General features: G+C 39.7%; 6 protein-coding genes across 11 annotated transcripts; 4 read left to right on the forward strand and 2 right to left on the reverse strand.

Moving 5' to 3' along the window:
* The first annotated feature begins 56,524 nt into the window (after positions 1-56,524).
* Positions 56,525-81,069, forward strand: LOC115041032 (chromodomain Y-like protein 2). Its single transcript, XM_029498285.1, has 7 exons — positions 56,525-56,718; positions 68,159-68,765; positions 71,349-71,566; positions 77,082-77,254; positions 77,350-77,560; positions 77,711-77,854; positions 77,944-81,069. Exons 1-7 carry the CDS (start codon positions 56,695-56,697, stop codon positions 78,100-78,102), a joined length of 1,536 nt encoding a protein of 511 aa, XP_029354145.1. The 5' UTR covers positions 56,525-56,694; the 3' UTR covers positions 78,103-81,069.
* A 292-nt stretch (positions 81,070-81,361) lies between these two features.
* On the reverse strand, positions 81,362-83,516 carry cmc2 (C-x(9)-C motif containing 2). Of its 4 annotated transcripts, none has more exons than XM_029498288.1 (4): positions 83,289-83,516; positions 82,338-82,452; positions 82,176-82,247; positions 81,362-82,020 (listed from the first exon to the last, which is right to left on the reverse strand). In XM_029498288.1, the coding sequence occupies exons 2-4, from the start codon at positions 82,416-82,418 to the stop codon at positions 81,937-81,939; spliced, it is 237 nt and encodes a 78-aa protein (XP_029354148.1). In that variant the 5' UTR covers positions 82,419-82,452; positions 83,289-83,516; the 3' UTR covers positions 81,362-81,936. The 4 variants fall into 4 exon arrangements, with proteins under 4 accessions (XP_029354148.1, XP_029354146.1, XP_029354149.1 ...); XM_029498286.1 differs by having other exon boundaries at positions 83,244-83,516; XM_029498289.1 differs by lacking the exon at positions 83,289-83,516 and adding an exon at positions 82,881-82,997.
* Positions 83,517-84,793: 1,277 nt separating this feature from the next.
* cenpn (centromere protein N) lies at positions 84,794-89,727 on the forward strand. Its single transcript, XM_029498779.1, has 10 exons — positions 84,794-85,053; positions 85,302-85,347; positions 85,430-85,489; positions 85,931-86,004; positions 86,098-86,271; positions 87,470-87,571; positions 87,926-87,980; positions 88,102-88,211; positions 88,381-88,504; positions 89,105-89,727. Exons 1-10 carry the CDS (start codon positions 84,883-84,885, stop codon positions 89,224-89,226), a joined length of 1,038 nt encoding a protein of 345 aa, XP_029354639.1. The 5' UTR covers positions 84,794-84,882; the 3' UTR covers positions 89,227-89,727.
* Positions 89,728-90,402: 675 nt separating this feature from the next.
* atmin (ATM interactor) lies at positions 90,403-97,681 on the forward strand. The gene is made up of 4 exons (XM_029499138.1): positions 90,403-90,750; positions 92,667-92,792; positions 93,626-93,825; positions 93,926-97,681. The coding sequence occupies exons 1-4, from the start codon at positions 90,466-90,468 to the stop codon at positions 95,694-95,696; spliced, it is 2,382 nt and encodes a 793-aa protein (XP_029354998.1). The 5' UTR covers positions 90,403-90,465; the 3' UTR covers positions 95,697-97,681.
* A 421-nt stretch (positions 97,682-98,102) lies between these two features.
* On the reverse strand, positions 98,103-102,418 carry c3h16orf46 (chromosome 3 C16orf46 homolog). Of its 3 annotated transcripts, none has more exons than XR_003840620.1 (3): positions 100,515-100,653; positions 100,142-100,380; positions 98,103-99,854 (listed from the first exon to the last, which is right to left on the reverse strand). XR_003840620.1 is itself a non-coding variant. In XM_029499068.1 (3 exons), exons 2-3 carry the CDS (start codon positions 100,344-100,346, stop codon positions 98,970-98,972), a joined length of 1,086 nt encoding a protein of 361 aa, XP_029354928.1. In that variant the 5' UTR covers positions 100,347-100,380; positions 102,084-102,418; the 3' UTR covers positions 98,103-98,969. The 3 variants fall into 3 exon arrangements, 2 of the variants coding, with proteins under 2 accessions (XP_029354928.1, XP_029354927.1); XM_029499068.1 differs by lacking the exon at positions 100,515-100,653 and adding an exon at positions 102,084-102,418 and having other exon boundaries at positions 100,146-100,380; XM_029499067.1 differs by having other exon boundaries at positions 100,146-100,380.
* On the forward strand, positions 100,912-105,530 carry LOC115041541 (protein phosphatase 1 regulatory subunit 3E). The gene has a single exon (XM_029499070.1). It carries the CDS (start codon positions 101,316-101,318, stop codon positions 102,240-102,242), a length of 927 nt encoding a protein of 308 aa, XP_029354930.1. The 5' UTR covers positions 100,912-101,315; the 3' UTR covers positions 102,243-105,530.
* Positions 105,531-123,677: the final 18,147 nt, after the last annotated feature.

Genomic DNA, 123,677 nt, shown 5'->3' on the forward strand with positions numbered 1-123,677 from the left:
GAGTGGGTGGAAATACAGAATAAAGACAGATAAGAGTAATTAGCAATGAATATTAGAGAGATTTGAGGCTCAAGAGTGACAGTGAACTAGAGAAGTAAAATGAAAGAGGAAATGGAGACACTGTCTATGTGTCAACTGCTCTTTGTGTATAAGGAATAACTGGAGCCACCTGCACCAGATGCTGGTTAGGATCATTAGGCGTGCGGCTAAAGGAGAGATGCTTATCCAATGAAGAGAGAGCTATACCAAGCCCACCTGCCCAGGGCTAAGAATCTCAATGGGGCTCTTAAGCTGAAAGCATTGGGCCTCTTTTAAAGAGATGAAGCTAAATAAAACCAAGGCTATGTATCAGTGTAGCAGCCACTCAGCTTGTCAATCTTCACCCTTCCTCCTCTACATTTATACGTTCATGCACAGCAGTGTTAACACACACACGCACAAAGTAAATCAGATGAATGGATCAGGATGAGTGGTATGGCTGAAATAGGCCAAATATGACTTCTCCAGCTGACCAGGAAGACTTGGATTCTCTTGAACCAGACAAACTTTAAAGCTATGCAAAGGCATTCCTATTATGGAGAATACTTACTACTACAAATACTATGGAGAAGGGATGACCGAATATTCGAGAATGACCTGGTGACCACACCATTATCTGATTCCGACTTCCGACGAAAGTCCCTGGGTCTTATTCAAATTCAGTTGGACCGTAAAAAAAAAAAAAAAAAAAACACACACAAATAAAATCTAAAAACAAATCTTGGTCAGCTGGAACCACAAGCTGTTCTCCTGTGTATTTCTCTGCCCCCCTCCCCCTTTTTGCAAAATGAGGTGGTGTCTATGCTCATTTGTCATCTGAGGAGCAAGTGACTAAAACCTTGTCAGAGCTTTAAGACTGATTCCTGTTGCTACTGTGTATCACCAGCTCTGTTCCCTTGTGGCAGATTTCCCAACACACATGCACAAAGTGGGAGACAGATTATTTTCACCAGACTTTCCCACTCCTGGGGCAATTTGTTTGTGTTATCGTGGTGTTTGCCACAGGGACAGTGGTACTCTGCATCACTACAGACAGCAGAGTTTCTCTCCTTTTCCAAAGTGGTTTTAAAACACAAGTAATTATGCATGATCTGTTAAAGTAAATGAATGATTGTGTCGTGAACTCGTAATTGCCCCCCTTCTTTACCATTACCACTTTATCGCACTGAAAAGAGGATTTGGGGAAAAGTTAGAAACTGGCATAATGGGACATTCTGAGACAGACAAAACTGTCTCATTATGATACATTAGACAGACTACTCAGATCTGCTGCCTCAAAGGATTGGTAATTTTGGACCCACACGTGTATTGTTTAATCAGCATTGTTATCATTACCACTCTTCCTCCACTGCACTACACTAAAGTGCTGATGCAGGTGAATAACAGAACGGAACTTCACGACACTCAAGTGTATCTGTCCATTATGCTACTAGACTGAATCCAAACCAATAACCCCTTACTAACCTTTAATGATCAGCCCAACTACAATAATGTCCTTAAAAATAGATGTACCTTGTAATACTAGGTCGACTGCAAGTGTTTGTTTTTTGAAGCATCATAAAATCACCTTTAATCCTGGAAATTGATACGTCTCCTTGTTTTTGTACAGCCATAATCTGTGGTAGTCAAACCATTCAGTGTGATAGCTATGTCTAATGGGGCTATAATGCAGAGTTGAATGGCTCTGTCTGCTAGGGAAAGGGAGCCCTCAGTAGCCCCTCAGGCCATCGCCTCAGGTCCATTTAAGAGGAAACTCTCAAGTGTTTCATAATTTCCATTTATTAATGGCTTGTTTTGATCACTGAGCTATAGCATTATATCATCGGCTTTGTTCATCCTTAAAATGATTCCTGCATTTGATAGGAATATTGACAGTCATCTTGTAATTTATAGAATCTTTTTTACTATTACAGTACCAAATAACCTGTGAGACAGAAAGAGAGAGCGGGTAGGAGACAAATTAAGTCGCTGCTATAAAACAATGTTGCATCCACAGTGCACTTAAAAACCAAAAAAAGTCCAGATAAACATGGAAAATGGTTCCTTTATTTCATTTTATTTTATTCCCTTATTCATGCATGCTGTTCTCTGAGGAGCACTGGCATCAATTGCTGATTTAATAAAAGCGTCTGCTCCTCTGCCCCATTCCTAACTCTTCTTCCAGGTTACTCTGCTCAAAATTCCTCTGTTAATCAGATTTCTGTTAAAAGCCGTAAATAGAATCAGAGCTCTGGTGCCAAGACACACTACCCTCTACTCCAGCCTTCTTTCTGTCTCTCCTTTTTCATGATTATCCCAATTTGGTAGTCCTGCACCCTGAGGCGCAAGTTAACAGGTAAGCTCTCATATTCACACACTCCCACAATTTTTTTAAAGCAAGGATTGAAACAAAAGACCCTCCTCTAATACCAGACAGAAATATTTTGAGAAGAAAACTGCTGTTCTTTTAACCGACGGTTTTCAACACTTGATAGAGACCGTGGAAAAAGGGCATGCTCACCAATTGTAGAAAGCGACACTTACCAGGGAATCCAACTCAATTTACCACTTGATTCCTATCTGTTTTAGTCAGGGAATCATTGTTGCTGTGTCTGTATATTTAAGTTTCTTAAATGTCTGGTAGTTACCAGGCCAGCTCAAGGTCCTTATAGGTAATTAAGTACATGGTAGACAGCCCAGCATAAAAACAGTCCTGTTGAGCAGAACCCAAATATTCTAAAGTATCCATAAAGGATTCTTCAGTACTGAAACACCATCAGACCATCAAAATCAAATACTAAAACTACTTTGATGTGTTACCTAATTTCAGTGATCATGTGTGAAATTATCTAGCATATAATTTGATCACTTGTTCCAATCTGTGTGTGCAGAACATAACCTCTACGGCTAAAACAAAATGCTGCTGTCTGCCAGGTATTCCACTTCAAAGGTTTGACTAGACCAATTTCTTCATCTTAGATGTAGCTGACATTCATTTGAAAACTTAGGTTCAAACCTAAAGAGTAACATTCACACATAGATGTCAGGACAACACATAAGCATATGCATATGTATACACAAAATGAAGCACAAGTGAGATGTGCGTATTGTCGCCATATGTTATCTTTTTAATTATGTGTATTTTATGTGTTTCTGATCCAAGTTCATTATGCAGTTTGTCCAAAAAAAGTAACACTCTCTGTGCCTACAAATCCTGATTAGTTATTGTATATGCTAAAGGATCCATTTAGACAAGCTTTACTTTTCTCTCCAGTAGATAAGTAGCACTTAGACTGCCACAAGGGCTAATCATCACATTGTTCCTGATGAATAGCCAGCCAAAATGATTATGCGCTCTCCAAAACTCTTAATTAGCAAAGTCTCTTCTTCAATCAAGTATCTAAATTTCATTTGTACAGTTCAGTGATTACTGACCAAAAGAAGTATTCTTTAGCTGTGAAGAATATGCCGGCCCATAAATGGTCCAATCAAATGGATGACCACTCAGTGAATGAATCATGTCCTAATAATTAAATTGTATAGTATACCAAGAGTGTTAACTTTAGTCAATGCACATTGAGTGGTTCTGACTTTTCAATGGGCTTTCAGTGAAATTAAGTGATGGACTTGGACAATGATCTCTCTTTTCTGGGTCATTGATAGTTCTCTTTTTTTTGGCTCCTCCAAACACATTTTGCTCCTCTATTCAAGATTTGCAAGCAGGAAATATTGCCTGATCCCTAAAAGCTGAGCTGTAACAGTTGCTGCTCTTGTAATGTCATATTATTTACTTTGGAGTTTCATCTACTGATTTCTTGTTTTGTTCCTGAAGCAAATTATTCACTCAGCCAATGTTTTGTTAAAAAAAAAAAAAGAACACACAACTGTAGTGAATGAACATCCTTATCTCTGATGGTATTTTGCTGTTATCCACACTTGCATTCAGAAAAGTTCTTTTTTGACCCATTGCAACTGTCAAAGCAGGATAATTTATCAAATAACATTTTCATTTATTTTTTTTAACTAGGAATTTGCTAGAATCAAGCAATTGCTGAGCAGTAGGTAGGATTGCTGTGGTTGGCAGCCATAAGAGCACCTCATCCCCCTTCACATGCAGCTGCATTTAATTTATTTTGATTTTACAAGAGGAATCTGTCAGCATGGCATAATATTAGGTGAATAATTATAATAAACTAACATTTATCTCCCAATCCCTTTGTACTAAATCATTCTCCCTTCACCCTGTCATTCCTTTGAAAATTTAGAACCATTACAATTGGCTTTCATTGACATTTAGCTGCTTTTAAATGGGTTTCAATGTTATCAGGGTACTTTGTGATCAATAAATATCACTATAACCTCATGCAATTTGTCAGTTCCAAAACAGCCAACTTAACTCTCTCGATGACAGCTAGATCTCCCAAGCAGGCCACAATCTAAAAATTACTCATAAAGACTGATTAGAGCCAAATCACAAACTTCCTTTTATGAATCCTTTACATCATCAAAAAAAGGCATCCCGGAGTCAAGCAGTCATATGATAGATGAGCATTTCCAAGTATGAGGCCGGGCTATTGTGCACGCCATGAAGCTCATTTTATAGGATCCATGATAGATGTTGTTTAGAGCAATTTAAGTAGCCCTTATGCTGGTGTCAGCATCTGACCCCTACACAGTGATAAAGCTATCAGAAAGAGAGAGTAGAACCAGATGTGAAATATAGAGGGAGCAACAAATGAGCCCAATACACTCTTGCATACTGGGCACCCACCCAGCTCTGCGAGACGAAATCCTTCAGTCTTACCTGCTTAAGACTGAAGGATTTGGGGGCAAGGGGGTGGCTGGGCGACTTGTGAAAAGATTGGTTTCAAGGAGCCTGTATGTGAAGTCCATTGATAGCTACTTCTAAAACTTGAATCAAAAATACTGTATATCTCAGGAAGACGAATGCAAAGTAACACATAGCCCAATTTAAGGATCTCTACCCAGCCCTCATAGCCTGTAGACTAAAAAAGTGTAACTTTGAGCCATATAAGACATGACTGAAAAAACTTGGCAAACAAAAGCATTTGCTTTTCTAAATACCGAATAGATAATATTGTCATGTATTTTGTTTTGTTTTTTGATTTGAGGAGATGAAACAAGCAACCCATAATTACACCATAGGTCCTACAGTATTTTATAGCCCATATTTGTTTTAAATTTTGGCAAATTGTCACTATGAAAGTGTATCATTGTTCAAGGGGGTCATTGTAAGCCAATTACAGTGTATCCATGGATGTACAAGTATCAATTAATTTATTTGATGCTGCTGAAATATGATCATCCACTTCTGACATTATAAGAGCCTCTTTTTACTGTGATCTCTTGAAGACAGTAAACTAAGAAAGCATAAATCACACTTCTATGATACATGAGAATCATGCCTGAGACTGTAGTTTTGACTGAGCGATGGCTCAGTCAAAATAGTGTTATGAAATTGCTTCAATAGATAGATAGGTTTACATTATTGATCCTAAGCTTGGAAATTAATGTTTCAGCAGTGAGCAGCATCAACATAGAGACACGCTATGAATAAAAAAAAAAAAAAAAAAGAATATGTACAGAATGAACAAATACTGTACAATATCTTTACAATATAGCATAAAGCAAAAACAAACTGTCAAAAGATATTAAATTTCATTAAATAAACATTCAAAAACATAACAAACTCTGAAAGTGCAAGATGATGTAAAATAAAACCTGTATAATAGACAGCTTTTTTAAGTTGTGGCTTGACCACATACTTGAAACATTGTCATATATTGGTATGTTTAGCTGTGGTATTTACTTAGTAGCTAACAGTGTATAAAGCTGATACACAGGCAACGTAGTGTAGTTCATTAATTTTAAAGAAGATTCATTCTTAGTCCATGAAACCCTGCTACAAAAATTCATCCAGTTTCTTAAACTTGCAGATCTTATGTGTTGCTGAAAACTCCAAAGTATTCTACTAAAAAACTACATGCCATTCTGTCACATTGTATTAATGAGTAAAAATGAGTGAAAATGTTAATTTTAGTGGATGAGGTCAACTTGATTTCTTCTGTACTCTTATCAGTCCGACAATTAAGAATAATTAAGTATTAAGTATAATTAAGTAACTCGGAACAAAAAAGCATCTAATTGAAAAACTAGAATTACCCAGTCACAGCCATGTGCCTTTTTTACTTATACAGATTATTGCAGATTGCATTCCTGTTTATCCTATCTGTGCAAAGTCTTGAGTAATCGCCAAAAGTATTGCAGTTATGCTAATTTTGAACTTTCAATTCTGACCAACATGATCTACTCAGTTGGACATATAATGGGACAGACGTACAGACAGGCAGTCCAATTACTATCAGCCTGATACATTAAAATAATTAAAGCAACTAAAGGACTTGGTCATAAGCTATGGCCTGTCCACTGGTGTGTCGTCTGTTGTTGACTTGGCTGTGTCTGATCACTGTTGTGTTTTTTAACATCACCAGTTTTAGCCATCAGGAGGCCTCAGTGAGAACGGCGAGGAAACGTCTCACTTCTGAATCAACTGCAAATTTTATTGAGATCTTAAAGAGCGTTCCTGCTGAAATTTTACCTGCATCTTGTGATTTTATCGTTGATGATTTTAATAACAAACTCGAGACATCAATCGATGCAGTAACTCCACTTTTAACAAAAACTGTAAGAACAAAGAAAACAGCACCATGAAGAAATGACAACATCAAGAAATTGAAAGGAAAATGCAGGAGTGCAGAGAGAAGGTGGAGAAAAACCAAACTGACAGTTGATTATGAAATATATCGGGATCAACTCAAAACTTACAATAACACATTTAAAACTGAAAAGAAGGGCTCATTTCTCAAAACTTATAGCAGACAATAAAAAACAACCCTAGATTTCTTTTCTCCACCTTTGATCTTTTAACCAACACTGACTTTAATAAATCCTCCCTGGCAGCAAGCGAGGCCCTATGTGAGGACTTTGCAGACCACTTCAGAGGTAAGATTGATAACATCAGATCAAGTATTTTATCCCATCAGAATGTTGTTTTTAATACACCGGAACAGGCGCACTGGAGAGTTTTACCCTGGTTGATGCAAGGACACGTGGTCAAGTCTTCTCCCAGGTGAACCCAACAACCTGCCTTTTAGATCCAATTCCCACATCACTTCGAAAAACATTTTACGAATTCTTTGAGGAACAAATTTTAAACATAGCAAATTGCTGTCTTCAGACAGGTGTCCCCCCCACTGCCTATAAAACAGCAATGGTGATGCCCCTTCTGAAGAAGAGCAATTTAGATCGCAGTATTTTTAATAACTACAGACCTCTATCCAACTTTTTGAGTAAAATTTTCAAAAAGCTGGTTTTTAACCAAGTAAATTATTTTTTTCTAAAATAGCATTTTAGAGAAATTTCAATCTGGTTTTAGGATGAGCCACAGTACCAAGACAGCACTTTTAAAGATTTTAAATGACACCAGGTGCAATTTAGATAACCATAAACCCAAAGGGTTGGTTTTACTGGATCTTAGCGCAGTCTTCGATACAGTAGACCATCACATTTTATTAAATAGACTGAAACACCTTGTCGGCCTCTCTGGTACTGTTTTTAACTGGTTCCACTTTTACCTCACAGATCGATCTTTCTTTGTAAGGGTGGATATGTGTTCCTCCAGAACGCATGAAATTGAATGTGGGATCCCCCAAGGATCAATTTTAGGTCCACTTCTTTTTAATCTTTACATCCTTCCCCTTTGAGATGTCATCAGGAGGCACGGCATCAGCTTCCACAGTTACGCTGATGATACGCAGCTGTATCTCGCTGTGTCTCCTGATGACACAGGGCCACTTGATGCCCTCTTTAACTGCATTTTAGACATTAAATCATGGATGGCAGAGAATTACCTACAGTTCAACCAGGACAAAACAGAGGTTTTAGTCATTGGTCCTGAAGGCTAGAGAGATAAACTTTTACCAAAACTACAAGATTTTAAACCTTCACAATCTGTAAAGAACATGGGCGTTATTTTTGACTCCACGCATAAAGAATATTATGAAGATAGGTTTTTACCATCTGAAGAACATAGCCAGGATCCGATTTCTCTCTCAGGCCAGCACGGAGGTGCTGATGCATGCTTTTATCTCTAGCCGTTTAGACTATTATAATGCCCTGCTCTCTGGTCTTCCTAAAAAGAGTATGAATAATCTACAATTACTACAGAACTCAGCTGCTCACGTGCTGACGAGGGTGGAAGCACATTACACCGGTTTTAGAATCACTGCATTGGCTCCCCATCCGTTTCAGGATCCATTTTAAGGTTCTTTTACTAGTTTTTAAGTGTCTTAACGGTCTTGGGCCATCATATTTATCTGACTTGTTTTTATCATATCAGCCCTCATTGCTCCTGAGGTCATCTGGCATCGGCCTTTTAACCATTCCACAAGTTGGAACCAAAAAACACGGTGAGGCTGCATTCAGCCATTATGGTCCACAACTCTGGAACAGCCTGCCAGAGAGCCTCAGGGCCCAGAGACTGTTGATATTTTTAAAAGGAGGCTCAAGTCACACCTTTTTAGTTTAGCATTTAACCGATTTTATCTTTTTTTTTTTTACTCTAAGTCTTGCGCATTTTTATTACCTATAAACTTTCTTAAATCTTCTTATTTTTAGACATTTTTTGACTCATGTATATTTTCATCTTTTTTTGCTGTATTGTCATCTTTTAGTTTTTAGTTCCAGTGTTTCATCGTGGGGGTTTCCTCCCATGGTTCCTCAGTGCCCTGCCATATCATGTGTGCGATTTTATGTGTGTTTCGAGGGAGGGGATGGGTTTTTCACTTTGTGTTTTATATTCATAAATTTTTAATGTATAACAAGTGCTACATAAATAAAGTTTGATTTGATTTGAAAGGTCCAGATTCAAACTGTTTTTCAACCAGTTTGAAATGAGCTACAAACTAGTATGTAAGGAACCCATTCAGTTCAGTTAAACTGAAGATACAGAAAAGTGGTGTCACAAAAAAATTCTTCATCCTGGAGGTTGCCATTTTAAGAAGGTATTACAAACCCAATAGGACATTCACCCCACCTCCCCTCTTTCAAGCTCTGTAATACAGACTTGGTCCCAAAAGAGCAGTTGGTGTTGTCATGTTAAATTGAGACCTATTGGTTGTAATCAGGAAATGCGACAGGCTTGTCCCCCTCGAAGAGCAGGTCACCTCTACCTATCTGCCCTCCCCCTGCTCTGAGCTGTTCAGCCTTCATGAGTCCCATGTTTTATTTCTCATTTCTGTCCACTCACACTGGCCCTGTCATTTTTCACCCAGCTGACGAATTACTGGTCACGCTGTTGAGCCATTCTCCTCTCACACTTCCTTGTCTTTTAACTTTACAACATTATTACATGTCTTTATCAGTGCCATCAATACTCCAAGCCCCATTGTGAGGCCATTCAGAACAGACAAACACCATATCCTTTGCCCACAAATCTTTAAAACACACCACACTACAGCAGTGTTGGCTGGACAGAGATTTGAAGCAATAAAAGTCTAACCTAGTTAGGCACTGTAAATTCAGCATGATCAGCACTTCATTTATAAAGCCACAATAACCTCTGTGGATCTATCTGTTCAGCCCTGGATCAAATTTTTTTCTGTGGCTGCACAACTTTAATTGTGATGTGACAGAGATTCAATAGTTTGGCTAACCAAGCCAAGCATGTGCAAAACGTGTGATGAAAAATGTAATCATATAATCAAAAAAAAAAAAAAAAAATCATCATAAATTTATTTTATTCTCAGCATAACATCAAGGATGGTTGATTTTAGTGAAGTCACTCAGCAATAATCCACACAAAATATAAAGTGACAGACAAGGTAACAGCTCTAATGTTCTGTTCAGAAACTCAGATACCATTATCTACTTCATCCCAACACTGTATTTCTCAAAGCTCTCCAACATCAAGATGATTATTATTTTGAAATCTTCATGCTTAACAATTCTCTCTAAATTAATACAATTAAACTTCACTTTCACAGGGAGGTGACTGATTTTAGAGTACACATATCAGGTGAACTACATTTTGGTGATAAAAAAGGAGAGAAGCTGAAATGGGAAAAAGCTATCTTAAGCAAAACTATAGTCACATCCTAAATGAATAAATCAAACAAGTCTAACACCTTGCCATAAAGAGTGAAAGATAGAAAACATATATTTCTTAACAAAGACACTTTTAAGTTCAATCTACACTCTCAGTCGTCCAAACTTTAATTTACTGTATTTTTCGCACCATAAGGCGCACTTAAAATCCTTAAATGTTCTCAAAAATCGGCAGTGCACCTTATGTATGTATTCTTGTTGTGCTAACTGACCTCCAAACAATTTTATGTGGTACACTGCGCTCAAAAATCTGTCAAATTGTTTTTGAACAGTACGGTACGCAGTATGTCTACCTCCACCACTTTTTGTAATACCGGTACGTACTGTGCTTCGATTTGTTTTATCATGCGCCTTGACCCGGTGCGCCTTATGTATGAAAATAGACCCGTTCATTGATATTGCGTGTGCCTTATGGTCCACAAAATACGGTAGTATTCTCGATAACTGTTGTTATCAAGTTATGTTCAAGTTTTCCTTAAGGCAAAAGATGTTTGTTACAAAAAGTGGATGTTTGTAACATACTTTATTTTGTTTGGTACACACACTGGCAAAATTAACATGGCAGCCCTGTGGGATTTTTCTTGTAGATTTACCATGTATGCTATTATGGCAATGCTTCACCAACAAACACTGATATAAGACCTTCTCCTCAAATATACTATGCGCTCTATTAAATTAAGTACAGATACACTTTGTCTTGTGAAACAAATCTTCTATGACCTAAATTAAAATTTAAATGTTAATTTTTAATAAGGCATATAGGTTTACAAGAAAGTCCATAATTTAAAATTTTGATTATTCAAATTACCTCCCCGGAGAGAGCCATCACCTTATCGTGGTGGGGAGGTTTGTGTGCCCCTGATAGGGTCTCCCAGGGCAAATTGGTCCCAGGTTAGGGGCCAGTCAAAGAATGGTTCACAAGACCCCATGGAACAACGAGGGAAGAAAACAGTGACCCTGCCTGGAAGAAGCCCGGGGCCCCCTTCTGGAGCCAGGCCTGGAAGGAGGGCCCGTCAGCGAGTGACTGCCTGGCCGGGCACAGCCCGAAAAAGCAATGTGGCACTTTCTTCACCCCGTGGACCCACCACTTGCGGGGATAATCGAAGGGGTCGGGTGCGCTAACAGTTGGGTATCAGTGAAGACGGGCGGCCTCGACGACCCAGACCTGGGCGGCAGACATGGAGTGTCACCTCGGCTCTGGGGACATGGAGTGTCACTTTGCTGGGGGGGAAGGAGCCGGAGCTTGTGCGGGAGGTAGAGCGCTACCAGTTGGATCTGGTGGGGCTTGCTTCTACGCACTGCCTTGGTTCTGGATCCCTACTCCTGGAGAGGGGTTGGACTCTATCTATTCTTCTCTGGAGTTGCTCATGGGGGGAGGCACCAGGCAGGTGTGGGGATAGTCACAATCCCCCGGCTGCATGCCATTACTTTGGAGTTTTCCCCGGTGGACGAGAGGGTCGTCTCCCTACGCCTCAGGGTTGTGGGGGGGAAAACTCTGACTGTTGTTTGTGCGTATGCACCAAACAGCAGTTTGGAGTATTCGGCCTTCTTGGAGACCCTGAATCGGGTCCTGTATGGGGCTTCAGTAGGGGACTCCATAGTCCTATTGGAGGACTTCAACGCATCCGTGGGCAATGATGTAGACACCTGGAGAGGCGTGATTGGGAGGAACGGCCTTCCTGATCTGAACCCAAGCGGTGGTTTGTTTTTGGACTTCTGTGCTACTCATGGACTATCCATAACGAACACCATGTTCAAGCATAAGGATGCTCATAAGGGTAACTGGTACCAGGGCGCCCTAGGCCGAAGGTCACTGATCGATTTTGTGATTGTGTCATCTGATCTGAGGCCGCATGTGTTGGACACTTGGGTGAAGAGAGCAGCGGAGCTGTCAACTGATCACCACCTGGTGGTGAGTTGGGTTAGGTGGCGGGGGAAGACTCAGGAAAGAACTGGCAAGCCCAAACATGTAGTGCGGGTAAACTGGGAACGTCTCGAGGAGGCCTCTGTCCAACAGAACTTCAACTCCCACCTCCAGCGGAGCTTTTCTAGCATCCCTGTGGAGGTTGGGGACATTGAACTTGAGTGGTTGATGTTCAAAACTTCTTTTGCTGAAGCTGCCGCAAGGAGCTGTGGCCTCAAGGTTTTGGGTTCCTCAAGGGGCGGTAACCCTTGGACACCGTGGTGGTCACCGGTGGTCAGGGAAGCCATCCGACTGAAGAAGGAGGCCTTCCGGGATATATTAGCCCGGGGGACGCCTGAGGCAGTTGCAAGGTACCAACAGACCCGAAAGGCTGCAGCCTCAGTGGTGAGGGAGGCAAAGCAGCGGGTGTGGGGTGAGTTTGGAGCATTGAGCATGGAGAAGGACTTTCGCGAGGCACCAAGGTGTTTCTGGAAAACCGATCGGCATCTCGGGGGGAAAGTGGGGGAACATCCAAGCCATTTATGGCAAGCATGGGGGATGGGTCACTGTTGACCTCGACTGAGGAGGTAGTCGGAAGGTGGAAAGAGCACTTTGAGGAACTCCTGAATCCAACTTGCACATCCTCTGGGGTGGAGACAGAGCTGGAGGATGATGGAGGATCAGTGTCGATCTCCTGGGAGGAGGTCACCGAGGTAGTTGAACAACTCCACAGTGGCAAAGCCCCGGGGATTGATGAAAAAAATAAAAAATAAAAAATAAAAGACAAAAACAGCTGACGAACACTGTGACTATGGCCATCAGTTTGAATGATTTCTTCTCCGACTCTGACAAATCAATGTACTCATCCCTGACTCCTCTGATATGAGAGCTGCTGATTGACTGTTCCTGACATTTCTGTTAGACTGCAAAACACACACAGACTGATATACAGACACACACACACACATATATAAAGACATACTGCCACAGTTGGGTGTAATGCAGGAATGAGGAACCAAATGCAGGACCCACAGACTAGGTATTGAGGTGAAGAATTAACTTTAATTGCAAAGAAACCAAAAAAACTACAAAGTAACTGAGATGAAGGGAAGACAGGTAGACAAGCAGAGACAAAAGCAAACACACAGGCAGAGACACAGGCAAGAGTCAGGAAATCAGGCAGGTAGGAAGACCAAAAGAGACAACATACGCCGAGGGACCACAAAAATACACAGAGGGACAGCAAACATATCAACCAGAGACAGCAAGACAGGCAGGAGTCAGGAAACCAGGCAGGCAGACCAAACCAGACAACATCAACATGCAATAAAGAGGCACAGAGAGACAAGGATCTGACATGGACTAAACAGAAAACAGGACTTTAATACAGTGACTAGACAGGGTTCCAGAGATGGGGGCCCGGTCGAGAGGCGGCAGCGGCCTAGCTGGAACAGGAGATGGCGGTGGCCCAGGTGAGGTGGGACTGGGAGGCGGAGGCAGCGAACTCAGGAACATTGGTCGGTGGAGGCAGCAGCTCATCCAGAACACAAACAGTAGATGGCTGTGGAGGCGGCCCAGCCGGAACACTAACACGGGATGGCTGGTGGCTAGACGGCTTAACTGATGGCTGCATGGCCTTGATGGCTCGCTGTAGCAAGCGAGGACCTCCCCGGGCCAGACGGGTGCCCTAAAAAGGGCTGTGGGCAGGCTCCGCTTGGTCCATACTGGTCAGATCCTTCTGTCACAGTTAGGTGGGGTGATGCGGGAATGAGGACCCAAATGCAGGAGCCACAGACCGGGTATTGAGGTGAAGAATTAACTTTAATTGTAAAGAAACCAGAAAAACTACAAAATAACTGAGATGAAGGGACAGGCAGGCAGAGAAACAGGCAGAGACAGGCAAGAGGCGAGAGTCAGGAAATCAGGCAGGCAGGCAGACCAAAGGAGACAACATCAACATGCGATGGAGAGACAATGATCTGACAAGGACTAACCAGAAAACAGGACTTAAATACGGTGACTAGACAAGACACAGGTGATCCACATTAGGGCAGGGAAGGCAATCACAGGAGGGAAACAGAACAAGAACAAGATTTTCAAAATAAAACAGGATGTGAACACGAACAAAACTCAGTCCCTGACACACACAGATGCAAATATACAGATGCAGACAGACACACACACATAGACAGACGGGCACACAAAAACACAGCCAGACACAAAGACACTAATATACAAACTGACAGCCCTATACAAGCACATACATACAGAAATACATATACAGACATACACAGACACAAACACACACATATACAGAGAGACACACAGAGACAGTGGCACACACACACAAAAACACAAACACACACAAACAGATGCAAATATACAGAAAGACAGCCCGATACAGCCCTTTTCATAAGAACACACATACATACAGGCACACATTTACAGACAGACACACAAACACGCACAGCTGACACACACACATAAACACATAAAGACGCACAAAAAAAACAGACACAAAGACACAGCTGATGAACACTGTGACATCAGTTTGAAGGATTTCTTCTCTGACTGACAAATCAATGATGTCATCAGACTCCTCTGATATGAGAGCTGCTGATCAACTGTTACTACTGACATTTGTGTTAGACTGCACAACACACACAGAGACACATATAGAGATAGACACACACACACACACACACACAGACTGATATCTATACAGATCAACACACAAACGTAGACACACAAAGACACAAATTTGCAAACGCATAGACAGACACACACACACACACAGAAACACATGAAGAGACAGAAACAGACACATGCAGACACACAAACAATACAGCACTTGTCAGTTTTTACAATAGTGTCTCAGGGTGTATGTGTGAAATAGATGTCTGAAATAAATAGACGTGTGTCTAAAGACGTACGTCTGTCTGTGTATATTCTCATTCACACAGGTCACAGTAATAACAACAACAACTCAATCGAAGGAAACTGAACTCAGGACTTAGGTTTTGTCAAAAACGTTTTGCTTCTCATCCAAAGGGCTTTGTCACTTCCTAACGCCTCGGTCTGACTAGTCAAGTCGACATCCCCGTCCCAGCAGCAGCCCCCCCGAGTCGCTCTCGAAATTTCTGCCAAGGAATTTTCTAGTTAATCTGTATTTTTTTAGGATTTCAAAAGGTTAAGTAGATGTGGCATAGATGCTCTTAGGCACAGGAGAATGTAAACTAATTGAAATTAGGATAATTTTATTTAATAAATAATTTTAATATCATCTCTTCCAGTTTGGGTCATGTTTAACGGTATGCATAATTAGACTCAAGACGCTTATAAATTACAAAGAAAATACAGGATGAAATAAAATTGTTCCACACACAATGATCTTAAAGCTTAATAGATAGACAAGCACAACCAAGTTCTTCTGATGAAATATATATCTAGTTATATGTACATACACACTGTATTTTTTTCAAGTGGTATTCCAGTGAAGCAAAGAAATGCACAGCACCTGCCTGCCCTCTACTGGATACAATGGAAAGAACTGTTTCTCTTCCATGGATGTTGGCAATGTGGTCACTTTTACAGAGAAAAGTAGGGATTCTCTGGGCACAGAATAGCTAAGCATTGTCTGGCAAACCACTTTGTATAACTTAAACTGTGGCACAATGTCAGGATGTTTTGAATTATAGCATTTGATGAACCTGTGCATTCTGTATCAGGTAGTTAAAAACTTGAGCAATAATTGTTTCACCATTCAGTGTAGCTCATCTGGGGCCTGTATCACAAAGCTGGGTTAACATACACTGGATCTTTTTTGGTTACCTGGCTTCACTTACCCAGACATCCGCAGTCCGTATAATTGGTGTCACAAAGCCAGTTATCAACTTGCTAATTGAACCCAGATGTTTTTCATCTAAAACAGTGTGCATTCACATAAAAGGGGCAGGGTTCAGGGTTTTTCAAGCAAAGAGTGACACTGTTGCAGCAGAAAGCAGCAACAAAGAATTCTGGGAAAATAATCGGCAACTCTTTCAATGGGTAAATTGCCGGGATTATAATATTAATTCTCCACCACGTCAGCAAGATTATTGTACGTTCCCCATAAATTCATTTTTCAGATTTTTTGTTTGACAGTTTGAACTTAATTATTTCAGTTGCAACCCCAGTAGACCAAAAGGGACTTGGGAGAAAATGGAAAAACAACTATAAGAACATAGTTCAAAGTGATTAGTAGGTCTACTATAATATCTTATAAACTGTATATCCATGTTGTGGGCTGTAACCAACATGTATAAAGCCATACTTTTTTTTAAACAGTCTCTGGATGGTCAAGATGGTCACAGTCGTAATGATTTGATATTGTTTGCAGCAGACAGGAAAAAGTGTGACATGAAAAAGACAGGTCCTAGTTGATGGAGGCTGTAGAAGGGGTCGTGGTGGAGGTGGCAGCTCACATAACACCACATCTATACATGGTATGTTTCAGTGACCCACCGATGAAACACTGGGCTGCACAAAAACAGTTATCCATGTACTGTGAAAGTAAGAAGTATATTTTGCACTGGATAGTAACAGCATCACAGTGAGCCTGCTACCCCCACTCAAAAAAATGGGGTCCTCCAGAGAATTAACAGTAAATTCAACCTGTCATACACATTTACATATAATCGTACATTGGGGGCAGAGGGGAGCATAGATGTAAATAACTTTATTGTATAAGCATAGTCAGTATGACATTGGAATTATTTTAAAGTGAACCATACAAAGGACTAAGTACTTATTATGCTAAAGCCTAACTTTACAAAAAAAATGGAGACTGGAAAACCTAAAGTATGAGAAAAAGTTAGTTCAGTCATTTATTTTCTCAGGCATCACAAACAATTAAGCTGAAACACGTTTGTTTTTTAATAGGAACTGGAGAAAAGAAATTGAAACAGCGCAATAAAAAATAGATGTTTTTTGTGCTTCGTTAAAAAAAATTTTTGGTGATAGCCTCTCTTACTACCCTCCCTGAGGAGTAGTCAAGGATGATGGGGGCAACCAGACCAGAGGCTGGTAGGGTTTACACGAGGGGTTCCTCTCTTTCCATATGGTCACTATATTGTGTAGTACGATGCAAAAAGAAATTATTTTTTATGCCTGGTCTGGGGCCACCCTCAGCCCACAGAGACAGGTGAAATGGGCCCTGATGACCCCAAAGATCATTTCAATCCTGACCCTGGTTTTGGAGAGAGCCAGGCCAGGATAGGGTGTGATTAAATACGCGTGGGATAGGGATAAACGCATGCATATCCCTTGTCACCCAGCAGCCCTCCAATGAACTGCCCAAAAGTTAAAAAGAAATAGCCTTGATAAGTATTATATAACACAGTTTAAGAATATAATGAAGATAACATTCAATGTACAGCTGCCATACCCAGTTCAAATCTTTTGCATAGTGGATTGCTGAGGTCCTCCGCATTGTCAACAGCATAGAACAATTTGCAAGTTTGCACCACCAGGTTCAGGTTTAAGTACAAAAATAGCACCGTCCATATCAATTCCTTAAAATTTTTAAAATAGAGGGGAAAGAAAACCTGAGCCTTGCGGCGCAAACTCTGATCACGCCCCTCTCTCGCTGTCTCGCTCGTGATACAATTTCTGGGTCACAGAGCAGAAACGAACAGGAAATAGAGAAGTGTTTTCCACAGTTGTATTTTAATTCCATTAATTTCCATTTACAAACACATCAAATTAACGGAGAATGGATAACGATCCATTTTTTGTTTGTTGTTTTGTATTACCAAAGAAAAAACGGGAAACAGTTTAATTTTTAATTTTTTGTTTTGTCATTTCAAAATAAAACATTGAATGGGCGCAACGTACACGGATATTTATTCTCTAGTGGTAACCAGATCTGCCTTTTTTCTGCATTGCTCTAAGGCTTTTTCATTGGATCCTGTTTGTCTTACCTCATACTTACCTGTGCCTCTGCTTCTTTGTCCTCAGTGCCCTGCCATAACCACCGCCTGTGTACCTCCTGGAGGTTTCCCCAGCCCTGTAGTTCACTCCTCTCCGCTTGCCTTTGTAAATAAAGTTGTTTTTTGTTTGTTTGTTCTTTTATCTGCATTGTGGATTCAGCTTTGTTTATTAAGCCCAGGCTTAATATATAGTCTTGCAGCTAAATATTTATTTTTTTCAGTGCATGCATGACCATCTCCAGCCCTCCCTGAAAGCTAGTTTGTCTTTATTGAGTGAAATTACCTTTGTGTGGCAGGGAGGGCAGTGCTGCACGTCGGTGAATATGAGGGGGAGGGTGTTTCTGTGTAGATCACTGGAGAGATGGGAGTCCAAGTAGGTGAAGGTGCCCCAAAACCGCTGGACTGTCCCACCAACACCCCCCATCCACCACCCAGCCATCCACACCAACCACCAATATCTTAGACCCCAAACCCCTACCACCACCAAACAGACAAGCCAGAAGCACCCGAAGGAGGGAAGGGTTGTAAGGGTAGGGAGCTGTGGTGTCACCGGGTGCTGGACACACGCCCCTAACACACTCAGGCCAAGGAGAGTACAGGAGAAGGAGATTTTCCATTGCTGTGGATGTGGAGGGTAATAAAAACTTTGTCATAAATAGGAGTTGTCACCTTAGCAACGAGAGTAATATTATAGAGGGAAGGTACAGGTGTGTAAAGAGATGGCACATGCTCGTAGGCAGGTTCAAGATGCAGAATGAGGTTTAGGGAGTTGCTGAATGCAGCCCATTTTTTTGTCAAGAATCTAGAAATCTAGACTGTACAATAACTACATAACATATAAATAACAAAGTACACATAATAACAAATAACATAAATAACAAAGCAGCCAGAAATATTGTAATTTAGGGAATGCGCAATTTGCGCATATTATATGCATAATATTTTTTGTACATAAAGAGCTAATTGCGTTCAGATGAGCAGTGGCATCACATCACTTTGGTGTGTGTGGTGACAGATGTGCATGGGGTTCAGGGGGGTTTGAGTCCTTCATCAGTGGGGGAGGGCTGGTAAGGAGTTCAGCTTCCTAACGGCCTAATGGATGAAGCTTGCTCCCAGTCTGGTAGAGCTGGCCTGTAGACTCTGGCACCTTCTCCCAAATCACAGGAGACCCAACAGGAGGTGGAAGGGGTCCATGGGAATGGTGACAGCTTTGAGTGAGTCAGGTGCTGTATAGGTGGCATTGATGATCCTTTGTGGCTGGTGTAAACCAGCTTCAGTGTGTTATTTCCTCTTGTTAGGAAATCTACATGTTGCTTGAATCAAGATTTAGTTGGACTAGCTCTGATAATTTAGGGGAGATATTTATACTCAAGTATTTAATATTGCCTGTGGAAAGTTGGAATTTTGGTCTGCAGGATCCCATTCGCGGTTATGGATAATATCGTTGGTGTGGACCAGTTGACCAAATAGTCAGAGAGGGCTGAGAAATTTGAGACACAGTTATATGCTTCCTGTAATGATTCTTCAGGTTGTTGCAAGTAGAGTAATACATCATCAGCATATAAATATATTTTGTGTTTAGAAACAGTCAAGTGGATACCTTTGAGATTGGTTATCTGATGCTCATGGTTCGATGAATATAGCAAACAGTAGGGGAGAGAGGGCATCCTTGTCTGATTCCCCTCTGCAGAGGGAAGCATTGTGATGTGATCCCATTTGTGGAGCCTGTAGCCATGGGTGAGTTATACGATGCAGACACCCAGTGGATAAATGATTCTCCAAAGCCAAATTTCAGGAGGGTTGTGAAGAGGAAGTACCAGTTAGCTTTGTCAAAGGCTTTTTCATCATCAAGTGATACAACCATAGCTTCTGTGTAGCTCTGTTGCCTGATCAAATTGTGGAGCCTTCTAAACTTATTTGTTGCCGGTGTTGAGTGTTGGCCTTTGATAAAACCTGTTTGGTCATTGAGACTTATTGATGAGATTATTGTCTCCAATCTAGACGCAAGTGCTTGGAAATTATTTTGATATCAGTATTGATCAATGACAGAGGTCAATTGCTGGAAGGGAGTTTTATATGGTTTTAAAAGTAATTGAATTGCAGCAGTATTAATTTGGGCTCTTATATAACCTATGTTTTTGATCTCTGTCACTGTCCTGAGGAATAAAGGTACCATCACTGACCAGAAATGTTTCATAAATTCGGCAGAGAAGCCATCTGGTCCAGGAGCCCTGCATGCAAGCATATTTTCTAATGCAGTTCATAGTCCACCAGTGGTCAGTGACATATCCAAGAAGTTTCTTTATTCTACAGTCAGTTGATTTAGGTTTTGAGAAAGGCCTGAATGTCTTCTAGATTTGGGTTGTTTGTTGTTGAATATAGGTTTTGATAAAAGCTGTAAAAGATATGATTGATTTCCTGGGGTGACTGTATATTTGCTGTTTGAGTCCTGAATTGCAGCTATGAGAGATTTTTCTCTGCTGCATTGGAGTTGATTTGCAAGAAATTAGCCTGATTTGATGTCATGTTAAAAATGTTGGGATCTGAGTTGTTGAAGTTATCGACTTTTTCTTGTAAGAGGAATAAGATATAATTTTGCCTCTGATCACAGCCTTCCCAGCTTCACAAATCAGAGACGAAGATACATTTGGAGAGTAATTTGTTTCCAGCAAGTTTTTCCATTCCTTCCTTAATAACATATCAAATTCTGGATCCCTGAGTAATGAGGTGTTAAAACGCCAAACGGGGGACAGTTTCAGGTTGGGTTCTATTGGAAGGTGGAGGGACATCGGTGCATGTTCACTGATTATAATTGAGTGTATACTGGTGTTGATTTTTGTGCAATGGAGATGTTTATCAGGAAAAAGTTAATTCTTGAAAAAGGATAAGGGGAGAAGAAGTTGTATTAATTCCAAAGTCATCCATATATTCCTTTAGGACTTTGGCTGATTGTGATTTCTTGGTGTATGCTGAGTAATGAGAAAGATCTATGGAGGGATTCAAGACTATGTTGAATTCACCTCCGATGATCGTAATTGGACTGACAGATAAGTCAGTTAACCATAGTGTATAATTTATCAACAATTGATGCCTGAATAATGACGTTCAATTATCATACTAAGGAAAATAGTAATGTCCCATGCACCAAAATGGAGAATCATCTTTGTCTGCTATTGTAACGGGATGAGAAGATTTGGTTAAAATTTGGATCCATGAGATACTTTTCTTCCAATTCTTGTAAGTGGGTTTCTTAAATGAGGGCGATATCTGCTTTAAAAATTGTTACATAGTCTTTTTTTTTTTTTTTTTTTTGCCCATGATCAAATGCCATGCACTTTTCAGGATACTATTGTTAAGTAAGACGTGGAGAGAGAAAGCATTCAACCATTCTGTATATGAACACTGAAAATGGTCTGCATGTGTCTCTATGTAAGCTTCTCCTGCTCTCAGTAAGTAGGGAGTTACAATCAGTGATTTGAGTGGACTTTGGAAGTGGACATTGGAATGTTGGATTATAAATGTGTGGATATTGGAGGGAGGTGTGTACAGCAAAGTCACGGGCAATGTCATAAAAACTGAACACCTGGAACACCTGGAAAAGAAGCAGCTAAGTTACTGACATCAGCATCACAATGAAAGAAGTTTTTGCATAGGGCAGGGATCTTCTATGTTTTCCAAGCCAAGGACCCCCAAACTGATGGAGAGATGGAGCAGGGATCCCTTACTTATATATATTTAAAAAATTGTTGGGGGGGATATAAACAAATTTCTAATCAACCACAAATTTCAAAACCACAAAATTGGCTGAGAAAATGAAGGCGTATGGAGAATAAGCCGTGTCTCCCCTTCATTACCATTGGCAATGTGAGTTTGCTGGCTAACAAGATGGAGGAACTAACGGTGCTAGCTCAGAGCCAGAGGTAGTACCAGGAGCGTAGTCTGATGTGCTTTACAGAGACATGGCTGCACCAGGGCATCCCCGATGACGTTTCCATCAAGGGCTACCTGATGGGGCTGACAGGGATGGCACCAGGACCAGTAAGCAGAAAGGAGGGGGGCTTGCCTTTCTTGTGAATAACTGGTGGTGCAGTCCTGCTCACATTACTATCAAAGAGAGTATCTGTTGCCTGGACATAAAACTTTTGGCCGTTGGACTCCGACCATTTTATCTCCTCCGTGAGCTTTCCCATGTTTTGATGGTGACTGTTTGCACCGCCCCTCTGCAAACCCGACCTCGGCGTGTGACGTCATCCACTCTGCCGTAGCCCGGTTACAGACTGACCACCTGAGTGCATTCATTGCTATCTCGGCTGACTTCAACCACGTCACCATTGACAAAGTACTGCCCAGTTTCATTCAGTATGTGAGTTGTCCCACCAGAGAAGAGAGGACTCTGGACTTGCTCTATGCTAATGTGAAGGACACATACAGCTCCTCTCACCTGCCACCTCTGGGAAGGTGTACCTCAGCCCCTGCTATGTGCCTCTGGGGAAAAACCAGCCTGCAACCACGAGGATAGTGAGGAGATGGTCAGAGGAGGCTTATGAGACACTGCAGGGATGTTTTGGGAACAGAGACTGGCAGGCACTCTGTGAGCCGAATGGAGAGGACGTCGATGAGCTCACAGAGTGTATCACAGACTACATAAACTTCTGTGTGGACTCCATTGTCCCAACTGAGACTGTACATTGTTACCCAAACAACAAGCCGTGGGTGACAAAGGACACTAAAGCCATCCTGAACGAGAAGAAGAGGGCCTTCAGAGATGGAAATAGGGAAGAACTGAGAACAATACAGAGGCGCTTGAGGGCCAGGATCAGAGAGGCTGAGGAGTACAGGAGAAAGCTGGAGTCGAGGCTTCAGCTGAACAACACCAGAGAGGTCTGAAGAGGATGAGGACCCTCACGGGTTTCAGGTCAGCTGGCAACAGGGGAGTTGAAGGCAACGTGGATAGGGCCACAAACTCAGCTTGTTTTTCAACAGATTTGACACTGTGGCCCCTGCCCCCACTGCTGACATGCCCATCAACATCACTGCGGGCTGCCCATTCTCCTCCCCTTCCCCTCCTGAGAGCCATCTTAACACCTCCTCCCCTGGTTTTCAGACACACTCCACCCAACAGACAAACTCGACCCCTCCCCCCTGTCGGTCACCTCTACAGTGAACATCACAGCTGACGATGTGATGAGACAGCTGGTGAGACTCCATTCAGGCAAGGCTGCGGGTCCTGGTGGTGTGAGCCCCAGGGTGCTCAAAGCCTGTGCCAGTACTCCACCATGTCTTCTGCATGAGCCTGAGTCTGCAGAGAGTCCCTGTGCTGTGGAAGACATCCTGCCTAGTTTCTGTGCCAAAGACACCCCATCCAAGGACTACAGACCAGTGGCGCTGACCTCCCACAGTAACGTTAGCCAAGTAAGTAAGTTAGTTAACATAGTGGTGGTAATGTGACATTACAAGTTGTGGAACAAGGGGCTGTCTTTGAACGATTTCCTCAGGACTCAAACAGGACTCAGGAGCAGAGGCTTTGTAAGTCACAGACTTTATTCTTGGCAGCAATGACCTCAGAACCAAGTGAATAAAGAAAACAGGGCTATGAAACATTAACTTTAACGGGGAGTCACGAGGGAAAAAGGGGGACAACACAAAACACTCCGTAGGGAGGAAAAACCTGACTAATAAAACAAAAGAAAACTCACTCACGCTACTAAGTGGAGGATCAAGGTAATTCTATGAAAATGTTATGAAACTCAAATTCACTCAAGGAGGAAAGCACAAAAGCTATGAACATTAATCTATACAACAGAATTTACAAACAAAAAGTCACTCATATAGGGGAAAAAACAAAAGGCTATGTTGAAAAAGAGCTAACTCTGATATAGAAATTACAAACGAAAATTCACTCAGTAGAGGATCAAAAAGGCTTACACAAAGAGACGAGAGCTGTGGCACAGCCGTAACGCTGGTGTGGGACATGAAACGACAACACACTGGCACAAGACAAGGGGAAGACAGACTATTTGAACTGTGGGGGAAAATGGGGAACAGGTGGAGACAATTGGTAATCAGGAGGACACACCGGAGACATGAGGAAGGGCAAGTGTTCTGAAACGAGAGGAGAGTTAGGCATTTCAAAATAAAACAGGAAATGACGAGACACAGTGAGCCCAGACAAGACAACCTCACCACGGTGTGATACTCAGCGCAGAGCAGTTGGCTATTCATTACCTTTACTGCATTTTATACTTTTTCCGGTAACATCAAAAGTCCGGCAGAAAGATAAAACCCGCTAAAATAAATCGAACAAAACGCTTCCTACTTCCGGTGTTCTTCAAAATAAAGGTTGACTGAAGAGTACAAAATTATTCCAAAACACTGTCCATAATAGCACAATATCTTAACGCTACTGGTGCAAAGACCTCTACAATTGGGATAGTAACCCCAGACCCCTAACCCAGACAATTTGGTTTGAAACTGTGATCAAGGGGATAGAAAAATGTGAACTTGGTATGAATGATAAAGCTAGGTACGACAAAGAGAATAAGTTAACCCAGGTCATCCAGGCTCATAAGTGGACTTGACAAATTTATTAGAAACGAATACTGGCCTGCCACCCTTCACTTTGCCACAATATATTTGACAGACATCTTTTATTCATTTGAAGAAATGAAGATGGCGAAATGAAATGCTGGATCGACAGTCCGATTTGGATGTGTGAGTATTTAAGTTATTTACCCCACATCACTGTTCATCTTTTTATATTGCAGATTGATTCACCTTCATCTCTTTGTATTATGGATAGAAAGACTGTTTTGAACATTATTAGAAGTTATTTATTTTCTGATTTATTTTAAAATAGGCTGGGAAGGTCTCAGCAGACAGCTTTCAAAAAAGCTTTTTTGAATGGAAGGCTTTCCAATATGAGATGAACAACATCAACAAAGAGGAGCCCTTCACCTGTCCTGCATGCACCCCTAATATGCTTGCTGTATCAGTAGATGGAAACCGCAAGCATTACCGTTTCAAGAAAGCAGCAAGTTACTCCAAAATGTCCAAAATATAGCAAGTAACCTTAAAATGTGAACTATTGTAAACTTCCTTGCACTCTTTTGCTATTAATATGTGAGGAACAGGCCATATTTGAAGACATCTTCATTGCCAAGGGTGAAGATGTGAAGAACTTCGTGGACTACATTCACAAAACAACAAAACATGAAAGACTGCAGGCGATAATTAAACTTCAACTGATTTTGTTTAGCTGAATCTGTGGATCATTTGCATCAACCATTCTCCATACTGTAGGTCTCTGGAAGAGGTGTTTGTGGAGGGGAGTGGTCCGCAGCCAGAGAGACCACCCAAAGGTCCACCAGCAAGGTGGATGAGGAGGGGCTGGAGCTGGCAGTGTGTCAGCATGGAGTGTTTAAATATGTACAGGGGAGAAATATTTGCATATCTCCTGTACCTGCAAGGCAAGCTGGCCAGTAGGCAAGTCACCTTTTTTTTGTATGGACGCGACTTGGAAAAATTGGCCCTATCTCCAAAAAGTCAAAAAGTCCAAAAAAGCTGCGCAGAGCTCCAGCACCTGCTCACCATGAAGCCCTTCCTGTCAGTATTTCATGCCAAAGCCCATGATTTCAAGTGTAATGTAAAAAAATATTACCATGTGATACTTTACTTTAATTCACTTTATCTGTAAACCTGCTTGTGAATGTCAACAGCTTTTCTGGATTTTTATGTTCTTAATTTTAAACAGGTGAAATAGAGTGGGACATATCAGGAGGGAGCAGGTTCAACATTTGGTGAAGAGGTGGAACAATGTAATGTCTTCCTGTTTTGGATTGCAGTTACAACGAAGCATATGTGAAAAGCGGGTGAGATGACCACATACCACGGCAGTTAAATCTATAAGTGTAATACATAAGGATAGTAATGCTTATATGATATTTTTTCAAAGTTTACCGGACGCACACACATGCTGACCCTCATGGCCATGCACTGGAATCAGCAAAAGTTTGGCCACCTCACTGAGTTACCGATATCAGAACATAATAGCATCAGTGACGTTTAACATTAATATTATTTAATATTAAATAAGATGTTTAATATTCCATGTTTGCAGTATTTGAAGGGCCGAACATTTGTTTCTCATCATGTTTTATCTGTTTCTCATTTTAGACCACAAAAGCGCTGCAAAGCCAGTTAAAAAACCTTGAGTCCTTGAGGTTAGTTAGGAGGTCTGCACATCCCTGCCTGTGCTGCCGCTGCTCCTGAGGTTTTGCAAACCCACCCCCTCACCTGTCTTTATGGTGTCCTGCAGAGGGGTCTGCTTCATTCACTTTAATGTCTGGTAAACAAGATCATTCAGGTAATGATAACAGACAGAGCATGACGCCAATCTGTGCTAGCATGCTTAAGGATGCCTATGTGGGGCTTCAGCTTGGTATGGCTAAACTTGAAATCTCATTCCAGAGTTGTCTGACTGAACTTTTGTTTTGAATACAAGACGTCATGAAGGGTAACAGTTTGTATTGTGAAATACAGTTTCTATTGATTAATCAATTGTTAATTACTTTACAGTGTAGTTGGGGATTATTCACAGCAATCCTGTCCATATTTGAATGTGACATTAATATGTTTTATTTCCCTATCATTGATATTGTTGACAGCTGGAGTGCCTGAGGATGTTGTGTGTTGTTGCTGCACAGTTCACACTTGGACACATCACACCGGACAATTCTGATGCCCCCCAACCATAGATTGAGTATTTCTCCCTGTTCTCGCTCTGCCAAACATTCTCTTAATTAATCCTCTTGCTTGCCTTACTTTATCAAGCAAAGAGAAATGTCCCACCCTTGTCCTGATGTTCTACCTCATGGCAGAGTTGTACAACTCCAATCAGTCTTTTTTTTTTTTTTTTAATCTGCAATCACCCGACCAATGTAATTTTGGTGTTTTTTTTTTTTTTTTTACTATCCATTACCTTATCACAAAGGGGTTTTAAGAAATTCTTAAAATTGAGAGGAAATGGCACAGATAACTTATTTAAAGCAAAGTGAAAGCCATTTATTTCTCCTTTGTTGCAGCAACAACCACCCATGACACTGATGCCTTGGCCAGCAGAATAGAGGAGTTGGTGACAAGTATCAGGAGGCGGTCTCAGCGTCTTTACAAAGATAATGACAGCAACAAAGGTCGAACCAAATCCACAGCAAGATCAGAAAGAAGAGAGGGATCCTGGCGTCATATCTTGAGAAGTTCAACAAAATGGTCCTAAGCCAGAAAGTCTGTGCATGGAAACCAGTCTGTTGAATGCCTTCTGCAAATGTGACACATTTTCAATGCTTCAAAAAAGTGTGCAAATCCACAAGACTTAAACGCCCAGCAAGGAGTTTCCATGTTTTGTCGGCATGAAGACAATGTTTCTCATGAGCTCTGGCGCATGACAAAAATACGATATGCATATCAGGACAGGTCAGGTTTGTTAAACCGAGCTGCTCCACTTTCCTTGACTGCCTATGGTGGGAGAAGCTTCTAACTCTGCTACATTTAAGATAAAACAATATATTTATTAAAAATGGGTACATTAACAAGTGTGGGTAACGAAAATTCATCCACATTAATATGAGATTTTTTTATAACCTAAATAATAGTGCTCTGTTGGCCTTTAATAGATCTTTTCAATGTTGACCTTCTCCAAATGAATTGTTCTTTTGTCACAAATGTTTTCCAGACTTGGTCGACCTCATGACAAAAAGAAGGGAATTTGGCCTTATCATGTCAATAAAGTGGCTTCAGGAGGAGAAGAACATCCTCATCACAGAGACCACTGGATCTCCTTATCAGCATATGGTGATTGCTTGAAACAGCTGTCCTGCTTGGTTAGCAGTGCAACAATGCAAGGTATGTATTTACAATTTTACAGAGCTCGACTACAAATCTGTGATGATGAAGTTACTAATACAGATTTATATTATTTTGCCATATACCACAGATTCTCAATGGAACCTAAATGAGGATGTCACGAATGGTCTGCAGAACATCATCAAAAGAAAAAACACACAAGAGACCACCAACTTGTTTAACAGTGCATCAGAAGATTATTCCGACAGGGAGTCTGAGTTTTCTGATGATGAACTGTAACGGACCAGCGGCTACAGCGGCACAGCATGAAACATGGTTTGTCTCGTTTATTAAACAATGCCTGACATGAAACTCAAACCGCTTGTCCCTGTGGTTATCTCTCTCTCTTGTGTGTGCAAAGAACGTTAGGTGTGTAACTAGCTGAGAGGGAAGCAGCTTCACTTACCCACTCCTCCGATATTGCTTCAGGCCCCAGTGCGACCCGACTCGACTGGACTCTGCAAAGAAGCAGCTCAGTGATATGTTTCTGTTGTGCTTGAAGATCAGTCTACCTTGACCTCACCAGTCCCTCACCAATTCACCACCTAAGGGCCTTCATAAAATGCACTCTCAAGCCTCTACCAAAATAGCGTACTTGAACACCGGTAGGGCTACTGCCTGTACATGGTACTGACCCCTATACTGCAATCTTTTATTGTTATTTTATTTTATGCATTCTTGAATAAAACTCTTCTTTAAACTTTGTTATTTGTTACTTTTTGAAAGGTCTGGTAAAAAATGAAATCAAATCTAAAGCATAATTTTCTCAGAGTGAAGAAGACAACGTCTCAGATGCTATCAGCCTAGCTAACTCAGAGTGTGATGCTAGCCCCGTGCCTCGTGTGGATGACGTGGACACTGGATTGGCCCAAAGCATGAACGTCATTCAGATACTCGACGGCATCAGAATTGACTTTTCCACAAACATTGATGTGGTCCTGAAAGTGATTCAAGATGTTAAGAGAGATGTGCAGGATTTCTCGGTGTGCATGGATGACGCAGAAGTGCACATTAGCACCGTGGAAGACGCAGTTAACTCAGAGAAAGGAAAGGCTGATGCAAGTGACTCTCCTCACAAGTAAACTTGACGAGCTTGAAAATGGATAGTCAATGTGCCTGAGAAGATGGAAGGAAATGATGTGGTAGCTTTCCTAGAGAGGTGGGTCCCTGAAGTGCTTGGATCTGCAGTATTCCCAAGTCTCCCTCTCATTGAAAGAGCACACAGGTTGCCCGGCAGGATGCAACCTAATCAATCAACCACACTGAGAGTCATCTTTGTGAACTTTTTAAACTTCCAGGATAAAGTCCAAGTGATGCGAGCTTCCAGGGCCAAAGGCAAAGTTATTTGTGCGGGCCAAGAGATCATGTTCTTTCGACGGAGCTCCGCCGTCACAGGAGGAGGTTTGACCAGGTAAAACAACAGCTGAGATCAATGATCATTCGGTACGGAATGATTTACCCAGCCAAGCTACGACTGTTGTCTGATAGACAAACACATGAGTTTGAAACCCCAGCAGAAGCTGAAAAATTAATTCAAAGGTTACAGAACACAGAGGGCTCACAGATGAACTAAAATGAACTGCTGAATCTTTTATTATCCACCTATAACAGCTATAGTTTGATATTGCTGGCTCTATGGGCCTCTAACACACATGTGAAATGGTTATGCTTTTTCTTTTCTTTTTTCTGCTGAGACTTTTCTGGTTTGTTTACATCATTTACTGTTCCTTCAATATCCTCAGATGTAAATGCGCCCTCATTGCGCCTTCATTTACTCTTTATACAGAAACTGCCACGCGCCCGTCTTAAGTGGGCTTTCATTCGTTTTTGTTTTGTTTTTTTCAGAAAAGTGGCTATTCAGCACGCTGTCGTCCCGGATGAAAGATAAGCTGCAAGAAAGACAACAATGAACATTTCATATATACTTGTTTGTGTAGATTATATTATTCTGCAAGGGGACACAATTGTCCTATTACTTTTGTTTGGTCTGTTATAATGACTGCTTGGTTTGGTCTAACTGCTCCCTTGTTTACGCTGGATCAGTGTGTGAACTTAACTGCACCCCAAGGTCAGGGGGAGGGTGGGGAAAGATGAGGGGCTGTCTTGTTCATGTGGACAGATAAGGGGTTTTGTTCATGGCAGAGGTTAAGTAGTTTTTGTTGATGTTGTTTTTTGTTTGTTTGTTTTTGTTTTTGTTTTTGTTTTTTTTTTCACATCATGTAGTATTTTACTGGTGCACTTCCAAAATGTCACATAGGAACACTCATCAGGTTTACCAACAACCAAAAGATGTTGCTATGCTACATAACCCTGCAAATAAGAATTTGAAATTCCCTTCATGGAATGTTAGAGGGATGGTAAAGTTGACTAAATTAAAACAGGTGATTACCAGGCTTATACAACCTAAGTCATCAGTAGTGTTTATCCAGGAGAATCAAGAGGACTTGAAGAAAGTAAGTAGGAGATGGCCAGGCAAAGTAGTAGAATCCTGTTTCCCTTATAAATTTGATTCTAATGTAGTTGATCTATGTTATAAGTGTAACAATTACCAGGGTACATAATTTCACTGTTTATGGAAATGTGAAGAGATTTAAATGTTTTGGAGCTCAGTGTTAAAGTATATCTCTCAAATCACAACTTCCCCTGTACCTCTATGGTAGTTATGTATTTTACACATTTATCCAGAGGACTGTTCTTTATCTTGCAAAGAAAGAAAAATGGTTGATCTTTGTTTACTGCAGGCCAAACGCTGTATTGCATTATGTTGGAAGAACGTTGCTTGCCCCTCTTTTAATCATTGGTTGAATAACTTAACATCGAGTTTTGCTCTCGAGAAGCTGACCTATATTATTAGAAAGAGGGCTTCTGAATTTTATGACTTTTGGAAGATATTTCTGGAACTGTTGAAGGGTGGAGATATGGGGGAGGCAGTGGGTGAATGAGATAATAAAAATATTTTATGTGTTTGTGGGAGTGTACGATGTAACCAATATTAATATTAATTGATTATTACTGTTAGTTTTTTGTAGGTTTATTTTTATTTATGTATTTGTTTAATTTATTATTTATTGCTCAGTAATTTGTTTATGTATTTTATCTTTTTTTTCACAATTTTATTAGGACATTTAATTTATTTACCTTTTCTGTATTATTTCATATTTTATTTGCCGTATGTTTAAATTGTTGGATGTTGTTGTATGAATACAAAAACCAATAAGGATATGTTAAAAAAAGAAGGTTTGCCTAATGGATGGGTGCATGATATGGGCGGTGGGCAGACCACAGACCATACAGACTGTAGCTAACCCCAAATATCGCTGTGACAGCATTATATCAAACCCAAACAAACCATGTCATCTTGACATCAGACTCAAACAAATAAAAAAGAAAGGTCACAACGTTTCTACCAATGTTGTGACCTTTTTTGCATAAATCAGTGGAGCATAAAAACTGTTTATGCAGACTTCCCTCTTTTTAATCATTGGAAATGAACATAGTGCTACTTTAAATAAAATCCATATAAGTAGCTGCCATGCTGATATGGAACTGTAGTACAGCTAACTCACTTTGACCTCACTGGAATGACGCAAGCATTTTAGCTGACAATATAAAAGTAACCTAAATTTCAATCATTGCTCAAAACTCCTGCTGATAGAACACAAGGTTTAAGGGGCAGAGAAGCTGATGAGAATAGGACAAACCAGGTGTCACTGAAGAAATGTGCATGTGCCCCCTGGGTACCTGTGATATGCCTACATACGGTTATTTGGGTTGGATTGGTGGGGTAATATAGATGTGAAGGCCACGTAGCAGTCTAGACTCTAAATGTGAGACTCTAGTAAACCTGAAAGTACTACAAAGTTGAAAGTATAGTCACCATGTTGAAACCATATAGTCAAAAATTAGATTTTGATGTTTTCATTCAATAGCAAATAATTTACCATTTTATTGAACATATTGAAATTACATAAATGTGTGAAAAAGTAAAATTGATAGTGAAATAGAGATGTACAGGGAACAGATAGATTAAAAATTATTATATGAAAAAAAGAACCTGCCAATAACTGAGTTCACCACGACCGTACATACAAATTAGGATATTTCAATCAGTAATGTAATAAATATATAAATAAATAGGTAAATATTTTGCAAATTCTTAATTGAGGGAACCAAATATAGTTTTAAATAATCAATGAACCAGAGACATGTTTTTTTCAAATGCTTGGTTCTGCTGCCAACTGTTGAATTTCGCAAGTATATTTCACAAGTATAATTTCTATGTTGTTTTCCGTAAGGCTCTGCCTGTACTGTGTAAGCAGCATTGTATAGTGGAAGAAAAGTCTCTCAACATCCACTGATGTAGTAAGGAGATGGATGGATTTTTTCTCAGACCAGCTACCTTTGCTGAGTCAAACGCTGGGAGGGCTTTCAAGAGCTCCATGCTAGGATGTGTCTCCATCACATTCTGCAACTTTTCAGAGCAGTCAACCATGGTCTTCTGGAAGAGCTCAGTGCAGGCAGCACAATCATCCTCATCCAGCTCCCTCAGCCATTCTGTCGTCCTAGGACACCAATCCTTAGCCCCTACAGTGCGGCCATATTCAAACAGCATGAGGAGGTTCTCCAGTTGACCATGGATAGTAGCAGCAGAGGGGTTGGGAGTCTCCTGCACTTTGGTTATTATGGTGATGATTTCAGTACTGTGCTCAACAACGAAGATGGCATGGGCCTTTAGAGCAGCTTCTTTCTCTTCTAGCTGCACTCTCAGGTCCCGAACAGCCTTGGAGGACTGTGGCTAAGTGGGTATGAAGTCATGTATAATGTCCAGGTTCTCTGCAAGGTACTGGTTGAGTTTTCTATAACATGTTATAGAAAACTCTTGACCTAAGCTATTGTGTAAATTCAGTTAACAGTAGGGGGCTCAGTGAAATATAGGTTAAATAAATTTTCACCCATTTAAAAAAATCTAGTACTAGTACTGAATAAGACATTCAATTCAATTCAATTTAATTCAATTTATGCCCATTGTCACACAATCATACAGGTACAATCGTAGGGAAAAGTATGATTTGCAGTTATGATATGTTTCCAGTTATCTGTGTTACATTATCCCTCAACAGCTGATAGCTATTCACCTTACTTTTCATGGAAGCACGGAGGCAAGACAGAACGCAGCCAGCTTCCAGTTTTTTGTGTGACACTTCTGGTCCAGCACTCCTCACGACTGTGTAGCTATTAGCTAACTTATGTCTACCGCAGCTACAGAGATATGTTTGTGTTTTGTTTTGTTTTTTGGTTAAGTAAAGGCTTCAAGGAAGACCGGGGTCTCTTGTGTGGTTATGGGCCATTATAATAGGTATAAACGCAAAGTTTACCTAGAGGGGAAGTGTTTTGAACATTGGCCGGGTACGAAAGCTGAATGTGGAAGGAAGGCGCCCTATGATCTGCATCCTCCGCCGAAAGATGATAAATCCCTTTGCCTGTGGTTCGTCCATGAGGATGCTGAGTAAAAATGGCAATCTACATTTAGGTTCTATCATTTGTACATATGCTATACATACATATATAATGTGTATGTTTACATTAACTAAACAATTACAATTTATGAGAAAGAGGGTGTTTCTTGAATGAGCTCGCTTTATTCTGAACAGTTCATGTTTGTCACCTCTATTTTTCATTAATTCTTCTATTTTTGTAATTATATTTCAAGAACTGAACGGTACCAAAAGAATTTCAGACTATATAATTACACATACAACTTGATGTTAAATACAATATCTTCTCATTTTCAAGTGTCACTTGAGCTGCTAAAATCCAAAGTTTATGAATTCACATAAAGATCACAAGTTCTTGAAGAGTTTGAATCATTGTGGCTGAGCTTGAAACTTTTCATCAATGACAACACTCACTCATCAATATTATTTGTGCCTTGACCGGAGTCAAGACTATTTTATTTACAGAAGCCTAACATTCCCACCATGGCTGAGGAGTAGGGTGTTGGGTTGACAGTTTTAAGGATGGTGGTTATAGGGGATGATGAAGCTGAACTTGGAGGCAGCTGAAGACGTGCTGAAAGTGGAGGAGCAGGGTGGAGCTTCAGATGTTAATCTGAGGAACTCCAGCACATCAGACAGACATATTTTCAGGCTGCAGGTTGCAGAGCAGGAAGGCTCAGTCTGTTCCTTTGGTGGGGTGGAGGCCTCTGGGGCGGTGGTCTGGGAGGACGAGGTTGTGAGGCTGTGAGGTTGTGAGGCTTCATGCAGTTGGCCTCTATCATGCTGATTTGAGAAGAGGAGGGCTCCATAGCTGCTGTCTGGACTGGGCTGACAGGGAGCTCAGTCTGGAGCTTATGCTTCAGATGGCTGCCAAACACAAACTGATCAGTCAACTGAGTTTCTTATTCAGTTTACAGCAGAAAATAAAGGCTGGCATTGATCACAGTTTTCATCACTTAAGTAGAAATACTATTGTACCTTCAGCTGTAGTTGTGGCCTTTCTCCTCACTCGCTTTCTTTTCTTGCCCTACAAAATCACAAACACATTAGACTTTCTGCGTGACATCACCTTTGTGCAGTGACTGTGTAGCATTATCTAATGTAATGATATAAACACGTTTGCATCATGTACATACATAACTGTCACTGCAGGACCAGTTTGGAAACGTCTGGGCATGCAGCTGCCGCTGCCTCGCTGCCTGCTCATAATATTTCACCTGCTCCTCTTTTGGAAGGGATTTCCACTGCAGACAAACAACAGCACATTTTCAAAGCACACTGCAATGCATACCATTGGAAACATTAACAGTCACAGACCCCACAGTCCTAAAACACTGGAAATCCTGGTTCAGGTAATCAATCTCTCTATTAACATACCTTATGTCCAAGCAGAGTGTTTATTACTGCACTGTTGTTGGTGTTCAGTCCTGCAGCAGCAATGTTCCTTTGCTCCTTCTTATAGAGCATGAAGGTGTTGAGTGGCTTCTTCACATATTCCTGGTCATCGTCTTGTTGTTGCTGACGTTTTCTCTTACTGTGGTAAAACAGATTATCACCAATGAGCCAAACTGTAATGAAATACAGAGTGTGGATGTGACATGCTCCTGTGAACCAGTCAGGATGACTTACTGTGATGTGGTTGAAACAGAAGGAACAGAGGAGACGACGGGTTGGACAGCTGGAAATGTGTACACTACCTCACTGTTCCTGCATGAATAACATCAGACAGATGAACTAGATTACAGAAAAAAAGTAATTCAAAATACAGACTGAGGCTTCCAGGTGTTTGTGTGTGTTACTTACAATACACCAACAGGAACCAGGTTTTCCTGCATTTTGTTTGGAGGGCTTAAAACAGGCCCAAATAACACAAATAACACATATAACAAATGATTAGACAAGCTGCTCCATCTTCATCATCTGTGTCACCTGGCAAACAATCACAGTAAATCACCATAATACCACAGAGGTGGATGCTCCTGAAGGGGGTTGCAGGAGTCAGGGTTATCTATACAGGCCATAAATATCATCACATCACACATGGGAAAATGCTTTCATTTTTTCATGAAGCCCATGTTTTGAAACTTTATCTGTACATATATACTAACAGAAGACAAGCATGACTGTGATTTAAAGTGTCCACCAGCAAGGGAAGTTCTTTACAAGTGTTTTATCCAAATACAGGGGAGCCTTCTCACCTCTCCTCACTCCATGCTGAAGTCAGTTCTTTATTGAACGGTGAATGTGTGGGAGGAGGAGGGGAGGGGCTGGGAATCTTTTAATACCACCTTTAATGACTCCAATATGATTTAAATGTGTACCTTGAACAGACTTAGGTTTAAAAAATATATACATAATCTCATTAAACCTGGTTTCTGATCATTTTTGTAGTGGCGTGTCAGCATTGTGTGAGTGTGAGACCTGTTTCAATTCTAGTCATATCACTAAAGAAGATTTGTTTGTATCAGAGTTTTGAAGTCCATCGCTGATGCCAAGTTGATGCTCCTGAAGCTGCTGTCCACCAGGTCAGTGAGGTTTCTTCAGAGTGTGTTAAACCTGGGCCTTACCTGTGGAGGAGGAGCGGGGGCATCTACTGTTCCCAGGATCTGGGGTCCAGGCCACTGGTAGGGCAGGTACTGTGAAGAGGGGAGCAGAAGTTAATTATCTATATACGTAATATATTACATATAAATCTACATATGTGAACTCAGAACTTTTACTGTAACCCAACAAATACAGCAGTGGATGTATGAGTCAGTCTAATAAAGACTGAAGTTTGTTTAGTAATGTTCTTATATTACCTTTACCCTGATTTACATATCTAAATAATATATCACATTTCCTGTGTTAAAACTAAAAATCTGTTTTGACTCAGAGGTTGATAAAATTCTCACAACTCTACTGATCAGCTATGTTTAGTGTCTTACCTGTGCCTCGTCATAGAATACAGGAGCAGATACTGATGGCTGCTCAAAGCTTTGTGGAGCTGGTTCTGTGGTGATGTCTCCACTGCTGGTGTCACCCAAGAGGTCACTGATGAAGTCCTCAAGGTCAGGGGGGAGAGGAGCAAAGATGGGAGAAGGAGGAGAGAGAACAGGGGGAGCAGGAGTAGGAGAGGAAGCAGGGGGAGGGGAGGGGGTAGGAGTAGGGGTGGAAATAGGAATAGCAGGGGAGGGAGGAGGAGATGGAGGCAGAAGTGGAGAGATGAGTTCATCTACCATGTGTGGTCATGTTTGAAAGATCTCACTCCATTTTATTCCTCTGCTGGGACGATCCAGATGTTCTCTGATGTCCATCTTTACTGAGCTTTGGACACAAAGAGAAAGCTGTTTGTGAGACATTCACTATGAAAAACTGTACATGTTTCTTTGCTACATTCACCTAACAGCTCAACTTTGTATTTACTTTTCAAAATAAGTTTGTATGTAGCTCATTTAGAAAAGAAAAAACTATTCAACAATATATAATTATTCTTTTCACCTCGGCAAACGTTGATATTAATGTAATCATGTCATCAGCCTAACGTTCAACCAATAAAACATTAAATTGAGTTTCTTCACTTAGTCAACAACATCTCTGGTGAAGTTAAAAACTCAGTCAAAACTAAGTTAAAAAAGTTAAAAACTAATATCTCACAGAAGAGTTTGGAGTTGATCTAAGTTATGATTTTGAAAAACACAAAGAACAAACATTTTTAATAAATATTTTTTAAAGCTTGGCTTTTAAAAAATCTAATTTAGTTCATACTTATTGTGTTCACTGATGCTTTGGTCTGTTCACCGTTTCTTGGTCTTGTTGACGTTTCCAGTTGAGGTCTGTGAGGATATTTGTGTCTCTCTCTGTGATGACTGCAGGTGAACTGAGCTGAAACTTTGATCTCTCATTATGTGAAACATTCTATAGAACTGTGATGCAACAAAGCCCATTTAAGTATTCTAAGACATGTGCGGAATCACGCAGAATCATGGTTACCATGACGACTGCTGCCAGTCCCAGTCTCCTCACTGCTCACTCAAGTACCCCTGATTTCAATGTACCCCACATACCACTAAGGTCATTTTCTCAGTTTTGAACTACTTGCATTCATGGCTCAAAGAATCAGTCAAAGTTTGCTTTTGATTTTTTACTGAAGTTAATTAATACAACAATGTAAAGCCATCTTACCAATACTTCCCAACGACACTTGAAGTTTAACCCACCCGCCCCTTACTTTAGTGCAGTCTGTTTTAACTGCTCTTAATTTAGCACAAAAACCATTTTTCACCACCAAATTTTTAATCAACATTCTTTAGCTGTGAACAATGTCTCAAAGTAGTGTTTAACATGAATTTATAGAATTAGACATAAAATAACTGCAGTGAAAATAGGCACTGAAAATGTATGACGAAATGAACATGTAATGTAAAAACTAAATGGAAAACCAAAGACCAAACTCAACATGAAGTGTGTGTGTGCGCGCATGTGAATTCGTGCACATGAGTGGCATGTGACATGTTTTCTGTCTGATGGATGAATATAGTCTGGATACCCATTCATTTCCTATGGCGGTCACTTTTGACCGGGAACACCACAAGTGTAACAAGGTTGATTAAAACACTCAAATTCAGTGAAAGAGGTGATCATCACTTTTATATGTTCAAGTGCATAGTGTGGAGGATATCATAAGGCCTTGAGGCAATCAGATGTAAAACACAATATTTATGAGTGTTTTAAGTTGTAAATCGGTCAGATTTGACCCGAACACGACAGGAGGGTTAAATAGTTGAAGTGTTTATACGACTTTTAATTTCTTGCTTCAAATTTGAAATTTAAACATGCTTTCATGGCTACATAACTTAAAAAATTACCCCCAAAATTATTCTACAAGGGCTGGGCAGTTAATTAATTTTATCTATTATTTAGAATTTGCAGTTTAGGACAACTTGTTTTTAATGAGAATTATTCATCTTGGAAAGCTACATACAGCAATTCACCTTGAACAAAAATGGCACCCAACTCAATCAAAAAACACTAAATAAGAACGTGGGCACTAAAAATGGCAATCTACATTCAGGCAAAAACGCCATGTACACTTGTTTTTTTTGTTTTTTTTATCTAATTACAGACCACTGTGCCTTGATTGTTCTATCATTTGTACATATGATATACATACATATATAATGTGTATGTTTACATTAACTAAACAATTACAATTTATGAGAAAGAGGGTGTTTCTTGAATGAGCTCGCTTTATTCTGAACTATTTGTGTTTGTCACCTCTATTTTTCATTAATTCTTTTATTTATGTAATTATATTTCAAGAACTGAATAGTACCAAAAGATTTTCAGACAATATAATTACACATACAACTTGATGGTAAATAAACTGAAACTGAATATCTCTTATTCTTATTGGATGACAAGCCACTACACAGTACACATTACACCAAGCCAGCCGTGACACTATTTTTTATTCTTTATTATTTAGCTGTATTTTGGTGGCAGCTGTGAAGTGACAAGGTTCAAGGGCCCTGGTTGATTAATGTTGAACCCTGGGGTATGTGTGAAATCCAGTCCTGAACATTTTCTTTGATTGACAATAACTACGAACTCACTTGACACACTTGACACAAACAAGTCAGACTAAAACTTATCTCATATTCCCCCATCTTGGATGGAAACTCTGGGCTAATATTTGGTTCATCTACTAAAAAGCACCTGCATTAGCTCTGTAAAATCCAGAATATAGCCTAATTTAAAATACTGGCACCTCAGTGTTGCCAAATGCTTACATTATAGTGCAGTCTAGGCCTGCACTGTATTAAAAAGTTTCGATCCTGTACTATACAAATAAACTTTACTTGTCTTTTTATCATCCTAGGTGGCCAAAAATGTAGCCAGGAAAAAGTCTTTCATTTTGACACCATAATTGATAGAAGAATAAAAGAGGTAAGTTGTTGAACCTTTAATTAATTTAATTTGTGGTATTTTTCATTTGGCTGCTTCTTTGTCTCAGTGGCCCTCATTTATCAAACCTGCCCACACTAAAAAAATTGGTGTACGCCAAATCGACCACAAGGATAGACATTACCTATCTGAACATGACCGCAGCGTACACAAAAATCACACGCCAGCTCTGACCAGGTGCATGCACATTTGAACCAGCGAAGAAAGAGTGCTGCTGTGTCCGAATGACAACTAAACCATACTAATGCAGTGCACTTCATGTTTTCTTTCTTTTTTATTAGGAAAATTAATAAATAAATATGATAACCATATATCGCTCATGTCTGTGGTGAAAACTTTACTCTACTTTCATTTTGAGCAACTGAGGGGAATTAAAAACCAAGATATGACCAATGCTTATTATTCGGCTGTGTAAACAGAAACAGAGCTGTTATTGTAAGATCATGGACAGAGACTTCCAACATCTCCTGCAACAGAGGCTGCTCAGTGACTTTCTCTGCCAGACACAAGAGCCCCAATTTTTTTTTTTCATCGCTGGGACCTGTCAGTGGGAAACCAGGACAGTGTTTCACATCCCTCCATCAGCTGAACCATGCCATCATTCCTGAATGATGGCTATAAAGTCGGGTTCATGGCAATAATTAGGCTGATTTCTCAAACACCTAATGTTCAGTAAACTGTTAGAGCTTTTCAGTAGATGGCCGGGTTTCCTAACGTGATCAATGACGCGTGTGTCTGCAGCCTACATTCACCAGTGATCATGCTTTTATCAATCACTAAAACTATTACTCTGTTAATGTCCAGATTATTAACATTGCCGCCCTCCCCATGTTGCACGTGGTAACTGTCAGTAAAGTCCCTCTTCTTGGCCGTCTTCTGTTTCCATGTCGTAAAGTGGGCAGAGCAAGGCCTCTAAAGTAGGAAGGAATATATTAGACCATTTAAATTACAGTGGTTTTTAACAGTCAAATTTATCAATACCACACTGGTTCTAAACCAAAATCAGCAGCGTACACAATTTTAGTTTCTATGCAAGTTTGATAAATGAGGGCCAGTGACTCATTCTGGCCTTACAAAGACACACCATTGATTGCTTAAACAGATAAAATTATTGTTTGTTTTCTTCTTTGCTGTGTGTAGGGGAAAGAAGAACTGAAATATGCAGGTTGCCCCACTCTGTGTGGTAAGAACAAGTTAATACTGCATTCATACCTCTATTTTCACTCTGAACCATTTCAGAATCAATGGTCTGGTGAAATCAATGAAAAGTGGTATTAAGTGAATTGTAGGAAGTTTTCACCCCAACTTTGTTGAACCATAACAAAAGTAGCACACAGGAAGTAATAGAAAATAGATGTAGTGACTGAGGTAGTTATGATGTTGGAATTTATTACTACAGCATCTTGTAGTGAGAATCCAAGCAGTGATATCCAAGATAAGATTTCACTGATACCAATTGTATTGACTGTCCTCATTGGTCAGATTTTCTTTTTTTTTTTTTTTTTTTTTTTTTGGCCGCATCGCCTCTTCCTCTCTGTCCTTTCAAGCACCTCTATGCAGTTTTTATCTAAAATGTTTTTAAACTTATCGCAGTAATAGTCCCCCTGCACCTCTCCCATTAACATAGCGCTCTGCGCTGGGGTGCACAGCCAACCAAGCTCTGAAGCTTTGCTTGGCTCCGCTACTAGCATTGGCTCAGTAGGTTGCAGTAATGATGGCAACGGTGGCAGCAAGCAAAGCTCCAAGGGCGGCACAAATTTCTGTGCCTCAGTACTAGGGCTGGTATCCTTCCTCACAAATGAAATTCAAATTTTGGTCTTGAAAATTGGCCTGAATATCGAATATATTTGAATATTATTATATATTTTTTCCCTGGAGAAATGGACTCGTTATTGTAAAAACAGTACCCTGTTATATACACCAGAATGCACATTCACTTTGTCCTTTGTTTTTCAAGCATTTTCTGCTCACCTCATTCGCTATGCTCTGGTGTGTTAACAGTTGTAGTGGGGTGAAGGTGGGGGGTGGGCAGCAGTCCTTTCTTGTTTTGACAAGTGACTGCAGCTACACGTGCCATTAGTCGACGCACCACTGGGGACACACAGCAGAACAGCACGCACTGTTCTGATCAATAAAAATTTTGAACAATGATCGAATATTACCACAGTCACAGTCACATTTTTTTCCCATCTTCGAGAATTCGAGAATCCAAAATTCAAATATGAATTAATCAGCCCTAATTTTCAGCGGTAGACCTACTGGGCGAGGGGGGACATGCAGCCGCTGCATTCATGAGTTTAATGTGTCTCTGGCTGAGCTACTCAGGTCGGTTAAAAACCACTTGTACTGAACGTGGAAGGGGGTGGGGACAAGGTGGGATGTCTCAGGAAAATGAGGAGCAGGGGAGTCGAGGGGATTGGACCCAGGTCACGATGGATGACATTACCGATAGGAGCCATGTTCGTTCCTTTTGCTATTCACATTGTGTAGGTCGGACTATAGGGACTTACCATACCATCACCATCTAAATAAAGTTAATAATAATGATCAGTCTTTCAGATTGTATACTATAGCTTTAATGTTAGATCTCCAGCAGTGGAGAAAAGCCTCATGCTTTCTGAAGTGAAGCAGTCCAAGCAACGACTACATTTCTTCACCTCAAAGTTGATTTGCTTCAGTTGCACAGTGTGAAATCATCAGTTGGTCTCATCTTTGTTACAGCTTGGGTTCGCTGCACCACTCAACTACTGTTAGTCTGAGTTACAACATAGAAAGTTCATGATACTTCACATTTTACTTGCAAAGGTCATTATTTAATCATTGAATCAAAATATTCTTGCCACCACTGCCTTTTTTGAAAATGAATGAAAACATAGCTGAAGAACTACCCCCACAGCTGAGTTCCACTTTTTTTCATTCAGTCAATCTCACATCCCTGGGCATCAAAGAGGAATCGATAAACTCAGAGGGATATGATACCAATGGATCAGACAATTTAGAACCGGTTTTCAACTGGAAACAATTCTAGATTTCAGCAATGTTGATAAAATTCATGAGGAAAAGAAAGGCAATAATGATTAAGAAGATCAGGATGGTGTGGAAGGGAAAAGCAGTAATAAATAGGAGAACTTTAGCGATTTTACCTTTGACCTTGATGTCAAAAAGTTGTTCTTACTTTCCTCCACTACATTTTCATTGAACTCTCTAAATTAAATTTATTGGAAAATCACATTGTGAGTTTTTTCAACAGTGATCTTGAAGTTTGCCCTGCATTCTAATGACACTGTGCACTTATGATACTTTACAGTGAAAAGACCTGGGAGCCAGCCAGTGAATTCCAGCACGTCACGGAGACTTCAGCCGAATGCAGCATTTAGGAATTCAGAGAGGTCAGAGAGCTTATTTGCCATTTGCAGGAAGGAGTTTGCATTGGAAAATAAAAGTAGTGAAATGAAACATTGTTAGTGTGTTTATTTTATTGTGTACGTCTACCTGACTAAACAAGGTACATTATTCAACTTTAGAGATGCGTGAGTACACCACTATCTGTCTGTTCAAACACACCTGTAGCTGTATCTTTACTCGAAGTGGGTGGGACCTAAAAGGAAAGTGAGTGGAGTTTGGCCGGAAATGGGTCGGTTTTAAACCATTTAATTTCAAGCCTGAAATTGATATGGGTTAAATAGAAGTTGCTATATTTATCGTTCATTAATAAAGTTTTTACAGAACAGCCTCGGAATTAAGCTTCAGCTCAGTCTTTTTGATTACAATAGTAAACACATGTACTGAAAAAGTATCTTTTTTAATAAACTCAACATGAATACTCTGAAGTGCATCAATAAATACAGTACATGAAGTTAGCACTTATTTGCAGTTATAATGTACTACGGAAAAAGTAAAGACCTAGTTATTTTACTTCCTAACATTCATCATATATTTCCATTCCGTTTTGATGTAATATATTTGTGTATATATTACATCAGTGTGAGAGAGAGGGGAACTATCAAATTCCTATGCTCTTATTTTAGTTATTTATTAACTTTAATGAAAACAAACCGATCATTCTGTCCTGGCTGGTCAGAAAGCACGAATCAAGTTTAACAGAAACTCTAATGAATAAGTGAGTTGACATAACAGCAAGCTCAAGAGAGACGTAAGCTGAGTTGTCAAATTGTGTGAGCGAAGGTAGTAGTACTGCAGTGACCTGTACCTGATATGTGCAGGGGAGGGATGGACACGGTCAGCTGCCATTGAGGTTTTTCATTCATTAAAATATTAACTCATAAGTGTTTTATCCGCACCAGACACTCGTTTCAGCCGAGTATCATTAATTAACCCTCTATGGCATGGTATTGCTCTCAGGCAACAAACCATTATTTTGGCCCACACAGTGTCCCTTTAAATTTTTTAAGTAAAACATCACATTAAAAGGCTGATGATAAATCTGTGACCAATGGAATTTGAGCTGGGTGTGGCTTTGACCTTTCATCTTGGGGTGAAACAGTCCTTTTTGGGACCACAGCTGACTTGGACACACTGCTAGCAGAAGGTAAGATAAATTTCACTTTTTAACATGTTTAAATTTAAATAACTTTGTATAAATAATATCTGTGATGTGCATGAATAAGTGAAAAAGCATATTTGATTGAGTAAAGACACTTTTTGTCTTCATTTATATACTAAAATGGCAGTTTTTCATTCGTTGCCTCAGGGCAACATTGTGCAGTTAGACCACTTTGGTGTGAACTATAACATGCTCATGGATGGAGATGTGTAGGGATGTATAGTTATCAACATAATCAATTTTTTTGCTGTACTATCTACTATTACTAACAGGTAATGGATGCACGAACATTTTATTGGGTGTAAGGAACATGATCAAGCGGTTAGGCTCATTACTGGGGACAGTGAGCTTGAGGAGAGTGACAGTGAGGAAGAGTGGACTCCAGAATCAGGTTTGAGGGAGAGCTAGGAGATCAGGGTTCAGTCAGTAGAGTAACATACTGTATGGAATGAACATGTATATGCGTGTTTGTGTATGTGTGTGTGTGCGCTTGTGCGTGTGCGTGCTTGTATCAGTGGATGAAAAGAGGTATATATGACCTATTCTAATTTTATGCTTACTGGTTTCTTTTGAACACAGATGGCCTGCCTGATGACAATGACACCAGCAACTGCTTCATGAGGTTCCATACAGAATAATACAGACTGTGCTTTGTAAAAAAGAGAAACACAGAGTCATTCAGTACCCCACAGGAACACACATTCAGAAACATACACACACTGCAGCTAATCTCTAATGCACTAATTGATAAACCATTTGTGGCTGTTTGTTGAAATAAAACTTCTTCTTATGCATTTATTGCTTGTTTGTTCCTAATTTCACTTATTAAATTATATAGAAAACCTTGGCGTTTTGGTACCTTCATAGCATCTGAGGCAACAAACCAAAATCTGGTGGGGGGTGTTGGGCGGACACATTTTCTGATTGATATATTATAAGGACACCCCAAGCTCCCAAAACTAGGGTGAAATATTTTTTTCCTCATAAAATGAAAATTCATGCCATAGAGGGTTAAGAACAATAACAAAAAATCTGAAAAAAAAAAAAGAATGTCACGTGAATGTCACGACGCTTCCGGCCAAAGCAACCGCTTAGCCGTCTTTCCAGTCTAGTCGTTCTAGCCTAAATAAATAAAAAATGCGAAGTCAAGCACTGTTGAAATAAAAAAAAAAACAACTTTATATATAATGGGTTATAGCTTTCAATACAATAATTGGAATCTATATTCAATTTCTAAAACCTAGAATTTAAATATAACCATACAAAACAGCCAAATGGCAACATTAATGATGTTTTGTATGACAGAAAACGTCACGTTACCATGACAACAAAGTGTTAGGGGACGTCCCCAAGTGTTTCTCCTGGCGTCAATTTCCGACGTTGTGGCAGTTCTATGCAGGACAGTCGGGTTACGGAACTCGTCGAAATATGACAAAAAAACGGGTGCTTCCCGCCCCCCCCCCCCTCAAAAAAAAAACAAAAAAAAATATATATATATATATTTTTTTTATATATATATATATATATATATATATATATATATATATATATATATATTACTTATTTAAGCTAAGTTCTAAGTTGATATTTTCATGGTTCTTATCCCTTCAGAAGAGCCAGGAGGTTATGTTGGTGTCCCAGAACAGCTGACCGTCAAAGTACAGTTTGTCCACAGTGTCCAATACAGTGCTGGTGTTCCTTCAGGATCAGGTACAGCACATTCCACCTCTCGTTGATCTCTCTCAGGACTTGGTTGTTCATCCCAAAAGAAGTGCCTTTAACTTTGCGACCTTCTGTGTGTCTGTGGAGAAGTCGGCCTTCTTCCTCTTGGCCAGGTTGTCTGCGGGAAGCTCCATGATATATTGCTGGTAGTAACTGTCGATGAACTGTTCCAGGTCTTCCACTCTGATGATAGTTTTCATTTTGAATTTCATTCATTTCATTTCCATGTGGTAACTTCAGTTGATCTGGGGAATCTGAGGATATAATCTAAATAAAGAACTTGCTATTACTGATCTGATCTTGAAGCGCAATGCCACCATGTAACAATTGAAAATCTCACTAGGCCTTGAGATCTCAGAGCATCTCACAGTCCTACTCCAATAAAATAGCTTGATCCTATATTTTATGAATATTGTTTCAGTATTTCACTAGTCACTTCAATTTGGCACCATTTAATACTAAAGGAAGTAAAACATAAACGGTGTATACTCCTGCTACAAGAAACTTCATTCTAAACTTTTGTTACTACAATTTATAGCGCAAGAAGCTCTTAATCATTAACTATTGACAGAAAACACAAACTAAACCCTTTTTTGTGTCTTGTAGGGGATAATTTCAATAAGTTTTTACAGATCACCTTGTTAGTTTTGTAACTTACAAAATGCATGTCAACATACAGTTCAACATTTTTCTGTGTATAATTAAAGCTTTTATGTTCAAGTGTACCAGTAAAAACACATTTTTAAATGACTGCTTATATTTGAGCAACTTTAGTTTATTTTTGCTTCCTGGTTGTAGCTAGTTTGAGTCATCCTGACAAATGACATGAGCGGATACAATGGTTACTGTAGCTTGAGTTGACACATCATTTTTCCGCATAAAAGAACAAAATGTACCACTGAAACAGAAAGTAATGATTCATCCTGCTTATCACAGAAGTGTGATCCAGTTCTGTTAATGTATTGTTAATGGTCCTTCATAATCTTCTTATACTAATCCAAAATGAGACAGCCTACTGAGGTTTTGTTGTTCATGGAAAGTTTACTCAGACATTTCCTGATGAGTCAAAACTGTACATACAAGACTAGCTCTGCACAAAGGTGACGTACAAATATTTTTTTCTTTTCAATATTGAAGATGTAAGAGCAAGATTTAAAATCTGGAAAGGGCCCAAGTCATTTCTCAAATGTATGACGTGAGAGATTAAGAGATTTGGGAGACAATGCTGCCATCTAGTGAGTAACTCACTTTGTGTCTTATGATTTCTGACCGGATGGTTCACATTCATTTCTCCTATTATTAATCATCTTCACCACCTCACCATGTCCTACTGTGATATCTCAGTGTTTATTTATAGTGCTTTACTTTGAATTGAATAATTAAAATGTAGAAATTCTGTCCCAAACATCGATGTAATCATAGTCTTGATCATTGAGACGCTACATTTATTAATATTTTAAGTTGCTGACCTGCAGTATTGCCTAACACCTACAGACAGACATACAATAAACTGTTCAAGCCAAGTTTAAGATACTGTTCATGTTTTAATTCTAATGTTCATCCAAGATTGATGAACATGTATTTCTCTTCCAGGGGTGAAATATCAGATTGCTCACCCATACCCAGTTCTTATTAAAGGCTATTTCTCAAAACATATAAAAAAAATCCTTTGCATGAACTTGAAAATCAAAAAGGACTTGAAAGAGCACATTTGAGTGAGAAACTAAGGGGTTGTAAATGGCAAAATGTTAATTTTCAGTACAGAAAGGAAACACACTCACAGCCGAAAAAGTCACATTCAGAACGTTTAAAAATGATGAAGGCCATTAAAGTAACAAATTAGTGCAGACATACACCACACAAAACAATTCACACAAGTTCAACCATAGCAATCCAAAATAACTTTATGATTACTGAAAAATGTGATGACACATGAAAAATAAAAACTCCAGTTTCTCTCATGGTGACCTGGCAACAGACTGACATGGCAGCATGTGGGCCAAAGCACCCTGTCACCATGGCAATTGCACATTTTCCCATGTTTGCCAAAAAGCACACACACATCAGATGTCCAATGAACAAATAAATATGACAAGACACAAGGCCTGCTTACGAATCAAGACACAGTTTACCTAGTAAACACAGAAATAAGGCAGCTATTCATGGGTACACCACCAAATCATTCAAAAGAAATGAAAACTCCCTCCTTGCTCTCCAAGCCCAGTCAACAATCTCTTCCAAACCTGAAATAAACCATACATCCAATACCACTTTACATTACAGACGTGAAAAAGTATTTATACCAATAACATATGTTATGTCCGACCTTCACACTGATCATCAACCAGCAATTAACATTATAAAAGCCAGCCATCCTACCATAATCCAGGTGTTGGTTGGTCCTTGCCTTCCTCTGCCACCAAAACATCATCCAGCTCATCCTTCAAGCCAGCCATCTGGACTTGGTTATATTAAATACATCCATGTTATGCTGCTGATCTGCTCCTCTTTTTGTAGCCACTGTTTGTTTTGTTGTTGTTTGTTTGCTTGTTACCAGTGTTTTTTAACCCTTTAAATGCAGTTTCTATTGTTGCTGTTTTGATTAAGTGTCTTATGTTTCTGAGAGGACTCAGTTAAACAGAGTAAGGGTGTCTGACAGACATCTACGGTTCACGACAAAAAAGAGAACGTTAAACTAGCTTTAGCATGCTAGCATGAAAAATAACAGCTGCGTTTTTTGTTTTTTTTTTGTTTGTTTCTTTGTTTCTTTGTTTCTTTGTTTTTGTTTTGCCTTTTTTTTTCCCCAAAATAACTTAATAAGACCTTCACTGTCAGGCCCCACGCAGTCCTCAAAAGTCGTCCTCGGGGGTTATAGTAGCAGTTGTTTCTTGCAGCTGTAGTCTGCTTCCTCCACTTTCACCAATGTCAGGGTTTGTTTCCATTTCAGTTGTCGCCATTTTCATTTCCAGTGCCATATCCTTCACTCTTGGCTTTGGTGACAAAATTACTTTAGAGAGCACAGAGAGCAGTGCCGCTATTGAGATGTTAAATCTTTATGGTAAATTATTATACAAGGAATGTAAAATGAATAATTATGAGGCCTTTTATGTTCTCATATTCACCGCTGTGCATTAAAATTTAGACAGAGAGCACCCTAACTGATGTTAATGGGAACACCAGTTCTTTTTCTGGTCCAAGTCAAAATGGCCACCGTGTTACCCTGAATTCAAACATGTGACATACATTCAAATACGTGTGCTCTTGATAGAGTACAAAATCCAAAGACATGTTTTGGTTCACGTCATAAATGGGTAGCAACTGTTTGATGTGTCATAGTAAACTCACTCAGAGGACATCAAACAGCACGGACTTCTGTATGACTGCACCTGGAGACATTTAGAGACACATTTAGATCCTCTCTGGCATTGCTCAGAGATACAGCTGTTTTCTGGAGAAAACTGCTTAAAATTTGCCTGATTCAGGTGATTTAGTTTGAAACTAAATAGATTTTTGACAGGTATCACAAAATAAATGATGGAAGTATGTGGTTACTAATTGTACTTTTGTAAACAAAAAAAAAAAAAAAAAAACATTTCTAACAGCAAAATTTATTGATTTTTCATTCACCATAGATAGATGGACATACAGGAAAAGGAAGTGTCACATAAAAAGTTCAAAATAAAAGTCGGACAACATAAAAGTGTATGTGCTTCAGGGTAATGATCGACATTCAGAAACAAAAGCAGGTTTTCCACAGTTTTTAAACACACTTGTAAAATGTAAAATATCACAATCATCAGCTGTCAGTAATAGAAATCATGTCAAAGGTGAAAGGTAAAGGCACATATTAATAAACTTAATAAACCATGACCTCTTTATAACAAACATTCAGTTTTCACAAAGGAGATGCTTTTTAAATTACAGTTAAAGACAAATACTGAAGGCCTGATGGATTAATTCTTTACATACCAGCTGTGATGGTAGGTTAATCAATTATTATATTATATTAGAAGTATTAAATTATTGTAAAATTATTACATTATTTAAATTACACACACACATATATATATATATATATATATATATATATATATATATATATATACATTTATATATATATTTTTTTTTTTTTTTTTTTTTACTTCAGTGTTGCAGTGACTTTATATCACTTTTCCAGGACCACATAATTAGCTCGACCCAATAAAAAATTAGCTTATGTGTGATTAAAAAAAACAAAAACAAAAACAGAGCAGCATGAGCAGAATCAGTTGACTTATGGAAGGACTGTTTCTGCTGTGAACAGACACCCATGGCAACTGATGACCAATTCATCCTTGTTGTTGCACTCGAAATAAAATGTCGTGTATTGACACCAATGCAAACACAACACAATAAAATTAGTGGTTTACATTTACGTCAAAACAGTTTATCTATGCCCTCAGTTTCACACATTGGCCATATGATTTTTTGTCTTGTTTGCTTACACTTTAATAGAACTGGAGCACTGTTAGTATTACTAATTTATTTAAAGTTGTGCTCTTATCACAAGTCAAAATATTTACTGTGAAAAATGTATATTCGGTGTGTTAAATGTGTTTTTGTCTTGGGAACATGTTTTCAGTGAATGGCACTATGATATGCATTTAACTTGTCTACATTGGTAAGATAGAGACAATGATAGTTGCTAGTTGAGAGCTATCATATCAAATTGAATGCACTCAAAAGCCATTGGTATATACTTCATAGACCACTTTCACTTTAATAACTTTATTTAAGATGTAATTACATGTTTGTAATCAAAATGTAATTGTATTATTTCATCAACAAGGTGGCCTGAAAATACAGAGGAATACTGAGACATTAAAAAAAAAACAAGTGAGTTTATTTTGGTTTCAAGGTTGAGAGCACAGTTATTGCAGTTTAAGTAATTCATACACTCCCAACACAATAGGTCTTAACATCATTCATAACCCTTTGTTCTTGCAGTCAAATTAGCCTAAACAAGCCCGTGTTGCAGCAGGATGCAAGCAAATCATACAGTACAGATGCTAAGAAATGTAAATGAGTATATTTCACTGGCTGATCACAAATGGAAATGTTAAGCTCATGTAAATTGCATAATACATGTAACACCATTTTCTTCTATGGTGCCACTTCTTATTTCCTCATATGATTTGTGTATGGGAAGCTGAAATACTCACTTGCATCTGCCACATCTAAAATAGAAAGCTCAAAAAGGAAAAATGAATAAAGCTAATGGAAACAGTTTAAGAGGATTCACAGCATTGTGATCTAATGTGGCATTAAAAAATAAAAAATTAAATAAGAAATCAAACCTGAAGGGGCACGATCATTGGGATATATAATTTGAAATAATTTTGATTTTTGAAAAAAGATGGTACAGTCACAGAGACATTTTAGCAAATATTCTTCTTTGATTCTTCTTCCACTACAAAAAACAGATTATGGTAGATAATGATAGGTTAAATGACCAAGTATTTATAGGACCATGAAGGCAGTAGATACAGTAAATGGCTGCATTCTCCTTCTAAGTTCCACACATATATATAGTAAAGAGCTCTTATTGTCATTTACAAGTAATTTCTCCAGAATATTATTGGTCGTGGATGAACTGCTTTTAACTGCAGAGTAGATGTAAGCGAGTGAAACAGAAAAAAATAGTTTTAAGCTTTGAAAGGGAAACCTCTAACAGTCTTTGTCATTTCATTTCAATAGTGCATTGACATAATTAATTTATTGGCTGTACACAAGCAATTCACATAAATGCTGCATTAGTTATCTCTTGTCAACTTGTAATTCTACTTATTGCTGAACTGGAAGCGAAACTTGTCAGAGTGAGTTGCAGAATGAACTTTCAGCACGGTTTTGATTGACAGCCCTCTAAGAGCACTGTACTTTTGCAAAATATTTTTGCCTCAGTATCAGTCTCAAGGATAAATCTACTTTTTATACAGTGTCAAAAATTCTCATATTCGCACAGGTTACGTGACCCACAGTCAGTAGTTCTTCGGGGGTCTGGGTATGTTTAAGATTCCAGTATTGGAATTAGACAAGTTTTATACCAATGTTGCATAATATTCTCATTGTGCCCGGCATACATGATTGTAGGTCAGTAATAGAAGAAAATCAACATTGCATGCAAATGGAAAGCAGACACACCCTAGAATGGCTGCACAGTAAGTTTCATACAGTAAATGAAATGAATGGTTGGCAACATGGGAGGTATACCACAGGAACCCAGATGTCCTCATCTCCAGCTATGTTTTCACGATAATTTTATGAAAGGAACATGTGTGAGTGCAGCAATTGTTGCTGAGCGAAACACTGTGCTTACAGCAATGAGGACAGAACTTGTTTCAGCCCCATGTGATGGTGCAATCGGAGGGAATTATTAGGAGCAGGGTATCCAGAACAATATTATTGTTGTTTCGATACACTAGGGATGCTTCTTAATATGTATGCTATGGTGAATTGAGATATTCAGTGGTAAACAGCATAATGTCCAAAACAAGCAGCAACCTGTAATGCTGAAATTTGAAGACAACATTGAAGGGCAAAAAACAAATTGAAGCTGGCTGAAAAAAAAGCAGTCTCTCAGTCTCCCATCCTCCCATGTTAAAATTACAAACTTCACAGCAAAACAAAAAAAAATTAAAAGAAACCGTGTTGGTCTCTAGTCCTCAAGTTCCCTGCAATGTGGATAATGCTGCTCTGAATGCGCATAAACTTGACAAAAACCATCATGTACCAAAACGCCAGTTCCACACACATTCCAACTCTGCCTATTTTTGGAGTAGTCTTGCAACTGTTACCTGCCATCTGCTTCATGAAACGCATTTGTCCTTTCCCATATTTTACTTTCCCTCCATCTGTCAAGGGATTGTCTAAAAAAATGCCCCTTGGCATGACAATTGTATTTCAAAAACTCGTTCAGATTGCAATCCAATTCATTGAGAATTGGGACATTGAAAAAGGAACAAGCAAGTTTTTGGTGCAGTTGCTGATAACCTTTAGCTATCGCGAAAACCATGTACCATATCGAAACTGTACCTTTACTTTAGCCAAGTGTTCATCTGCCATCATCATCATTTAGGTGCCTTAACTTTATCATGAACAACTCAACTACCAACTCAAACACATAAAATAGTCATAGTCATATATAATAGTGTGAAAAGACAAATATCATGCTGATATGGTCAGTAAATGTTTTAAGATCAAGTGCAAAAAGAAATACCATATTTTAATCTGGAAGATATATTATATGTTTGACCATGTTTATCTTCGTTGATATCTACATAATGGGACCAATAACATCAACAAAATAGGATCCTAACAGTAAAAGTACTAGTAGTTACTAATTGTTTAAAACATTGCATGGTGCCTTTACGTGACTATAACTGAAATACAGCAAGTCTGACTCACTCAGAGTTGAAGCAATTTGTTTGTGCTCTACTAATCATAAACTCAAAATATATTACAAATGATTAATTACATGTCAAGCTGTAGCCTATGTGAAGCATTAAATTAGTTCCACACCATCTCATCATGGTTGATAGCTGTAACATTTGATTCAATTACTTCTTGCATCCTGTTGGAAGGAGAACATTAGAAAAAAATATTTAGTATATGTGTCCCATCCAGTCTAACTTAATGATGCAAACAAATACCAACTCTTGACGTTTCTTTTTTCTTTTTACAGTTATTAATGAAAAATCCACTATATCACAACTCAAGAGTAATAGCATGGTACATACTACATTATAGAAAGTGGGAGATTACTTTAACCACAAAACAGAAACAACTTTTATCCCTCATTTGGTAGTTGGCATATAATTTGCTGTAAGGAGAAAGTTCAAAATATTAATAGCTTATTTGTCACTTGCTTCTGTTGTGACGTGTGTTACGTAACATATTCTATAATTAACTTAAATTACAAGCTAATTCTTGATGAGCATTTGAACACTGTTGACACTGAAAAGGTTAGTAGTGAATTACTGGTGCAAAATGAAGAAACAATTCACACTCCCATCTGTCACAACAAAAAATAGCAACTGGCTTAAAATAACTGACAGAGGAAATAACATCTATGTGGGTACAGAAAAATAAACTTTTCATTTCCCTTTTACACAGAAATACTTTACTTGTATCATTGGACATATGCAGTACTGCGAAGAGCAGATGCAGACATATTACTATACTGTATAAGTCAGCATTTGGTCTATTTTGTAAAACACAATGTGGGAAACTTCTATCCCTCATAATTTCCTCATGGGGAAAGGTTATAAGTAATCTCCTTGCTATCTGTTGTTAACTGAAATCTATCCAGACAGAACTTCCTGTTTTGTCATTTCTTAATCCGCCCTTCATAACTACAGTTTAAGAAGGGCTTAATTTACAAAATGAGACAACGGTACAATGCATTCTGTGATAAGAACAATACAATATGTTTTAAATGTGTAAATTTATTTGGTTAAAGTTGTATGAATTTGCCTTTTGCTGTTGTTTAGAATTACTTTTTGAAATTGTCTGTGAGTAATCACTGGGGAAACTACAATATTCCTTTTATCGAAGACTCAAGAAAATTTCCCTCCTTCGCTTAATAACTACAAGGAAAATTTGGCAATGGCTTTTAAAGAATGATTCATAAGGAAAACATCACAACATGCATTGACATACATGCCTCTGTAGTAACAATAGATTATGTCACAGGAGACTAGAAAGCCATTTGACATTCATGGACAATGTTTGGACTATAATTATCATGGCCTTGATTGGCATCATGCTTTTTCTGACTTATGATCCAAGACACGTTACCAAAGCTGATCTTTACACAAAATCTGAACTTAAATTTTTCTTAACGCAAAACCAAATCAAACACTGCTATTTCAGAATTGTCTTCCCTTCTCTCACAAGGTTGAAAGCTGAAAGGGTAGCAAACATAAAATGTGTATTAAACATGAATCAAATAGACCATACAGACAGTTATTGCCTGAGATTCCAGCTCCCACACTGTTTTCAGAGGTTTGTATCAAAGTAGACTCTGAGGACTTGATAAGAATTGCACTGTTGCCTCACAGCAAGAGGATTTTTTTTTGGTTGAATCCCTGAGCTTGAGGCCCTTCTCTGTGGAGATGACTGTTCCCCTTGGTGCTCCAGCTCCCTCCTAAAAAGACACGCACAGGGTCAAGTGGTTGTCTGTAAGCCTCCATATGTCTGCCATGTGATGAACTGACGACCTGTCAAGGATCCACCCTTGTCCAACATCAGCTAAGATTGGCTCCAGCCCCCCTGTGACTCTGACAAAAATGTTGTGCAGCACCGTTTCACAACAAGAAGTATCTGCACAAGTTTTCTTCAGGATTGGTTTTTTTACAATGGTGGCATTTATTTCTAATAAAACAGAATAGTGAGGTGTTTTTACTGTCGCACACACACAACAAGAGATATGCTCTGAATCTAGTATGGCCTGGAGAACAGTTGCTGCATTGAGCTTCATTCCCCAGACTGCAGTATCAATAATGTGAAACTAGCAGAGTTCTTCTCTCAAACACATGCTCAGAGACATTGAGCTGATTTTCAGAAGACTTTATTGTGTTATACTGTTTCTTGTAATTTTGACTTCAAGGCTGTTGAAGTACACAACTGTAGGACACAACTGTAAATAGCGCACCATTTATTAATTTCTCAGGTCATTTGCACAATTGTGCAAATTGTTCATTCTGCACTGTGAATTCATATTTAAGGTGTTATTTTTTGTGTTATATATTTTATTCTTAGGTCTCTCTCCCTATTGTCCCTCTTATTCTATATTCTTACTTTTATATTTTTATGTTTTTACTTTCATCTTCTTGTGTACATATTTCCTTTCCCATCTTAGAATGCTCGTATGCGAGAGTGAGGCGAACCGCAGTCAGATTCCTTTTTTGTGTGCACAAACTTGGCAATTAAACACGATTCTGATTCAGAAATTTCAACGTTGTAAGTGTGACTGATGATTCCTTTTGTCAATGTCTCAAATGAAAAAGAGAGTAAATAGGTTTTATCTAAAGTTTCAGCTTTTAAAGTTCGAATTTTCAATTACTTGTGTGTAATATAGAAATATTTTAGATATTACTTTGAAAAAAAATTGACGAAAACCAAACAAAGTGAAGAAAACCAGAGCAAGTCAGCTCCCTCAATCAGCTAAACATTTCAGCCATATGATTTCAAAACCATGAACAATCACCAGATCACAATGACACGCCAACTAAATAAATCTTCATCAATGAGTTGCGGAGAGCCTCGCTGATAAGGTGGAAATGAGCGACGTTGAATCACATCATTTCATTGGGTGCAACAGAGTGACAAAATAAAAATCAACATGCGTGTTACTTTGGCATGTCAACACACTGCAGCATACCAAACGCAAGTCAAGCATAGTTATATGCATGTTGTGTAAGTGACACGCAGGTTAATGAAGGGGTGAATGCAATGACAGATAATTCAGCAGCTTCCGGCGGTTATCATTCAGCACAAATAGGTCCAATTAATTTGTTCTCCGTGTTTCCTAATCAATCTACATGAAGCATAGGGGCGGCCTTTTCCCCTGACAGTAAAGTGGACAGGTAGAGCGGGTCACCTCCCGCCGAAGACTTAGATTGCATCAGAGCAGTCCGCCAGGCCGTGCGGTCTGATCTGGGGACTAGTTTTTAGTGGCTCCACTTGGGTCTGGGTAAACAGCACCGCCCCGATGGTTGTTTGTTTTAAGTGTGGAGCGATCCGTCGGAGAGCGCCGGGCTCGATTGACACTGTCTGCTGATCTGTTACTGCGGATTGCTCAGAATAACAAGACTGCTCGCTAATTCCCGTCTATCTGGGCTTTCGGCGAAACACCGAGAGAGTCTGACCCCCCACCCCCCCCCACCCAAAAAAAAAAAAAAAAAAAAAGCCAACAGGGCAGGCAACACCGCCGCGCCGCCGGAGTCCGCACCCAGAATGGCTTCAGGAGACCTTTACGAGGTAGGAGGAAAGCAAACTGAAGAAAAATGCTCCGTAATATTGACAGATAATGGAATTAGGAAGTAAAGGGGAGGGCGTCGCGTATGTAAAAAGCGGTATCCTGAGCCCTTTAACAGGCGAAACTAACCCTCCTGAAAGCTTTGGCAAGACGAGCTCGGTTACATTTGTGCTCCCACTTTATGTCGCTTCTGACACACTTTGTCGTGAATGTGCGCGGCTGTAGTAAACAGATAAGATGTAATCCTCCGGCTCAACTCCTCCGTGTGTCGCCGAGTTGAAAGTGGCGTTAAAGTGACAGCAGCAGCAGCAGCGGAGCGGCGGACATAGTGAGCAGCTACAGACGGACTCATCATCCTGAAGGTGCGCCTTCATGCCCAAACACATTTTGTCATCACAGCCTTTAAACAGGCTCTTTTTTAAATTCACAGTCTGACCGGGACACGAGCTGAGACGCCACTTTATTTTTGTCGCGCTGTGTAAAGAAGTCTGTGTAAGCCTTTCCGGCGGTTCATGTATGAATTTGTCTAAATGATGACTCCAACAGTTTGGGGGTGTAAAAGTTGCCCCAGACGGGCGGCACGAAGGTCAAGCTGCCCTGCGCCGCAACATCACTCCAGAGTCACAGGAAGAATTTGCGTGAATCCCGTTTCCCGCATCAGCTGGACCGACTCAGGCACTTACTGTTGTTAGCCTTTGTTGTGATGACATGGTGTCATATGTTTCAATTCATGGTGGTGACACAGTGAGATGGAGGTCGATCTCTGCGTCTGAAGATTCCCAAGAGTAAACAAATGACAAACAAATGACGTGATTTTTTTGACATGACATGATGATTTTTCTAAAGGACTTGATTTAAATGTGTTGAAGTAGGTAACATTATTTGCTGATAGCACTGACGAACAGGACGAGACATAAGTTAGAAGACAGTTCATAGGGAGCAGTGACTAACTCATAACCGTCACTAATTGCTTCTCATCATTAGACCCACTGGCTTCATTATTATTTTCAATTACAACTATATCTTCTTTCATTGCTGAAACTCATTTGTGCATAACTCATTTGACACAAGTCCATCGTTGACTGTATCTCCCACCCTATGGTAACTTGTCTTGCTCACATGTCCATGTATTTCTGCTGTTGTGTCTTTCTTGCTTTGCTGCTGCATCTTTCTGCCTAATTAATGCTGCAGAAAAACTGACTGTTTTAAGCTGCATTAATAAAATGCCATTAATTACCTTGTGGGAGAAAGAAAAAGTTTCACATTAGAATTAATTCCCAGTTGTGTGAATGTAATGATGCATAAGTGAAGTAGTGCTTAGTGATATTGTACTTTTGTTTTGACATTGGGTACCAGATAGGCAAAGCTGTTTGTTCAAACCAGGCTGTGGGTTTCATGAGAAATCTGCCTCCTGTGGCAACCTGCACTGGAAGTGGTCATTGGAAGTAGATTTATGACTCACTGGTCTTTGTTGAACAGGTTACTTGTTTACTGTGATATATCAGTCACAAGTATAATCTGTGTTAGTAATTGTGTTAGATCCAAGGGTGACAGTTCTGTTTAGTGAGACCAGAATTGAGAAGAACATAAAATTGAATCAACCAGTATATAAAAATAGATATTTATTTATTTATTTATTTTTACACCACTTTTTTCACCACTTTCTAAAAAAATATTTAGGATCCTGAGTTTTGGTCATACCTACAGCCGTACTTTGAGCTCTCGACTTCACGTGACTGAACTATGCATATGTTGGGTAGTCATGGAAGTGTACCCCTCACATAGAAGCTTTGAAGCAACCAGTGATCTCTTAGACTGAAAATGACATGGTGAAATAATGGTTCGGTATTAAAAGTCAATAATTCTTTATGTTAAAAAATGCCCTGCAGTTATTTGTTTGAATTTAATATTCAGACTATAGAATGATCATACATAATGTCAACAAACCATAGGCAAAGTCATGTGTGAAAGCAAGCTGTCTAATTATGGCAGTTGTGTAAGGTAATTGAGAAAACAACAACTTCAAAGCTAAAGCTTTTTTTTTTTGGAAACCCAGATGTAAAATAAATTACATTTTAATCATGATGAACAAATACCTCTGGTTAACTTGTGAATTCTGTTTGTTTCAAAGTATGTTAAAGGGCATTTTTATGTTCCTAGCCTTTTGCAGGTGAGGCTTACAAATCAAGATTTTGCCATTCAAGGGACCGCTTGACAATTTATTTTAGACATACAGGCGCTCGGCTTGAAATGACCTCTTCTTTACTCAAGCTGAAACTTAAAACAGGTATCCATGGTGCCCAGAGGATTAATAGTTGTGACTTAGGTGATCCTCTGACTCTCATTTAGAGGCAGCAGCAAGTAGAGGTGGCATGAAACCAGAAATCCAAAAAATGCCACGATTCTGAATATCACAGCAAAAAAACAAAACAAAACAAAGAATTACAGGCTGCTGCACATACACATGTGCGTGTTCATGCAAATCCAGACCAAGTCAAAAGTCTTAAGTCACAAGTCCAATTCAAGTCTTAAATCTCTTCTGTTTGCAATATGCATTGTGTCATCTGCAGTGTACTATCCAGTCTTTGTTAAGGCATTCAGAGCATGTACTATATTAATATCACACCTTGATCTCCAAAGTTGCACCTAATAATAGGGATGGGAATGACATGCTGCCTCTTAGCTGTTTCCTTGTTCCTAGCTTCCTTCAATGGTAATGTGTCAAAAATTTGGCGCAGAAACTAGAAAATGTGGTCAGTAGCGTGCTGGGCTCCATCAAGGCCAATGATAAACAGAAGGTGTGGGACAAAAAATTGGTATGGGACTTTTGACTTGGACTAACAAAATTAATTTCAAGATGCCATCACTTAGGCTGTGGGCTGTGCTATGAAAATCCAGAGTAAAGATATTTATTATGATTTGAACATGCAAAATAGAATGACAGGCCTATTGAACATTATTTCATGTCTTCCACTTTCACATTAGTAGATAAAGGTATTAGGCTTTTAATGGGACAGTGGGTACATTAGTAAATATTTTAATGTAAGAAGTTGACTTAGCTGCTCTGTATATCTCAGCTGCTACTACTTATTATAGGTAACTTTTAATAAGTGTATTAGGCTTTCTGCAGGAACAATAAGATATAATGAAACTAAACAGCGTCATCCTGCTAAATCAACAAGATTAGATTCCTTTTGTCTTCCAGTTAGTGTTCATTCAGGAAAACTGGGTTCACTGCCAGCTGTAGTCCTGAACTTGCCCTGCTGTTTTGTTGCTTTCTGTTGCCATATGGGACCATGTTGAATTTAAGATTATTAGCTTAAGAATCAGACCTGAGTGACATGACAGCTACACAGAGCCAGAGGGGTCTGCACTGCTGACTCCATCCAGTTGATTACCATGACACAACCATGATGTGGATGTGACCAAAAAATGACTAGGTTCTTTGTCAGTCTAAATCCTAAAGATGTCCACTAAACTTGGTGGAAGGACCCATCCTTCCACCAAGTTTAGTGGAAATCTGTTTTGTACTCTGGGTAATCCTGTGCTGACAAATAAGCAACATATAACATAATTGGTGTAGATAATAAAATAACCGTGTCCTAAATGTCCTAATGAAGTCATTATGTGTGTGTGCAAAGTATACTCTAATTTGTAAACCCACATATTTTATTTTTTTACTTAAAAAAGAAGCTGCCATGGGTCAAGCTAGCAACTCTAGATCTTAACCTTTTTCTCCTGAAGGAACTGCTAATACTTCTCAGTTAATGGGACTCTCTGGGGTCACTGGTCACTGGTCAACTGACAGATACATAAGGTTTTATAAATTATTGGTGAATTCATTTTAAGAGAGAATTTAGAAATGATAAATAATGTGAGATTATGTTTTGCTTGCTTTTTTTACATTGATTGAAAAAAGTGAAATTGGTGCACATGTTTTGGAGAATCAGTTTTTGTGCAGACTGGGGCCACTTTCCATTCAAAAATAGTTGTCAGCTCTGGTTTTTCCCCAGGTCTTTAATCTAGTGCTAACAGTAGGTGTCTCTAAAGACTCTTTGGGATTTACGTAAAATAAAGCTGCAAAAATGGAGACATTGAGTTGGTTGCCACAGTCTACAGTTAGTTTGCATGTGACAAACTGAAGACAGCAGGTCAATTGAACAGTTAGTTCATGGTCCTGACTCCAAAAGTACACAAGAATAGCCTATAGGCCCAATTCAGAGAAGAAATGATAATGTAGATGTGACCGTCCTCTGTTGCACTTGTAACAACATTCATTGGTGGTGTCAGGGTGTACATTACACACCTGTCTTGACATCCTTCATCCTTCAGTCCTCTTCTATCTTCTCACCATGTTTTGTTTTGGATGCAGAAAAGGAATTTGGCTCTGAGAGAATATGCCCACCTCCACTCTTTCAGCCCATGCATGAGCTCTTAATGTTACCAAACCTCTCTGGTTTGTGTATACAATTTGGCCCTGCTATCTCCCTCCTCCACTCTCATCCTCCTCCTCTTTGTGTCTCCGTTGTGCTGTGGTTAAATGCAATATAGTCTGGGCCAGTTAGGCCTCAGATAGCTTCATTTCAGTGACGGTCCTTGAGCTCAGCCTTCAAAGGCTGTTTACTCTTGTTAATGTGCTCAGAACATCTGAGCATGATGGGCAGTTATTACCAAAGCTGCGATGAACTCTCAATAAAGCTATCGTCTTCTGTTGGATTAGACCAGCCGTCCCCAAACTTTTTTGCGCCACAGACCAGTTTAATGTGAGACAATATTTCCACGGACCGGCCTTTATTGTGTGGCAGATAAATGCAACAAAATAAAATGATACGATCCACATAAAAACTGAGCTATTTTCTAAATATCATAATAAATGAATCCACTGTGCACTGTATGGAACTTTATTAGCAGCGCCCTGGTAACATGAGTAACATCCTCTCTGCCCCCTAACCCCGAACCTAAATGCAGCTTTCTTTTTCATGGAAGTCGCAGGCTCTTCTTCTGTCTCCTCACTGGGCCTTTTCCCCTTCACAAAGAAACTGCCCTTTTTTAATCCTTTGGCTAGCTTGTGGGTTCAATTTTAGCAGTAACATATCACGTGACCGAAACAAGCGTCTTGACATGCGTCAAGAGTGAGTTGACCCCCGGCCCGGGGGTTGGGGACCACTGATTAGACCACACAGGCCAACTTTTGCTCTCCTTGAGCATCCTATCTGGCTCAATAAACAGTAGATGATGTCAGAGCACCTCAACTAAAGTGAATAATTGTAGTCACTGACTATAAGGGGATACGAGTTGTTTGATCTTGTGAATGCTCATGCTATGACCCCTGTCGTTTTACCTGAAAGTGGATTTATAGTAGACATAAGCATGGATTGATTGGAGTCCTGTAGTTGAGAGCTGTGTATATGTTTGGATGTATCCATAGATAGCAACAGTAGATGCTTGAATCATGTAAGTGAGATCATACCTTAAGTTGCTTCAGTTACTACAATAGTGGCTATAATAGTGCTGTATGATGTGGACAAACATTCGTATCCTGATATAAGTAATTTTATATCGATAATAATAACGATATATATCTAAATATAGTATTTTTCTCTCTCTCTCTCTCTCTATATATATATATACACATACATACATACATACACACACACATGAAAATAATGGCAATTTTTTTTATGTTTTCTCCTTTCATTTATAAAACATTTTTATTTATAAAAATAAAACACAATTACAGTAATAAAAAAATAAATAAAACACAATATCAAATGGACAAATACCATTCAAAATATCTGGTAGTGCAGTCAGTTTTGAAGTTATGCATATTTCAGTTAGTTTTCTTTTTTTCAGTCTAGTTTGTGTCGCATTTTAATGCTGTCTCCTTACTGTTCTTCATGCCGTGTCTGTAATTGATAGAAAAGATTAAATGTATCTGAGTCGCTAGTAACAATTTGTTGGCAGCATGTTTGGCAAATCACCTTTGTCTGGTCAGTGTCTGACATTTTAAATCCAAACCAAAGCCAAACAATTTAGTTCCGGCTCTCCCTTTACAGCACTAATTCCTCTTTGGGTTCTGTTGGTTCTGTTTCCACTTTGCCCCCTGCTCTGCCATGCTGTGTACCTCCATACTCCCCTAGCGGTGCCATCAGTGATGTAAAAATAGTACCACAAAGCACAAAGCAGTAGTGTTGCTGCAGTGACATTAGCCAAACTAACCCAGCAGCCCACATGTTAAAATTACGATATAAACAGAGGATTATATCATACGGTAGTCATTTTTATATTGCACTACGAGATATATCATAATGTCTCACAGCACTAGGCTATAATATAAATTGGAGGCATGCAGTAGGAAAGTCTTTGCTACAGGTGTGTTACTGAGCAGAAAAAGACCAGAGACAGAATTCAACATCCTTAATTTTGTACTTCCTATGATCACTGTCTGAGCACCCAAAGTTGACCAATCCTAGTCCTTGTACCGCTGTAACTCTGCAGCTGCTTTAGCTCTGATGGGTAGTTTATTGTTTTGAGGGGCTGCATATTGGCTGCCATGTGAACGGGCTTTGTAGCCACGCCAATATACTGTAGCCGTCAATAACAAGAGAAGCATCTATAAGTTCTATTTGTGTCTCTGCCTGCCTGACTAGCTACAGCGGCATACCATTAGCCAAATACTCACTATTACCACTGATATGAATTTGTCCAGTAAATTGTGATACTGCCAGCTGTCAGCATTGCTGTGGAGCATATCATGGCTCTGATCATGTAGGATTTTGTTAGTGCTTCTACACAGGGGTCAGTTTAATATTTAATATTTTTGCTCCATGTTCATCATAGTGATGGACCAACGGAACAGACATAAGTAAGCTTTTGTGCATCAGAAATTAAGCAAAAGTTATACAATAGCCAATATCAAAGTTTAGAATGAACTTTGAACATTATCAAATGACATCTGTGAAAGTTAGCCAGAAGAGAAAGCTCAAATATAAGATTGAGCTTTGTGTTTTCATTATTTCATTGACATTTCCACATCTGGAGAAAGTTTGTACAGCTGGTTTTTCTGAAACAAGTGCAATTCCAACTTGGGTTTATGTTGCGATTGCTCCACATTATTTTACTTCCTTTTTCCATTTCCAACTTGTTAGCAAACAGGACCAGTCACATTTCCTTCCGCACCACCTTAAATACCAACCTGTAAATATTGCGTATCAGATCACTAACACCTAACAACTCTGGACTTTGCTCAGCAGAATTTGCCCTGTTAAGCCAAACCTGAAACAGTAATCAATGATGGTGTCATCCAGTTTTTTTCAATGATTTTCATTTCCCTATTGGAATTTACTTGTTTGCAAAACATTTCCTTTATAAATAGTAGAATGGGGACTGGCTGTTCCAGTATGGAAACCTGTAAAAGATTTCTTATTCAGGCATAGCTCATAGTAGCATTGTACTATTGATTTTTGTTGGCTGTACAACAGTCTGTATACATGATGTTAACATGGTAAGACTTTATAAAGTTCTTGGTCTTGGATCTGAGTGTTTGAAAAAAGTTTATATAACAGTCTATATACACATCCAGTGGACACAGAGCAGCAATATTAATTCTGAGTTGTCTTTGTGGCCACCTTGTAAAATCAAACTCATATTCACTCTCCTTAATCTTTCTTTCTTTCTTCGTATGTTTTTTTTTTTTTTGCTCTAAAAGCTCCTGTTTTTTTAAATTTGTAACATATCTTTCAGCATTCTTAAAAGCACTATAAATTTATTATTATTATTATTATTATTATTATTATTATTATTATTATTATTATTATTATTACGTGCCAGTCACAAACCTTGTCTTTGTGTCACTTGCTGTTGCATAGATTGCTCGGCAGTTAGTTCATCAGAGCTTTCTGACTGGGACCAGGTTGATGTTGAGGCAAAAAACCAGCTGTGAGGTGAGAATGAACCTAAAGAGTGAAGCCACTGGCTTTGTAGCAAAACAAAAGAAGACAAAAAAGACAAAAAGACTCGTGGATTCAGCAATATTAATTAACCGTTTCACACTTCACCTAACCTAACAGTTGAAGTATCCTGTTTAACCTAGCTGTGCAAAGTATTTATGTAGGAAGGCATTTATAGCATGAATATCTATTGCTTTATCAAACTTAATGGAAACAATTATCATATTTACCTTTGAACAGTTTGAAACATTTAAGCTTCCCTGATCATGCTGATGTAAAGTGTGTTGAAATAAAAATTGTGTTAGCATAAACAGTACGTTAGGCTACATTATACTGTAGTTCGGGTGATCAATAACAATGCGATGCAGATGCTGTGTTGTGCTGAACGATCACAGGGGCTTTGGTTCTACTGTTGTTGAATTGGTGGCTTGTTCTGGCATGATGGGATGGATCGCAAAAGAATACATCTACACAGATAGGTTTCTGCTCGAGCTCAGCCCTCGGGCTGAAATAATGTTTTCTCTGCCAGAAACTGCAATTTGCCTATTGGGACGGAGTTTATGAATCATGAAATGTCTTGGTGTTTCAGGGGAAAACTGACCTTTCTTGAACCAGTGATGTCTGCTGCTCTTTTAGCAGGTCTTTTAGCAATAAATTTGACAAGACAGCTTCTAGCTGCCTCTAACCCTCTGTGTGACTGTTCACATTAAATGTCAGTATATATGAGCTAACATCTTGTATTTGTGTAGATTTTGTCACTTGATGTCAGCACTGTATAACAACTATTTGTTCAACAAGTCAGATGTCAAAGCGCACCCCCCCACATTCAAATAGTTGGTCATGATGTAAAGACCTTCTTTTCCTTTGGCGACTAAGATAGGAGGAAGAGGATAAATTAGCTGTTTTCTATAGTTCAAAGGTTGACCAAGACCACGGCGACGTAGTGGTTAGCGCTGTCACCCCACAATAAGGTTGCGGGGAGTTTGCATTTTCTCTCTGTGTCTGCGTGGGTTTTCTTTCACCATCCAAAGACATGCATGTCTAGGTTAACTGATAACTCTAAATTGTCTGTAGGTCTGAGTATGAGTGGTTGTTTGTCTCACACTCCAGCAACCCCCCGCGACCCAGAAACTGATAAGCAGTCGAAGATGGATGGATGAACGTTGGTTGATTCACAAGAAAATAGGATTTTCAAAAATGCATTTAAATGTAAATTAACAGTTTGGTCATCGTGTCAACATTGCTGCTGGTAGAATACCAGAATAGCCTCAGCCTTCTGTCTGAGGATAATGATGCTCCAAATTTTCCCTCTGTGCGGCTCAAACTAAAAATGCTAGTTTCTAAACAGCTTGGGTCGACTGGGTTAATATGTTTACCTCACACTTTCCTGTTCCATCTCTGCTTTATTTATATGAATGTCTTTTCAAAGCTGTTTAGTGTGACTGTCTCAGGTTGTAAGCAACCTAATCATCTGTTAATTTCTGTGGCAACCCTGTGATGGCTCCCCATCAAAAGCTGTTTACTGTTGTTAATTTGGGCAACAAGTCTGAGAACATGATGACCAGTTATTACCTCAACTGCTCTAAAGCTCCAGATGAAACCCTCCAACCATTTTCCATTAGTTCCATGGCTCAAAACCACCCTGCATCAAAATGTCTGATAAGCATTCTGTAACGTGGTCATTTTCTTTTCCTTTGCTGTCTGCTTTATGACTTGAAAACTCAAAAACTGAACTCAGAAATTGTCTGAGGCTTCATCTAAGGCTCTTATGTTTTTACAGCAGTCTCTGACAGTAACTCCAGGATGGATAGAAAACAATGTAAATTTTATAGTACTAGTTGAGTGGTGGTCACTGTGGGCTGCTCTCAGTCAGCACCTACAAAAAGTGGTCCAAAGGAAGGAAATCCAGTGAACCAGCCACAGGGTCATAGGTGGCCAAATCTCAGTGCTGCTCATGGAGAGCCAAGGCTGGCCTGTGTGGTGTAATCCAACAGAAGAGCAACTGTCGCTCAAACTGCTGATTGACGGTTCTTATAGAAAGGTGTCAGAGCACACAGAGTATCACTTTTTTGCATCTGGAGCGTCATAGCCACAGAGTAGTCATGTTGCCCATGCAGACCCATGTCTGCTGCCAGAAGCTCCTGCAGTGGGTAAATGGACATCAAAACTCAGCCAATAATGAATCACTCTTTCTGTTACATCATGTAGTTGGCCAGGTGTATATGCTCATGGCCTATATGGATCAAACATGGTACCAGAATGCACTGGGGAAGAAGACCAGCTGGTGGGGGCAGTGTCATACCGTAGGCAGTGTTCTAATGGGAAAATGTAGGCCATGCCATTAATGTGGATGTTACCCATGTACAGCCTAATAACTAAATATTGTTTCAGTCGACGTCTTCATGTAAAGGGTATTCCCTCATGGAGATGGCCTCTTTCAGCAGGATAATGCTCTCTGCCACACCACACCACAAAAATTGTTCAGGAGGGATTTCAGGTATGCATTCACAAGTTAAAGGTGACGACTTCAGATCTCAGTCCAAACTATGATCTGTGTGATGTGCTGGACAAACAAGTCTGATCTGTGGAGGCCTCACCTTGCAAATTCCAGGTATCTGGGTGCCAGATAGCAGGTGGTCATAATGTTATGGCCAACGGTGTGTGCAAACATTGAGACTGGATGAGTAACGGACTCTGATCATATGTTATTGTGATGTGTATAACATCTTTAGTGATGTTTATTTTGTGTGTGTTTGTGTTTATGATCATAAAATTCATCAACATATGAGTATTTATTCATAGCATATAAGACCATCCATGTTCAATTTATATGTCAAAGGATTTCTTTGAAAGTTTTTCCCAACACTCGAATTTAGGAAACTGAAAACCAACCAGAGAGATACTGATTCTCAGCATGTTTACATTATTGGCACACAATAAAAAACTTGTTAACTAAACAATATTCAGGGGCCTTTTAGCACAAGTTTGGGTTTTCAAAATATTTTCTAGCTTACCTTTTAAACTAAAACCTATGTTTTGGTGTTATATAGCCTGTAATTTTATCAAACCATTGTAATTTCACATATGCTCGCAGAGCAAGATCAAAACAATCCTGAGTGTGACAATAAATGTACAGAGAAGCTGTTTGAACTGAATACTTTCAGTTTGCTACAGTCATGCATGGCTACAACCCAAATTGCAGCCATGCATTTGTCCTTGAACAGCATAAAATCGTCAAAAAAAAAATAGTTTTTTCTTTTCAATATGTGCTAATCAGTTTGTTTTTACTGCATTGCAGATCAACATACCAGAGTTTTAACTAATTATAAGACAAGCCTTTATTGCCATCATCTGTGTAATGAAATTGAGGTAGACACAAATTAGGGTGCATAAAAAGAATGCAAAAACACAGCATACAGTAAGAGATAAGAAATAACAGTCAAGATGCCAATGGCTATGTCTAATTTTCTGTTCCTGTGTCTGCTACCTTTAGGTGGAGCGGATTGTGGACAAGAGGCGGAACAAGAAGGGTAAATGGGAATACCTGATCAGGTGGAAGGGTTATGGAAGTAAGGAGGACACATGGGAACCAGAGCATCACCTACTGCACTGTGAGGAATTCATTGACCAGTTCAACAGCTTGAGACTGCAGTCTCACAAACGGCCCAAAGCTCCAAAAAATCGCGGGGAACCCCTCCTCACTGCCCACCTGTCTGCATCAAAAAACTCCAGAGCTCGGTCCGAAGTTCGGAAAAAGAAAAGGACTTGTGGCCCAGCTGTAGGTGTCAGAGTAGGAGGTGTTCTAGGGATTGGATGTGAGGGATCGGAGCCCACTCAGAAACAGAGAAAGGTGGCTGTAGGACCAGGGAAACCTTCAGTAGGGCACAGATTTAGCAAACAAATGACATACAAGTCTCCTCGATCACAGGGGCCACACTTTGTTTCTGCAGTTAGGGTTCCTCATAATGGACTGCTAATTGGAGAGATTGAGCCTCTTGTGTACAGGGCAGCACCAAAGGCACATAGACTGCCACCAAACAAAATTGATGAAGAACTGGGAGACTTGGATACCACTGGACAGCAGTACACCACTGAACGAGGTAAGACGTTAAGATATTGGATGGATAATAGAACTAAAATGATACGGATGAAATCCAGCGGCAGGTAGAAAACCACAGTTCAAAGGATATCAACAACACAGCCACAGAGGTAGAGGAGGAGGTTATAAAAAGGGATGCAGCTGATACTGAGGTGAACAGGCCAGCCAGCCAGGCCATCTGCCTCGACTGGTTGGGTTCACACACCTGTATGAACAGACATAGAGACACATGCACACAATAACAGAAAGCCAAAAACACAATGAAAAGGAAATCAGTCTGAGCTTATCCTCACCTGTCAGTATTTTAACTTCCTGCAGCTTATTAGCTGACATAAAGGTGTACGTCAATACATATTTTGAAAGCTAAAAATAGTTAATGGCTATTGTCAACCATATTGATGTACTTGCTGTGCTGTAATGGATAATAGGCTGGATTGTGTGATTTTACCTCATTCATAAAAATTATACAGGCAATGAAAAATTCCTACCATACCCAGCAGCTGTATACAGAGAAATGATCCAGTCTAGATTGCACAGCATTATATTTCTGCAAGCACTCTTGCACTGGAGAGATCGTTGCTGACACACAGCTCATAAAGTTGCGACTATGGTTCTTTACTACAGGAGCATCTGATAACACCTTTGAATTTCACTCCTGGGTCACAGTCCAGAGCCTTTACTGCTATAGTTAATCATTACGTATGTTTTTCAAATCCAAATCAGATGGTTTGATGTTTTTTATACATTTGAATAACAGCACGTACATGCAATATTAGCACGAGTATCAATATGGAGTGTGGTAATTGTTCCTGTCCAATATAGCTGTCAAGGGGACTGTTTTGTCCAAAAATGTTTGCTGTTCTTTCAGATCCTCTTCAATAACCAGTGTATTGTTATTGTGGTGTTATTAAATATTCATTTCTGCTCTTTGTTAGTTCCTCATTTCCATAATTTCAGCCATTTAGAGTCTGACTGATCGAGTACAACTGTTGCCAACTCTACTGCATTGAAGCTTTACTGATGTAGATAAAATTATTTGCTAAATGATTATAAATAAAAATCCCTCAAATATATTGAATCTATCAGTCGTTTCAAGGTACCCTACACTTGATTAATGAATGTGAGTGAAAAGCTTCTCTTTGAAAGATCTTGAGGGCTATCAGCCAAACCTGATGGCTTCTAATGACTGACAGAGATTATGGCTCCCAATCTGCTAATCCATGAAAGATTAACCCACTCTCCTCATTCAGAGAGGTGAGCTCCACCCATTCCCCTGCTGTATTGGCTGTCTTGGCAGAGGTATGGATAGAGATTTTTGTGAATTGCTTTAAAGTAGCTAAATCTACTTCAATCATGTTTTCTGTCATGCAATGACAAGCGTTCATTTACACTCATATTCACACCTCATGGGCAGTTTAGCAACAAAAATAAATCCTCTCAGTCTATCCTTTGGTGTCCTCCAGTCTGTGGCCTCTCCCAACAATCCCCACATACGTGAGATAAAATGCCAAATTCCACACCAAAAGACTAGCTGATACATTTGAACACAGAACCTTTTTGCTGTGATCTTGGTGCCTGTCTGTTAAAATATTCCCATCCAGTTTTTGTTTCACCTTTGATGTCCCTCTCTTATAAGTAGTGTTAGATAAAAGCATCTGTCAAATGAAAATAAATGTAAAATGAAGCATCCAAATGAAAATATTGAGACCTACTGCATTTGTCAACTCTTATGGTACTTCGTTTTCAAGCATGTGACCAAATTAAAAGCTTTCACAGTATGAGCACTTTCAAGAGAACACAGGATGTCATGAATGTAGTTAAGAATACTGCAGTGTTTGAGATACTGGCAGTGCTGGACTCCAGGGCAGTCAGCTACATACTGCCAGCACTGGTGCTCAGTTGTAAAATTGTTAATTGTCTTTGTTTGTAGGATACAAATAAAATGGTCCTGAACTGACATATCTTATGGCAATTTGCCATTAAATTCACTGCTAGTGTAAAAGTAGTAACATCTGCAAAGCAATGCTGTGAGGTTTTTCCCAAGGTCAGAAGCCTACATTCAACAGTGAGTGTAGAGTTTCCCTGCAGCTATATGCAGTCATGCTAGAACAAAATGTTATATATGCGCCAAATGATCTTTTTATGTATTTGCTTTCAAATTGCATAGTTTCATATTTCAGTTATAACATAAATGTAGATATTCACTAGATACAATTTATTGTATCAAAAGATCAGTTTTTATGCAGTGCATTATTATAAATATGTCTCTAAGGATAAACATGCAAATCAGCAGCATAAATTTTAGGTAGTTTGTTTATACTATCTAAATCCCTGGTTCAGACAGTAATTTCCCTATTTGAAGTGAAAAGTGTATAAAGAGTGTAACTTTAAAGTTTCTGTGATGGGGGAAAAAACACCATAAAGACATATGCTGCAGAAACAACAGAAATTGCAAACACATAAGTTTTATTTATTTTTATTTATTTTGTCATTGAGGTGTTTCTGTTTCCTTTTTATCAGTAGATGTGTTAGATTTTGGATGTAAGAGAGATTGACATGTTGTGTCATTCGCCATCTATGTCAGGTTCCCCTCTTGCCAATGGAAAGATACATCTGCCGAGCTCAGTAAAACGGAAGCTGGCTGAGGAGAAAGGCTATGTGTTTGACAAGCGACTCAGGTACAATGTTCGGCAGAACGAGACCAACTGTCGATTCAGAGACATTGTGGTCAGGAAGGAGGAGGGTTTCACACACGTCCTGCTGTCCAGCCAAACAACAGACAACAACGCCCTGACACCAGAGGTGAGAACAGTCCTGTTTTCTTACTTTTTTGCATATGTGTCACACTCAACTGTTTCAGATCGTCAAACAATTTTAAATATTAAACAAAGATAACCCAAGTAACATAAAATGCAGCTTTTCTGTGATGATTTTATTTGTTAAGAGAAAAATACTATCCATACCTACATGATCCTGTGTGAAAAAGTAATTGCCCACCTTGTTAAACGATAAGGTAACTGTGATTAATTATATTATTGTGGAAAGCTGAGTTCAATTTCATAGCCACACCCAGGCCTGATTGCTGCCAGGCCTTTCAAATCAAGTAGGCCATATTGAACCCAAGACATAATGCTGTGATCCAAAGAAACGCAGGACCAGATAAGAAGAAAAGTAATTGGCATGTCTCAGTCTGGAAAAGGTTACAAAGCCATTTCTAAATCTTTGGGACTCCAGCGAACCATGGTGAGAGCCATTATCCACAAATGAAGAAAGCATGGTACAGTGGTGAACCTTCTGAGGAGTGGCAGGCCTACAAAAATTACCCCAAGAGCACAGCAACGACTGATCCTAGAGGTCACAATGGAACCCAGAACAACATCTAAACAACTGCAGGCCTCACTTGCCTCAGTAAAGGTCAGTGTTCATGACTGAACCATAAGACAGAGACTCTGCAAAAATGACATGCATGGCAGAGTTCCAAGGCGAAGGCCACTGCTGACAAAAAAGAACATAAAGGCTCGACTCACTTTTGCCAAAAAACATCTTGATGATCCCCTAAGCTTTTGGGAAAATATTCTCTGGACTGATGAAACAAAAGTTTAACTTTTTGGAAGGAGTGTGTCCTGTTACATCTGGTGTAAGAAGAACATCATGCCAACAGCGACACGTGGTGGTCGTGTCATAGTTTGGGGCTGCTTCAGGACCTGGATGACTTGCTGTGATTGAAGCAACCATGAACTCTGCTCTCTACCAACAAATTCTAAATGAGAATGTCCAGCCATCAGTTTGTGACCTCGAGCTGAAACGCACTTGGGTTCTGCAGCAGGACAATGATCCAAAGCACACCAGCAAGTCCACTTCTGAATGGGTTGGGGAAAAAAAAAATAAAATGAGGGTTTTGGAGTGACCTAGTCAAAGTCCAGACCTGAGCCCAATAGAGATACTGTGGCATAACCTATAAAAAGGCGATTCATGCTCAGAAACCCTCCAATGTGGCTGATTTAAAACAATTGCGCAAAGAAGAGTGGACCAAAATTCCTCCACAGCGACGTGAAAGACTCATTCCAAAACACTTGACTGTAGTTGCTACTAAGGTGTCAGGACTAGGGGGGCAGAACGCGGTGAGCATTTTGCGGGTAGGACCCAGATGCAGGAGCCGGAAACCAGGTAGGTGGAAAAAAGGACTTTACTCAAGAACTGACAGAGCAAAAAATCTACAGGGCATGGGCAAGACAACTAGGCAGGGCATGGACAAGGCATGGACAAGGCCACAACACGGAGACCCGACAGCGACAATGATCCAACAAGGACAAGACTGAAAACAGGACTTAAATACACAGTGGTAAACAAGACACAGGTGATCCACATCAGGGGAGGGAAGACAATCAACATGGGACACAACCAGGAAGTAACATAACCGGGAACACGAAGGGACCAGGACTACAAAATAAAACAGAAAGTGACATGGACAGAACACTAACCCCAGCTTTAACCCAAAACCTGACATAAGGGTTTTCAAAGCAGTTATTAGACTTAGGGGGCAATTACTTTTTCACATGGGCCATGTAGGTTTAGGGGGCTTTTATTATTTTTTTTTTTTTCATCTTAATAAATAAAATTGCCGCCAAAAACTGCATTTTGTTTTTACTTGTGAGTTATCTTATAAACTCGTATTTAAGTTTGCTTGATCTGAAATGGCTAAGAGGTGCAAAAGGTGTAAGAAGTCAGTAAGGGGGCAAATACAATGGTTTAGGTCTATGTCCATTCAATTTTTTTTTGTTTTGATCTGTATACATCAGTGGCCAAAATTTACTTCTGTAACCTTTTTATTGTGTCCCGGCTCTGTTTTGGAACTCTCAATCATAAATATTTCAAAACCTGCTCTAGAGATGCCCTGGAGCAACACACTAATTCTGCAACGGATCCAGGGGAGCTTTTCAGGAGAGAACTTTGAAAACTGCTCTCAATTGACAGCTTCCAGGTGCAAATTTGTTGAGGAACATGAACCTTCCAAAGAACATTGCTGAAAAAGAACATATGAAAGATTAGAAAATAGCTCTTGGATTCTGTCTGTGGACATTAACTTTCCTTGAGACTGCCTCTTGCCACACAAGATTTCTACAAGGAAGGTAATTATGAGAGGTAGATATAATCCAGTGCTCTGCCATCTGTTATTTCAGCAAAATGTCATTTGAACTAGTGAAGAAATATGCTGTAAATTCATATTCAATTCATAATGGATAGCCTTGTTGCCCATTGTTGTTGCTTAGCTATATAAGAATAACACTGTCATGTATGCAAGAGTAAAGAAATGTAAGCTCAATGATCAAATGCTAAGATGTAATTTTTATAATATTCTTAAAATGTGAAAATCACGACATTTAAATTTTAAATTTTTTAATCTTTTTAATCTTTGCTTTCAGGATGGGAGAATCTTTAAACTTGTTTCATTTTTGCAACTATACAGATTCACCATCGCAATGATTTTTTTTTTTTCCTCTCTTGACTGTAACCCCAGGCAGGGTGCACAGGGTGGATGAACTTTAATCCTAAATAGTTTTTAGTTGAGTGCATCACTATGTTGCACACTTCCAGTGGCCTCTCTGTTTTCAGAACTCTCTGTGAGGCATTCTGATGATAAGCCAGGCAAAGTTGTTATAGGTAATTAAAGCACATAATCTTAGCAACACTGCATTCACTGGCTTTGGATGTCTTTTCATGATGCATCGTCTGGTGTACATGGAGTGCACTGTGATTTGTTCAGCTGCTGTGAGCTGTAGTTGCTTTCAAAAATAAGAAAGTGCCCGACAAGGGGAAAAAAAAAGCATCAAAAAACAATAACAGGTGGCAGCTGTAAACCCATAACTCCTGACTTTCAGATAGACTCAGTTTTGAAAAAAACATTACATGTGAAAAAGAGTAGATCCAAACTATTTTAATTGTCTTTGTCATGGATATCACTTTTGTTTGACTACACTATGTTTGAGGTCCCTGTTCTGTTTGCTCATTTCTTCCTCTCTGTCATTGAGAGCATCTGCCATCTCTACCTAATGTGTCTGAGCAGGATTATAATTCACCTTGCAATGCACATAAAGACACCCACAGACACACATACACCTTCTAACACAGTTGAAACTGGGGACAGATGATGTGCTTGGACACAGAAGTTAATTTGTTGTGAGGATGTTATGCCCACTCTAAGGGCTCTGAAATATAACATGAAAAAGGCCCCATCTCCCCAAGTCTCAAGTAGCCACAGAGACAAATTATCAAAGTGAAAAGATAACCACACAACAAACTCTTACCTGCCTAATTCATCAAAACAGGTTAACAAAACTGGCAGCAATCTATACTGTTGCTCTGATAGAAACGGATAAAACTCAGGATCTTAACAGATAACAAAGGTGTGGCCAGTTGGGTGATGAAGAGAATGAGGCCAATATGACTGCACCTGTAGGCTTCTCCCCAGCAATCAACCAATCATCCACCGGTGTCTAAACAGCATCCACCAATCAGGAGATGGCTACGACACATACCATGCCATATATAAACAAAGATAGGAAAAGACAACATAATACACACACCATAATGCAATTCACAATACAATGGCAGTCGTATCAGGATGAATGGTTAATATGGGTCAATAGTGATAATCTAATTAAAGTGTGCAGATTGAGTACAGACAGTGTTGGGGGTGGGGTTTGGGGTTGAGTTTCCAGACAACTTCTTATGAGGTTGTCTTGTTGTGGCTCCCAACTGCCAAGCTGATGGCCAGATAAAACCTGGCAGTGGTGCTCAACGTGGTTTTCCAATCTTCCAAATCAGCTGTTGCGTTCTTCCAAAGTTTCAGGAAAATCTGTTGAGTCTGTTGAGGTTGCAGTTTTATTCAAAGTACAGCAAGTATTTGAACAAACAGCGTGAGTGTCCCCAGGGTCCGAGAGCATACCGAGAACACACTCCGAACACACTGAGGAATGAATCCTTGTTCCCCCCTATATATATGCTTCTTTGAGCTTCAACCTATTACCTACACTTCTCCCTTGCCTCCAAGCTTCCTGTCCTCATTCGTATCTCTACTAATGGGAATTTCCCTTTTCTGCCTTTGATGCCATTTCAGCATTTTGTCAAGGCCTTACATTTTGCTAGAGGGCTGCCACACCAGGCTTTAGCTCTGTTTCCGCCACCCTGCTGCTTCTCCTCCCTGGGTCCTCACATCTATGTTCATGTGGCTCTCTTATCTCACCCATAAATCCTCCTCTGACACCTGTAGCCTCACTGCTTCCTCTCAACTGTGAGTGTGTGTATGATTTCTCCGTTTCCTCAGATCAATCACAGTGCAACCCATTTATATTTGTTTTTTTTGTGGTAATCGTAGTTCGTGCTCTTTTAGTAACTGAAATGGTAATATTTGTGCTCTTCAATGTCTATTACAATATTATATGCATTACATGTATTCTTTATTATTCAGCCTGCTATATGATGCACTACATGTGTTCATCAATATCCAGCATAGCATTATTCACAGTTCTTTCACAAAATTTCCTTCAACATACTATCTTACAGCATCAGCTCACTCATGATTTCATAACGCAAAGGAAAAACATGTAACAATGTAGTGTTGATAAAAACTGGTTTAGACAGCCCTTTATAGTCCAAGTATCCTTGACTGAGGACTGAAAACACTTTCTTTGCTACGCTTACTTAACTCAACATTGATTTTTAACACCATTTCTATCTGTCCCTCATTGCAGCCAGAAGAAGTAGCTGCTATTAAGTCAAGTCTGTTGCTTCTAGCAGGCAAACTGTTGAGGAAACAAGCTGGGCACCAAGTTCTCATGTATACATTTCACTTGGACTCTACTGCTGCTCAGAATCTAGCACTAACTCCACTGAAATACCACCTTCTACACGAAAAAATGAGCATTGTGTTCTGGTTTGCAGACATCTCCAGTGAGAAGAGGATGTTTCTGACAGATCAGCTCAGAGTTGTTGAATTGCCTACATGTTATGCGAGAGCTTTCTATCACTAATTTGTGATGGGCTTGGAATGACACTGAAGGTGTGGACACTTGTGGAGGGTGTGGGGGTTGGATTGGGAAAGAGGGCTGTTCCAACAGTTATCACCTGGATGTCAAACCCACCCAGGAACATAACAGCCAGCTACTTTGGGTCTCTTTGCGGCACGTGACCCACGACAACAACAGACCGAGAGAATCCAGCTGTGAAAATGTGTTTGGCTTTTTGACTTTTCCATCCAACTGTCCTTTTCCATCCAAGATAATAAGGTAACATACATCCTCCCACCTTCTTTCTTCAGATCATGAAGGAGGTATGCCGAGCTCTGGGTAATGCAGCTGCTGATGACAGTAAATTACTATTACTCAGCTCTGTAGGGACTGTTTTCTGCAGTGGTTTGGAGCCGTCCTACCTGATAGGGCGTCTGTCCACTGACCGCAGAAAAGAGAGCAGCCGCATCGCAGATGCTGTACGGTAAGAAGAAATCTTTCCACTGTTAACACAGACCCTCTTATCACTAGCCATCAGACTTGACAGATTTGGTGGTGATTGTTTTGTGACCTCTTCAGGGACTTTGTGTTGGCATTCATTCACTTCAAGAAGCCCATTGTTGTGGCAATAAATGGGCCTGCTCTGGGCTTAGGGGCCTCCATCCTGCCACTCTGTGATGTGGTGTGGGCAAGTGAGAGGGCCTGGTTCCAAACTCCTTGTGCAGCCCTCCATCTCACCCCCTCTGGATGCTCCTCTTACACCTTTCCCCAGATTCTGGGTGTAGCTCTGGTGTGTACCAGCAATATCAAGGCTTTTGGCAATCAAATTTGAATCCTTTCATAAAAACATAATTACCTCTAAATTACCCAAATCAAACATTTGGATTGCCTGACATGTTTAAAAAATTAATTCTGATTTTCCCCACTCTTTGTCTGACAGGCCAATGAAATGCTGTTTTGTGGAAGAAAACTGACAGCACAGGAAGCCTGCAGTCGAGGTCTGGTGTCACAGGTTTTCTGGCCAACAACATTTAACCAAGAAGTAATGCTGCGTGTGAAGGAAATGGCAACATGCAATGCAGTGGTATGTCATGATCTTGATAAGCCATAGGGGGAAGCTTTCTTTTGAATGTACCTAAATTACCCTTTCCTCTTCATGTGTGTGTTTAAAAGGTTCTAGAGGAGTCCAAATGCCTGGTGAGGAGTATCATTATGTCAGTCCTGGAGGAAGTGAATGAGAAAGAGTGCCAGATGCTGAAGCAGCTGTGGTGCTCAACCAAAGGACTAGAGGCACTCTTCAGTTATCTGCAGAACAAGGGCTATGAGAAGTAACTATTCACACTCAGAACGCCGGAGATGGTCAATGAAGGTTTGCCATGAACTACAAAGGGACTTTCAAGGTGACTTGGTTCTGTTCTCAGACTGAAAGAATCCTTTGTTTCCATCCTTCAGCAGAGAGGATACTCTGGTGATCTGTTTACCAACCGTCCAGAGGTTTCTCCTGTTTTTAAGGAGTCGAGCCAAATGTGCATTGCTTCAATGCAGAGAGTGTCTCTGCACCTATGTCAGACTCAGACTATGTCAGAATGTATGAAACAGCACATGATAAACTGACAATATACAAATATATATTTATTTCAATTGGGATTAAGAATTGCTTTCTGTATATAAGATGCATCTTTAGGATTTCCTTGCTTATTGTTCTGAGTTGGCATGCAAACCAAAGTCTAAGAACGCTGCTTCTTGTTCCTTAATAGAATACACATTCCATCAGCTCTTTGGACAGAACTAAAAACTACTAGAAAACTAACAACAAATGCTATGTTATATGTTCAGTTCAGATTCATAATCAGCCCAGAAAACTGACTTTTCTCCCTCCTCATCACACAATTTATACCGTTAAAATCTTTAAAACAGATCTCATCTCATTTTCCAGTGACTTTATTTTTGTCAGATTCAACAATCTAGCTTTCATTACATAAAATGCAGAACTCATTGTGCATTAGTACATGTAGTATCATCGACTACTACCTGCTGTCAACATTCAGCTGTACTTATTTTTACACCCACAGTGAAACATAAATGGTAAGAGTTTAATGAGATTTTTATTCATAAAAATCAAACCTGACTGTTTGGTTGGGAATTTTCTTTGAATTTGAATTTCTGTAGAATTTTCTTGGGTGGAAATGGAGAACACTGGAAAATTTGCACTTAGTGTACAAATGCATCGGTTCCTAATCAACTGGCATTTTGGCACAAGTAGAAGATGACTTCAAATGCTTATGAGTGGCACATCAGTGGAAGGATTAGCTGTTGATTTGATCCTACTTCATTGGAGCTACATAATTGCTTTACAGCAATGTAATCTTTCATACATAAAACATTGTCTTCCATTTATAAATGAAGAATCTTAGAATGTGAAAAAATCACATTGAAACCATCTGTCAATAATTTTTTGGCTGTGTAATTGTAGAGTACACAACAGAGACGATTCTTGCGAGATCATTTCATTATCACGTTGTGAATACGCTAATTGTGAGTGGAAATGCATCAGTTGTGTAGCTGGAGTCCTGTCCTTGTCTGCATGTGATGAGAAATTTTATATTTTTATGTGTACTATAGTTAGGAGTCTATTTTCGTTTACTATATAATGTAGGTCTGTGAAGATTGTTTTGTAAAACTCAGAAGATATATGTCCAGTTTTGCAGTTGTACACATGCAGCACAGAATAATATATAGATAACGTAGACTGGTTTGTGTAATTAATTGCATGTAATATATTGTACATATAAGTGCGTTGCCTGTCTGAGTACCTTGTATTTTGGGGTATGTTTTGTACTAGCATTGTAAGTATTGTTGGAAATGGTGGTTTATTTTTCTATTTATTTGAGATAACTGTGTGGCTGTGTAGTGACAGGTGGTTTGTATTGCTCCAGAGGCACCCCCACTCTCTTGATCAAACTTTTGAAATGATCCCATTCAAAAACTTGGATGAATAGAATAGAATAGAATATCATAACCAAAATATTTAAACACTGTTGTCACTTAAATAATTGCATTTGACATCATGAGATTAGATATTTTGTTGAAGTTAACAAAGGCTTGTCAGGTTAAAGACGCATCATATGTCATATGTCAATTTCAAGCCTATCAGACTCTGTTATTGCTCTGAAAATTAATTTCTAGCCATTGCCGTTTGATTGCAGGGAATAATTTAATGGTTTGATAAAGTGTTTATTGACATTTTATAATTACCACTCAAACTCCAGCCTTCTTTTATCCTATCTTGCCAGATGTGTAATCATTTGCAGAACAAAGATTCAGCTCAGAGAATCAAAATCTTATCATTGAAGGCAGCTTGTAAGGGTTGTAACCAAAAATTTGATGAGGCAGAAATTATCAGTGGCTTTGTAATGAAGGGGGTCCTTTCATTCACTTCTTCAGCTATACTCCTCGTCCTTCAGTAAATAACATTTAACACCACCATTCTTCCTTGACTTCAGAATCTCCAGAAGATGTTGAGCAGGACCTGTGTAATGTGGCTACTAAATAGCATCAGTGATACAAGTTATTCAGGTCCACTCAGCATTTATTTCACTGATCTTTCAACCACAAGGATTGTGTATTTATTAAATTATTTATTGTAATTTGTAAGATATTCTTTTCAGTGAGTCTGCTGCAATATATTAAAAAATCTTATTCTTAACCATCAGTTTCTCCTTAAGGCATTAAATTCCTAAGATGTCTGAAGTTTGCTTCATCACATAAGTTGGTGTCTATCAGTGATAACTCAACAAATTGTTTATACTTCTATTTGCTTCATTATTTATTTACAGCATTTTGACAGGTTCCTGCTTCATCATTTATAACCACACTATCTTTTAATGTCTCGTGTACATGTCATTTCATCAGTTTTTTTTCCACATATATTGTCTGAAAGCACATCTTAGGGTGCCTTAAAATTTAATTATGTCAAATATTGATCCATACTCTGTGATGGGTAAAGTGAGCTGCTTCAAATAAAGAATCAGTACTCTCGCAATGGCTTTTGTTTTATAGTTATGAAAACAATTTTAAAATTGATGTTAACGGCTAATGAATCTGTCAGTCATGACTGTGATACTGCAATCATTTTCAAATAAGTATTCAAGTATAAATGAAGTGAGCTATATTCTGAGTGATTTCCTGGTCACATCTTTCAGTCCCACTGTCACTAAACTCTAGTCAGTTGCTGGACAGACAGGTACATGGCATTTCTATCATGCAACAGGTCTGCTACAATCTTTTTTGGAACTGTAACCTTCCTTTAGCTTTTGAGAAGAATAAAATAAATACAAAAACAACACCAAAGATATCCTGTATATGGCAAAAATCTTCATGCAAATACCTCAGTTTACATCTCATCATAAAGTCACTTCAGATCACAGGAACACAAAGTTATCAACCAGGAGCCAGTAGCTATAATAGCTCAAATTAAATTTAGCAATTTTTTATTTGTTTATAAACTCTTAATTTCATATATAATTAAATAGTAAACTGACAAAAGCATGAGGCTATGATTGGTAAACAAAAGACCAGTAGATACTGATTCTTTTTTTTTTTTTTTTTTTTTTTACACACTTACATAACCTATCAAATTAATTGAATACTTAACTTTATCTGGAATCTGACTTCTCATGAATCAGTAATAATCCCCTTTTCAAATAAATTTACCAGTGAATATAGTTTATATGTTTATACTGATTCCTCAGACTAAAAGTAACTGAACTACTGGATTTAATGCTTTGGCTCTTTTTTTATAGACCCTGAAATTATACCTTGAAAGCGACTTTGTTTTCATGAGTCATTTTCAGGTACCAGAATAATCCAGAGGTGTCTAGCCACAAAAATAAGACAGTGTCATTCAACTAGTACCATAATAACAGTAAATGTAATACTATACAATAATAACAGCATTTTGAAGTGACTTAAGTGCACAGTCAGATCATACTTACATCTGTCAATGCAGATATAACTGAGACTGCTGCTACATTGCAGACACAACCTCAGTAGGTTGTCTTGACACAAAAACAGCAGGGGAGGCACGTTACACAGCACCATGTTTAATGTCTCAAGATCAAAATCATCCAAAATTGCAGTTCCAGTGACAAACTTGCATGATGTCCTTCATAAATTCTGCTTTGCCCTTTCTTTCAGCTTCTTTTTCATATCTTGAGCATGTTGCTTGCTGCGCTCCCTCTTTTCCAGTCTCTGTTGAATTGTAAAGAAATAAAGAAAACAGCATTTGTTTAAAAAAAGAAAAAAACAACACTGAAAAAGTTTAGACTAAATTATATACACACACTGAAGGTCTGTAATATTACTTGTATCTTTTTCACAAAGTGCAACAAAAATAACTGACAAACCTCTTTCTTCAGGCACATACGCATAAGGCGGTCCACGTCATTACATGTGCCAAAGAATTTAAGGACACTGTGCTGTGGAGAATGTGAAACAACATTTTAATACTTTTGTTTTCCATTCATACGGATATACACAGAAAAACAAGAATTTGGGAACTAACATACCTCTGTGTGACACTGCTTCAGGCGATTTATCAGTTCATTGCACTCATCTGTGTGCAGGTGAGGTGACAGATCGGGGTGCATTCTGAGTTAAGGGTTTTTAACCACTGCTGCACAGCTGAAAAGTCACAAACAAGAAGAGTGCCGATTGAGGGTTTGGGTTCGCACGGAGCTGACAATAACATGACTACTACTGTAGATGGAATATAATTGTAACAAAGTTTTGCTTTTTGATTAATTTTATTGAAAGCCTGAAGCTCAAATACACTCTGAGGCTGTAAGTCATGTTCATTTTAAATGTTTACTTATACATGTATATTTATTGATCACTTATTCCATGAAATGCTATATTAACTTTCCCAGAACCATCAAGTGTCTTCCATTGCAAATTTTAAAAAAGTCAAATGGAGAAAAATTGTACATCTTAACTGGTACCATGTAGTTAGATAAATGGGATAAGCCATTGATCAGTTTGAACAAAAATGTTGTGTGCTCTCAAAAACAGGTAATCATTCATAACAAATTGTTTCAGCGCTTCTTCCATACACTGTAAAATAGGCATTGTTAGTTTGACTTATCCCGTCGACAGGTCAAGGATACTAACGCCTCCCCATCCCTCTCCTTCCTGTTGTGTCATTGAGATGATGGGATTTATTCTTCCAATGGACACTTACCTGTAGACAGAGAGGTTATGTACAGAAATGGGTAAAAGATCAATAACATGGGTTTGTTGATGTAATTACAATCATTTGTTTATATTCATAGTACAACACCAAGACTAGTGGACACCTGGTCCAAGGAACTAACTACGAGGTGGTCGGATATTTTTTACTGTGCTGTTTTGACACTGTATAGTAACAGAATATCTCGGTTTATAAGTGGTGTACATCTAATAATAGCACCCCATACCGTTTCCAATTGAAAGGCTGTCACCGGAGAAGTTATCCTGCTCACCTCAGTCAAATGTCACATCGGCTAACAGTTAGCTCTTAGCTAACATCAAGAATACAAATCAACTCAAACAAGCAAAAGAGCTACTGAGGGCTTCAGCTTTTTTCCGGTTTGACTGCCGATGCAAGTTATGGCAGTGTTGGTTACGTTTACTAGACTTGCGTTAAAATAAACATATCCTGTAAAAATAAGAGGCAACAGGAGTTGCTGTCTGCTACAACACTGACGCTTTCATAATTACCGAATAACCAATTGAGTGACAGCACTCATAGACCAACCAGATTTCTCTGTTTCTCTTTCTCCGCCAATGACGTGTCCGTAAAATGCGGGACTTGACTGAGGGCGGAAGTTTAGGGGGTGCACGAGGTTTCCACGTCACACACGTCCGTCCGTGTTTTGTTTTTTTTTTTCTTTTAGAAATCTATACATTTACATTGACAACATAAATATTCTCTCAAGGATTCAAAAAGCTTATACATTCCTTATACATTCAGCTATAAATTACAAACCTTAAATTTACTAATACCTCATACAGATTAAGTAAAAGGACTCTTTTTGAATTGTTCGTCATTTTATGCCAACGACTTTTTTATATTATTACTCCATTATTAATGTATAATATGGATATTTATAGCGATAAAATTTGTACCCAGATTTTTAACAAAGGACAGACATAAATCAATCAATCAATAAATCAATTGTTTTATGATTTATTATCTAAATCCAGTTAAGGCGGGTGCTGGAGGTGATCCCAGCTGACATTTAGCCTGGACCATCACAGTCCATCACAGGGCCGACATACCGGGACATACAACCATTGACACTTACGGGCAATTTAGGGTCCTAAATTCACCTAAACATGCATGTCTATGGAATCCGTAGCACCCGGAGACGCCAGAAGAAGAAGACAAAATCCACACAGAAGGGCCCCAGCGCCAGGAGTCGAACTCAAAACATTTTTGTCATGAGGCAACAGCGCTAACCACCCCTACCCTGTAGATGGCGGCATAGTCTGCTAATAATTTTCTACAATTTTTTAACCTCCTGAGACCCAGGGGGTTAAAATATTTTGACTTTTTGGGGATAAATTAAGTTTGGGGGTGGTGAAGAACACATTTCAAAGAAAAAAATTTTCAGACTTAACCTTATTAAAATTTTATAACACATGCACTGCAGTGGACAACACGACGTCATTGATGTCAAACACAAAACATTTAAACGTGCAAAGAGGGAATCTATGTATGTTTGAATGCTTTATCTCTACGTCAGGTGCGTTAGTGTTAGAGGAATCAAGCAAAAACTAGAATGTCCACTACAGAGGACAAAATTAATTACTGGGTCTCAAGAAGTATCAGTAGCAAGGCTGCCATCAGCAGCAGTGACAGTATCTGGACTCTACCACTCCGGCTCAGTGGGGGCGCTAGAGGGAGAGAGCCTAACATTTCCTCGCAGCAGATGATTGGTTGATTCGTGTACGGTTGTCGGCGGTTTGTTTGGATGTTCCTCAACTTAATCCGCTTGTGTCGGTCGTAGCCTAGAGTTTTTATTCAAACTCATCAAATACTGTCACCAAATTTCGCCTTCGTGTCGAGTAAGGATGGATGAGTCCATTAAACGCACCATGCAGCGCCTCGTCAGGCGCATTCCGAATCAGCTGCTAAAACCGACTCTGGACAAATGGGGCCGTTTGACGGCGGCGCAGAAACAGTCCCTGGATTTCACTCAGCCAAAATGGGCGTTAACAGAGAGGCTGCTCGCCCTCTGTGAGGTGTGTAGCCAGTTCATCAAACTTCAGTGATAATATGCAATATGCAGCGTGATGAAATGGAAAGTTGGTCTTTATCGCATAGCTCCCCGTGTTGGAACTTGAACACAACATTTCCGTGCATGTGACGCCATTTGAAAGTGACCGTCTCTTCTCGACATTTTTTCATATAACTGGCATAATTTGCTTTTAACCGGACTGTAAATTCCCTCCTTTTTTCATTTCTTCTAATCTCACTTTGGTCTATTTAGGAAAATGAGTGGACCGCAAAACACATAATTGAGCTGGAGATGATATGTAAGTCCTGTGAAGTTACTTTGTCATTTGGACCATTTCATCGATCCATCTGCTAAATGTTTTTCGTGTCCTTGTGCCACAGATGTAATTGATAATCCGAACCAGGGGATGTGGTATGCCTTCCAGCTCATGGACCCTGAGGGTATGTTACAGCAAGAGTATGAGTATGCATATCGTCCGGAGAGGGGGCTGATGGCTGATGCTTCATCCAATTGTGAAACGGGCTTTTCATTCAGATTTTCACATTTTAATTGGTGAAATAACCTGCTGGATTTTGGATCATCATGTATTCTGCACTGAAATACCAAGATACCTAATAATTATCTCATTCTCTGGGGAATAAAAAGCAACATTGTGATTGTGGTGATTTTACTTAAGCCCGTTTTCTGATCTTAAATTATACCATATGCTTAATGTCTCAGTAGTGTTTGGCATGTGGACTGGGTGGAGCTCAGCAGGTTAAATGAAGATATTCACACATTTGTTGTTGATGAAAGAATTAACTAACATATTTGTTGGATATTTGGATTTAATTTATGTCTCTCTTTAATGTATTTTAACACTTTATGTTTTTGTGTTCCAGATGATGCTGCCTCTGTGGAGCTGGCACAGTTCAAGGAGCAATTTAAATCTCATCTCAGGGAACTCGTAAAACATGTAAGACAGATAAATTCTGATTGAAGTCACAAAGTAAGTATCATCATAATGTTTCATCTATGTATTTTACATCCTATTGACTTTGCATTCAAGGTCTCGGTCAAAATAAAGAAGCATACTGATGAAGCTGTATGGATCCGGATTGCCTGGGGAGATGGCTTTACTCGGCCCAACCACCTGAAACCAACATATGTTGTTCACCATCTTCAAACCCCTTATGTCTTTGTAAGCAGCCTGACTTCAAAGCAAAAGCCCCTATTATCTCAGGTGAGAAATTAGTCCTATCTACCTTATTTTCAATCACGGAAGTAAAGGCTGACGAACTTCCGTGTTTTGTGCGCCACTTCCGGTCAGCCGTTTTTCCCTTACTGGAGCTAACGATGCAAGCTAATGTAGATCAACAGTGTCATGGATACACGAAAACGAGACCTTAAAAAAAACAAAATGGGAGGCTGGTACCACATCCTCAGACGCTTGCCAACTGACAGTACCAGTTCCAGTACAAAGCTGATGTACTGCCCAGTCAAAGCAAAGCTAACCTCCACTCTGCCGGGGTCCTTACTACATCGGCCAGTTGTTCCTGCAGTCACACATGAAATAAAAATTCAATTGACACTTGAAAATGAGAAGACATTTTATTTAACATCAAGTTGTATGTGTAATTATATAGTCTGAAATTCTTTTGGTACCATTCGGTTCTTGAAATATAATGACAGAATTAGAAGAATTAATGAAAAATAGAGGTGACAAACATGAACTGTTCAGAATATAGCGAGCTCATTCAAGAAACACCCTCTTTCTCATAAATTGTAATTGTTTAGTTAATGTAAACATACACATTATATATGTATGTATATCATATGTACAAATGATAGAACAATCAAGGCACAGTGGTCTGTAACTAGATTTAAAAAAAAAAAAAGTGTACATGGCGTTTTTGCCTAAATGTCGATTGCCATTTTTACTCAGCATCCTCATGGACGAACCACAGGCAAAGGGATTTATCATCTTTCAGCGGAGGATGCAGATCATAGGGCGCCTTCCTTCCACATTCAGCTTTCATACCCGGCCGATGTTCAAAACACTTCCCCTCTAGGTAAACTTTGCATTTATACCAGTTATTATAATGGCCCCTAACCACACAAGAGACCCCAGTCTTTCTTGAAGCCTTTACTTAACCAAAAAACAAAACAAAGCAAAACACAAATATCTCTCTGTAGCTGCGGTAGACATAAGTTAGCTAATAGCTACACAGTGGTGAAGAGTGCTGGACCAGAAGTGCCGCACAAAAAACTGGAAGCTGCATTCTGTCTTGCCTCCATGCTTCCATGAAAAATAAGATGAATATGTACAATCAACTTTGTACAGCTTTCGTGGCATGTTTTTTTTTTGTTGTTGTTTTTTTGTTTTTCCCTCCCTTTTCTTGTCTTTCTCTACCTCTCTGAGAGAGTTGTATATGTTGCAGGCCCTGGTTCTGTCCACCAGATATAATGTCATTAAGGATGCTAACCTGAGTGGACGGAAACTTACCGCCATCAGGGACTTGCTGATGAGACAATATCAACAGGTGTGTAAGCAGTGGTTTCTGTTTATTTACTTATTGTTATTCACTGGTTAATTTGGTAGAATTAGGGAACTAGGAAACTATTTGCTAGTTCAAGTATGTGCTTTGCATCCATATTTTTTGTGGATGTATCCTGTGCTTTCACATTTAGTGGTTTATTTAGGTTTGAGTGGAAATACAGGGACACACTGTACAAGAAGTAGCTCTGAGTATTATTTCATTATAGCCTTTGATAGGTTTTTCAATGGAAAGGCTTGCACAGGATACTGTTTTGAAAAAGTACATTGTACATTTCAATGTCAACTCTGAACACTGCTTTTAATGGCATTCTCACTTTTTCTTGTCTCTTGTTTTTAGGTGTTTCCCACAAAGTTTCCCAGCCCTCTTACAGAAAAGAATGAAACTGTTTCAAGTATGTTTGTCAAATTTTTCAATCTTGCCAAAGCCACTTTAATGTGTTTAATGTGTAGAATGTAGCTTCATGTGTATTCAGCATTGTCATTTTATTTCTTCTGTATCATTTGCCTTTTCAGACCCATGTATAGAAAAAGAACAAAGTGGGGCTGCAGCAAATAGGCTTCAGATGGCCTGTGAGGCCTTTGGTGATGGGGAGCTACCTCAGCTACAGTCTGCTGTTTACAAGGTATGCTTAGGGATGCTATATTAATTAAAATGCTGATGAAAATTGAATTTGTAGTAAAAAGAAGCATACAAACAACCGAAAATGTTGCATTCCTTCATGCTGTGATCAGCTACATGCTATATTACATTCTTTCTTTTTCTGGGAAAATTAATATAGTGATCTTTTTCAGCTGGAGACAAAATTCAAAGACCCCACAAACAAAACCATGACAGAGCAAGAGGAGCCTTTTAAATGTGTCATCAAATTTGCAAGCACCAACCTCCTGGAGTCACTCAAACAGTGTGCAACTTCAGGTAAAAAAAAAAAAAAGATGAGTCACAGACATTAAAGAAACCATTGCTCTGTTTGGTGGGAAATTTTATTAATGATTCAACTCAGTGGAACAGGAAACCGTTTTCAGTGTCATAGTAGTTGAAGTTTTCTGTTTAACCACAAGAGGGTGCATGAAGAGGAAAAATTTATAATCTAATACCCTTATATGTAATGGTAAGCTACCATTTACCACGTGTCTCTTCGACAGTGTTTTACTCTTTTTAACTGTCCTTTGATAACGTTTGCATATTCATTTGTGGAGATGGAAACAATTTTAGCAGCAATTAGAGAGTTGGACATCCTATCAAAAATTAGTATTACATTCATCCTATTTACAATTGGCATATTCTTTCTGATGATAGATGTACCTGGGCTCTATCTGGAAAGGATATATTAGAGTTCATAGAGCAACCACCTTAGACAACCAAAAGCTTTTGGACATCCCCGCCCTTAGTGTAGCGGATTGCTGGCTATGTTATTGTTAAAACAAACTGTTGTGATTTGCGATCATTTAAACAAATTTATAATTAATAGTAATTACAGTCAGTTTAAGTAATTTCATGTATTTCTATATTTTACAGGGATTGCCTCTACCCCTGTCACCCCTCTGCTTTCATCTATTCCTCTGAAAGGAAGGAATTACTTTGTCATCACAGACAATGGCCCTGGTCCCACTACACAAATGCATACATCACAGAAATGATGGGTGACAGACCTTTCATTTAAAGGACTCATTGTTGCCTGTTCTTATTGTTCACCTATGGTTGACTTTTATTACTCTGTCATTAATCTCATTGTTAACACTCTGAAAGACTCATGAGTCTGAAAGACTCCCTTGACTCCAGAATTAACGTTCTCTTCTATATTTATACACTTGCAGTTGCAAGTTAGACTTTAAGGGTGTTTCTTTAACATTTTATTATCTTGTGTCGCTGTTCAAGTGGCAGAATGTTGCTGCCAGTAAATGTATACAGTACATAAAACTAGGGTTGTTAATCTCTTTCCATTTGAAACTGATGCAAGAGTCATGTCACCCCAAGGAACAATGGGTTTTTCTCTGTGTTTCTCATCATCTTATGGCTTATGAAAGGTTTTGTGGAAGTGACATTGTCGACTAGCTCTTCACAATTTCACATTTACACTTATTCTTTTTCATTTAAAATCTTGTCTGACTATAAGCAAATTAAAGGGTATATGCACTTGGTTATTTTGTCCTGTCCCTACTGGCAGTGGTTTGATTTGTATTTCCATGTAGTGTAAAAAAAAAAAAAAAAATAGCTGTAGGAATGCAGGTAAGAATGAGGTTATCCAGCTTGTAGAGTGAAGTGCTTCAGGTGGCAGTTTGAATTAGCCAAACCAAGAGCAAGTCTTCTAAAGTAAGCTTACTGAAAGTGAAATCATAAAAAGGACAGCTTTTAAACTTACAGGAATTGAAATCCCTTGTGATCAGGAATGTAAGAAAAAGTTGTTAAAATATATTATGAGTGGCACAATTTTATGGTGGATGAAGTATGTGATGGGAACACTTTATCTGACATTTCTTTTTTTTGTCTTTTGACCTTTTTTTTTTTATTTATTTATCTGACGTTTCTAATATGCAATTACACATATCACTAACTAATCTTGGCCAGTAAAGTCAGCATGGCCAATGATTTGATCATGTCCTGCATATAAAATTCTGGCAAATTAGTTAAATATAAGGGCAGTAGAATTACCCCTTATTTATTAAACCCCCAGATACTGACAGACTTCGAGTGTGGTATTGCAAACTAGAAAAGACGAGTTACAGCATAATTTGGACCTTTTATGTGTTTTATTTTTTAAAGCGGAAGTGCAGTAATTTCCCGGATGTTTCGCCGTGCTCCCAGTTGTCCTTCGGAGTGGAAGGGGGCAACGCAACGTCTTAGGCAGCATCGAGGGGCGGCATGCTCGTGTTGGTCCAATGCTGCTGCCGGGCCGATCTGCCAAACACAGGATGGAGTACCACCGCAGAAACATGGCGGTCTCCGCAGCGGGCCGGGCCAACCGCAGAGACGACCCCGATCCTGATGGTCCGATATTCCGCGATGAGTCTCTGTCGCAGCCCGGGGAAATAATCAAACCCACCATCACGGAGCTCACCAAAGAAGTGAGGACGAACATCCTCTGCACCGTGAAAGGATGTGGCAAGATCCTGCCCAACACACCTGCCCTCAACATGCACCTGGTGAAGTCTCACAGAATAAAGGTAAAACACCGGCCAAACGGCCATCGACTTCAGGACTCGAACTGCCATGCTAACTTGGCTAACTCAATATCGAGTAAACGTGGTGATAAAACTGGAAAACGCAAGTCATCCACAACAACTTCGTGTAAGCTAACAAGGAATGGATACGTAGCAAACACCACGCTGTAGTCATGATAGGTAAAAGTGTATTCATCTAGTTTTTAAGTGGGTGGTGCTGCGTTACATAAAGTTTACCTATAGCGAACTAGCTACAAGGCGATTAGCTACTTATTTTTGTCAGTTAATGATTTGGATAACCCGTGGCTAACGATGATTTCTGTATTTTCACATTCAGAGCCTCTTTCTGCTAGACTAATATCTACCGGGCAGGAGTTTAATTAATATTTCAATGCGACCTTATGAATGGTATATTTTTTTATATATGTGTTCAAATATGTCTTCTGTTGACGTTATCACCTCTACTCCTAAACAGTCTGATCATTTGGGCCAAACTCTTACTTATGACCTCAGTATCGTTGTCCTCATTGTGCTGGCCTTTTTTTAGTATCGTGGGAGGCAGTAACTCACTCTCCCCTCCATGAATGAAGGGTTAGGGTTAGGCTGTTTTTTGTCCTGCACTTGACTGGGCTTTTTGTTTGAGATAGGTGAATGTGAGAATTTAAATGAGCTTTGTAATAGTAGACCATTTAGTTCAGCCGTGTTTAAACGCCCTGTCAGTTGTTTTACCACACTCAGGCAAATGTGTCTGATTAGACAATTGTATTTATTAAATATCAGTCTGTTTCATTCCAATATATAAGCCAAACCCTGATTAACCACAGGGATTCACTCATGGCCAATATTTAGTTCCTCTTCACTGTAAATTAATGGACTGCTAGAAAGAGTTTAAATTACATCCATTTAAATACCACTATAGCTATACTGCAGATGAAGATGGATGGATGTAGCTATACTGCATCATTGTACGCTAATGTCTTTGCTGATCAGGCACTGTTCACATGTTTCACAGGGTAGCTGTTCACCCAATGCATTTGATTTGATCTTGCACATTCAGCCCAGTTTAGAATTCCTTAAGGCTAATGTGACCTGATATGTTTTTTGCCTTTTAGCCAGCTCTCTGTGCCCATCACTTCCCTTACTGCCAAGAAAAACAGATCATAGAAATTGATTCACTACTGTATAATATAGTCTCCAAATAGAGTGGTGTAATCTCAGTAATGGCTATTTAGAAGGGTGAGTCCTGGTTACAATGTAGAAATGACTGCAAATGTTGACTTTCTGTCTTTTGAGCTATAGCCAACTACTTACTAATGGTAAATATTGTCGTGACATGACTCAGGATCCAGCCCACATCTACGTAATGCAGTTGATCCAAATCTTTTTATCTGAACTTGTGATACAACAGGAGGGCTGTCAGCTGTAGCTGTTTGGCTCTCTGCAGCATTACAGCAGATGATGACCTTGACCACTGAAGGGTGTTATCATTCATCACATCATGGAGTCTGATGGTTTTCATCCCCTTTCACCATGTACCATATATTTAATGAAGGTGTTGTTTTGTGTAAAATTCAACATGATGTTCAACGGTCAACATCATTTTTATGATACAATGAGCTGCAAGCTGGTTTTACAAGTCTCAGAGGAGGGGATGTAGAGCAAATTGTCGAGTTTGAACAGCAGTCAGCTACGTTAATTTCTCTTTCACTTCTGTGAAGCAGAACCTCCTTTAATGCAGACATTAATCTCTACTCGGTGTTGACAGCAAGCAATTAATAATCATGTTTTTGATGTACAGTGCAGACGAAATTTAGTGAAAACATTGAAATCCGCAAGAAAAATATATTTTCCAATATATACCATGTAAATAAAAAAATTCTCAGTTCCTTTTCATATTTTTCTGTCATTGTTGTCCTCAGGATGGAATTGTCAATCCCACAGTCAGAAAGGACATGAAAGGGTCTCAGAAGCTTTACTGCTGTCCCATGGAGGGCTGTCCTAGGGGCCCCAACAGACCTTTCTCACAGTTCTCCCTAGTTAAACAAGTAAGCCTTTCTTCCATTGATCAGCAGTACTCTGTATTGCGTTGCGTATTCTGTGAAGGGCACCTTATCACTGTATGCTACATAGATCATCGTACAGTTCATCAATGAATATTAGTAAATTTACTATCTCTTTAAAAAGATAGTTTGCTGGCTACTCTCTGTAAGTCATGGTACCTTATGGTGCAGACACTCAGGAAGTTTTAACCAGGCACTGCCAGATTTTCCTCCAAGGTCTACTCTTCTCCAAAACCAAATCTAGTAAAACACAAAATAAAACAGTTTCAATCTCAATTCAGTGTGTCTTGGGCACTGTTTGGCAAAGAGGGTCTTTTGATAACATCTACATCCTATATTCTGATGAAAATACATTAAAATATTGTGTAATAAACCCAAAAGGAATTAAAAGATGACTTAACAGTGGCTAAAAAGTGAATTTTATGCTGGCAGGCCTGCACAATGCTGACGCATGTGCAAATGGGATATGATGCAACAGCTAGGTGACCGGATGACTTTGACATTTGGGATGCTTAACCTCCTACGATCCAAACTCTCGCATGGCATACATTTTAATTTCTCTTTTGTGTTGTTGTTTCGTTGTTGATCATCTTGAATCTAACCTGTAATGCGTTATACTCTTCTTCTACCACTAAATGGAAGTATAATGGCCTCATATGTGGATGTCAGGTCAGAGGAGGTTAAGATATTTAGCTCAATATAACCAATAACACAAGTATAGTTGATTTTAGTAAAAGCGAAATATCATACCAAATTAAATCTTTAGCGTAAAGATTTAATATTTGAAATATTCTGTGTTCTTTGATCTCCCATTGAAGCACTTTATGAAGATGCATGCAGAGAAGAAACACAAGTGCTCCAAATGTAACAATGGCTACAGCACAGAGTGGGACCTAAAGAGGCACATAGAGGACTGTGGGAAAACCTACCAGTGTACATGTGGCTGCCCGTATGCCAGCAGGGCTGCTTTACTCTCACATATCTACAGGACAGGACATGAGATTCCCACAGAACACAGGCATGTATATTTAGAACTCTGAATGCTTTTTACTGAAACTTTAACTAGGTTTTCTAAAAATTCATTATGGTTTTTTCTGCTTCTTTCTTCATTCTTACAGAATTCCTCCAGTAAAAAAGCGAAAGATGGAGAAACTGCTAAGTGGTTTTGAAAAGGATAAGACCAATGAGTCAACCTGTAAGATCATTCCTGCTGCTAAAGAGCTGACAGAGGCGGCTCTCCCTTCTCATACCACTGTTCACACCCCAGATTCAGTGAGTCTGAACTCACATCCGGGTAAGAGCCTTCAGAAGTTGCTTTTGCCAAAGCCCAAGATGGCATTGGTCAGTGTTCCTGTCATGCAGCTAGCACACTTGCCCATCCTCCTTCCATCCACAGAGAGTGGGGCCCTGAGGTCTGTAGTGCTAGCAGTAGACGGCCAAGGTTCCCTCAGTACTCTTCATCTCCTGCCTCAAGCCACAAGAACAGTAGTACCCCAACTTGATGCTAAGAGTTTGGGTTTCAAGGACAGCATGCCTTCTTCCCGCTCTAGCCTAAGGCCTATTAGCACAGGAGTCCAGGTCAGTCTGGATGCAGAAGACTTACCCAGCACTCTAACAGGACCACCAACATTCACCTCTGCCAATATTCAGACAGACATATCCTATTTGTCAAAGACGCCCATAGGATTGGGTGTTGGTGAAGGAATAGGAGTGTGCTCTGTAGGTGAGTCTTCAGTATCGTCCTGTTCCCAAACAGATATCAGTGTGAGTGCCCAAGTCCTCCTTCCTGTTAGCGTTGAAACTCAGACATTTTCCTCCCTAGCCAAAGCCACATCTTCTATTGGAGCTCAGACTGACAGCCAGTGCCTGAGCCAAATTCCTTGCTCCTCCTCGGCGATGCCCCCATACAAAACCAGGCAGACGCAGACACACTCTGCCTTGACACAACCTGAGGAGAAGGTCCAGGAACAGGCTATCATTTGCAGTGACCTGTTTTGCAACGATTCATTGAGTGTCTCCACCCAGACAGCTTTGGCAATAGATGACACCCTCCATGCTACTGGAAGCAGTCTGTATGAGGACTCAAAGTCAGGTGGTATGTGTTTTGGGGTCCAAACTGATGAACTAAATTCAAACAGCATGGCAGACAACCAGACTCAAACAATGACCTTGTTAACTGACTTGGAAAACATTCTGTCTGACAGCATGTCTGGTCACCAGGTGCTCGCTGAGGCCTCTGCAGGCTGTGGTTCAGGTCTGGGCTCTGTTCAGGAGCAAAACAATGGAATAGACTTTGATTTTGAAGAGTTTCTCAATGCTGTGCATATTCAGACACAAACAGAGGAGAGTGAGTTGGGAGGACTGGGTAGTGACGCACCTTTGGAGTCTCTGGACATCCAGACCCAGACAGACTTCCTCCTGATTGATGAAATGGACCAAAGCGAGGGACCAAGTCGAACCCAACCAGGTGATCTGGAGCTGTTTGATACTCAAACTCAAACTGACCTCAATTTCCTGTTGAAAGCTGGAAGCCACATGCCCTTGAGCAGCATTCTGCGACATTCAAGCTTTTCTATAAGCACAGAATCCTCAGATACAGAAACACAGACTGATCTTCCTTCATTTGCTACCAGCCTCTGTGCTCAAACACCTCTTGGTCAAGGTGAGCATGCCAGACTGCTGAACAGTACAGAGACACAGACCGTGACCAGCCAGGGAGAAGGCCTGGGACACCTCTTTCTGACCAGCAACGAAACACAAACTGCCATGGATGATTTCTTGTCAGCAGACCTGGCATGGAATATGGTGTCTCATTTCAGCTCAGTGGAAACCCAAACATGTGAGGAGCTTTGTGCTCTCTTTCAGCAGCCTGAGAAACCCAACAGCTGAAGGCTTCCTAGTGAAGTTAACTAGGTGTTTGTAGTGCAGGTCTCTGAGATTTGCCTCTTCTGACAAAAGGAATTGGTCTGTGGTGCCCGCTGATAGACCATAGTCTTGGTAGTAAGAAGTCTGAAAATCTCTTTGAACGTTCTCCTGAGGTCATGGTGTCCAACACCTTTCTAGGTGTATTTTCTGACTGCTGTGCTGCACTTTATTAGCTCAGTGGACATGATTTTTCAGCTCCTCTGACCGTTTACATATTTATTTGCACATAAAGTAACATGTTGTATATGTCTTGTCTTATATAGCAGTTTACTTCTCTATTTCAGTGTTTAAACCACTGTGAATGGTTTTCACAGTTTTGTCTTGCAATCAATTGAAAAATGACTGAACGTTTCATTTTTGTTAGAGCTGCACTGAAAAGGGATGATTCTTTAGCGATGTGCGACTGTCAAGGTGAGGCTTATGAAATTGTTACCACATATTACAGCTGTCAAAAATGAGTATATGGCATGAACACAATTTAATCTCAGTTTTACAATATGTCATATTGTACATTTAGTCGATGTATGTATTGAAAATTGCATGCAGCATTAACTCAGTCAGCAGCACTAACATAAAATAGCTAATCTCTGCTTGTGTATCTTATAAATACCTCTTTGATGATGCGTTGTCAGCAGCAGCAGGGCTGTGAACACTGAATTCCATCCCACAAGCTTTGCAGCCAAGTGCAAAACTTGAGCAGTGATCATCACTTCTCCATAAAGCCTTCAACAATTAGCAAAAGCACTGATCACAGCTGGTAAAATCAATCTCTGAAATATATCGTTACTCACCCAGATGTGGCACAAGTAAAATTGAAATGGTTATATCTTATCTGTTGTTGCACATCTTTAAATGAAATGTGATTGTGAAGTTTGTTTTGTAAACCTGTTTTTGTGTCTGGGTGGCTGTTCCTAGGCAGTCACTAAGCAAAATAGGCTATCATCGTCATCTGCGACTTATTCATTAGCTGGTTCTAAGTGTATATGGTGGCAGTGCTCTGTGCTGAAGTCATCGAGTGATGTTAACTGTATAGAAACATGTTGTGGTTTTGAGCTAGCATTAGCAGTTTCAAGCATCAACAATTTGAAGAATTTTTCATTTATTAGGTTTTTTTTAAATAGTTTTCTGTAAAACAGTTTTCAAGTAACTAAATTGCTTGCGTTTGATTGTGTTTGTGTTTTTACAGCTCATGTTTTTAAGGAAAAAAGCTGTGAGCCTTGTTCATCCGTTCATTTTGTTAAGTTGGTGCCTTAAACCAAGTATTAACTTTAGTTCTGTTACAACCAACTTACTTTGCTACACTAAGGTAAAATATCAGAATTATAAAAGAATACCTTCTGGAAAACTAAAAAAATTCCAGAAACCTCTGTCTGTCTTTGCATCTTTTGGTATTTTCATGGTTGCATGAAATATTGGAATGTCCCTAATCTTTCTCTGGAGTTTGACAGATTCATGTTCTGTCACATGGAAATGATGCTTTGCAGCATTGAACACAAAATAATATTTGTTTGATTCCATCTTATATTTTTATGCAGAGTTGGTTAATGCTGATATTATTTATAGACCTCTGTAGAAATCGTAGAATGGACAGAACATGACAAGTTAATGTGCTCTATTTTTGCACCATATCCACGGTTTTAGGATAGTTTTTCCAATGTTAATGAGGATCATTGGCATCAAATTTCAACCTATCTTGTATTTGGACTACTGTCTAAATTCCTTGTACCACTAGATTAGTGGTACAGGGAAAAATGCCTTGCTTAAAAGAGAGCTAGTGTAGGAGCCTTGTCAACGTGCTTTATATTCTCTTCTGTAAGGACTGCATGCAAATATTTTCATCCCAAAAAATATTTGTTTTAGCCCATTTTTCTTGCCTCTGTATGTAGAGTTGATGGTTGCCTTGATTAATGGCTGAAGCTACACTACAGATGTTATTAATAAACTGCTCAAACATATATTTTGTGTTCCTTGTCCGTTTGTATAGAACAAAGATAGAAGAAAAACAGGGCTCGATCAGGCTACATTCAGTGTCTTAAAACATGCAAGATGGATTATTTGTTTTTTGTAACTCTTAACTTGGGAAATTTTTTTCACAGCAATGCACCTTACAGGGGAAAATCAGGATTACTATTTACACACATCACACAGCACAGCAGCAAAGGGCCAAACTTGACAATAAAACTGTTGTACCAAACCTAGTCAATATGCAACTCTTAATGGTGGATACTGCTGCGGGCACAGGGCTTTTGCCAAGGCAAGCCTCCTGCACCTTACGGACCTGTGGCTCTACAGTGGACGGTGGACTGGAGGCTTAGTGGGCATGTGTGAGGTTCCTCGTTTGCCTGATTGCAAAAGCAATGTGATGGCCTCAGAATTGCAGTTGGAGCATTAGTGTTTGGGTACAGAATGATGATTCCTTCTTTGTCAATTCTTTTCGATGCAAAAGGTGTTTAAAGGAGAAATCTGATAAATGTCATCTTCTTACTTTGATAGTTATATGCAGACTTTCTGAACTGTGATTTTCTTGTACATGCACATTCAGAAAGGATTGTTTAATTTGGTTGAGTGATTATACAACAATCCAACTAAATAATTTTTTTCTTTTATAAAGCAGCTTAACAACAACGAGGTAGTGTCATGGGTGATATCGTCATCCCAATTAGTATTGCACTAACTAGCTGGTCTTTGAAAACCAACACATTACATATTATTGCTCTGACAACCTCTGTACACGACAGTCTTGACCCCTTCTGGACACACTAATATAAACTAAAGATCTGAAGAACAGATGCAGTAGTTTGGGCACAGCTTAGATCGTGTATACTAAAGTGCAATACCAGAGTTCTGACAAAGCTTTACTTTCCTTGTAGATTAAAAAAATAAAACATGTCTGGCAGGCTCACATCTAGACTTCTTATAAGGTAATTGCACTGTTACTAGGTAACTAGAACAGCTGAAAAAGCACTTGTGGGAACTGGTCAGACAAAACAAACATCCAAATGCCATACAGAGCTGAACACTGATAGTGATAAGTATGGTCGGAGATTATCTGCCAAACCAAATGAATGATCTCTGTAATGAGTTACTTTTATGAAAAAGTCTCAGACATTGAATTTTGAATTCCAACTGACTTTTGGTGGAAAATAAGCAAAATGAAGCAATTAAACAGGTTTTACTTGGTAACAAACTTTAAAAACAATTTCATAAATCATGTTTCATTGTTTCATTCCACAGGTCTCATACGGCATGACTATGAAGTGTTGATCCTTCAGAAAACAGGCAGCTGGGGTGCATGCGGGTATGTGCAGATGCTGCAGGGCTGATGTTGACTATCTTTCTGAGGTTCTTGCCCTGTGAGTGTCTCATGTGTTGTACTGTGTCAGGTTTTGGAGAACACGGTAATTTATACATCTTTGGAATATTGACAGTTACAGCAGAAAACAAATGGGGATTATGCTGGCATATGCAGTATTTGGAGTTCAGGGCTACGGAGTTACTACGGATCTCTGTATGAACGGTAGAGTCCACTCTTGTTCCTGTTGTCTCACTCTTGACAGACATGAAACTGTTTTCCTTTGAGGTTTCCCCTTCTGAAGCTTTCTTCCCACTGTAGAGTTGCCCACTGGCTGTGGGATTCAGGTGTGGTGACTTGATTGGTGGTAAAAATGTGAAGTTTTTAATGGGGACCACTGTGTTATTATGTCTTTGGGTGGCTCTTGGAGGCTTTGTGAGTCTATTTTCTGACACGGAGTATTTCAAAGAAAGATTATGAGGCTGCACAGGCATCTCATTAAGTGATTCTTCCTTTATATTTTCGAGTAAATGATGAGACATGGTTTTCTGCATGGCACAGAGAACAGGCAAATCTGAGGCATCTGGCAGCAGGGCTGTCGCAGCAGCGCTTCTTGTAGGTCCCACCTGATGGTTTACGGTCATGGTTTTCTTAATGTAGTCCTGGTAACCTGCATGCGATTCACAGCTGGCAGAGCTGTCTGCAGTAAGTGACGTTTGGTCTACAGATGTTGGGGCCATGTTCCCAGCCTCTTTAAGCTTTGGCTTCCTGCATCTCTTCTGAGTCAATAGTATGCAGCTCATTGGAGCAACTCTGCCCCAACCTCGAACCTGTTGTGAAATAAATTGTTACATTTGAGAACAACCATCTTGAAAAGACCAATTATTTACCATGCCAAGTTAAAATGGAAGAAGGAAAATTGAAAAACAAACTTTCTCAACAGGTGGGAATTTATAGAACCTGAAATATTTTCTTCTCATTTAATATTTATTATATAATTTAGCCACTGAATATAGATACAGATACAGAATAGTGTCCAACTGGTTCAAATTCACTTTACAGGTGAGATTAATTGCTTCAGATTCAGGCAAATGGTAAGTTTACTACATTCACTCACTTACAGCTTCTTCCAAACCAGAGTAACAGTGATATTCATGTGGCTCCTGCTCTTTCAGGAAGTCTTCCTCACTGATGTCCAGCAAGGTGTCAACATGTCTCCTCTCGGGTGTCCTATCAGACTCCTCCCCAGCTGCGTCCTCTGCTGGTGGATGCTCATCTGGTCCAATGACGCCTGACTGAGCCGCTTCTCCTGAAGTCGCCATTACTGTCGATTGCTTTTATTCTTCGCGGCAACACCTGGAAATTAACATCGGAAAAAACGCAATATAATATGTGACAACCTTTGAAATGTATTTTTGCGTGTTTTTTATTCCGTAATCGGTTTTTGCCTGAAACGTTACGCCATGTAGTTTGTCAAAGACTTCGCTCACCATCCTATCTTCCGTAGCAGATATCCCGTACCATAAAACATCGGTGCAGCTCAGGAAAGGTGCAGCTCTGTTATGAAGGACAGCTTTTCTGCTGCTCTGCCCAGTTTCCTCCGACAGACGCGTAGAGGCGACGCATGCCTTTAGAAACAAGTCGCAACGTCGTCGTCAGGACAACCCGCACATTCAGCGTCAAAAGAAGTTGGGCGGGGCTTAACGCTCCTGCTGCAGCCCTTACTTAGACAGATCAATTACAACACGACTCTTACATAATAGGTCACAAAAAGGCCCCAAATGAAATAAACATGAATGTATTTATTGGCCCTGTTTGGCTCATTGTGCGCCACATTGTGAGAAAGGAGAAGTGTAGGAGGAAAAGCAGCCTCATTAGTCGCAACGTTCAGTTCTGCACGTAGGCGCTCTTTGACGTCAAACTGCTCCATTCTAGCTAGAGGATGTTGTATGCTCACAACACGGAAATCAGCGAGCGAGCCTTGCTGCAAATGGAGAGCGGTGAATTTTGGTTTGGCTTTTCTTCTTCTTTGCAATGAACTAACTGTGAGGTATCTTCTTCACTCCCACCAAAATTAAAACGTGCTTGACCAGCTGGAGCAAAGTCGCATTTCTGCACGTGCGCATCAACGGTTTGGTTCATTGGTGCAGCGCTGCTGAGCGCCAGCCGGTGACGCAGCCAGAAAGCCTATCCGGGAGGGGGACACTGACACCTGACTGCTCTGTCTCTGAACTCACCGGTCTTCTCAGTCAGGACTCCTTCGGCTCTGCAGTGCGGGGACTGCTCGTTTTATGGAAAGAGAGTGTGTGCACCCTGTCGTGGTCATGCTGCCCCCAAAGAACTGCCTGCCGAGGAACTACAGCTGCATAGCTGGACTGTTCGGCAGCCTGGCTGAGGCTAACCCGCGGTTTGAAGAAGGGGAAGAGTTTGACTTGACGAACGGTCCCACTTGTGAGCCCATCGAGAGCCCCGTAGTGGATGAGAGACCGCGGGGTCGAGAGGTTTCCCTGAAGCCTCAGCAGAGTCCGACCCTGCGCCGGCGGTGCAAGTCACTGCCCACATCGTCGGAGAGGGCGAAGTTAGAGATCTTCCGCAGCAGAAGTCCGACCAGTCAAAAGAAAGTCCGGTTTGCTGACTCTCTGGGCCTGGAGCTCATTTCAGTGAAGCATTTCGATGATGCAGATGTGCCAGAGGTGCCGGAGCGCATCCTGGCAAAAGTGCCCAAAGGACCCCTCCAGTTTAATCATCTGGATACTAAATTCCCCAGGCCGCCCTCCCAATCTGTGTACATGGAGTTGGAGTTTGGCAACCCCGGCATCTTCCCCGACTTTGAGCAGAAAATAAGGGAGGTCAAAGTCATGTTGGAGAGCGTCGAGGCAGACGAGTTCAGCCTCTCCGGGATTGTTCGGGTTTTGAATCTGGCTTTCGAAAAGAGCGTCTCTTTGCGATATTCCTTAAACAATTGGTTAACATTTATGGACAGTTTGGCGTCATATGTTCCCGACTCCAGCAACGGTGTCACTGACAAATTCTGTTTCAAGATCGTCATGCCTACTTACCTTGAAAACGGAGGCACATTGCAGTTTGCAATAAAATACTGCGTCGGCGGGCAGGTGTTCTGGGACAATAACAATGGGAACAACTACAAAGTGCGACGTCACCAGTTCAAGATGTCCCCGCCGCGGGAATGGGAGAATGGATGGATTCACTTTATCTGAGCTGTGTCGTTCGTGGTGACACCTTCCGTGCATAATTAGCGCACAGTCCATCTCTGGATATCTTAATTATGACTGTTGCCGGTTGAAACGTTTATTTTCTGCCATTGTCAGAGAGCCAACATACATTTTTTATGACACAGGAGTATCCCACAGCATTCCCAATGTTTCCCCTGCTGTGGTGACAGGCTGGCTGAGAAGGACCCCTCTGGATCCAGATGTGGGATGTTGGTCCTTTGCCTTGATGTCAGGGCTGTGTACAGCTTGGTGCCCTTTGAGAGGGCATGTTCGCGTTATGTAATTCCCAAACACGTGCCGCGAAAAACGTGCTGGGCAATGCCAACTTTAGGTATCACTGTTCTTTAAAGGAGATGCTGTAAATGTGATAGAAGGCATTTTTTTTGTGACAATAATGTTTTGGTTTACAAGCAAAGGGAAAAGGGAAAAATGGGCTTAATAGGAAGCAGAGAGTTGACAGAAGGAAATGTGAGGTATATTTTTATTTTATTCAAACAAATTCCTACTGTCATTTCATTGACGCCAATGCCTTATTTCAAGCAAAGATAGGAGAAGCTGTGAATTGAATTGTCTCGGGTACAGTTATTTCTTCAGTCGGTTTGAATCTCGAAAATCCAACGGACAGTTACTAAACTTTTATTTTGAAGAGGGACAATTGGCATTTATAGAGCAAACATTAGACTCCATAAGCCTGTAGACCTTATTGCAGGGACAGGCTCTGTAGTCACAATCCTGCCTTTTACCCATATATCTGCTCCTACTTAAATCCCTTTATATATATTCTGTTGTAGTATGAAATATACAAATATGGAAATTTAAGATATCCCCAAAAGTTCCTACATTGTAGAAGCAAGAAATGTGCTTCAACATTCCTGTCCCATACTGTAATAAAGGTTTTTCCCCTGAATGAACCCCTTGAACATGGTTGTTGTTCTCATTTGGGAAATTAATTAAGTAGCTGTATAAAATTGATCTCAGATGAACTAGTTGTGCTTTTCTTTTCTTCAGGCTGACCAAAGTAAAATAGATCTTATTTTACCGGTAATACTTTTTTAACAGATCTGTTAAATATATAAGAGAATTGTACATTTAGAGATATAAAACACAATTTATAATTTACACTCTACTTTGAACTGTGGAACTTGGTGTTTCTTTGATCAGTGTTGGCTGTTGACACAGTAGCTATTACACAGTTGTCTTTTTAACCTGTAAATGTACACAAAGGCCATCACTGTAGAAGAATACTGCTGTACCTTACACTCCTCACTTATGAGCAAAATGGTATGGATTACCAGTCTAGCTCACATTTCCATCCACGCATTTAAAACTGTGATCTATTGCTTAGTTTTCATACAAAACACCTTTTGTTGTCCTAACTTTATCCCAATCAGAGTCTCGTAAAAAGTACTGTCTAGTCCAGGCATATTTGTTTACTAAAAGACGGATTTCCTGTATTTGTGTTCTCATATCAATGTTTGTGAGCGTGCAGAGAGTTCAGGCTCCATTTCAGTAAGTAGAGGAACAGGCAACGTGCTTTTTAATTCCCATGCTCTGACTATAACGTCAACATCACTTTGGGCTTTGTTTACATCATCGTGGCCTCAGAGGGAGGCTCTCCACTGAATGAGGCTATCAGGCCAGGATGTGGATAAAGAACTATTCCTGTAACCACTTAGTTTTTGGAGCAGTTCCACTGTGAATCCATCATCTGACATGATTTGTGTCACCAAAGCCGTACACCTAGTGCTGTTAGAATATTTTATCTAAAATTAAGACATGGCCTAGGGTGAGTGGATACTTGCTGTTACTCATTTTTATCACTTTATCATGTACAGATCTGTGTTTATCACATGTTCATTTAAATACACTGTAGGTATCAAAAGTCTGACAATAGCAGAGATTACTGTGTACAATGTTGTTAGATCAGTGGGGACTTGTTGTCTGCTTTGTAATATGTTGACTTTGTTCAAGTATCCATGCAATGCACTGCCAAAAAACATTCATAATTCTGTATTAAATAACTGGTGTGTGGATAGAGAGATGCAGCAGTATCACTGAATAATGATCAAAAGAGGCTGTTAGATTTTAAAATTTGGTTGGAATTTGACCAAATATTTGCATTAGACAACAAGAACGCGTTTGGATTGACTGGCATGAATGTGAGAATATGATACATTCTCCATTTTCTATAAAACTTTGGGGTAAATTTCCAAAAACTACAAAAATTGTAAGATATCAATGCTATTGCCCACACCGTTGTTGTTACTGGTGCATCCCTAGCATAAACATAAAGAATTGCTTCTGTATGGAATTTCACCTCTATGTATACATAACACTTTTTATCAGAACTCACTTATTTAGAAACATGTATGCAAATGTGTAAGTTTCGTATTGAATGTCCTCCTGTTAATGTTGACTGTTGTGTGTATTTTTGAAGCATTTTAAAAGCAGATTTGCAAGCGAGTGGTAAAAGTTTGTTATTAATAGTTGATAGATCTAATGTTTTTTTGGTCCTATTTAAAATAACAAAATAATAAGAGTTGGAAGTACCACAAACTGACATTTTATCTCAACATTATGCTTTCTGGAAAGGCAAGATATCCCCTGAAATGTGGAATAAAATGTGAGAAGTGTATGTGAATGAAATTATGAAAACCATATGTGCATGGCTATCGTTATACACTGCCTTACAAAACCCTAACTTTGTTTTGAGATGTGCAAAAGAGATGGGAGATGGCAAGTGTTGGTTTGTTAAGAGACAGTGTGACTGCAGTGTGTCAGTGGATAGTGATGAGAGCCATAAGGTATAACATGAAAAGCACTTTGGCGTTTGAAATTTTTGGCATGAGCAACTTACAATTATAGCTGATACCTAGTTGTCAAAGCAGGTCTAATGCACTTTGAGTGAAAGCAGGAATAAGGAACAGTAGATATATGGAAACTTCTCCTGTGAATGGCTACTCACCAAGATGTGTTCCATTTTTTGTCACGTTTGTTTCTCACTATGAAAACTTTGAAATCACATCTGTCTTATTTATATATATTTTTTCCTTGGTTTGCTTTCTTGTCAGCAAGCATTATTTTCAATTTATTTTATGCAGTCCTTTTTGTGTTGTAACATCTTTTCTAAATGCACTAGGAGCACTCTCATATATTGCAGTGAATGCTAACCCTGTTTGCATGTACAGCTAAAACATAACTTTATTTTTTATTTTATTGTAGGTTTTGTTTTTATGTAACATATATTTTGTTAAAACAATGGTTAATAAAAGCATTTGAGATGGTAACCAAATTCTTTTCTAGTGTTTTAAGTTAAGAATCAGCAGATGCAATGTTTATACCTTTTTCACAGGTATAGGTTCACAGGTTTTCACAATTCCTAGAGGAACAGTGAATACAACTTAATCCTGGGTGTTGAACACCTATTATTCCAAAATCTCATCTCAGATGTAAATAAACCATCACAGTTTATTGTCATTATACATATGCTGTTATTATACAAAAATAAGCAAATACTGGGATATATGTGCAGTGTCTGACTGGATGTGCATCAGACCCCAAGTCTTACTGATTGGTCAGCAGTGCATCTCAATTGCAAAGGGCTGCAGCTTGTCCCCATTTACAAACTGATACACCAGAGCACGCTGCCGTCGCCATTGTAGACATGGCAGCAGGCATGTGCTTGAATCGATAACAGTCTGACGTCATGCCCCCCCCCACCCGGTTTAATCATAGGGAGAGGTTGGAGCTTGAAGCAGGAAAAGGTGCAGGAGGAGCTGGCTAAAGGCACAATGAGTAGACAAATAGAAGCAGATTTAATAAGAAAATGATCTGACAGTGTGTTTGATTGTTGTGTTTGTGCTTCGCTGCATCACCATGTTTAAATGTGACACATGCAGTATATAAACGCTAACAGTACTGAGAGAACCTTCATTTCCTGGTGACATAGTTCAAGTTTTTTCCCATGGACATTTTGTGAGCTATGTTTTGAATGTTTTAGTTAACATGTTTTCTCTTAGCAATTACATGAGCTCTTTCTCAATGGGCTTGCTAATTCTAATTAAATAAATCCAGAGTCTCAGTTTGTATTGTTCGTTTCAAATTGTATTTGAAGCTTTATTTGACTATTCATAAGATATATTGGAATCAGCATCAACCCATAGGTTCACACTTAAATTCACTTTTTATAGGAGGTTTCCAAATCTATTAGCAAAGTGCATGTGTTGTAGGTTTGTCTATGTAATTCCAGAGTGATTATAATCAGGCCGTGCTGTCAGAAACCGGTTATGTAACTGCTGTGTTCATGTGATTTTGATGTTCAGAGCACTCTCTCCCTCTGGCATCTGGCATTATTAGACTGCAGCCACAGACCCATAACAATCTTCGCCCCACCTGTGCAGCATCTCTCACCTCGTCCAAAACATGTCCTTCAGCTATAATAATGCCACAGAGGTAATCATAAATAAGTTTCATGATTTCAGTTTAAATTATTTATATGATGCATTCAAAGAAATACTGTGCCATGAGATTAAATCTGACTCAGCTGCTGTTGGGGCTGCACTGCCGGGATGCAGCCATAACCTTGTCTCAGTGAGAACTGGACCTGAATAATCAATTGGGCTAAACGATCGTTTACAACTTTGTAAGATTCTTTTTGGATGTTTTGAAGTGACTGCTCACACACAGTTAACCCGGATCATCTGAGAACAGTTGTTGTGTTGTATAAAATACACACTTATATTCACACACTCACAAACAGGTAAAAATTAGATGTGGCAGGAGTCAGACTTAATCTTTGTCAAACAGTCTGCTTGACCACTTTTCTCATCCTCTTTTCCTCCTCTCTTCCACCTATTTCCTCTGTCTTTCTCGCACCATATTATTTCTTCTTGCGCTTTAATTAATTTAATCTTATCGTATTACAGGGAATTCATAAGTAAGTATGGAAAACCTTTCTGAGTTTAAGCACTCTCCTCTGTGTAGTTCTATCAGTGGAAGTTTCCCCTGTCGTGAAAAGGTTTCAAAAAAAAAAAAAAAAAAAAAAAAGCTGTGTTTCCCTGCTCACCATTAATAGACATGGTACAGGAACTGAGGTTAGAGATCTTTCATAGAAAATACTTTACCAACAAAAGATACTCATGATTTATTACAAAAGCCTCCTGAGTAATAAAGAATTAACCCCTGTGGAGTTATTGTATTTCAAAATTGGAATTTAAAATTCTCTTAATAAGTCAGAGGGATATGAAAAAACAACTTATACATTCATGTCTCTCATTTGTTGTTGCTAGCTGGCAAAGGGAGTTCAGACTTCAGCGACACTGTAGTTTTATGGTTTGTTTAAATGTTTCATTGGATTAAATATACCCTTTGATAATGCATTTTGCCATCAGTCCACCAAATGCCTGCACAAGTGCGGTGCAGATTTTAAACAGCGGTCATGACATACAATGGGCAAGCTATTTAGTAATAGCTGTTATTTCATACACAACAAATGGATTATGTCTGACACTGAAAAACTGAAACTGATTTAAAAGCATTCTGAAAAGAAGTAGTCTGATCTCTTAAGTGTCAGAAGTTATTATAAAAAAAAAAAAAAAAAAAAAAAAAGCTGTGCAGGCATTCCTCTCCATTGTGAGTGACTGTTTAGTATGCTGCCATTCCTTTCTAGACCGCCTCGGTCTGCCAGACCCTGTGTAAAAAAAACATCATGGTTGTTGTATCTGGCTATGGACAGAATTATTGCACCATGTAACATTGAATGAACCAGAAGGCTCAACATTACATTTTCTTCCTCATCTTAAAAAAAATTAAACCCTAGCCTTTGTTTGTATATTTGCTTCTCATCATTTATGTTGCAACAAACATATTTTCTCTGCTTCTCTTTCTCCATTGCTCCTCACTTTTTGCACTCTTCCCGTGGACAGTATCGGGTATAATGCAATTAGCAAGTGCAGATACAATACATTTCCTGCACTGGCACCACCACTCTGGGCCAGAGGGGCATTTATAATCTACTGATCCAGACTGTTTCCATGCACTCTCAACAGCTCAGGATCATGTCTGCCTCACCTGAGATGGATAAACAGAAAAGCAGAAAGCATCATATCGACAAACAATAGTAAAGACCAACTGTAGGGCCTTATAAAAGCCCTCCCTAAAGTGATTCCACGCTGAAAGGCCATTTTGCAAGAGGGGATAATCTATAGAACATTTAGCATCAATTTCCTCATCTTATTGATGGTAAGTGCAGACGACAGGCACAAGCACATGGCCACATGTACCCATCATTGTCTTTAAAACGTTTGACATGTCTGTCTACCTGAAGGACATTGGCGGGCCAATTTTAGGATGTGAAACAGTTATGATAAAAGTATATGCTATTTGGCCTATAAATATGTGTATAGTGATGGGTGTTGAGCAGCAACAACATTTACCTCACTGTGCAATTTGTCCCAAAGGTGATGGATTACGATGACATTTTTGGGAGTGGTACAGCCAATCAAGTAGATCAGCAAACTGTCTAAGGAGCATTTCTATACTATCGTACTGCAAATTCCCTTAGAATTGAAATATGAATAAACTATAAAAAAGCCTTTTTCCAAGAATGCATTAATATGTCTGGAGGCAGGTAGAAGATGGTGATGAAGATGGTGCCTGTTATGAAGAGCTCCTCAGTGCTTTTGAAATAAAGTTTCCTGGCTGGGAGTCAAACTGGCCCCATGGCGGAGAAAGCGCTGAACCCTAACTACTAGGGTCCTCACTTAACCTGGCTGAGAAAGAAAGACTGTCTTTAACCGGATGCTGGCCTGTCGCTGGTTGTCCACGCTTCCCTCCACTCAGAGGGCACACCGAGCCCATCACACCACCAGGGTGCCATCAACACTTTGTCAGAGAGGGATGTCACTGACCCCCGCCCCCCCTCGGCCTTTTTAAAATAAGCACTCAGTCTGCTGTTTAGGTGCACGAGTGATTCAGCAAAACGTGACTGCCGTCAGGATGTGTTTCAGTCTGTTAGAATGCGCCATCTTTGCACAGATGGGGATTTCAGATGCATTAGGCTGGAAGCGGTGCATCTGTATGAATATTAAAACACCATACTGTTTGGGTACATACAGAGTGTGTGTCTATATTTAGGTTGTCCTATGTCTGTGTGTATGTGGGTGCCCTTTCCAAACCTGAATCGGATCATTTTCACCCCAGCAGTTTTCTTCTCTATAAACCCTGTTGCCTCTAGGTGCAGAGCATTCACAACAGACCTGATGAAATAATTATGTCGCTGCACTCTCACACGCCTCCCTGTATGTCTGGCTTCTATCCCAAAACACTCTCTTGTGTCTCTCTGAGTTATTCTCACAGTGGAAAGTCACATGGAATGAATGTGTGACTTGATGTACTGTCATCTTCCTCTGGCAGTGACCCTTAACTCAGCAGGTGACACTCAACCATCCTGAACATCTACACATTCTCAAGAGTATGTTAAGTAATAGTTAGAGTGTATGTGATACTGTCCAAATAGGTCACCTGATCCAGACAGCATCACCCAAGTCAGCTGAGATTAACTCTCAATGTTGCTGTTTTGCCATTCTGTTACAGCTTCATCATGTATTTTGTCTACTGAATTGGGGAACTGTTAAAATGATGATGATGGTTCTTATGTCCTTGATGGGCATCTGCAGAAGAAGGCACATAGAAGGCAGTGGATAGATGTTCATAAGAGTAATGCAGTTTGGACAGAAAAAAAAATGTCTGCATCATCTCAGATTTAGGGGGACAGTGTTTGTGTGTGAGATTCTTCATATGGTCATTTTTATTTCTAAGGAATAAAACTTACTCTCTGCTGCCCTCTTTTGTGCAAAGATGGTAAAGCAATGTTGTTGGTCTGTAATATTCACATTATGCACAATGGAATCTCCAAAACATTTTTTTTTTGAAGGAGAGAGGTCATAACCTGCTCTGAGACAGCTGAAAACCTTATCATTAATTGTTTTTTTTTTGTTTTTTTTTTAATCTTACATCACTGTCAATACTCAGCACAACATTCCAGACTGCTGCACACAAAAATCTTTTTAAAATGGTGCAAGTCCTCAAAGAAACTCATGTTAACTAAGGTGGCTGAAGGCTTGAGTTGTTCATCAGGAGCCTCTAAATGTGTCCTATGTCTGGGTGCACCACAGATTAGCAGATTAAAGAGGACAAAGCCCAGAATATGAACCTTTTGGCAACAGAGACACTCAAATAATTGCCTCCCTTGGCTGAGCCCAGTCAGGAGGAACAGCATCACTGCCTCCATCTGTCTAAAGAACTGTCTGTCCCCTCTCACCCTCTAACTACTGTCTGCTGTTTCCATGTTTGTTACCATTACCTTTGTCACCATGAAGTTTCTGGACAAACATGCGTTTTACACACACACACACACACACACACAGTCACAAACATCGTCTGTCACATTTACCCATCAGCAGCAGTGAGTGCACTGTTCACTTTTGTCAACTAGTGTCTTAATCTCTTTCCTCATCTAACCTTTTCTTCATTTGCTTTCATCTCTCCAAACACTGTCGTGACCTACTACATCATTATAGGGGAGACCACAAACTTTGCAATCTTGTGTCAGGCTGATAAATGGTCATACCAGCATACCAACCACCTTGTGTTCCTGTCCCTCTGTCCTCTTCCACAAATTCATTTCGAACAATGAAGTTAATTCATCACAGTCAAATATAGCTCAAGCTTTCGTGCCACAAGTTTTGGCAGGAGATAAGGGGAGACCTTATGATTCTGGCAGCACTTTTCTCGTGTGTGAGAACGGATGCAGAGGGAGGCTCTTTAGTGTCCTCCACTATTGTTTCAGCTGGGTAGCTTCAGGAACAGCAGGTACAGCTTCAGAGAGGAAAATTTCAGTAACAAACAAAATACATCAATATATGTGTCATTCCTAGTGTGGGGGAAGTGTCCCCATTCAAACTTTACAGGCTGAAACGTGCAAAGCAAGCAAAAACGCGTTGCTGCACAGGGCACCAGTGTGCAAATCCCCTGCATGCGAGCTATATTGTATTTACAGTCTCGGCATTTGATGGCATGTACAGTTGCATTCTTTTATTATACATTTATCTTGTTTTTTTGCTATCATAACATACAAACCAAAAATAAAAAGTGGCGTATCAGGTCACAGCTGCCTTCAAATAATAGTTATTATTCATGTTCAGTGGTTCCCACCCAGCTGTTTACTTTTGATGAAGTCTTTCAAAGGAAATAAAATGGTGGTGCATTTGCAGTGTTATGAGTTTTTGGGAATGTTATTTTATCAAATTTCACCTTTGCAGACTGTCTAGCCAAAATCTCTTCTTTTTTGTTTGTTTGTTTCCATCACAATTTATTAGACATAAAATAAAAAACTTGACATATTTGACTAAAGCTTGAACTTTGTCAGGACACAACAATTGAGCAAACTCATGTTGTGTAATTTCTGTTTGCTGAGTAAAAAAAAAAAAAACCTCCAGTCAGCGATGACTGACTACAACACAGTGTAAGTATGCAATACACATTGATCAGCAGTAGACACGCAGCTGCAGTGATTGTTTGTGCAATAGTTTATAACGTGCAGATAAAAGGTCAGACATCTTGGTCTCACCCTCTTTCCTTATGAGTAATAGATTACAAATACTTCTCCAAGTAGCAGGTGTCTCAGTGCCAAATCTTAATCAGAGAGGTGTTACCTTTGTTTTCCTTGCTGTAGGGCACAGTCCTTGTATTAGTTCATGGTTCTGACAACAACATTGGAAACAGAAAAGGGACCAGCAAAGAAACACAAGCAAATACTTGGTGGAGTAATGACATTATACACAGAAATCACTTACAAAAATGTAAAAAAAACCCATCCTATCAGTAAGTCCCTCCAGGAATTCTCGATGTCATGATCGTAACAGTCAACGCAAATTCAGCCAATCCCTGAAATATTTGACCGCCCTGGCAGTTTTATCCAATCACTGCAACTTTACAGTGAATTCGACCAATCAGGTTAGTCCAAACCCGCGTGACAAAGTGTATTGAAGAAAATGAGTAACCAAAGTTTCAAAACTGGGAGTCCAAACCCAAGCTAGAGTTGCAGCCTTTCATGGTGACTTCTGGTGTCAATAAATAAATGAAAAAATAAATGATTGAATAGGCAAAAGCGAAACAAATATGGTCTGTAGCGTAGGAACGAAGAGTAAACTATTTTGCATCTGTTTCCGGGGGCCAATTTATTTAGAAAACTATAACTTCTGTTAGTGCTCATCCTCCTTCTTCGCACGCTAGATATTTTGAAATTAAGTGATCAATATGGACAAATAATTACATTGTTGTGCATGTGTGACTGTTTAATTGTATTGCAACCTCTTTAATTTAGTAGTGAAATTAACATGTTAATAATAAATGCAGTGTTGCATATAACAATTGTTTATCCTACTCTGTCTGATGAAACTACATTTGTTTTTCCTGTACATTAAAAGGTATATCTAATTCATTTCTGTCCAAATACAGTCAGAAAATATTTGCAGAAGTCCCTGGAGCTGCTGGTGAGGGATGTCACATCAATACTACTCTGAAGCATGTAAGATAACCAATTGTTTGTGGTCACTGCAATCTCACTATTATTATTATTATTATTATTATTATTATTATTATTATTATTATTATTATTATTATTATTATTATTATTACCATTATTATTACTGTGATGGACCGGCGACCTGTCCAGGGTGTACCCTGCCCCTCGCCCAGAACATTGGCTGGGATTGGCTCCAGCAGCCCCCGCAACCTGGAAACGGAAAAGCAAAGACTGATGGATTATTATTCTTATTATCTATCATTTATCATTAGATTTTAATTTTTACTAAATGTTAAAGTTCATCCTTGTTACTAATTACAGTAAATGTAGGTCATAGGCAAATGACCTAAAGTTTATTTTGTACAGTAGCTATATCTCTGGCTTAGGGCACCAAAATGGCTACAGCTGGTCCAGTTAGAGACTGGTCCAAGTCCAACGCTAAATTTCTTTTCTTCTGTTCTTCTCTTCCAAATGTACGTAACTTAATGGATGGTGTTATTTTCATGATATCACTGATATCACAAGTTTTTTTGGGCAAATTTTGCTTTTGCTCACGAGCGTTCTGTCATGTTGGCTGTGGAGTTTACGTGGCAAGGCTAGTGTGAGGACTAATTGTTATTGTTGCATTATTTTAAAAGGCACAGGACAACTGTTTTCACTGGTGCCTCATGTTTTCAGGTGAATGACCAGGCCGGTCTTTGTGAGCAGGAAGGAAGTTGAGTTATAGGTGATGAAACGTTTTTTTTGTCTCATGCACTGGTGGTTGTGCAATGCTGGTGCCTTACAGAAAGCTGTGCACATATATATGTTTTATATATTTTATTAGTTTAATTGTGCTGAATAAATTGAAGAGGAAATCTTAAATTCTAATAATTGGGATGGCATGGCAGTCTAAACCACAGTGACCACAGATGAAAGCGTTAGTCACTGAAACATTTCGATGCCTCTCTGTAGATTTTGATTTTAAAATTTTTTGAAAAAAGAATTAAAGTCTATTTTGGTTACTGAAAAAGCCGAACAAAAGAGCAGAACAGGCTCTGGCCCTGTAGTGAATAGTTACATGAATTACACTAGATTATCTGCAGAAAGTAATAGTTTGTAAAACTGATATTTAAGTTGCCATATGTAAAATACAAAATGCAGTTTAGATACAACTGTATTTCATATTGGAAGCATGCAGCTCCGCTTGTAATAGAAACTACAACTTGACGAGACAAGGCCTCCAGCACTCTTTAAATGTTCAGCCCAAATGTGGAGATAAATAAAGGTTGTCTCCAAGTTGCATGTCTGATGTAAAAATTTCCAAAACACTCAAGAAATCAGACCTTCCTTTTCAGGGCTGCAGCTGCACAGTCATCAGATATTTGTAGAAGGGTTGTTGGTAGTTGATGTTCACAGCCTCATGGTGGCAGCAGAGTGGCATGACTGAGTCTTTTCACAGAGCATTTGGAAACTTAACAAGGAAATAAATGGGCCTTTGAGCCCTCTGAGCCTTTGAGGAGTCTGGTAAAATTGCTGTGTAAAGATGCTCTCATTGGCTTCCCCCACCCTCCCTCTCTCTCTCTCTGTCTCTCTCACTCTGTGTGTGTGTCTCTCATGCTCTCTTGAGGGGAAGTATTGTAAGGACTGCTGCCTGTTAACGAGAGTCTGTGAGAGAGATGTGTTGAAGCGAGGCCAGCTCAGCTCTCGATCTGAGGAATGTGTTGGCATATACAAGGGGCGCCACTCAAATGGAACTTTAATTCATTTACACAAAACCAGAACAATCGTAAAAACAGACCTCACTGCTGAAAACTAACAGCTTAGGTAATAAAGGCTGGAACATAACTTCCTTTAACCTGAGTATTAATCTTTTATAGTTTTGTTTTAATTGCACTATATTTCACACACTGAAAGAGTGGATGAAACATCCTGCAAGTGCGTGTATGGCTTTGTGAGTGGTTGTGTATGTGTGTCAGATGGTAGAGGTGGGCCGTGAATGAGCCTTTGATGCAGCCTGCCAAGTTTCCCCTGTGGACAGCAGCTGTTATGATAAACACGCTGTCTAGTAGCAACAGATCCTCCCAAGATGGTTCCCCATCCCGCCTCTCCACTCTCCTCTCCGACTTTCCCTCTCTTTTCTCCCAAGGCTGCATTTAATGGAAGGGAAATGAAAACAATAGCCCTGCCAGTCTGCAGGCCAGCAGCAGCTCTGCCAACCTGACAGTAAGTCAGGGAAAACAGAAACTGTGAGAGAAACACTGCAATGTACCAAACACAGTCCAGACATTTTTAAAGGTGTTTTCATGTAAGTGTGCAGGTTGTACTGCTGATGGAAAGGCAACACTTATCTGTAACACACATATCTTTTCGTTTTCCACCCGGGGGGAGTTACATGTCTCTCAGAAAATCATCAAACTTCTATTAGCTGGCCTATATATTTTTGTGTATTTTCTCAATCTAAAATACATGTTTTCTTCTCAGTGTTCTCTGAAAAAAAAATCTCACTTTCGAAAGGTTTATGGACTGATGCTATAATTTTACTCAGAGCAAACAAGATTGAAGAACCAGCTGAGAATGGTTCAAAATGTAACTGCTCCACTACAGAGCAATGCTTGTGTCATGCATTTTTATTATGATGATACATTTGTTATAATGGATGATGGTTTATACTTTTTCTTATTCCAAAACAATATCTGTGCCAAACCAACTATAAGCCCCAATAAAATTCACATGGTTATAAATGAACCACTGTACAGGATTTCAAGTGTCTATTGCTCATAAGTCTCTGGCGGATGGCATGTTCAGGTGGTCTGAGCCCTGTCATACCCTGTAAAGATATGTTATTTAGCTTATTTGTTTCCAAGATTTTTGGCACGACATAGTCTTGTCTGTGTTGGTGAGTGATGGTGAAGGAAGGGTTTGCGGATACACACACACACACACACACACACACACATACAGTGTGTACATGACAGGCCCAGGCTGCAGGCATCTGTAAGGAACGATTGAGTGAACAGAGGTTTATTATGCACTGAGCTTCTCTGTGAATGAACTGCCCTGGTTAAACTCTCCCAAACTGTATGTGTTAATTCTCTCTACTTACCTGTTGGGTTATGGGGTTTTTTTTTTTCCATCTCTGACTCTGAGAAACCATTCTGTGCGCTGAACTTCTTTCTTTTGTCCTATTTGTACACTGACCCTTTTACCTCGACCTCGTAGTGAACTTTCTCAGGTTGGCTTGTTGCCCACTGATGTATTGGGAGACCATTTGGCCCTCCACTACCTGTTAGACACACTGGATGGGTTACTGAGTGTGTGTTGGAATAAACAGGTACCTACATTACTATTCATGGGTCTTGGCACAGCAAGCATATGTAGAGGTACAAAAAGATCCTTTTACAATTTTTACTTCCCAAGAAGCACAAGCCACACGCACCTGGTGCATGCTTGTATTTTAGTGTGCTTGTATACATATGTGAGTAGCATGTGTGATGAAAAGGACTCTCCTCTTCGGTTTTTTTCCAGACTCACTTCTATGCTCTTCCTTGGCAGATATGTGTGTGTGTGTGTGTGTGTGTAAGAATTTATGGAGTGTGATAGTGGGGTGTGGAGTGTGGATAATTCAATAAAGGCTTATCTTCACTCTGTGAAGATATCCCATGTAAGCTTAATGGATCATGTTGCCTGTGTACCTCATCTCCCTGCTCAACACATTGCCTCTTTCCAGTACCCCCAATTCACACTCCAATGCACACAGGCGTTGGACACAGACCCCCCCACCCCCCACCCCACCAGGCATCAGTCAGTGGGCCAATCCATCACAGAGAGTTTGTGCTGATGAAAAGAAGAGTAAAAAATAATAGATGGAGGGTGAGGGGTACAGATTGGGGCTAGATAGCTAGAGAGGGAATTTTGCAAGTAATTTTTTTCCTGTCTTGTTTGGCTCGTTCCAGTACACGTGAGAGACCCTGTACAGTTTTTGATGGTTAAAAACAGACAAAAGGATTTATACTGTAGAAATCAGTAAAACTCAGACAGGGAGAAACCACAGTGCTGTTGTGATGTGAGACCAACAATGAAAGAATGGATAAATGCAGATGCCGGGCTGCTGGAAAGGCAACAATGTATGACAGACCTTACCACAAGTAGCCTATTCTGTTACTGGAGGAAGAATATCAGAGAGTTGGAAAGAGAAAAGGACTTATGATCCAGTCATTGAGCGCATTTGTGTTGAGTGGTTGATTAAAGACACTAATGCTTGTAGCAACAGTTACATCCCTGGAAAAACAAACAAGCAAATGAAATCATTTTATTGATCGCCATCATCATCAAATAACCTTTTGCAACATCCTGGAAAAGTGGCATCTGAAGTAATGAAAATGGAAGAGAGGTTGGCTCAGGGTGGAGAGAGGTGAGTGAGGATATGGAGCCATAGCAGTTTAAAGGAGTGGAAACAGAGGGAGTCACTGAAAAAGAGAGAGAGAGAGGAGAGGTTTCCCCTGCAGGGCTGTGTGGCTGGCTGTGCGCTCCTGTTCTTCTAGGCGGCCGTGGCTGGCTAAATAAACAATCCTAATTGGCTGTGGAGCCCCGCTAGTCTGGGGTTTCACTCGCTTTCATCCTCGGGAAGCTGCCCGGGAAGCTGTGGGAGAGTTGAGGTGAGGCATCATGATAAATACACATGTGCTCAATCATTTGCACACATGAGAACTCGCAGACATTCATCTGCATACAAAGTGAAACTCGATTCAATTCACAGAGTCTACTTTTTTTCTGTTCTCCCTCTGTCATCAGGTAGATGGTGATACATGGGAATATGTGTCTGAGTTGTTGTGAGTGACCCCCCCCTTCCCCCGCCTGCAGTTTAGCTCAGAGGAGACTAATGTGACCACCTGCTCAGCACATCTGGGGATGAGCAATTTACTGCTCACACATGCACCCACGCAAGCACACACACACACACACACACACACACTTATACACTCACTTTGTCACACATGCAAAAATAAGTGCACTTTCAGACTCATGCGCAATCACACATATGATTTGTATCCACATAAGTATGCACACATACTAACCCTGACACAACAAAAGCATTCCTCCATATGGCGGAAACAGTCTGGGCCAAAGTGACTAACTTAAACTAACAATATTACAACACTGGAACAAACACAGCACAGCAGACTTGATCCATCACGCACTACTGAGATTCATCTGCTGAGGTTTGGTGAGGAAATCGATGAATGCTCCTTTTAACAAAACAAACATAGTCCAGCTCATCTTGCAATGCTTTGCAAAATGAGAGACATCTAGTGGTGTAAAGGAGAGATGTCTCCATCTATGTTAATGCATATAAAACTACGTGTATATATTATTAAATGCATATATTAGAAGACAGAGGAGAACACCACTGTTTGAAGAATGGGTGTGACCAGCACAGAAAAAAATTAGTGAGACGGATATGGAAATTTCATATGATGAGAAATCTCATGCTAATCTACACTCAGAATTGGGACAATGCTATGAATGAGTGTTATTACTCAGAATATGACATTCAATCAATAAAATAAAGGAATGACAAGCCTTTTTCCTTATCATTTTTCCTTATCACCACAAGGGTGACACTACCTGCAAAGGGCAGCTCTAGAAAAAGGGGCTTATAATTACTGAAGACTGCATCATCAAAGCGTCAGAAATGTGTTGTCTGCAAGACAAAGAGAAAGAAGACAGAGGCGCTTATGCTCTTCAGAATGAATCTGGCTCTTGGCCCGGCATTGCCTGGGAAGGGGGATTGTGAAAGCGGTTGTCATGGAGGACAGAAGTAGAGGAGGATGGGAGAGGAACAGATTTGCTCTCTGGAGATGCTTACTGTTGGTCAATTGAATCATTTTCTTTGAATGATCTGTTTTATAGACCACGCAAAAAAAAAGTAAATTATTATGTCAGTTTTATGGTTGGAGTAAAAATAAGGGGATCCCCAAATACCAGAGCTTTGCAGTGATCTCTGGAAAATGCATAGTTAAAAGAAATATTACAACATTAAAGACAAACACAGTTGTATGGAGGCGTGACCACACCCATCACATGTATTTTGAGATTTTACAATGATCACAATTAAAATGTTCTTCTTTCCATTTTGTGGATAAGACAGCCAATTGTTTCTTCTTTGTGCTCCAAGACATCCTCTGGAAATTCAGAGTTCATTGTGCTTTAATAGCTCTGGCACCAGAGAACTAGTTGCAAGTCCAAAGGATGCATGTAAAGATGGTTTTGACCCAAATGCTTCAGTCATTTCTGTCTCCATCCTTCCTCCCAAGTGAATTCCTCCTCCTCTGACTACTGGCTCACACTCAGCACTCACACTATTCCCTTCATGACTAACCCACCTCACGAATCAAGAGAGATCTGAGCCATGAGGAGGGATGTGGAATAAAAGGCTCCTTACAGTAGATGTGAATGTGTCAGACACCTCATGTATCAGATCGCACCTTGGTTCATAGGAGGAAAATGAACAGGAGACAAGGGGCTTCCTACCTGGCTTTAATATGGCACTCTCAAATAATGCACACACGCACACACACATATAAACAAATGGTTAAATGGGTTAAAGAGCTGAAGGTGAAAAGAAAGCGTTGGCTCTGGACAACTGGGACATAATGTGTGGAAATGTGTTTGCAAGCAGTTGAGAAAAAATAATCGTCTCTAAGGCAAAGCACAAGTAATCCTAATGATGCTTGCACACACAAGTATGAATGTATACACCGCCATGCACACATATACATAGGGCAGAGAAATAATAGAGGAAGACGGAGATGAGGGGGTGGTGGGATGGATATTGAGTATGGACTGGAAGGTGGGGTTATAAAAAAGGAATAGGATTATTTGATGGAGAGGAGGGTGGGTGGTAATCACTTTTTCCAGGGACCTCTCTGTAGATGTCATGTCATCAGCATTTCACTGGCAGCTTGCTCACATTAACAGACAGAGAGAGAGCGAGAGAGTAAGACAGCGAAAGAGAGAGATAGAGAGAAAGAGGGAAGGAAGGAGGGAGAGAGTGAAGAGAGGGAAAGGAGGGAGAGGCTGAGGCCGCGCTTCTTCCAAAGGTGGCAGGCAGCCAACAACAACAGCCGACTCCAGTAGGTCGGCACAGGAAAGGGTCGGGGAGGCGGGGGGGATGTGTGTGGTGAATGTGTATGTTGGGGGTGGAGGAGGCTGTGTATGTGTGTGTGTGTGTGGTGAGTGTGTGTTTGTGTGTAGTGGGGGAGGGTGCGGGGTGCTGTTAAAGCCCTTATGTGTGCACCCTGCGCTCCTCAAGCTTTCCCGTTTGTTGTTGCTGAGCCAGAGGGCTTTCGGCTGGGCCAGTCCCTGGGGAGTCATTACACCACATTCCTTTCCCATTATTTCAGGCGTCTCTTTACGAGCAGCACCATCACCAGACTCAGTCGGCCTTTCCTCTTGCCCCTGATGTCCTGTGTTTTCATCCCCATCATTATTTTTTTGGTTATTAGCTGCTGCTGCTGAGGCGAAAGATGATGATGTGTCAGAGAACAGGAACAGGGAGGGCCGTGAGATTGAAGGGCTTCTTTTACAACAAAGGCTGCCTGAATGTGTGTGAGTGTGAGTGGGTGTGTTTGTGTCTGCCTGCTCATATGTTTATTATCTTATCCCATAAAATCGAGCTTGACAAAATTCAAAACAAAATTCAAGTCGTTATTTATACGAGGTCATTTAAAACAGTTTTTATGTCTCTTAAGTTACAAATGCTTCTCAGGCCAGAAGCCAGACATCACTGTGACATAGAGAGGAATGGCCACGTGACAGATAGCTTGCAAACATCTGCTGAAGGGAACAGGTGTCACAGGATCTCCAGTTCCATGTGGATCACTGATGACCCAGCAGAGAAACCCCATTAAGGTCTTTTATCACTTTTTTTTGTCTCTCTGGCATCTTGTACTGTCCTCATTGCTTCCTCTTCCCTCCTACATGTTCTCCCCTCCATCTCCCATTGGAGCCTTCCCCCTCTGGGTCTCAGTGACCTGAGAAGGGGTAATGCTCATAATATGTCAAGTCAAGGTCTCAGATGGGAAGGGTGTGGAGTCTCAGGCCTGGGAGGGGCCTTGTGACTGACTGACTGACTGACAAGTACAGGTGATAGTGGATTGGGTCAACCTTCTGTCACTGAGGACACACACACATTCAGGCTCCAGCCAGACTATGCCACTATTGGAAAGAGGCAAGAGGTCAACAGGTGTTAGCCACAGTAGCTACAAGGGAAAGTTTCTCTCTGACAAATGTCAAATGTTCATGTCATATATATTGGCCTGTAATAAGGTCTGTAGTTCTCTCTATTTACACTTAAGAGTTTTAATTCAAGCACCATTTAAGGAGTATTAAAAATCTAAATTGAAGCGTTTCCAAAAATGGCAGCAGTATGAGCTTATGCCTTAAGAGTAAAGGTCAGAGCGTGTAAATATTAAAAAGTGTTTAACTTCTGGAAATTCCCAAAAATAAAAAGGAGGTGAATGAGCTATGGCACAGCCTATGCTGAAAGAGCTGGATGTGTTAGTTTTTCCGTGTTTGGAGGAAACACATTCCTTAGTTGCACCTCTGACCTTGAACAGAGGGAAGAGATCCTGCAGAAATAAATGAATAAATAAACAACAAGGAGAGAGTTCAGGCTTCTGCTCAGAGGTTTCATTTTTCCAATCTTTGTGTCTCTGTGTGCATGACTTACAAATTCCAGAGCACTCCATATTGAAAGTGATATTTTTTTAGATTCTACAGTCAAATGTCACAATTTTAAAAACTCAGCCTTGAACTACTTAACAACCTTGCAAGATGTAGGTTTATTTTTTATTTCTTTATGTGTACATTTTTAACCTGTTTTGCTGTGATGACTGACAAGGAAATGTAGGCGGTTCATCACTCAAAACAAAAACTGCTACTGTGAAAAACAGTTGTAACTTATGTAGCCGTAGGTAACCTGAATCCTCTGTACCTATATGCAGAAATGAACTTGATCTTGGTGAAGATGTGCCTTCTGACCCCTACGATGTAGTTGTAGTTAAAAATATCTACAACAGGAATGTGTTCAAAAGCCTGATATAATTGTTGTGCCAAACTCTGTGATTTTGAGACACTGCTTGTATCTTCCTATGCATAAGTTTCTATTTTCCTATATTGTGCGCAATACATATTCCTTCCAGCCAGTCAGTGATGCTTGTGTGTTTACTAAATTGTGGTTCAGAGTGCTTTTAGGTAGAAACTTCCACAATGTTTGTGATGACTCTCCATCAAGGAACTGAACTGCTGACTCTATGGCTCATGCTTTACTTCCTGTGTCACCTCCCAGTGATGGCATGTACACCCTCGTTTCCTGCCTGGCAGGATGCAGAGTTGTGTTTGGCAGCAAGGCATGGCTGTTATTTCTGGCATTCAAAGTTATCAAATATGGTAAATGTAATAGATTTCTGATTCTTAAAAGAGGGAGTAGGACTCATTGACACTCCTCTTATCACTCCTTTCCTGCACTGCTGATAATCTTTGTCTTATTTTTATGTCTCTCACTCCAACAGTTTTACATGTTCTTTTTTGGTAATAAGTTTAAAATAAAAAGGGAATGCTTCCATCAGGTTTGTTTGACACTTGTCAGCTTTGCAACACCTAAAAAGTCTTAAACGTTGTCTATGCCTGGCCCTGGATGTGAAACCTTTCTCATGGCAGATGCTTGGGAAGGAAAACATCTGAGTTTCAAGTTCAAATTCTTGTGTTAGTCTGATACGTTAGAAAATATATATTAAAATCAACTGTGATTGCGTCTGAACCCAGTGAATCATGTGTAGACCATGTGTCGAGGGGCTGGGCTTTCTTTTTTTGGTTGCAGACAATAACAATTTCCTGTACATCATGACCCACTGCTGCCAGTCCACATCCATAAAAGTAAAAGCGTAAAAGTGAGAACAACAATTTTTGTACATAAAAATCAAATAGTTAAATTGATTCTATTGTTATTTGAGACTTATGTGAAGCACAGACTCCATCTCTGCATGTTCACAAATACATGACAAAGTACACATAGTCATCTGCTTCACCAAAATATATACAGAGCGCAGAAATGCTTGGAAAACCAGCCAACGAATCATGACACTAACCACAAAAAATACATTAGTGTTTTTAATATTTCATTTGAGCTCAAGAGCAGAGAAAGAGATGTAGAAAGGAAGGGAGGAAGAAAAGAGAAGGGGTAAAAAGATGACAGAAAAGGGAAGGAAGGTGGTAAGTGTCAAAAGTAAACGAAGAATCAATGGGGCTGTCCATCTGGACTGGTCCTGGGGGAGAAGCCTAATCAGGCAAAATGAGGAAAAAAAAGCAGTTGAAACACCATTGACAGAATGAAGAGAGTAATGTCTGTTTTGAGTAATGTAAAGATGTTATTTTCTTCAGCAGCTGGATGAACCAAAAAGTGCTCTCTCTGAAATGAAGCAATGTTCGTAAGGCCTCTTGAAAAAAACAGTGCTGTGCAGCAACACTTTTCTACCGATATTTGTTTTAAGATCTGGTCCTGATCTAACACCACTTGAAATTAATAGTTCTTCTGATTCATATATGTATATTCTCTTTCACTTTTTACTTGTCCAGTTCCTGGGAGGCCTCTTGGATCTGCAGATTTTACACACATATATTTCGAATGTGACCTACTGTATCTGTGACAAGCAATCATACTTGTGTATAATCCCTGACCACACACACACACACACACACCCACCACAGTGTAGTGTAATGTGGTCTCTGCATCCACCTCCTGCCCCTGTCATCATCTCCTTCTACCAAAATTCCTGGAGGCCCTACACTACTCA

This window comes from Echeneis naucrates, chromosome 3 (genome assembly GCF_900963305.1).
Source record: "Echeneis naucrates chromosome 3, fEcheNa1.1, whole genome shotgun sequence".
NCBI lineage: Eukaryota > Metazoa > Chordata > Actinopteri > Carangiformes > Echeneidae > Echeneis > Echeneis naucrates.

Excerpts from the sequence above, each read along its gene's own strand:
- LOC115041032 (XM_029498285.1), top strand. The coding sequence starts at position 56,695 with ATGGCTTCAGGAGACCTTTACGAG. Across the intron at positions 77,255-77,349 it reads CGCATCGCAGATGCTGTACG|GGACTTTGTGTTGGCATTCA; the intron begins GTAAGAAGAAAT and ends TGACCTCTTCAG. Across the intron at positions 77,561-77,710 it reads AGATTCTGGGTGTAGCTCTG|GCCAATGAAATGCTGTTTTG; the intron begins GTGTGTACCAGC and ends TTTGTCTGACAG.
- cmc2 (XM_029498288.1), bottom strand. The coding sequence starts at position 82,418 with ATGCACCCCGATCTGTCACCTCACCTGCACACAGATGAGTGCAATGAA. Across the intron at positions 82,248-82,337 it reads TGAAGCAGTGTCACACAGAG|CACAGTGTCCTTAAATTCTT; the intron begins GTATGTTAGTTC and ends CATTCTCCACAG. Across the intron at positions 82,021-82,175 it reads GTATGTGCCTGAAGAAAGAG|AGACTGGAAAAGAGGGAGCG; the intron begins GTTTGTCAGTTA and ends ACAATTCAACAG.
- cenpn (XM_029498779.1), top strand. The coding sequence starts at position 84,883 with ATGGATGAGTCCATTAAACGCACCATGCAGCGCCTCGTCAGGCGCATT. Across the intron at positions 86,272-87,469 it reads AAAAGCCCCTATTATCTCAG|GCCCTGGTTCTGTCCACCAG; the intron begins GTGAGAAATTAG and ends TATATGTTGCAG. Across the intron at positions 87,981-88,101 it reads AAAGAATGAAACTGTTTCAA|ACCCATGTATAGAAAAAGAA; the intron begins GTATGTTTGTCA and ends TTGCCTTTTCAG.
- atmin (XM_029499138.1), top strand. The coding sequence starts at position 90,466 with ATGCTGCTGCCGGGCCGATCTGCCAAACACAGGATGGAGTACCACCGC. Across the intron at positions 92,793-93,625 it reads AGTTCTCCCTAGTTAAACAA|CACTTTATGAAGATGCATGC; the intron begins GTAAGCCTTTCT and ends CTCCCATTGAAG. Across the intron at positions 93,826-93,925 it reads GAGATTCCCACAGAACACAG|AATTCCTCCAGTAAAAAAGC; the intron begins GCATGTATATTT and ends TCATTCTTACAG.
- c3h16orf46 (XM_029499068.1), bottom strand. The coding sequence starts at position 100,346 with ATGGCGACTTCAGGAGAAGCGGCTCAGTCAGGCGTCATTGGACCAGAT. Across the intron at positions 99,855-100,145 it reads ACTCTGGTTTGGAAGAAGCT|GTTCGAGGTTGGGGCAGAGT; the intron begins GTAAGTGAGTGA and ends ATTTCACAACAG.
- LOC115041541 (XM_029499070.1), top strand. The coding sequence starts at position 101,316 with ATGGAAAGAGAGTGTGTGCACCCTGTCGTGGTCATGCTGCCCCCAAAG.